Here is a 112207-nt window from a genome sequence, read left to right as displayed (position 1 = left end):
GTTGATCTAGCTGCATTCACAGATTTTTTTCCCTCTGCTTTTGTCCTGTTGGATAACTCTGTTGAAGGAATTCTTCATTTCTGCTATTAAGGTTTTCACTTCTAGCATTTCCATTTTTCCATTTGTTTATAATTTCCTACTCTTTGCTCAAATCCCCCACCTGTTAAGCATGTTGTCCACCATTTCCACTAGACTGTTTATAGTAAATATAGCTATTTCAAAGTCCCCAATTGATAGTTATATGTTAGCCATGCTCTTTTGTATTTATTTTTTATTTTTATTTTTTTAGAAGCTAACTCTTCCAATCATGCAGTCATGTTCATCCTTTTTCTGACTTTCCAAGTTGGCCTCCCCAGACCTTGGAAGACAAGACCCGGCACGGCTTTCCACTCCCTGGCTCTTGGCTGGGTTGTCTTCAAAAGGTTTTTGTCCTCTCCATTTTACCAGTGCCTCCTTGCAGGTCATGCTTAGGGCTTAAAGCAGGCCCTTTCCTCATGTCCCCTTCTCCACATTAGTATTGGCTTGTCATCTTGGAGGCCCCAAGGCCACGGGCCACACAAGCAGATCTATGGCTAATCCCTAAATCTGGCTCGAAGAAATATGCCAAGAAGTATTCCTTTCCATGCCTCAGGCTTCCTGGAGTTTTCTTGGGGGGTGGAGGTGATATCTTATTTGACCACATACATCAAGTTTGCTCTGAAAAAAAAAAATGAAGCTCGTGTATCATATCAAAAACCTCATAACTCGAAAAACACCATATATATCATAGAGAGACAGAGATAGAGAGATCTCTCTCCTTGGTGTCCAAACTTCTTGGCTTCCCACGTTGGACAATCCATAGCTTCTTTGCCTTCAAGGAGATGGAACCGTCGACAAAGCAGAAGAATCTGGCAGACACTCTGCTTGCTTGCCAGAGTGCTTGCTAGAGGATGTCCAGAAAGTCCAAGTTCACCATCACCAGACCAGGTGTAGCCACTAGGCACCTTAAGCCCAGTGCCAAGAGCCTATAAAAACGTACGAAACCCTTAAAATGTCATTGGCTTCAAAAAGTCTGTAAAAATATTAATATGCAATTGTTGACAAAACATAATACTGTCAGTTTCATTACACTGTCAAATTTAGTATTAAAATATCCTTCTTACATTTACAAAACTTGTTAGATTTCATCCCTATGCATGAAGATCGTTGAGGAGTCACAGCCAACGACATGTTAAAAAAACTCCTAGCCGGTTATTTCCAAAGCAAAGTTATATAAATCCTTTCAAATTATATAAAGCAGTCCATTTAGCGTGAGGGCATTTTATTGTGGGGGATACCACTGGGGCAAGGCATCCAAAGAAAGAATAAGCCTGGGACCTGAAAGGCCAGGAGCGGAGGGGTCGCCCGAGCTGTCCTGTGTGAGACCTGCATCAGGAACGCCTCTCACCTTCCTCTCCATCCTTGCTGTGTGCTAAGCCATTGCTCAGAAGTCATTTTCTACTCTGACATCATCAAAAGGCCAGCTGTTCACATCCCATATCCTTTTCTTCCTTCCAGAGTCTCGACCTTGAGTGGAAGCCTGGATAGCACGGTCCTGATAAATAGAATCACTGGATTACGGGTTCTCTGAGGACAAGGTCATTTCCTGACCAATGTCAGGAAAGGTGCAGCTGGGCCAGTGGAGAAGAGGGGGAGGGTGAAGACCAAGTTCAAGATGGGGCAGACATCTGTGTGCCAGGGAGAGTGGGGCGGGCATTGGTGCTGGTTGGCTGAATGAACTCACAAAGGTAGTGTTGTAACTGCATCGAAGACAATTTCCAGAGATGGCCGCTTTGGCCCACACCATCTAGATCTGGAACTTCTGTGTCCCCCTGTCTTCCCTTGAGCCCTCACTCCTCAGAGACCTACACGCCTCTGCCTCCCACCCAATGACACTTGGCCTTGACTGGTACTTGATATCACCTTTTGTTCTTCTCTTCTGAGCTTTCCCGCTAATTATCAGCACAACAGTTACTTATCTGTCCAGGACTGTGATTCAGTGAAAAGTTACTGGTGTCTGCCAGGTACTAATCGTGGCCGTCTCAGCTTGTTGGCTCCCAAAGGGTAGAGACACTTCTTGGGGAAAGCGCCCCGATGGGCATCCCCAGGTCAGGGGCTGAGTGGTCATGAGCTGGCTGGGGAAATGAGTTGGGGAGGGGTGGGTTTTCAGCAACAACACAGAAATGTTTAAAAATAAACACACCGCTATTTTATTTAAAATGTACAGTTTGGGGACCGAAGGAGGAAAGTAGTGTTTCTCAAAGTTCTAGGACTACTTAGCGATACCCAGGATGTTTGTGTAAAAACACCAGCTGGAAACCTGCCTTTGAAACAAGTTTCCATGTGATGTTTAGTCACCCTGAAGTTTGAGAATCACTGACTAAGGGATGGAGTGGGGACTGAGATCGTCTTGATCCTTCTGGCTTTTTAGAGTTCCAGGAAAGGACTCATTGGACTTCTTACAAACGAGCTCGGCTGACTCATCTGGGGCTTCCTGGTGTTCCTTTCTGTCAGCCACCAAGGCACTGAAAAAGTCAATTCAATTTTGGGTTGGAGAGCAGCTGAGAGGCCACCCAGCCCATCCAGCCCACCCAAAAGCTTCCCTCGTGGCCTCTGGGAGACAGTCCAGGGCATCGCCCAGCCTGGATCCCGGTGTGGAACTGCTCACCGTAACACTTGTGCCACATCCTAGGGCTCTACCTCTTGTCTCACATCATAGGGTACTTCCTCTTCCCTCCCCTCGTCCTCCCCTGCTCCTTCCTCTCCATCCGGGTTCCTTCCTCGCCACTCCCTGCTTGCTCATCTCCTTCCCCAGAAACAGTTACAAGCCCTCTCGTCAGTCTGTCAGTCCGTCTGCAGCAGGGTGGAGGTCTGTGTGCGTCAGTGCTCGCTGCACCTTGGCAGAGCATGTGAACCACCAAGCTCGGGTGGCGCGGGAGTAGTCCGCGAGCTGAGGAGGACAGAGCACTTAGAATCAGCCTTGAGATTCTTCTGCCGCAGCAGACAGTGTTTGGTGCGTGTGGGCACTCAGTGATCTCACCTGTCAGACAGGAAGCCTGGGGGAGAGGTTTACAAGACAAGGCAGAGCCAGCTCTTGGTGGAGGGGGTCTGCTGGTTTTTGAGCGACAGGGCCTTTCTAGTGTCCCAACCCATGGAGGGACGATGAAGAGCCCTTCCCCGTGTTCTCAGGGGACACCCCAGGGGCCTGTAGATGAGACAGGCGTCCACCGCGGACAGGAGAATGGGGAAGGCGGTGTGCAGCCTGTCCCTACTTAGGAGACTAGATGGTGCTGTGACCTGGGCCCCAGGTTGCTGCTGAGGGTGACTGGAACACTAAGAAGTGAGTGACCTGGGACCACACCGCAGCTGGATCTGAGGATCCTTGGTGAGCCAGGGGCAGGTGGCCAGAGAGAAGGTACCCTCTAGTAGGAGTGAAAGTGGAGTGTGTCTCCACGCAAGGAGCCCTTGCAAAGAAAGCAGCACAGCCAACCCCCGCCATGCCCCCAGGCAGCAGTAGCCCGGGCAAGCGGCAGAGAACTTTCATTAGAGAGTGGCCGATTCCCACGCCACAATAACGGGGTCCACTGAACCATTCCAGACCAACCTGACATGCAGGGAGGGGACACCCACCTGGGATGCAGAGCAAGAAGACAGAAGCAGCAGGGCTTTGCCTCTACACCTGATAGTATGATGCACTGAACAGAGTTGTATCGAATTAAGAAAGGGGGGGAAGAAAATTGTATTCACTTAAATTCCCCTGGAAAGGGGAAGCTGTCTTTGCCGGGAACAATATTTTGATAAGTGCGTAAGCCTGAAGCTGAGATCCCAGTGGAGGCCTGGGTGTGGGTGGAACAGCTCTGCAGGAGACAGGAAGGAATGAGTTCTGCATGTTACGCCAGAGAGGGTGAAAAAGGAGGCTGTCGTTCGGTGCTGTTCTCGGAGAAGCCCTTTTCCCATCATCCTCCCACCCCCTTCGTAAATTTTCAAGGGTCAAGTGGAGTGTGTATTCTTTTTTTTTTTTTAAAGATTTTATTTATTTATTTGACAGAGAGAGATCACAAGTAGACAGAGAGGCAGGCAGAGAGAGAGAGAGAGGGAAGCAGGCTTCTTGCTGAGCAGAGAGCCCGATGTGGGACTCGATCCCAGGACCCTGAGATCATGACCTGAGCCGAAGGCAGCAGCTTAACCCACTGAGCCACCCAGGCGCCCTGGAGTGTGTATTCTTGATAGTCACACATATTTATGTGTTGGGGAAGAACAAAGGCCTGAGATTCAAGCAGATACCAAGCCAAGCCCAGGCCCTGGCAGGGATGCAGAGAGAGGAGGAGCTCGGGGAGAAGAGACTCTACTATGGGGGGCCTTGGGCAAGTTTAGCCAAATCTTAGCGGAGCGGGGCCCCAGCTGACCTCCGGTTTCCTGAGTTCCGCCACAGTGTTGTTTTAGTTACGTTCAATTAATTCCGTTTGCCCTTTCCAACTCAGCTAACAACATACACACATACGGACACACACATATCTCTTAGCCACTCTCCGGGAACTGGAAGCCAGGTGTCTGTGTACCATCTGGGACCCTTGGGCCTGCTTCAGAGCCAAGGGCCAGCCTTGTTTGATCTTATCATGTCATCCTCTCTTCCCTAAGTCCCCGTCTGGAGGGCAGGGCAGTAGCAGCATCCTATAGCCTTGGTTCTGGTTAGATCTAGACTAGCAGGCCTCAGTGACCTCTCCCTGTCAAAGATCTATAGTTGGGGCAGGGTCAGGGCCACAAGGGGCAGCTGGGATTGTCTCCATCTAAAAAGGCTCCTTGAAAGAGCCTTGAGTCTTCAACAGTGACATCTTCAAGCCTGGAGAGCCAAAGGAGTGTGGAAGCTCCCTAACTAGAAAAGCCGCCTGTCGGCCCAGTGAGTCCTGCCCCTTCCCCTCAACAGTTCTTCCTGGGAACAATTCTTGAAGGCAGTAAGGAAATGAGAACGCCAAAGACAGGCCCAGGCCCGAGTGTCAGGTTCATCACAGGATTCTTGGTCTCCCTCATCTCTCCGTTCCTGCACCTGGTTCTCTCAACGAGAATGAACCCCCCCCCCCCCCAGTCTAAGGCAGAATTCACCTCCTAAGCCAAATCAGGAAACACGTGGCAGCTCAGGCAACAAGTGGGCAGTTAAGACTTGCATAGTGATCTTCTGAGACACTACGTGAAGTCCTGTGAGAGAACTGGAATGGTGGCGTGGGGACCCAAGCTGATGGCCGGTGAGGCGGCTGAGCGTCTCTGTCTGATCTGGTGTGATAAATGAGGTCGTTATGAATGTCGGCAAAGTGGTCTCTTGGGTTGTTGGTCTGAGACAGTGTGCACTCTGGCCCTTGGTGAGAAGGTCTCCCCAAATCCGGATTAACTGTCTAGGCTTACACCTTACCAGGTCTTGAGGGACTGTAAGCTTCTTGGATAGGAGGAAGGCACATCCAAGGCCAACAGCCGGGGAATGTCAGGGCACCCTCCAAGCTGGTCCCAGGGCAGGCTTGGGGGAGTCCTCTTTTCTACTGGGTGACTGGAGGAGGCCACATCAGTTCTCCAGATGGCCTCCATCTGGTTCTCCTGCTGGCTGGGGTGTGGAGGTCGAAAGCATAGAAAAGAGACAAAAAAGTTAGATACACAGAGGGAGATCAAGAAACAATAAGCTCCCCAAATCCCTAAGGCCCAAAATATTGGGTCTTGTTTTCTTGCCCTCTCAAATAGTTGTCACCACCGTCCTGTCACCTCGCTTCCCCTTGACCCTAAGCCTCATCTCCCTGGGGCTTCTCTGGCTGAGGGGCAGCTGGAGGGGTGCTAGGACGGCCTCTGTTCTTCTAGGCATGTGTCCCAGGGATGCCCCACCCAGGGGAGGATGTGTGTGTTCTTGACCTCCCCCCACCAGAAGCTCATGGTATCTCTTTTTTTTTTAAATATTTTATTTATTTATTTGACAGAGAGAGAGAGATCACAAGTAGGCAGAGAGGCAGGCAGAGAGAGAGCGGGAAGCAGGCTCCCTGTCGAGCAGAGAGCCCGATGCGGGCTCAATCCCAGGACCCTGAAACATGACCTGAGCCGAAGGCAGAGGCTTAACCCACTGAGTCACCCAGGCGTCCCTCATGGTATCTCTTTCTGAGCCTGGAGGTTACATGGTGGGAAGGATCAGGTCTGTTTATACAGACAGATCAATAGCAGGTGCTGGACCAACAATGCTCAGTTGCAATTTGAAACCTACTTGACCTGGCTGGCTTCTGAAGCCCACGTCTTGTCGTCATCACACACACACACACACACACACACACACACACACACACACACGTACACGCACACGTACACGCACAGGCTTGTGAGCCAACGGGCAGAGTCAAGCAGGGTGGCTGAAAAGACAGGCATCTTGCAACTCATGAGGTGAGCTTGGCCTGTCTTTGTCCTCACCAAGCTGCCAGTCTCCCCAGTCTGGCCATCCCCAGTCCAGTCTTGCTCCCAGTACCCCCACCCATCCCTTGGGCTGCCCGTCACCTACCGGGCCCGGCGCAGGGGAGCACATTCCCAGTGCTTGGGTGTGAAGTGCTCTGGGGACTGCCTGCTAAAGGGGCCGCAGGAGTGGATGCGCCGGAGAAAGGATGGGGGTGGCTTGTTTTTCCTGGACTTTGGGTTGGTGATCACGGGAGTGTGCAAATGGATGTTCCACTCCAGCTGGAGCTAGAGGAACCAGCAGAGAGGCGTCACAGAGACAGGAATTCATCCCCTCTCCAGAGCACAGCCTGACTTGGGGCTGAGAAGAGAAGGTAAGCCCCAGGGAATCCCTCCAATCAGAGACTCCTGGGACCCCCGAGTATCAAATTTCCTAAAAACTCCTTGAAAAAAATTTTTAAAGATTTTATTTATTTATTTGACAGAGAGAGGAGACACAGCCAGAGAGGGAACACAAGCAGTGGGAGTGGGAGAGGCAGAAGCAGACTTCCCATTGAGCAGGGAACCCGATGTGGGACTCAATCCCAGGACCCTGGGATCATGACCAGACCCAAAGGCAGATGCTTAACAACTGAGCCACCTCGGTGTCCCAAAACTCCTTGAATTCTTATTTGCTAGGTTAGCTCCTCTTTTCTCCTTTGTTGTGGAGAAGCTGAACAGTGAGCAAAAGAGCAAGGAAAAAACTACAGGAAGCCAGAGCAACAGGAACTCGAGACAGCACGCAGGGCTCATGACGTGAGGCTGAGTTGTGCCTAGAACGCTCTGGGTATCTTTTCCTTCGGCCCCTGCCTTGGCATTGCGTGAGAAGTGAGGGAACCCTCCCTGTCCCCTTCCTTCTCAGCCTCAAAACCAATGTAGCAAGTCAAGCTACCTATAGCAGATGATCAGGGCTAGGGGAAAGTGGTAGGAAACTGAGTTGAGAGGACTGCCCCACGGCCAAGGCTCCTCCAACTGCCCAATGTCGGCACTTACGCTGTGTGCCTCAGCACACAGCTTCCCCCAAACTTGAATCACCCTCTTGGCTCAACCCTAGGGAGGACTCCCTGTGGGTTCTGAGCCAATGCTGTGATTTCCCAATCCCCCCCAAACTGTCAGCTAGCCCCCCTGTGGACTACATCAACACTCGCTGCTTCTCTGAGCCTGCTAGCAGGGGAAAACGAAGCTGGCCCCCAGAGAGTATAAACAGGTCAAACACACAGGTCAGGCCTCAAAAAGACTTTGTACTGTCAACGGCAACACCAAAACCCAGAAGGCTATGAGCAGAGCTGTTAAAATTGAGAAGGAAAATAATTCTAACCTAGACTTCTGTCTCCAGACAAACTGTCCATTCTGAGTGAAGGGACTGAGTGAAGACATTTTCAACCAGGGTCTCAGTGATTTTACCTGTCAGGAACCTTGAGCAGGAAGTGATGGGAAGAGACCTGGTATCTGGAAGCCAAGGGAGCTGTCCCCAGAGAGCAGCAGAGTGAGACCCCGGCATGTGGGTGCCAAAGACAGCTGTGACCAAGCCGGAAGAGCAAGTAGAACCCATAGGAGCAGGGCGGAAGGACCCATGAGGGAGGGAGAACTTGGGCACAAAGCTGGGACTGCAGGGTCCAGCTGCCTCCCCTCTCCCCAAGAGTCCTTCTTCTACAGCTCATTCTGAGGGCCTCTCTCTCTCTCCCAGCCTCCCCCATATATGGAAACTGGAAAGTTGCCCTTCCTCCTACTCAGGTACTTCCAGCCTTCGCCTCTTCTTGGCTCAGAGGCTTTCACCTGCCCTCTTAGTTCCTTTCAGCTGCCTGCTCCCCAGTTCTACTCCAGAGCCCCACTGGCTCACTTCCTGGCCCTGTCCCTCCTGATGGCGCTGACTTCTTCTGGCAGGGGAGGCCCACCTTGGGGAATATGGTCGCCATGCTGCTCAGACACTCTCGGCGCTTCTCCTCCAGGTCCTTCTGCTTGTCTGCCCAGGCCTGCAGCCAGAGGTTCTGCAGGTGATCGATGTTATCCAGGAAGATGTAGAGGTTCTGGGCCTTGTAGGCAGTCTCAGTTTCCCGCATGACTTGTATGTGGTCAGTCACTTCCTGTCTGGGAGACGAGGGAAGTGACTTCGTGGGTGAAAGGGCTTCCCGCTCCCCCAAGTCTGTTAAGCAGAGAGGACTCTGTGTTGTAGATGCTGACAGCAAGGAGAGCAACAGAGGCTGTTGAAAGCCAAGGAAAGCAGGAGACAGAGAAGTGCAAGGTGGTGGCAGGTGAGGAGCCGTGGGGCCTGGCTGGAAACAGGGAGAGAGAGTAAGGCAGGCCGGGGAGCATAGTAGGTGCATTAGGGACAGGGTGAAGGGAAGAGAGGAAGAAATAAGGGAGCGGGCTTTGAGGAAAAGCAAGTTCCTGACTTGCCAAGGCCCCAAGGCCAGACACCCTTTGCCAGTCCCCTCCTTCAGGGGACCTTGTCTGGGGGGACCTCTCCATCCCCATTCGCCCTGTGCTCCTCCTCTCTATTTAGGTGTTGGCTCTACCCGCACACGGCGGGGGGCTCGGGTGCCAGGGGTACCTACCGGAGGCTCCGGAAGCGCCTGTAGAGGATGTACCTGTGGCACAGGCACTGCAGCCGGAGTGTGCCGAGCTCCATGGTGGTGGTGGTGAGCTCCAGCGCCTTGCTGCGCAGTGAGTGCGGCAGCCCCAGCTCAGCCTCCTTGCTCAGGAGCTGCAGGTTCTTCCTCTGCGCCTCTGCATCCATGTGGTATACTTTGCCCTTAAGAGCTGCCGGGGAGATATGCAACAGAGGCCGGGACACCTTTTGGATGGATGTCCCTGTGACAGGGAAGGAGGCCGATTTCTTGGGCTTCATGGGAACCTGGGAGGCCCATGGTTTCTGGGTAGACTTGGCGGAACACAGGTTCCTCTGGTGTCTGGGGGCAGGCTGTGGGATATTAGGGGACCTGGGCTGGCGTGGCCTCCTGCCTTGGTGAGCAGACTGGGCCCGGCTTGGGGGAGGTGCCAGGGATGTCTTCTCCAGGTCTTTCCACCGACTGGTGGTCGTGAAGATCACCCTGTCCACGTCCTCCCCTGACCGCTCCAGGTCTCTCCGTGGGCCCCCTTGCTCCTTCTCCTGCTGGCCCAACCTCTGCTGCTGCTTCCTCGCCGCCTCCTCCATCTCCCACTGCTGCAGTTTCTCCTGATGCTCCTGCTCCAGCAGGGCCCATTTCTTCTGCCGCTGCAGCCACATCGCCTCCTCCTCCAGCCACTGCTGCCTCTGCCTCTCCCAGCTGAGTTCTTCTTCCCAGTGCTCCATCTTGCTCTCCAAGGCCACCTTCTTAGAGCTTTCTGGGGACAGCTGCATCCTAACACGGGACTTAATTTGGAGTCCTTCCTTCTCTTGGGCTGCTTTCTGGAAATCCTTCTGGTCTTTGACTTGGTGGCCTGGGCTCTCTGCTGCTAGTCCTTCCCATTTCTTAGGAAACTTGTTGTCTACTGGGGATAGCAACATGGGCTGGAGACACTCAGTGTCCTTGCTGCTGTACACATCGGCAATCCTTGCATGTGTGGTCATGGTGGAAAGTGCCTGAGACGTTGAAGGCCTAGTACCACTGTCCCAGGCTTCGGTCATGAAACCTGGGGGCAGTGACAAAAGCAACCTCTCCTGCTGGGTTTTCTCCATGACTCTTTCTTTCTTTGAGAGGGTCTCTTTCTCAGTGGGGCCCAGGAAGTCTATCAAGATCTTGGCTGGTTCTTCTGCTTGATCTCTAGCAGACTGAGCCTTCTTTAGCTGGAACTCTAAGGCATGCTTTATCAGGAGAAGGTCATGGTATTTTCCCCCTAGAATTTCCACCTGCTTTAGTAGGGCATCCCTCTTGCTCTGTAGAACTTGGAGGGAATTCTGGAAGTAGAGCCTCTGGCTGCTGAGTTCTTTGGTCATCTCTATTTCCAGGTTCCTGTATTTGCTCTCTAGGTTACTATTCTCTTTGTGCTGGAGGGTCAAGGCCTTATTGAGGTTCTCCACCACAGCAGACATGTACCTGATGGCTCTGATCTCCCCCTGGTTGAACATGGTGGAGTCCAGGAGCTCCTGCAGCATGGACATCACCTCAGAGACCTTCATGCATGTAGTATGCTTGTCCTGGAGCATCTGCTCTGGGCTCAGTGGCTGAGGGTAGGATGCAGATCTGGGGGGGCTTTGTTCCCACCAGCCCTGCCAGAAGGTGTGTTTGGATACTAGGAGAGGTGGAGAGAACAAAAGCAATAAACTTCTGTGGGTGCCACGGATTATACAGATTCTCTACACCCTGCTTGACCAAATTCCCTATCCAACCCTCTTAGGCCTTTGGCAAGAATAAGGAGCTGAGGCAACACGTGAGACCAGGGGAGATATTGTCAGGAGAGGTCTCTGCCAGGCTCAGAGCTTGCCCAGAGCTTGCCCACTGGGGTCTGCCAGCTCCAAGGCACCTGCAGGGCACATGGGGCCTGAAACTATCTAATTCAATGTATTTCTAATTCTACATATTTCCCTGGAGTAAATTTACTTTTCTTTTTTTTTCTTTTAAGATTTTATTTATTTATTTGACAGAGAGAAATCACAAGTAGGCAGAGAGGCAGGCAGAGAGAGAGGAGGAAGCAGGCTCCCCGCTGAGCAGAAAGCCCGATGTGGGGCTCGAACCCAGGACCTGGGATCATGACCTGAGCCGAAGGCAGCGGCTTAACCCACTGAGCCACCCAGGCGCCCCTAAATTTACTTTTCTAATCATGCTACTTCCCAGCCTCAATATCCATGTTTGGCTCCCTACTGTCAACTACCCAAACTCTGGAAGCCTACCTGGGACTTAGATTCCAGATCACCTGAGAAGTTTTGCTTCCCTTTCCCAGTCACCACTAGACTGTGTAGAGAATTTACCACATGATTCCACCACTGTTCACACATTGGGTTTTTTAATGACTAATGTCTTCTTCCATTTGGGGGGTCATGAACTCTTTTGATACTTTGATGAAAGCAGGGACCTTCTCAGGAAAATGCACATAAGTACACGCCGTGCACTCTTTTTTTTTTTTTTTTTTTTTTGGTCAGAGAGAGAGAGAGGGAGAAAGCAAGCACAGGTAGACAGAGTGGTAGGCAGAGGGAGAAGCAGGCTTCCTGCCAAGCAAGGAGCCCGATGCGGGACTCGATCCCAGGACCCCGGGATCATGACCTGAGCCGAAGGCAGCCGCTTAACCAACTGAGCCACCCAGGCGTCCCCACGCCGTGCACTCTTCAAACCCGTTCATAGGCTTCAGCTCCTCAGGACTGGGTCATGGTCCTAGCAGTATTCCCTTGATCTATGTATGTAGGGCTACGAGAGTGATTATCTTGGAGCATCCATTCACTTGTCCATCCGACAAACATCACTGACAGAAAAAAACACTAGCTAACTTTGGATGACAGGCTAAAGGGTACATGGAAATTAAGTGGCACTGAAGTCAAGCTAGCACTTAGCTAATATTGTCAGAGAGGCCATATGGCCTAATGGTTCAGAGGTTGAATTCTAGAATCAGATAACTTGGGCTTGAATCCCATCCTTACTATTTGCTTTAGGCAAGTTCCCTAACCTCTAGTGCCTCTGTTTCTGAAAAATGGGGATCACCACAGCATCTACTCATTGGAATTCACTAAATCATGCATGTTTAGTGGCAAGCACAGAACTAGGTACCTAGTAAGTGCTCAGTAAATAATCCCTAAGAAGAAATGAATAGGACGCAGCCTTTGCCCTCCAGGAGTTTATAATCCAGTAGAGAAATGCATATAAATATAACTACATTTCAAGACATAATGTGCTAAGGATTGTAGGAGAGACTGTCTCCTTGCGCACCCTTCCCTGCTTCCTTCCTCCCCCAACTATCAATCTTGCTTGATAAGGATCCCGGCCATGATAATCAATGACAAAAGCCTAACATGACCTACTGCTTATTAAGTCCTGAGCATGGTGCCAGATGCCTCAGACCCAGTGGAGCCTGGCACGTGGGTGGTGTGCTCCTCACTTTGTGTATGACAAGAATGAGATTCACAAAGATGAAACAACCTGTTCAAAGTCACACAGCCCGAAATTGGCACATGGGATTCAAACTCAAGTTCATCTGACTGTGAAGCCCATGCTCTCGAGTAAGATTAAGAAGCCAGAAAACCCAAGTGTGGGGTCTGGTTTTGCCACAGTTTTTTTGTTTTTTGTTTTGTTTTATGGTTCTTTCTCTTTTCTGAGCTTTAATGTTGTCATCTACAAAATGTAGGAGGAGGGGCACCTGGGTGGCTCAATTGTTAAGCATCTGCCTTAGGCTCAGGTCATGATTCCAAGGGGTCTTGGGATCGAGCTCCGCATCAGGCTTCCTGCAGGAAGCCTGCTTCTCCCTCTCCCTCTCTCCCTGCCTGTCAAATAAATAAATAAATAATCTTTAAAAAGGAAAACAAAATGTAGGAGGAGTAAATAATCTCAGGTCCCTTCTAGGGATGATACAAGTAGAATTTCAAGGTTGAGCCATGTTGTTGATTGACCATTTCTGGAGCAGCCACAGTTGAGAAGGTTCTGGAAGGGCCTCTGGCTGAGTCTCACCAGATTTCTTGGCTCTGCAGCTGGATTTGGAGTAAGGAAGGGATGTTCTTTGGGATCCAGCTATATACTCCATCCAGCCTTTCTGGCTTATTAGCCTTGATCTCCCAGGACCTCCATGAAGCTACAGCCCCAGTAAGCACCAACAGGGACCTGTCTTCACATTACTCCTCCCTCCACAGCTCAGATCTGCTCAGTGCTCAACTTGGGTTCAATAGCCCAACCCCTCACTACTGCCCCTCCATCTCAGATAAGGCTTTTGTTAATGGAGAAGAGTCAGAAAGACCCCCATAGGCCCCAGTTTGAGACTTTTTCCTCTGAGATGGCATCCACCCCACCAATCCCCCCTCCCCCCCACGCCTGCAACCTACTTTGTGTCCCTTTCTTTTGTCTTTCAATGAGAGTAGAGCAGAGGGAAATGAGAGACTCGATGCCTCCTTTGGTGGCAATGAGGGACAGAGGTAACACCTTCTCCATCACCTCAATCCATTCATCCAGAGCTTTCTCTTCCTCCTTACCCTTCCTGTTCCTGAGCTCATAGGTGAGACTGTCACCTGTAAACGGAGTGGGGGGTACAGGCTGAGTGCAATCTGTCCTCTAGGGAGCCCTAAGGAGTCCCACAGCATGGGGGTTACATCAGCAGGCTTTGAGGTTGGATTGGATTCACCTCTTACTAGCTGTGTGATGTTGGGTAAGTTACTGATTTCTCCGAGCCTCAGCATACATGCCTGTGAGAGGGCTGGATGGAAATTAAATGAGATAATACATGTGAAGTGATTAACATGAAGCTTGCTGTGTAGAAAATATGCAATAAACGTTAAACTGTGTTGTTGTTTAACTATAAGCCCAGGGATGTGTCTGTCTTGTTTTGCTCTATACCTCCTTTGCCTAGTCTGGTATCTGGACAATTAAATGACTTAACTGGAGTGAACAAATCTGCTTAGATCTTGGGGGGAGCTGAAGGACCACAGAACTGAGAGCTCCTTGGGGGCAGGCAGTGTGAAGGGCATGGGGCCCATCCCTATACCACCTTACGCTGACACTGCAGCATCTGCCCAACCTCATGGCAGAAGAAGGTCTTGTGAAGGCATAACTCTGATCTTAATGCGGGTAGCACTAGCTCTAGGGCTGCGTCTAGATGGTCCACATTCAAGTGGCTATACCAATTGTTTACAGCTGGCATCGGTGCTGTTTGGCCCAGCGCCCATGAAGTAAGGGTCATTAAGTACTTTGAATATCACCTGTGGGTTCCTCTATAAACTACCTGGTGTGTTCCACAAAAAACAAACAAACAACAACAAAAAAACTTAGAACTAATAAACAAATTCGGTAAAGTTGCAGGATACAAAATCAACATACAAAAGTCTGTTGCATTTCGGGGCACCTGGGTGGCTTAGTCACTTAAGCAACCGACTCTTGATTTTGGCTCAGGTCATGATCTCAGGGTTGTGGGATAGAGGCCACCATCAGGCTCCACATGGCGTGGAGCCTGCTGGGGATTCTCTCTCCCCCCTCCCTCTGCTTCTCTCCCCAACTACATGCACACATGTGCATTCTCTCACTCTCAAAATAAATAACAGTAAAGGTCTCTTTAAAAATCAGTTGCATTTCTATATGCTAACAATAAACTATCTGAAAAAGAAAAAAATAATCCCCTTTACAACAGCATCAAAAATAATAATATACTTAGGAATAAATTTAACCAGGGAGGTAAAGGATCTCCACACTATAAACTGTAAGATGTTGATAGAAGAAATTGAAGAAGACACATATAAATGGAAAGGTACTCCATATTCATGGAATGGAAGACAATATGGTTTAAAATATCCATACAACCATCTTAGAGCCGTCTACAGATTCAGTGAAATCTCTAACAAAATGCCAACAGCATTTTTCACAGAAACAGAAAAAACAATCCTAAAATTCACAGAGAACCACAAAAGGCCCCAAATAGCCAGAGTGATCTTGAGAAAAAGAGCAAAGCTGGGGGTATCATACTATCTGATTTCAAACTGTGCTACAAAGCTATAGTAATCAAGACAATATGGTATTGGCATAAAAAGAAATACAGGGACAAGTGGAATAGAATAAAAAACCCAGAAATAACCCCTTGCATTCATGGGCAACTAATATTTGACAAGCAAGCCAAGAATATGCAGTGGGTGAAGGATGGCTCTTCAATGAGTGATGTTGGTAAACCTGGACATTCATGCAAATTGGACCCGTATCTTACACCATTCACAAAAATTAACTTGAAGTGGATGAAAGACTTAAATGTAAGACCTGAAACCATAAAACTCTTAGAAGAAAACATAGGAAAAAACCTTCTTGACATTGGTCCTGGCAATGATTTTGTAGCTATGACACCAAAAGCAGAGGCAACAGAAGCAAACATAAACAACGGGGACTACATCAAACTAAAAAGTTTCTGCACAGTAAAAGGAACCATCAACAAAACAAAATGATGGGGCACCTGGGTGGCTCAGTGGGTTAAAGCTTCTGCCTTCAGCTCAGGTCGTGACCTCGGGGTCCTAGGATTGAGACCCTCGTCAGGCTCTCTGCTTGGTGGGGCACCTGCTACCCCCCCCCCCCGCCTTTCTGCCTACTTGTGATCTCTGTCAAATAAGTAAGTAAAATCTTAAAAAAAAAATGATAAAGGCAATCTACAGAATGGGAGGAAGTATTTGCAAAGGTTTATCTGATAAGGGGACAATATCCAAAAGAAGGAGCTCATACAACTCAAGAGCCAACAAAACAAATAATCCAATTTAAGAAAACCAGGGCAAAGGCCACACAGAAGCTATGATAAAGACCAAAGGAGGGGGAACCCCGGGTGGCTCAGTCAGTTGGGCCGCTGCTTTTGGCTCAGGTCATGATCCCAGTGTCCTGGGATCGAGTCCCGCCTCGGACTCCTTGCTCCGCCGGGTGCCTGCTTCTCTCTCTGCCTCTGCCTGCCACTCCGTCTGCGACTCCGCCTGCTTGTGCACACGCTCTTTCTCTCTCTCTCTCTCTGACAAATAAATAAATAAATAAATAAAATCTTTAAAAAAAAAAAAAAGAACAAAGGAGACTGGCCTGTTCTCAGAAAGCTTTCCTTTCATGCAAGCACCCAGCTTCCAGAAAGTGGCCCCCTGAAAAGTGACAACTTAATTGCCCAACCATAGCCATTCTATGGCTACACAAGAGTCATACCCATATCCTTTTGATCAAATTTTCTGCACTAGCTCCAACACGTTCTGAACTGGTTTAAGTGTAAATGGCACAGAATCAGTGATCAAACAGCCTTTCGACTTGGGGAGAAAACTACCTACTGGTGGTTACTCTCAGAGTTGTCCTGGTGTTGAGGAAAGCAGGCAAATGTGTGTCCCCCGTTGTGCTGATAAATGTGTCCAAGCCATGTGTCAGTGTGGACCTGGCTGGGGCGGGACCAACTATTCCAGAGATGAGGAACCAGCTGTGCAGAAAAATCAAATGGCTTGCCTAAGTTCATACATCTCCTAAATGGTGGAGACAGACTCACATCTTCCCCACAGCCAGTAATTTTAACCACAGGGGTATGGTGACTCCTGAGGTTGAAAAGGAGCTTTAGTGAAAGTGACAATGGTCTGTGGCCCTGAAGGGAGGGAGGGCAGGAGGCCAACAGCACCAGACAATTATTAAAATAAGTATCCTGAGAGATATTGAGGGCACACCAACATTAGAGATGACAACTTTAAAATGACACCAATTTGGACACACTTCTTTTGTTACTTGTCATATTAACAATGTAGAGCCAGATTGTATTTATGATTCCTCTCAACCCTATGATTAAATATGTATATGAAAGAAAAAAAGGCAAAAGATCTGAATAGACATTTTTCTAAAGACCCACAAATGGCCAACAGGTACATGAAAAGGGGCTCAACACTACTCATCGTCAGGGAAGCACAAATTAAAACCACAAGGAGATATTACCTCATACCTGATAAGACAGCTATCATGAAAAAGACTAGAGATAACAAGTGTTGGTGAGGATGTGGAAAAAGGGGACCCTTTTGCGCTGTTGGTGGGAATATAACTTGGTACCACCATTTTGGAAAACAGTATTTAATCTGAAAATTAAAATAGGGACCTCGGTAGCTCAGTTGGTTGAGCAACTGGCTTCAGCCTAGGTCATGATCCTGGAGTTCCAGGATCAAGTCCTGCACTGGGCTCCCGGCTCACCAGGGAGTCTGCTTCTCCCTCTCACCTTCCCACTCTCATGCTTGCTGGCTCTCATTCTCTCTATCTCTCAAATAAATAAATAAAATCTTTGAAAAAAATACAATTACCATATGATCCTGCAATCCCACTTCTGGGTATATGTCCAAAGGGAACAGAAGCACTACCTCCAAGAGATATCTGTATGCCCAGGTTCACTGAAGCATTATCCACAAGAGCCAAGACATAAAACCAAGCTAAGTGTCAGCTGATCAATGAATGGTTAAAGAAAATGTGGTATACACAATGAAATATTTATTTTTTTTTAGTTTATTTAAGTAATCTCTACCCCTAATGTGGGGCTTGAACTCACGACCCTGAGGTCAAGAGTCCTATGTTCCTCCAACTGAGCCAGCCAGGTGTCCCCTTCATGCAATGAAATATTATTCCATCTTAACAAGGGAAATCCTGCCATTTATCACAACGTGGATGGAATTTGAGGGTATTAGGCCAAATGAAGTAAGTCGGACAGAGAGAGACAAACACTGTGTTATCTCACTTCCATGTGGAATCTAAAAAGCTGAACTCACAGAAACCGATAGTAGATGGTGGTTACCAGGGTCTGGGTGGGGGTGGGGGCAATGGGGAGGTGTTGGCCAAAGGGTACAAAGTTTCAGTCATAAAAAAGTTCTGGGGGGTCTAATATACAGTGTGGTAACTGTGCTAACAATGCCATATTGTATGCTTGTAATTTACTAAGAGAATAGATCTTAAATGTTCTCACAGAAAAAAAAGGGTATCTTGTGAGACGATGAATGTGTTAACTAATCTGATTGTGACAAACACAGCACAACATATACATCTATCAAATCACGGCAGTGTACATTCTAAATTACACAATGTTATTTATCAATTATGTCTCAATAAATCTGGGAAAAATACAAATAAAAAAATAAAAGAGCATGGGCTTGAATTTAATTTCAACCTTGGTAAAAAAATGAGATGTCATGAACAGACATTTCTGCAAAGAAGACATCCACATGGCCAACAGACACATGAAAAAGTGCTCCACATCACTTGGCATCAGGGAAATGCAAATCAAAACCACAGTGAGATATCACCTCACACCAGTCAGAATGGCTAAAATTAACCAGTCAGGAAACAACAGATGTTGGCGAGGATGCAGAGAAAGGGGAACCCTCCTACACTGTTGGTGGGAATGCAAGCTGGTGCAGCCACTCTGGAAAACAGCATGGAGGTTCCTCAAAGAGTTGAAGATAGAGCTACCCTATGACCCAGCGATTGCACTACTGGGTATTTACCCTAAAGGTACAAACGTACTGATGCGAAGGTGCACGTGCACCTGAATGTTTATAGCAACAATGTCCACAATAGCCAAACTATAGAAAGAGCCTAGATGCCCATCAACAGATGAATGGGTAAAGAAAATGTGGCATATATATATATAGATATAGATATAGATACACACACACACACACACACACACACACACACACACACACACAATGGAATACATGCAGCCATCAAAAACCTGAAATCTTGCCATTTGCAACGAGGTGGATGGAACTAGAAGTATTATGCTGAGTGAAATAAGTCAATCAGAGAAAGACAGTTATCATATGATCTCTCTGATATAAGGAATTTGAGAGGCAGGGCAGGGGGACATGGGGGAGAGGGAGGGAAAAATGAAACAAGATGGAACCGGGGAGGGAAGACAAACCATAAGAGACTCTTAATCTCATGAAACAAACTGAGGGTTGCAGGGGGGAGGGGGGAGGGATGGGGTGGCTGGGTGATGGAAATTCGAAGAGTATATGCCATGGTCAGTGCTGTGAATTGTGAAAGACTGATGATTCACAGACCTGTACCCCTGAAGCAAATAATACATTATGTGTTAATTAAAAAAAAAAGAGAGATGTCACCACAGACCTGTGACTTAGCTTCATCACTCATGCAGCTAATGTCACAATCTACTATGTTCTGGACAGTCACACATTTGTCTGTCTGGGTAGACATGATTGCTGTGACAGGAGCAGGGGAAGGTTTCAGTAGAGAGGTGCTGTGCCTGCTGCCCCACCAGAGCCCACCTGGGGTGGGGTAAGGAGGATATGGGAGTGAGGGTGGGACCAGTGTCCAGCGGGGAAGGAGCCTGTCCCCGGGCACCCGGTCCACAAACTCACCCCAGTCACCTAGCCAGCGGAGAATTTCGTACAAGTGCTTCTCTTTGGTCTTAGCGTCTTCGGAGAAGGAGGCAATTTTCTCCAGCAAGATGAATCTGTTCTTGCCCTTTCGTTCTGTCCGGTCAGATTTTGCCTTTTCTTTTAAATCATATCCTAGTTCTTCCTGGAAGCGGTTGATGACACAGTTGACATTGTCCAAGATGTCGGAGAGCTGGGAAGAAATATCCTACATGGGAGGCAGCAGATTTAGGGGTGTGAAGTCCGGTGCCGGACACCATGGCCTGGAAGGGGTGATCTCAGACAAGTCAGTTCACCTCTTGGGGCCTCCGTGTCCTTACTTGTAAACTGGGGATTGTTAGGGTACTGATGTCACCAAGTTTTTGTAAAGATTAAATGAATTAATATTTGTAAAGCACTTAGGACAGTGCCTGCCACATAAAATAAGTGTTAGCTCTTTTTTATTTATTTATTTGACAGACAGAGATCACAAGTAGGCAGAGAGGCAGGCAGAGAGGAGGAAGCAGGCTCCCTGCCGAGCAGAGAGCCCGATGGATGCGGGGCTCAATCCCAGGACCCTGGGATCATGACCTGAGCCGAAGGCAGAGGCTTTAACCCATTGAGCCACCCAGGCGCCCCGTGTTAGCTCTTCTTAATGTCCCTGTGATGACTAAGACCAGGTCAGGAAGGAAGAGAATACTACAAATGTAGTGTGTGCATTTCTTCAGAATTTTAAAAATTTCTAGGGACTTCTGGATGTCTCCTAAGCATCCTGAAGCAACAGACTGAAAAACTGAGGCTCTAAGAAACCCTTAGGATCAGAGAGGGTCCCACTGAAAAAAAAAAAAAAAACTGTACTAGAGACTCATATGCAGGGTGAGTTCCGCCTTTGGCTATTTCTCAGTAAGCTTCTAGGGCTAACTGTGAAGGATGCTGACAGGTGGCCAAGAAGAGGCCCAAATCAGAAAGTCTGGGCCCCTCCTCTTGCCCTGCTAAGACTTATCACTATGTGTCTCAGGGCCATCCTGGGTCTTCCTTATAGGCTGTTCCCTTCCTGTGCCCTGCCTCATGGGGGTTGTTTGATTTCAGTTTGCCCAACAGAGGCCAAGTCTCGGAGATGGATATTTTGGATTAATCTGTCTGCAAACCCAGCTTACTAAGGATCCCAGGACCCCTGAAGGCCCAGAGCTGGATTCTTGCCCCAATCTGTGGTCAGTTCCCAGTCTCCACATCAGATCCCAATAGAAGGGTGACTCCTTCATTTCAAGTATTACCTCCTGAGCCCGTGTTAGCTGGGCAGCCTCAATCCTTGAGATGATGGCTTTCACTGAAGCAGGGGTCATCAACTGTGGGGGCCTGTCTTTCTCCATTTTGGATCACCCTGGTAGTTGTAAAGATGTCCTGTGTCGCTGGTACCCAGGCCTGGACATGGGATGCTAGCTGCTTTGGGGTTAAGGGTGCCAGGGTGGTTCTTGAGTACCCTCTGCCTAGACACAGCTCCCTATAACTGCCAGACATCAGGTTCCAACTGACCTTTCTCCAGTGACATCATCAGTTTGATTAGAAGAAAGGCTCCTTGTCAACTATCTGCATGGTTATCTAGCTTTTTATCCATTACCTAATATATATTAAGTCAACCTATTGTGGCTTTTTTTTTTTTTTAAGATTTTATTTATTTGTCAGAGAGAGAGCACAAGCAGGGGTAGCAGCAGGCAGAGGGAGAACCAGGATCCCCACTGAGCAAGGAGTCTGATGTGGGGCTCAATCCCAGGACCCTGGGATCATGACCTGAGTGGAAGGTAGACACTTAACCCCCTGAGCCACCCTGACTTCCTGTGTCAGCCTATTCTTTTTTTCCTTAAGTACTTAAATGTTCTGCTACCAATCTAAATGTTACTGGCTAAAAATAAGAAAAAGCAACTCGAAAAAGTTCTTTGCCCAAAGAAAAGCTTTTAAAAATTACAGCCAATCAATAACTAAAGGTATTATGTTTGCATTTGCACCTAGGATCAAGACTCTATCAGCACTTTTCCTCACTGAAGACTATCACTATAAAGATGGCTTTTAGAAAGAAATGCCTAAAATGGATATTGTTGTATGCCTGGGACCTAGAACCAAGCCTGGCACACACTAGGCACTTAAGAAACACTTGCTGAATGAATGCATATGTAAGAACAAATATGTATAGTTGCAAATTATTCTTCCATACTACTTAAAAGTATTCCCACTTAACAGATAAGGAGTCAAATATTGTAATCAAATATTGTAAAGTTCAGTTCTCAGCAGTGTCATGGTCACTTAATAACTTATCACCTGACACTCATCTTTCAAAAACTATCATTCATTCATATACTCAAAGTTAGCTCTTTTATTGACTCTTTCACTCAGTGAACACTTACTGGGAACATTCTACATGCCAAGCTTGGGTCTAGGTGCTAGAAATACAGAAATAAGTGAGACCCAGTTCTGTCCTTAAGGCACTCATACCCTGTTTACAGATACCTCTTCATCCATATATCTGGTACTGGATAGTCCTTGAATCACTTAAGATTTCAGAGCATCTGGTAGTTACAAATAACTTATTCAACCTTAAAAACATGAATGAGCCAGCGAAGACTCAGAGAAGTTACGAGATTTACCTAAAGTTACAGAGCTGGGAAGTACAAGGTCAAGTCTTCACCCTGGTTTCCTGATTCCCAATCCAGGGTCCTTTCCTTTTTTCCTCTCCTTCCTCCCCTTCTTCCTTCTTTTGAACCCAATCATACTGATAATTAGATTATGATCTAAGAAAGCTACTTAAAAGATAGAGATTGTAAGGCTCAAAAAAGAAAAACCCAAGCCTCAATTATGGGCTGTCTATAAGAAACACACTTTAAATAAATAAAAAGACACACATAAGTTAAACGTAAAAGGACAGAAAGAGATAAACCATGCTAATACTAATCAAAAAGAAAGCTGGAGTGGCTATATTAATACCAGATTTTAGAATAGGAAATATTAGAAAAGATAAAAAAGGAGGGACGTTCTATAATGATAAAGGTGTCACTTAATAAAGGCGATATAATCCAGGGCGCCGGGGTGGCTCAGCTGGTTAAGTATCTGCCTTCTGCTCAGGTCATGATCTCAGGGTCCTGGATGGAGTCCCACATCAGGCTCCCACTCAGTGGGGAAGCCTACTTCTCCCTCTGCCTACAGCTCTCCCTACTTGTGCTCACTCTTGCTCTCCCTCTCTCTGACAAATAAACATAATCTTAAAAAAAAAAGAAAAGATTCTCTCCCTCTCCCTCCTCCCCTCCCCTTTCTCTGAAAAGAAAAGGGGGAAACAAAAAAAGAGCCACACTTAGATGATTACTAGCCCAGAAAAGAGGTCTGTAGACCTTTTTTTAAAAAGCAGGCAACCTCCTTTTCCAAGCAAAATCTTTTGTAGAACCTCACTATCTAAGACAGATGAAAGCAATCTCTTACTAGAATACATTAATATAAGTTCAGTTTCATGATATCTCAGTGTTATAAAATTATTCACTGTCAACAAGGCTATTTTAATAAACTGAAAAATTTGATATGTAGGACATCTGAGTGCACATATTTTTTTAAAAGATTTTATTTATTTATTTGACAGAAAGAGAGAGATCACAAGTGGGGGGGGGGAGCAGGCTCCCCGCTGAGCGGAAAGCCCGATGCAGGGCTCAATCCCAGCACCCAAAGATCATGACCTGAGCCGAAGGCAGAGGCTTAACCCACTGAGCCACCCAGGCACCCCTGAGTGCATATATTTTATTTTATTATTTATTTATTTATTTATTTTTAAAGATTTTATTTATTTATTTGTCAGAGAGAGCGAGGGAGAGAGAGCGAGCACAGGCAGACAGAATGGCAGACAGAGGCAGAGGGAGAAGCAGGTTCCCTGACGAGCAAGGAGCCCGATGCGGGACTCGATCCCAGGACGCTGGGATCATGACCTGAGCCGAAGGCAGCTGCCCAACCAACTGAGCCACCCAGGCGTCCCAATTTTAAATTAATTTTCAAAAGTAATCTCTACATCCAATGTGTCACTCGAACTCATGACCCTGAGATCAAGAGTCACACACTCCACTGACTAAGCCACAGCCAGGAGCCCCTTGAGTATATATATATTTTTAAACTTCTGTTTTATGAACAGATAAAATATATTTAAAGTTTTTGGGTAAAAATGGTAGACTGAACACATGTATCTAATTTTGCTCTACTAAAAATACGCTCAAACTATAGCAAAGGGATATTTTAAGCCATAAATCCACAAAGACAGGGAAACAGGAGAGGAGACAGGAGCAAAATACTTTAGGAAGTTGGAAAGCATATGGATGAGTGGTTACTGACTGAGACTAGAGAAGGACGAATCCTAAGGCAGCAGTGGGCCAGCGGATGGCAAACAGAATTGGTTGTGCCAGATGGCTGACCACCCCAAAAGGAAAACCTAAAGATGTTAGCATCAGAGTCTCCCTGAGGTGAAGCTCTTGGCCGCCAAGCTCCACCCATATACCTGAGCTCACAGAGCACAGATACTTACAGTGGGCTTTTTGGTAACCCATCCTTCAATGTGAGCAAACAACCAAGGATTATAAGACCTCCAAGAAAAGATTCTAACACGAGAGAGACCAAAACGACAGAAAAAGAAATTTGGAGCACACAGAGATTACACAGAAAGACGAAAATTGAAACAAAACTACCATTAGTAGCTTCAGAGATAAGATAAACCATTGAGACACTGAAACAAAAAAAGATGCTATTAGAAAGGAATACTCAGAGAATAACAGTAACGTGAGAGTAATAAAAATCTTTACAATATTGAAAAACTCAGTAGAAGAATGGGAAGATAAGATTGAGGAACTCTCCCAGGAAACAAAGTAATAACAATGGAAAGCAGGAGAGAAAAACAAGAAATTGGTAGGAGCAGTCCATCAGATCCATCATCTGGATTTCAGGAGACCCCAAAAAGAAAGAACGGGGAAAATGAAAGGGAAGAACTCACCAATGGGATGATTTCAAGATTATTTCCCGGAAGTGAGGGGGCACTGAGTAACCAGCACGACAAAGAACCTCTCACCAAGATATATCACAACCATCTTAGAACACTGGAGACAGGGAGAGGTTCAGAGATGGGGAAAAAGTCAATTACAAAGGAAGGACTTAAAAGGCTTCAGACTTCTCACAACAATGAAAGCTAGAAGGTAATGTCATAATGCCTTCATAATTCCAAAGAAATTCAATACCCAACCAATCAATCAATCAAGTGTTGGAGTAGGATAACGGCAATGTCAAACATGCAAGTTTTGAAACAATTTACCTCTCCTTTTCTCAAGAAGCTTCTGGAAGATGGTCTCCAAAAAGAGGGAATAAATTAAACAACAAAAAAAAGACATGGAACATGGCAAATAAAAGATCCAACAAAGGAGAGGTCGAAGACAGTGCCAGGAAGATGAGAGAGGAAGGGCCAGGTTGCCAGGTGCAGCAAGGGTCAGGGGTAAACACTCAGATTGGAGCAGGTCACAAGGCTCCAGCAGAGATCTCTTGAAGAAGATGAAGTTGATAGAGTATCTGCTGTGTCTAGATATTCTGAGTTGAGATTCAGGTAACTAGAGGAAGATTTTTTTTTTTTTAATTTTATTTATTTGACAGAGAGAGATCACAAGTAGACAGAGAGGCAGGCAGAGAGAGAGGGAGAGAGAGAGAGAGGGAAGCAGGCTCCCTGCTGAGCAGAGAGCCTGATGCGGGACTCGATCCCAGGACCCTGAGATCATGACCTGAGCCGAAGGCAGCGGCTTAACCCACTGAGCCACCCAGGCGCCCCTAGAGGAAGATTTTGAGGCAGATTTTGTGATATATAGATAGAAAACTAAACAAATGAAAAGGCAAGGTAAGTATTAATTTCAGGAAAAATCAAAAGTTGTGCAGGAGAGAGTCATCAAAACTTTCTACATGGCTCAACTCTGAGTAGCAGGTGTAGACAAGTGTTGTAAAAACTGAAACTAGGGGATGAGAATGAGGGATCAGTGGGCAGGGGAGGAGACCTGAAGGGAACAAAGTTAATCCCTCCAATCTGCCCCTTTTATTTTGTGGGGGCCGGGGCAAGACTACAAATGGAAAACATACTCAAATATTTTAATGTTACAAACTAACTGTTATAAATTAACAATTTAAATTAAATTTTATAAATTAAATGTTATAAATTAAACTGTTAAATAAAATACCTTCTAAACTCTTCATATGGACCAGGAGAGCCAGGTTCTAAATTAGAATTTTTGGACTCCTTAGAGTCCATACTAGAAAATAGGAGCCCCCAGCCCCTGGATCTTGTCTCACTCCCTTCTCCTCTGCCCTTGCCTCTGTCCTACACTGAGAGAGCCTCACACAGGGTCCTGTGGAGACCCCAACTTGTGCTCTTGCCTCTCGCTGCAAATAACTGCTCCTTGGCTATCCCTCAAGCCTAGCGATGCCTATCAGCAAGGTCTTCCTGTGGAAGAGAGGTCCAAGGAGGCAAGCTGGGCAGGGAAATCCAGGGTCCCGGGTATTCAGAATATGTCTTATAAGGGGGTAAGTAGGCTTTGGATTGGCATATCCCCTTGGACTCAGTACCCTGTGGGGAGGGATGCAGCTGGAGGAGGGCCAGGGTAATAAAAGTAAAATGCTAAAAAGAAACAGCTTCAGGGATGCCTGGGTGGCTCAGTCATTTAAGCATCTGCCTTTGGCTGGGTCATGATCCCACGGTCCTAGGATCAAGTCCCCACAAGGGGCTCCCTGCTCAGTGGGGGGCCTGCTTTGCCCTCCGCCTGCCATTACCCTTGCTTGTACTCTCTCTCTCTGTCTCAAAAAGAAAAAACAGCTTCGAAGAGCTGAAAATGGCTGCCTCCAGGGAGGGAGAGATGATAGAGGCAGGGCTCTGCTGTTTATATTAACAAACCGTACACAATTATTTGACTCTTTAAAGTAGGTGCCTACCTAGGCTAAGAAATACTTCATTTGGGAAAAAAAAAATTAAATGTGACTGGTAAAAGTTTATGGAACCTCTGACCACTCCTGCTATGCCCAGAGGTCTCAGTAATAAAGTTTGAAAACCATGGGACTAGGCCTTCATTTGAGGCTATCTAGGTATTGTGAAGAAAACGACAGTGATCTACAATCGTCCCCAAGAACGAATCCCTCTTCCTTTTCTCCCATTTGTTCCCTTTAATTCAGGAGTTCTGCTTCCTGCTGGTTGTTTTCCTACCTCTCTCCCGGTAGACTCTAGACCCTTGCAAGCAGGGACCCGGCTCACAGAGTTTTCAATCTCCAGCACCTAGCATAGCACTGAGTACAGAGTACAGGCTCAACTGTTGATGAATAAAGAAAAAAGGTATCATCTTTATCCAGGCTTTGGAGGGAAGGTGCTCGATCCCTTTCTGCACCCTGCATCGGTATCAGGAGCCCTGTCAGTTACTAGTCCTGAAACCTTCGGCATATTCATTAAATAATTTTGGGTTGTAATTCCCTTATCTGCACAACATAGTATTTAGCTCATATCTCTAACGCCTACAAATGATTGGCTCGCTTTCACCGCTTGGTGGAAGCCAAATCTGAAAAGAAGTTAACTTCGGGCTCACCTAAGAAGCACGTACGCCTCCGAGGGCAGGGATTTCAGGAGCTCTATCCGCTTTTTTTTTCGACTGCCGTTTGTCCAGTGCCTGGAACAGTTTGAGGCATTTATCAGATGTTCAACAAATACCTGTTTAATGAATGAACTTAAAAGTGCTAAAAAATAACTATGCAACGAATAAAAAAATCTCTCAGTGAGGTGCAAAGATACCCCTACATTCTGAATGAACACATCGGTCCAGCCCCTGGGTCCCGGGCGCGAGTGCGCGGGATCCAGGCGCTCCGAGCGCCCATGCGCGGCGGACGCGACAGCTGATCCGCAAAGGCCGGGAAAGCTGGGGGCCCAGGTCTGGAGGCGGCCGGTGGGAAGGGCGGGAAGGCAGGAGAGTTGCAGACGCGCGGAGCCGCCCCGGACGCGCGCTCTAGCCGCTTGGGGCTGCCAGGCTTCTGCGGCTCCCGCCGCCCGTCAAGAGCCCGGCAGCGCGCCCCGCCCCCCGTGGGCGGGCCCCGGACCTGGCGGCGCGGGGGCGGGGTCTAGCTGTCCGCGCCGGGGGCGGGGCCGGGCCCGGGCTCTCCGGGCCGGTGCAGGGCCCGGCTGGTCCGCGGGCGCGACCGGAGCCCCGGCCACCAAGGGGTGCGACCCCCCACTGGCCCCGCCTTCCCGGCTGCGGCTCGGCCAATCAGAGCGTCTTTTACTGGCGGGTGGGCCGAGCCGGCCCAGCTGCTCGGAGGCTCTGGCATGGTAACGTCCCCGCGCGGGGGTGGAGGGGCCCGGGGCGGTCCCACAGCGCCCCCGGCGGCCCGGGCTGGGGCCGGGGGGCCGGGGAGGCCGCCGGGGGTACCCGGGACCCCGGGGGAGGGCGAGGGGCATGAGGGGTGAGGGAAGGGAGCCCGGGAGGGGGAGGGGAGCGGGGATTTGGGGGAGAAGGGGCGGGGAGGCCATGATGGAGGATGGCGGGGGTGGGGGAGAGGGGGATTGAGGGAAGCGAGAGTTGCGGGACTGGGTTGAGGAGGAGGAAGGGGAGAAGAGAAGGGTGGGTTTGTGAAGAAAGGTCAGGAAAGGAGAGGGGGCGGGAATGTGGGAACCGAGGGACAAGGGGAGAGCTGGGGGGCCAGTTTCCCCTTGTTGGGTATTTGGCGTGCAACACGCCCCTCCTCAGACCCAGTGCTTGTTTCCTTTGGAAGCCCTGGACACCCCATAAGATCACTTGGAGACCCCCTCCTTCGTTTCCTCTCATTGTGTCGTTAGGTGAGGAGAGGGCATTGTCTCCTGAGGAAAGAGAGGCTACGGTCCCCATCTAGTCCCGGATAGCCCAAGAAATGAGAAAACAGAGGACCCTTGATCCCAACCCTGGCTCTGCCATCAACAAACTGTGTTAACAACTCTGTGTGACCTTGGGCAAGTCACTACCTTTCTTTGGGCCTCAGATGCCCCATCGATTAAAAAAAACAAAACAAAACAAAACAAAACAAGGAAAATGCATGAGAATGATACCACAGATCCTTTCCAGCTTCGAAATGGGGTGGTTCCTCAGGAGAGAGTTCAGGAGAATGGATTCTAGGATGTGGGGAAGCAAGGGAAAGCAGGCTGACGATGGAGGTGAGGCCTTTAGCTGGGGCTGCAGAAAATCCCCAGGGGTGTGGGGGATGGTAGGCACAAAGCCTGCAGGGCTGGAGCAGGCTAGCCAGCTCCAGTGGCATCCTATTGGAGGGATGGAAGAACTCTGGAAGTGGTGGAGGAGGTAGAGACCTAACTCAAGAAAACGAAGACCAGCATGAGGTCTTCATTCTGAGGAGATGGCAGGACAGAGAGAAGCAATGAAAGCTCTTTTCTAGTAAGACTGCCGATATCTTTGGGGAGAGGGAGGAATATACTAAGGCTGATGTAGAGGAGTGGGGATTAGGATGGTCTTGAAAACGGAGGGCCTGGCACTGTTTGGGGCAGCTGAAGCAGGGCAGCAAGTAAGGTTTGACTGCAGGGGAATTAGCTGGTCTCTTGGCCTCCATGCTTTTTTTCTTTTTGATGTCAGGTACCCTTTCTGAGAGGTACCTTCTCTCACCTTTTTGAGAAATGTGCTTTCCAGCTTTCATTGTCCCAACACAAATCCCTTTAGGGAATGAGTCAGACCAGACCATCCTTGGGATCACCTGGAGGATTTCAGGATAGTGTGTGGATTGGGGTGAAAAGAAAACAGGAGAATCAGTTTATGAGAAATAGCTGTGGCACCATCACCCTAGCTGGGAGACAGCTTTGTGGAGTAGTTGAAAGCTTTGGGGTCAGGCTGCATGGATTCCAAACCTGCCTCTGCCGTTTAATCCTTTGGAACCTTGCTCAAGTTATTTAATCTCTCTGAACCTCACTTTCTTTATTTATAAAATGGGGACAATAATAACCTTTTAGATGGTTGCAAGGATTAAATGAGTGGCATGATATCTGGCCCATAATAAGCACTCAATAAATATTAGTTGTTAGCTATTCCCTTTCCTTGCTCTTTCTTCCGTCTCCATTCTTGTTCTTTTCCCCTTTTATTCTTTCTTCTGAGTCTTTAGTTCTGAGCTGCAGCTTAGATGTAAAGGCTCAGAAGAATTGATCGCACCTTTGGTGGTGGTGGTGGGGGGTGTTGTGTCCTTCCACTGGTACAAATGAGCTCATGATAAGATGATCAGTGGTTTCTTCGTCTCGGTCCAGCCCACAGATGTGTTTTTGTTCCAGGGAAGACATAGATCTGCTCTTTCAGCCCATTTCCTGTATCCCTCTGTCACACGAGTTCAGTCTCGCCCCAAAGTGTAATGAGACCCGCACTTGTCCAGGCACCGCAGCGAGTGAGAGAGGGGCAGAGGTGTTTTAGGAAGAAAAGTATACACATTGCACAGGGGAAGCTCAGGGAAGGGAGGGCCGCAGAAGTTCCATGGTAATTTATGTTCATTCTGTCCTCTGCGGGAACTGTCCAAAACAGTCCAGCATCTGGATCCTGGCCAGGGGTCTCCATTCCAAGTTAAAGATGGTCAGTGCTCACTTCGGCGGCACATACACCAAGTTAGAGATGTCCTATACAGTGAGTTTTTTACTATTTAGGTTTTCCCGTGCCAGTATTTGATTCCAGTTTTCTTTCCCCAGCTATACAGACAGCCTCTGGCGAGCTGTCCATCTCATTACAGGCCACCTTTACCCAGAGAATTTTATACAACTGTACGTGGGCACATGGGTGCACCTGCACACATTTGCCTGTTCTGGGATATTCCAGGATGCAAAAATCGAGTAAGGTTAAGGATGAGTCTGCATTCTATCACAGCACTTTGTGTGCAGGGTCCTGACTAGACACTCAAGAGGAGGCGTAAAAGGAGAAAACATAATCCCCCAATATGGAGAAATCTCCTCCAAGTAGGGAGACAGGCGGACGGGTGGGAAACACCCAGCAAACATCCACAGAGTAGCATGTCATCAGTGCCTAGTAGTGCTGCATTTATCCCGAGGGGACACAAGAGGTAGGAGTATGTGTATGTGTGGAGGATAATCATAAAGGTAATCTGAAGGGGGTGAATACTGGATCATCTTGGCAAAGTGAGAGACAGTAGAGTAAGAGGAACACAGGGTGTAACCTAACAATTGCTGTGCAGAGAGGAGGAGGGAAGCCACTGAGTCAGGCTGAGCTAAGAGTAGACAGGTCTTTTGAAAGGCTTTGAATGTTAGGTGAGATTCTGTAGGGTGAGCGATAGGGAGCCACCACTAATTCTCAAGGAAGGGTTTGGATCCTTGCTGATTTTACCACATGGGAAGCAGGGAATATGCTGAGTGAAAAAAACAGACTGCTTCCTTGTGGCAAGGACAGTGCTGAGGGTGACTGAAGAGCAGAATGGACCCAGTCCTGGCTCTGTCCCTGACCACGGTGGAGCCTGGGACTGATAATTTCCCTTAGTTTTCTCATCTGAAAAAGGAAATTCCCTTGGGTGGTCGCCAGAGTCCCCTCCATCTCTGACATTCTGTGTTCTCTGAATAACTCCTAGGCCTTACCAGTGGCTGTGTTTTGTGGGACCTGCCAAGACCATCAAGTCAATAAATACTAACACCTTCTATGTTCCAATCTGTGGCAGTGAGGAAAATACAGTGGGGCTAGGAGATGAGGGTGAGCCAAAACAGACCAAGTCCCTGCCCCTTTAAATGTAAGATCTGGTGGAGGCAGCAGATATTTCATTGACCTTAAGACTCACATTTTAACATTTCTTGTCAAGACCTCTTAAAATCGTTGGAGTATCATAATTTAAGTGGTGGCATTTGTTTTTTTTTAGTGGCCACATAAAATAATGGGACAGTCAGCACCATGGGAGTAACTGTAAACTTCCAGTGGGTAATTGCTAAAGGGAAGGGTGCGTGGTACACGAGCCTGTAAAAGAGGGCTCTGACTTAAGCCTAGACCACTGGCCTGGGAGGAAGCCTTTCCTGAGGAAGTAATGGCTGGTAGATGTGAGACCTGTAGGCTAGGTGTATAGGGTCGGCAGGAAGTTGTGGCAGGCAGAGATGAAGGCCAGAGGTGGGAGAACTGGGAGATGGTGAGTGTGGCGAGAGCACACACTCAGGAACTCAACATGGATGAAGCTGGCAAGGCAGTTGAGAAGCAGACTTCCCACAGCCTTCCAGGCCTTGGGGAGGAGTTTTGGTCTCTACCGTCAGGACAGTGGGAGCCATTGAAGAATTTTAAGCAGGGAGTGACATGATCTGAGGTGCATTTTGATGAGCTTGTTGTGGATGTGGGGAGACTACTACAGAAGGTCAAATGAAAACGAGAGAGGGGTGGGCAGATTCAAGAAATGTGTACAAGGTACAATTAGCAGGACTCAGTGACGTATTGACAAGAGGGAGGTGTGGAGAATGACTCACCAGTTTCTATCTTAGACAGCTGTATGGACTGTGGTGCCAGCCTCAGATGGGCAACTCTGGAACCTGGTAGGACCCAGAGAGATGGTTTTGTAGCATCTGGGAGGTCAGAGAGGATCCTAAGGCAGCTTGAAGTGGGTAAGCATGGCACAGAGAATTGGATTTCCTCCCACACTGGTGAATTTCTGACTTCCCATACTAAGGACAGTCTCGGCCTGGGGCAGGTCTGAATACAGGCTGGAGCAGTTGAACCCTGAGAAAGGTGATTCTGGGTGAAATAGTGTGGCTTAGCTTTCTCTCCTTAGGACAAGATGAGTGGGAACAGAGGCAGGACAGATACTACGGGAGGTAGATATTAGAAAGCATCTTTCAATGCCAAGCCTTCTCAGTGGAGGGGGTCGATGGGGAGGTAGGGAAGTTGGGCATCAGTAGGGTGTCTCCTCCTCAGCCAGCTACCACCTTTCCCTAGAACTCCTCCCTGATACCCTCTAACCATCAAGCGAAAGGAGGAAGGACAGAGCCTTTTAGCTGTATCTCGAAGCCTCAGTTTACTTAAAAAGATTTTTTTTTTGAATGGGTAATATAGTCACATGGATGCATATTCAAAAGTTACAAAAGGGCATATGTACAGCAAGAAGGTTCCTTTCCCACCTCCATCTCCCTTCTACTGATTTCTTTCTTGTATGTCCTCTTTTCTCTCCAGTTTTCATACAAATGATCACACTTGGCTGCACTTTGCATTTTTTCCCACTTGTTAATGGATCTTAGAGATTGCTCCTATCAAGACTATGAATGGCTTCATTCTTTTTTTTTTTTTAAGATTATTTATTTATTTATTTGATAGAGAGAGATCACAAGTAGACAGAGAGGCAGGCAGAGAGAGAGAGAGAGGGAAGCAGGTTCCCTGCTGAGCAGAGAGCCCGATGCGGGTCTCGATCCCAGGACCCTGAGATCATGACCCAAGCCGAAGGCAGCAGCTTAACCCACTGAGCCACCCAGGCGCCCCATCATTCTTTTTTTATGACTCCATAGTGTTCCATTTTATGTTTGTGTATAATTTCATAGTTAGTGACGGGTATATAGGCTGATGCCAGTCTTCTGTTTTTACGAATAATGCTGGACTGGAAACATTGTATATGCATCATTCTGACCATATCTGTGGGATGAATTTGGCTATATTTATAGATGAGGTGTTAGAATTGGGAGTGTTTGGTCCTTTCTTTGTCCCTTCTTGCATTCATTCAATATTTATTGAGTACCCATTATGTGCCAGACACTGGGGCAGGTACCAGGGTCCAGCTTTCGATAAGTCTGACACATCCCTGTCCTCATGGAATGTTATTACACATGTAAGGGGAAACGTAATAATTACAAAACTGTGTACACCAGGAAACTAAGAAGGGCATCATATAGAGAATAAATTCAGTGGTCGGTAGCGCTCTTGGGAGCGTGTGGTATTTAAGGCAACAACTGCAGGATGGGATGTGGTGGCTAGTAGGTGTTGGGCAGAGAGACTAGGCTGTTCAAAGTCTCAGCCACAGGGAGAGGAGGTCGGGATCTGTAGGGGAAAGGGGTAGAGCTGCTGAGGAGCAGGTGATGGGGAGTGGGAGGTGTCAGAGTGAGCAAGGGAGTAAAGATGAGGCCAGTTGGGGGGTGCCCGCAGTGAAGAGAGAGGGAGGCTAGTGCTTAAGGTGTGGTGACTGTTTGGGCTTAGAGGGCTTTGGGGTTGACTCTACCAGTGAATTCAGGTAGGGGGACGGGAAAGGAGGTCACTTCCTCCCTGGCTACTTTGGGAATGAGAGACCTCTGTTGAAGGCTGAGGGAGGCCCAGCCTTGCCCACAGATAGGAGAATGGATGCAAAGCCTTGGGAAAAGCCACACTGGGCCTGTAGTCCAGCTGCCCTCATCTGTTCTGGGGCTCTGGTGCGATAAAGACCACATAGAAGGGGACCGGCAGCCTGGCTCTTGGCTGGTAGAAGAGAGCACAATTAGCTAGGGCTCGGAGCTGGGTGTGGGCAGGAAACCAGGCCAGGAGACCCTTCCTCTGAACTTTGTACTCCTTTTTCATCCTCATCACTCTGCTTCCCTTTTGCAAAAGCCCATCTCTGCCCATCCTGGGTCCTATGACTTTTCTCTCCCTCAACAGTCGGTTCCCGATTCTGGTCCCCGGCCCCCAGCAGCGCCTGCCCCCTTCCCACCGGGGCCCCCCATGATGCCACCACCCTTCGTAAGTTTTATGTCTTCCCCTGGGCTTGGCTTTTCCAGCCTGCACCCCCATTACCCCGGTCCCTAGCACTGCTGCATTGCCAGCATGGTTTTGTGTCCTGTTTCCTCTGCCACCCTTGGAAAAGGGGTAGTGTTGCTTGGGCATGGGGGTGGGAGGAGCTGCTGTCAGTCTCCCTGTCCGTCAAGTTGACAGCTCCCCCTTTGTCTTTTTGTCCTTGGGACACACTGGGGCTGGGGTAAGAGAAGTGGAAGGGAAGAGACCCTGTTAGTATAAGCGCATGGTGGGGCTGCCTTTCTCTTTCACTACTCCTTCTCTGTTCTTTCAACGTGCCACTGAAGTCAGGCTGAAGTAGCAGCTGGTGGTCATTGAACTGGAGAAAAAGGGATGGGAGGCAGGGGACTAGGGGGTCTGGGGACCTGGAATCCTGCCTCTGAGAGGCCTCTTTGGGGAGAGTTGCTCAAGGGATGGAGCCTTCCAGCCACGGTCTGGTGGCAGTTAGACGTTTCCCCTCTCCCTTCCCTACCTCTGAAGAAGCTGTGGTGCTTCCCTTTTAGACCCAGAAGACCCCCCCCCCCAATTTTCAGTCTTTTTCAGTGGTGGGGAGCAGGCAGTTTCATGCTTTGCGCTTCTTAAGCTAAAGCCTTGGAATTGCCTAAGAGCCAGGCGGTGCAGGGAGTTGAGAAGGCGGGGAGACAGGTGGATATTCCCTGACCGGTCCAAGGCGGGGTCTTCTCTACTCAGTGTCCCTTCCTTTCCTCACTTCCAGATGCCCCCTCCAGGAATTCCCCCACCCTTTCCTCCGATGGGACTACCCCCCATGAGTCAGAGACCACCAGCCATCCCCCCGATGCCGCCTGGCATCATGCCCCCAATGCTTCCACCAATGGGGGCGCCACCACCACTCACGCAGGTAATCCTCCCTCCTGCCCCAATGCCTCAGAAGACCCCGTGAGTCTGGCTGGGGGTGGAGGGGAGAAGGGGCATCTGGACTTCAGGAAGTAGGGAGAGAAGGGAGGGAGCTTTGGCCAGGTCCATGTGGATTTGTCCACTGAGTGATGGGAGGAAACTCTGTGGTGGGGCTGAGAGCCTAGAACCTAGAGATTGTCTAAGGTAGGGCGGGGGACCATGCGAAGGTCATGACCCCAAAGGGTATCTCTCGGGAACCTGCCTTGCTTCTGCCTGCCCTCACCTCGGTAGTTGTTTTTTATCTTCTTTGTGTCCCCAGATACCAGGAATGGTACCTCCCATGATGCCAGGAATGCTGATGCCAGCGGTGCCTGTCACTGCAGCGGTAAGCACGAGGGGGGCTGGCAGGAAGCAGGCCCCGCAGCCCTGCGGGTCTGACTTGGAGGACAGGGATGCAGCCTCCATCCTTTCCCTCTTCTCTTTGGTTCCGTCCTGGTCCCAGCAGCACTCCCCACACTCAGGTCCTCCTCTCTGGCCACATACTCTGCTCTTGTAGTTTCTCACTCACCCCCAAAGGCATGTTACTCTTTTGTCCTCCTTGCTGGGCCCGGCTCCCTGAAGGAACACATTCATGGCTGACACTGCTTGCCCTCACAGAGCTGGCAGTTCGGACACCTGAATATAGTCCCCCTCACACCTTCTCTGTCTCTGGTGGAAGCAGCAGCACCCGGGGATCTCACCGAACCTTCTGGTTCCATTGCTCAGTGTAGTAGAGTCTGGGTAGGATGTAGCAGTTGGCATCTGCTGTGGAAGAGGGGCCTCGGAGGTGGACTCGACAAAATGCTCTCACTTGAGGAAAACCAAGAACAGCTGCTGTGCGATTCCCCTTAGGATCCTACAGCCACGACCCCAGAGGGTGGGGGATGCCTGTTAGGGGGCAGAGGTCCCTGGGAGCAGGACATACGGATCCTGGCCTGGCCTGCTTCTTCATCCCCCATGGCCTGGGTCCTGGGGGCCGCTGGGCTTGGCCCCAACCCTTCCCCCTCCTCTTTCTTCGGCAGACGGCTCCGGGTGCGGACACAGCCAGCTGTGAGTCTTCTGGGGGTCTGCTCCCCCCAGGCTCGGAGGTTGGGGGGTACAGGGGAGAGGGGACCATGGACTAGAGCCCACCCTGGATCATGCCTGTTGGGATGCCAGGGAGCCTGGGATGTTGATGGGACCAGGGGATATTTATTGGGGATGGAGTAGGGGAGGAATAGGTGGGATAAAATGGGGGTTGGGGCAAGAACTTAACATTTCCCTTGGCTTTTTTTTCCTAGCTGCTGTGGCTGGGACAGGCCCTCCGGTGAGTTCTTCCAGCTCAGGGGTCTCTGGGTAGAAAAGCTGAAAGTTGGGGAAGCTGATGGTTAAATCTTTGGGGTAAGGAGGAGAAGCTTTGGGGACGGGGCCTTGACCACCATTCTTGCCCCCTCCCCTCCCAGAGGGCCCTGTGGAGTGAGCATGTGGCTCCTGACGGACGCGTCTACTACTACAATGCTGACGACAAGCAGTCTGTGTGGGAGAAGCCCAGCGCTCTCAAGTCCAAGGCAGAGGTCCTGAACAGGGCTGTTTGGCCCTACTTTCAGCTTCCCTGACCCTTCCAAGTCCTTGGCCTCCCGAGTCTTTAACTATACACATGGTTCCTCTGATCCCAAGATCCTTGACCATTGCCCCAGGCTCCCTACGATCTCAGGAAGTCTGTCTTCCCCCATGTTGAGCCAGGCCAGGTGATAGCTAAAAACTCCCTGCTCACAGGATCCTCTTCGCTGCCCTGACTGTGCCTCCACTAGGGGGCATGCCCAGCCCACTGATGTCCTCTGACCCATCCTCTTGCAGTTGCTGCTGTCCCAGTGCCCCTGGAAAGAGTACAAGTCAGACACGGGCAAACCTTACTACTATAACAACCAGAGTAAGGAGTCTCGCTGGACCCGGCCCAAGGACCTGGATGACCTGGAGGGTGAGGAGTGGGTGGGGCCCGGGCTACGGTTCTGGGGGGTGGCCCTTGCCACCCTGTGACCATGCTATTTTTTTCCCATTGCAGCTCTAGTCAAACAAGAGGCTGCAGGGTGAGTGACTTGCCCACCTATCCCCCTATACGTGTGGGGCCAGCAGAGGGGTGGGAGTGGACCCTCTGTCTGTGGTCCCCACTCCTTGGAAGAGCCAGCTCTCAGTCTGTACGTGGAGTGGCCTGCTCTGGCCCCAGTCCTTCGCAGGACAGAGAGACCAACTGGTCCCTGACTGTCCCACTATCTGCTCCGCTCCTGGACACTGCTCTTCCGGCCCGCCTGCAGGAAACAGCCGCAGCAGCCCCAGATCTTGCAGCCGCAGCCACCTCAGCCCCAGCCTGAGCCCCCACCTGGGCCGCCCGGTCCCACCCCTGTGCCCCTGGGCCTTCTAGAGCCTGAGCCAGGTGGGAGTGAAGATTGTGATATGTCAGAGGCCGCCCAGCCTGTGGAGCAGGGTTTTCTGCAGCAGCCGGAGGAGGGCCCCAGCAGGTGAGGGCTGCCCCTCTGAGACATTCCAGATGCTGGCTTCGGGCTCCCTGCCTAGTTCAACCCTTGACTTCTGCCAGGCCTCTTGGGAAGGGTGTGAAGATCTGGGCACAGCCTCTGGAGGGCAGAAGGGGGCTGCTCTGGGGAGCCAGGCTGTACTCCTGACCACATAGGCACTGAAAGATGGGGGACCTGGGAGATGCTGTGGCTGAGTCCCCTTTGCCCCCCAGTGCTGCTGGACAGCATCAGCCGCCACAGCAGGAGGAAGAGGAATCAAAGCCAGAACCAGAGAGGTCTGGCCTCAGTTGGAGCAACCGGGAGAAGGCAAAGCAGGCCTTCAAGGAGCTGCTGAGGGACAAGGTGCGGGGGTGGGGCTCCCAGGGTAGGCCTGGAGGGGGCTGGAGGTGGGCAGGCCCCGTGACCCCTGCCTGCTCCATTCTAGGCTGTCCCCTCCAATGCCTCGTGGGAACAGGCCATGAAGATGGTGGTCACCGACCCCCGTTACAGGTAGGCCTGGGCAGAGGGAGCCAGGCCCTCCAGACTGTGTGTGAGCAGCTGGGCCAGGGCCTCCGTGAAAAGCCCCAGCTCAACACTCTGGCCCCAAGGGGGCCCGAGTCAGGAGAGTGATAGAAGGGCAAGGGCGCAAGGAAAAGAAGCTGGAGGGCCTCCGGGAGGAGGAGGGGAAAGGTATATGATATGAGATATTCAATAAATGCTTGTTGAATTGAAATGATTCGAATTGAATTAATTGGGGTAAGGGGGCTGGATAGGGCGGAGGCCTGAATGCACCTTGAGAACCAACCCCAGAGCAAAAGGGCTCGGTGTTAGTGTCTTGGAGCCCCGTCTTTCCCTCACTGCCTCCCATCCTTCCCCTCATCCCAGAGACCCGTCTTGCCTCCCTGCAGCCTGCTGTTCCCATGCATGGACCCCTCACTCAGTTCTGTGTGCCGTGACCCTGCTTGGTGGGCTGTGCAGGGTGACTCCTCTATCCCCCCCCCCCGCCCCCAACTCCCACCCTCTCCACCCCAGTGCCTTGCCCAAACTGAGTGAGAAAAAGCAGGCGTTCAATGCCTACAAGGCGCAGCGGGAGAAGGAGGAGAAGGAAGAGGCCCGGCTAAGGGCCAAGGAGGCCAAGCAGACCTTGCAGCATTTCCTGGAGCAGCACGAACGCATGACCTCTACCACCCGCTACCGGTCAGGGGGCCGGGCTGGGGTGGGGTCTGGGAACCCTGAGAGCACACGGGCCCAGGGTCTCTGTCCCCTGCCCGCCTACCCATGACCCATATGCTCCACAGGCGGGCAGAACAGACCTTTGGGGAGCTGGAGGTGTGGGCTGTGGTCCCTGAGAGGGATCGAAAAGAGGTTTATGATGATGTCCTCTTCTTCCTGGCCAAGAAGGAGAAGGTAACAGTCACTGGCTGGATCCATCAGTCTGTCCTCAGGCTTTTCGTGTCTTTGTGTCCTTGTGGAGCCTGGTCATTCATTTCTCAGCTGCCCCAGGGTCTCAGCTCCTTCCTTGGAAGCTAGTGTGGCACTTGCACACCCCCCGCTTCTACTCGGGGCTCAGGGCCTACAACCTCGGTGTGGGAGGGCAGGAGGGCATCTGTGAGGGGTTGGTCTGTAACCCGTGCTCCTTCCCCTTTCTGGGGACGGGAAAGTCTTGAGTCTGGCCCTCCTAGGGTTCCCTAGCTGCCTGCTTTTCCCCAAATGCTCCTCTGCCCAGGCCCACCTGAGTAGCTCCAACCTGCCCTACCTCACCCTGACCCTGACCCTGTGGCTCCCCAGGAACAGGCCAAGCAGCTCCGGCGCCGCAACATCCAGGCCCTGAAGAGCATCCTGGATGGGATGAGTAGTGTCAACTTCCAAACTACATGGTCCCAGGCCCAGCAGTACCTCATGGATAACCCCAGCTTTGCTCAGGACCACCAGCTGCAGAGTAAGCCTGGGTCTCCACTCCCACCCATTCCTTCCCTTTTCCTCACTGACCTGGGAGCCCAGGGCCTGCCTCCTACCGCTCCCCTGCACTTACTGCCCTTGTGGATGTCTGGGGTCCTCTGCGTTCACTCCGTCCCCGTATCGCTCCAGAGTCTAGAGATACTGGAATACACCCTTCCCCTCCCTCTGAGGTCCACTGTTGACCTGGACATTGTGTGTCCTTGGAGGAAGAGCTCTAGGATAGGCAACAGAGGACCGAGAGAGGATAGTTTTTCCAACTCCTGTGAAGATGGTCTTAAATTGTCTTGGTGCCAGGGGCCTCCACTGGTCATGTGTTGTCACGATGAGCTCTTGTTGGCCTGCAGTCATTGGCAATGTCAGAAATTGACCTTCTGAACTTTCGTCAAAGCCTGATCCATTCCCAGTTCCGTAAAACATAAAACCTTAGATCCCGAGATTGCTGGTTTCATAGGATTCTTTCCAGTAACTGAATTCACAAGAGCTGAATACTTGCTAGTTTTGTTCTCATGTATTAACGAACCCTCCTCCAGAACTACCATTCCAGTCTCTCTCCCACAGAGGCTTCTGCTCCCTTGCCCCACCACCCAGGGTTACCCCGCTGCCTACTGAGGCAGCACCCTCAGTAGGGTAGGGGTAGGGGTGTGGGTGCTGGGGTCGGTGAGAGTGTCCCACTCCTGCAGCACCTGCTGAGCCTCCTTTCTGTGCTTAGACATGGACAAGGAAGATGCACTGATCTGCTTTGAGGAGCACATCCGAGCATTGGAGAGGGAGGAGGAGGAGGAGCGGGAGCGGGCCCGCCTTCGGGAGCGGCGTCAGCAACGCAAGAACCGGGAGGCCTTCCAGGTATCTTTGCCGCCTGCTGGTTAGGTGCACAGCTCCGGAGGGGCCCATAATCTCTTCGCTCGTGCCCTGCCTCCTCTTGGCTAGGCCCGTTGTTTCATCTCCGCCCGGTCCTGTGCCACCTCCACGAGGCCACTCTGCTTCTCCTGTGTCCCTTCAACTGGGGGCCATGCTCCTCTAGGGAGACTGGATGTATGCACCACCCAGAAGCTGCCAGCAGAGAGCACCCTAAAAGCACAGCTTGGCAGCTCGGCCAAGTTCATTTCCGTTTGGTGGGGAGCCAGACAGTCAGAGCTTGGTTGTCCCTCAGCTTGGAGGTGGCAGCCGTGGGGGTTCCTTAGCTCTAACACTTTGGGAAGCTGAGAGCAAACCCTGAGCAGGACATGCTGCAGACAAGTTCCTATTTCTCTGCCTCCCAGGCCAGCTGCTTGTCATGTTTGAGTCTGCCCCTCTCTGTATTTACATTCCCTCCGTTTTCACTGCTCTCTGCCTCACCATCTGTAGCTTTTCATCTCTGCCTCCTTCGCCTGCATTTCCTCAGGCGGGATTGTCCCGGCCTCTCCCTCCCATCCCCTCTTTTCCTCCCTAGTCTCTGCCTCTGCCTCTCTCCATGTTTCCCTCTCCCTATAATTGGCCTCTCCCCACTCAGACCTTCCTGGATGAGCTGCACGAGACAGGGCAGCTGCACTCTATGTCCACCTGGATGGAGCTGTACCCAGCGGTCAGCACTGATGTCCGCTTTGCCAACATGCTGGGCCAGCCGGGTAAGGCAGCCAGGCTCCCCCTTCTCTGGCCTGGCTTCCTGCCCTGCCAGCCTCTCTGCACCCCCACTCCCTGTCCTGGACCCCTCCCCCAGGCCTTGGGAAGCTGCCGCCCGCCAGGCCCCCCCTCCCTCCCTCCCCCGCAGGCTCCACCCCTCTGGACTTGTTCAAGTTCTATGTGGAGGAGTTGAAGGCACGATTCCATGATGAGAAGAAGATCATTAAGGACATCCTTAAGGTGAGGGAGGCCCAGGGTTGTGGATGGATGCAGATTGGGTGCAGGGCGCCTCTCCGGACAGGACTCCCTGCTAAGTCCTGTTTTGCAGAAGCAGTGTAGCTCCATTCAGCAGAGATCTGCTGTGATCCCTGACTGCACTGGGAACACACAAATAAGAAAGATGCGGTTTCTGTCTGTAAAGAGCTCATGGCCTAATAGGAAGATAAACATGAGACCTGTTATAGAGAGGGCCAAATGCTATTAGAGACGAGAATCAACAGAATTGACACTTTGCACTATGCCTTTAAGAACGAGCAGGTGGAGGACGCTGACAGTCCTGGGTATGGGGTATTACAGGAGCAGAGGCAAGGGTGTGGGAAGGGCATGGCAGGTCTGAGCAGTAAGGGGCACAGCTCCTCATAAGCTGGTGGCCCACAGATAATTCCTTTTGGCCTGTACAGTGTTCTGGAAACATTTCAACTTTGTTGTTAACATTTTAAAATTAGGTGATTGTATAGAAAAATTGGGGTCTTTAATTCTCTTAAAATTATGACTTATCTAGCACCACTGGGCTGGTTTTGCAAAGCATTCCAGGGCCTCAGACTGAGATGCCACTGCTTTTTAGAAGGGGCAGGCCATCCTTAACCTCATGCTCCCGCCACCCATCTGGTGTGGCAGCAAGTTCAGCTGCCCCTTACTGCTGAGCAGGCACCTTGCTTGTCTTAGACTGGAGAGAGAGTTCTCAACGTCTGTGTCCTTGAAAGGTGGAAAAGGGATTGCTGCACTAAGAGAGCCTTGTGTTTCAGAAGGAAAAAACAAAGAGAAAGCGTATTTCTTTGGAAGTGAAAGAACGTGCAAAGGCCCTGGGGAGGCAGTACGCCCAGCAGTTAGGAGCAGCACTGTGGAGACAGACTGCTTGGGACACAAGTCCAGCTTAACCACTTATTAGTTGTGTCACCTTCGGCAGACTATTTAACCTTTCTGAGCCTCAGTTTCCTCACCTGCAAAATGGAGGATTTTCCACCAGCCTACACCTAATTACCAAGGGCAGTAACTCGGTACCTGGGGCAAGAAGGGTCGAGAATAAAGCTAGTAACGGGCCACTGCACACAGAGCATTTCTTTGAAGTCCTGTATTTTGCTTTACAGATTCAGGTGTTGCATCTTCACACCCTATTACTTTTCTGTTTAATATAAACGTAATGTTTTAAAAGTCCTTACTATTAGGTAATACGTGCCCTATTGTCCTGTGGCTTCCTGTTTCTCTGAAAGAAAGAGCTCTAGATGTAAAATACCTTGAATGCTAAAATAAGAAGTTTGGGTTTTTATCTTGTAAATAATGGGGAACCAGGGAATGCTGTGGTCGGAGGATGTCTTGGAAGAGCCACAGGGTAAGAGTATAGAGTAGCATCCCTCAGACTGAGTGCCTGTGTCCGTAGAGGTAGGTAGTTGGAGGACAGTTTTTGAAGTCTCAGAACACTGAAAAGTCACAGTGGCAAGTGATTCAAACAGATCTGGAACTTGAGCCATCCTCTTCTGACTCACCCCCAGGCTCTCTCCCCTGCTGTTAGGACCCTTTGGTAGGAAAGTCGGAGGAGCACAGGACTCTGAAGGACAGGTTAGAGGTACGGGAGGTGAGAAGGGAGGCCAGTCGGGAGGCAGTCTAGGTGGTGAACGAGCTCGGCGGAGGCAGCAGAGACAGCAGATGAGGGAGAGCTGTGCTCTAGCTGTGTTTTTCTGAGACCCCTACCCCCTCCCCTGAGTTTCCTCAGGGGAGTCTTGGGACAAGAAAGGGGGAAGCTAATGCTCCTTCGTCTGTTTTTAAGTATAGCAGCTTTTCTTTTATATACTGAGGTTCTCCGTAAGATTTCTGTGGAAAAAAAAAGATTTCTGCTGGTAAAAAAAAAGAGAGAGAACTTGAAAATCAGGAGAATGGAGTCACTCAGAAGTCAAGTGAGTTAAAGTTGGCAGAGGTGGGACAATGGTACCATTACTGAGGATTTGGCAGGAACAGGGCTAGAGAGAGGATAGAAATTCCATTTAGGGAATTAGTCTCAAAAGTAACCTGGAGCAGGGAGGAATACAGCAAAGGCCACATTTTAAATAGGACATTTGTGTAAAGTATAAATATCTAATCCCAGGAGAGCTGTATTTTATTGGATGCTTACATTTTAGCCACAGAGTGGCTGGTCCTGCCAACTGGCCTGCAGGAGTCTCATCCTTGCTGTGTCCTGTCTCTCCACATCTCCTGAGAAAGAAGCTTCTTTACACGGTTCCCCTACCGCTCCCCATTTTGGGCTCCTGCTTACAGAAGGCCGATGAGCCCCAGAGTCCCTGTGGCCACCCACTAGCCGGGCAGACTGTGAGGGCACCTCTCACTCCATAGGATAATGGCAAGAGCCTTGGACTTGGAACAGCTGGAAGCCAGAAGATCTGGGCCTGCGAGATCCATAGGAGTGGGGAGAGGGGTGGCTCACAGGGAATGAATTCTCTTGGGGTCTGCTGAATTTGAAATTTCTGTGAAACCTCCAGCCTATTATGGGTCTGAAAATCAGGAGGGAAGTGGGGCTGAGGTCGCTAGGGACAATGTAGATTGAAAAGACCAAGTGCTATTCTCAGGGGAGCAAGCACAAGCAAGAGAGGCAGTCAGAGAGGTCAGAGAGACAAGAGGGCAGTTGTTGAAGGGCGCAGCACACGTGCAAGGACCAGTAAAAGAGGACTGAGAAGGGGCCCGTGGAAGTTGTCTCTGAGCACATGAGCACTTCGAGGAAAGTAGTGTCTATAAAGAGGGTGGAATGGAGTCAGGTAACTCCTGGCTTAGACCTCTGCAAGTCTTATCAAATTTGAGCCTCAGTTTCCTCATCCGTAGAATAGGAATAATTTACGCACATGGTTGTGGGAAGTGCTAATATTTGTAAAGTGCTGGGCTTATAGCAGGCTCACTAAATGTTGATTCGTTTTCCTTTGTGCTGCATTTAACAATTTTGCACCAAAGGGAAAGCAACCCAAGTTGTTAGCTTAAAGAAGGTAAGAGCAAGGTGGACAGGCTCTTCCCAGTCAAGTGAGGTACGAGTTTGAGGGGAGTAGCCAGCAGAGAGGTGGGATGGACACTTTCACTCTCCTGACAGAGACTGGGCTGTTTGAGAAGGGCTGGAGTGTGGGTTGAGGAAATGCTCTTGAAGACGATAAGAAGAGCACATTCCGCCATAGGCGGAAGGCTGGAGCAAGGTTGTGCTGTGTGGAGGGAGGGGAAGGGAACCAGGCCTGTGCCCCCACTGGCTCAAACTCCAGATCGACTTGGGCCCAGTGAGATACCTCTCCAAAGCCTCTGCTTTATTGAGGTGTTGGGAGGCATAGATGAGCAGCTCAGAGCCAGGCCCAAGGTGCTTCAAGAAGGGGAGGTATTTTTAAGTGTTCTGGAGTTGCACACCTGATGGCCTTGAATTCCCCGGAGGACTGAGGGATCTGCGTGGGTGTAGTGCTTCAAACTATGGCTTTGGTGTTAGGACCCGGGGTAGAGTTCTCAGTCAACCACCAATTAGCTGTGAGACCGTGGGCAAGTGTGCAAGTTTCTCTAAACCTTGGTTTCTCCTTCCACATAAAATTAGGAGGCCAGGAGCTATGCTTAAATTTTGATTCTAAGGATTAAAAGAAATAAGGTGTGTGAAGCACTCAGCATGGTATCTGGCAGCCTAGTAAGGACCCAAGAACTAAGCCAAAGGATGGGACCAGCAGATGTTGACAGAATGCAAGGAAGTTACTGAGCGGCAGGAGGGCCTGACTGGGGCCCAGCCTTAAGCCAAAGGAACAAAGAATTACTTGTGGGAAGCTCAGGCGTCCGTCAGCAGACCTGGCACACGCACATGTCCCCTACCCTCCCCCCATGTGATCCAGTGCCCCCCTCCGCTCCCTGCGACATCCAGACCAAGGGTAGGCGTGGGAAGCTTAGGTGTCAGATGGTGAGGACTTGGACAGCCTGGTTTCAGAAGTGCATCTGAGTCCTGTGGGTCTCTTCTGGGGGCTGGGGGACTTCTGGAGCACCCCATCCTGTAGTCCAACCCTCTCCCTGCCCCAGAGGCCAGCTTCAGGCCTCGGGCCCATGACGGCCCCTGCTTCACACACCGCTGTGCCCACAGGACCGGGGCTTCTGCGTGGAGGTGAACACAGCCTTTGAGGACTTCGCCCACGTCATAAGCTTTGACAAGAGGGCTGCTGCGCTGGACGCGGGCAACATCAAGTTGACCTTCAATAGTGTGAGGGCCCAGGCGGGATGGGGCTGCAGCCAGGGCTCCGTTTCCAACTCATCCCCACATCTTGTTCTGTCCCTTCTCACTCACTGCCCTGGTGTGACTGTACCCAGTCCCCCCGCTCCGTTCAGTGGGTGGCAGCAGGAGCCCCCAGACCCCGGCTTCACATGTCCTGCAGTGTGCCTGAGTGGGGCCTGGGCACCTCCTCTCCTGGGTGACCCTGCTCTGCCCCCTTCCCGTCCTCAGCTGCTGGAGAAGGCAGAGGCGCGGGAGAGAGAGCGGGAGAAGGAGGAGGCGCGAAGAATGCGGCGCAGGGAAGCTGCCTTCCGAAGCATGCTGAGACAGGCCGTGCCTGCCCTGGAGCTGGGCACTGCCTGGGAAGAGGTCAGGGCTGCAGCCTGGCACCAGACACCACCCCCTCGGTCCTGAGGGCAGCGGTGCTTCACCACCACCAGGGGCCCACCCCAGTTGTAGCGCAGCTCGCGGCCAGCTTCGGCTCCCTTCCTTCCTCTGCCCCAGCCCTGCCCTGTGCTCCTGGCGGTGTCCGTGCCTGCCCGGGGCTGGTCTCATCAGCAGTGCTCTCCCGTTCAAGGTCCGTGAGCGCTTTGTGTGCGACTCAGCCTTTGAGCAGATCACCCTGGAGTCGGAGCGGATCCGGCTCTTCCGCGAGTTCCTGCAGGTACTGGAGGTGAGACAGAGCTTCTGACCCTCTGTCTGTGCCCGGCTCACAAGCAGCCTGTCCAGCTCAACAGAGACCCCAGTGACTGCCTACCCCCAGGGGCTGTTCTTCCCCCTGAGGTCTGACGTTGGCCTAGAGAGGCCTGAGGCCCTCATTTGAGGCAAAACCAGATTTTTGGGTGCAGGGTGCGTCCTGTGGCGAACCCTGGGGCCTTCCTCACCCCTCCGTCTGCCTCTACCAGACTGAATGCCAGCATCTCCACACCAAAGGCCGAAAACATGGCAGAAAGGGCAAGAAGCACCATCGGAAGCGTTCCCACTCTCCCTCAGTGAGTTGGTGGGCAGAAGGGATGCGGGGCCGGTGGCGGGGGGAGGCTGGATTGTCTTGGGGAAATAGGAGCCACGTTACTTGTTTTTTCCCTATACCGCCTCTCCTTGGAGTGAGATTTGAAAATTCCTTTGGCCCTGGATCCTCCTCTCTGTCCCCAGTTCCCAGACTTGAGGGCTTCTGGAGGCCAGAGAACCTGTATGCTGACATGTCTGTGCTGATCTGCCCAGGGCTCGGAGTCAGAAGAGGAGGAGCTGCCCCCGCCATCTCTCCGACCCCCAAAGCGGAGAAGGCGGAACCCCTCGGAATCAGGCTCTGAGCCCTCTTCCTCGCTTGATTCGGTTGAAAGTGGGGGTGCTGCCCTTGGAGGACGGGGCTCCCCATCTTCTCGCCTTCTCCTTGGATCAGGTGAGCCATTGGGAGTTGGAGTGGTTGACTCCGATGAGAGAGGACAGCGCCCTGAGGGTGGAGGGGATGAGGAGGTCTGTACCCATCGGAGTGGGAAGAACTTCCCTGCCCTGCCCTGGCAGAAACCGGGAGAAGGAAGGAAAACTGTACCAACAGACACTTCCCCAGCTAGCTCCCTGTCTAAAGAATGAGCCCCCTCACCCCCTGCCATGGGACTTACTGAGTATTTTCTATCTCCAGATCATGGCCTTAGGAAAGCCAAGAAACCAAAAAAGAAAACTAAGAAGAGAAGACACAAGTCGGTGCGTAGAGAAGGGACTGCTACTCAGGGCCCTGCTATGCTGAGAGAGCTCTTCAGCCGCCTCCCGGGCTGTCCTTCACAGGAACTGAGCAGGCGGGCTCTGGGCTCTTACAGAACAGTCCTGAGAGCGAGACAGACCCTGAGGAGAAAGCTGGCAAGGAGAGTGATGAGAAAGAACCAGAACAGGACAAGGATAGGGAGCTGCGGCGGGCGGAACTCTCTAACCGCTCCCCAGGTTTTGGAATCAAGAAGGAGAAGGTGAGAGGCAGGCACCTGACCCCAGCCCAGTCCGCACCCTCCACAGGCCTCCGTGGCCCTCGGCGGAGGCTGTGGATGAACTGTGCCTTTGCTCCACCAGACGGGCTGGGACACGTCGGAAAGTGAGCTGAGCGAGGGTGAGCTGGAAAGGCGGCGGCGGACACTCCTGCAGCAGCTGGATGACCACCAGTGACCCGGCGAGCCACTCTGCCTCGGGTCTGTGTGAGGCCGTGGATCCTCGGTCACCCTCACTGTCTGCACTAGACTCCTTTCTTAGTCTGGTCTGTGTCCACTTTTCCTCAAGTAGCCCCGCCCCCAACGCACCACGGCTGGCACCTCCTCAGGTTGCTCGTGGTATTCCAGGGTCCTCCACTTCCCAGGCAACTAGCGCGGTCCTTGCCCTCAGCCCCAGACCAGAGATTGGGATGCCATGTGGAGCGGGTGGTGCCAGTAGAGAAAATGTGAGAAGGGGCCTCTAGGGAAGAATGACAGGTTGGTGACAGGCGGGGTCCTTAGCCTCTAGCATCAGTGCCTGCTCCTGCCTGCCTGGGCCCTTGGGCTCCACCACTCCTTCCTTCAGCCCCGGGACCCAGTGTATGTGTGTTTTGTTTTGTTTTGTTTTTGTTTTTTAAATAATATTTATAACATGGCCAGTGGCTCTTTTCTCTTCGCCGTATCCTGCTGGGGCATGCTGGAGACAGGGCAGGTGCACGCGTGGCCAGCAGAGAGCACTAGTGTCCCGTCGCAGGCCGGCCTCCCTTTGTGTGGTTGGGAGCCCACCCAGCCTGGTTCCCCTTCCCCAGGCTCTTATGCTTACCTCCCCCAAGGAGACTGCAGGCTCCGTGTGGCCTCCTTTCTGTCCCTGTGGTTCAGGTCAGACTAAACGGCCACCCTAGGCACCCTGCCTCCACTCCCCCCGCAAAGAGGAGACAAAGTCAGGCCTGGTGCTTCAAGCCTTTGTTGGGAGAAGGAAGGTCTGGGATTTATGTACATGAGAGAAGGGAGGTGGTACATGTACAGAAAGAAGTAGGTCCCTGTATTCCCCTGCGGGGGCTGGAACAAACTTGCAAGAGACTGAGAAAACAGCTAAGACCGCTGTGCCCCCGTCCCCTGCCAAAATACCCTAGTTGTGGAAAGGGGGCGAGGGTGCTGATGGTGCGCCCTTTCTCTAGCGGTCCCAGGAGAATCTCTACCCTTCTGCCCACGCAACAAGGACAGAGTCAGCCTAGAGTGGAAGGGGCTAAGGGCAGTAAGCATGGTATCTCTCCTTTACCCTTATCACCAGGGCCCAGCTGGGTGGGGACCAGGCTTAGGTGGGCCTTGCTCCTGGTAAAAGATGATCTGAGGCTTTTAGGATCCTGGGGCCCCCCGAGTCTGGATATTTCCAGACCACAGCTGACCAAGAGCCTGCAAAAAGGAAGGGGAAAAAAAAAAAGAAGGGGTATCTGCTTTTCCTTCTTGTTCCTCTGACCTAGTGACAAAAGGGGCTGTGGGCCCCTATACAGGCTAAAGCTAGAAATGCTTTTTCTCAGCTCCAGGCTGACCCTTGGTGACCTTTCAGTTGGGAAATGAAGCTGAAGACCCTGGGGCCGAAGTGCAGTCCTGGAGGCATCAGGGAAGTGCCAGGCCCCAGGAGACCCAGGGCCCCCAGTGGTGTCAGGCACATGCAGCTTTGAGAGCTGGGGTGGACGCTGGGCAGAGAGCAGCACAGCCCTGCACTGCGCCCTCGGCCAGTTCCAGGGCCCCAGGTCCACAGGTTGGAGAGCTGAAGTGCTTCTGCCTTCAGGGGGTTCTTAGTGGGGGCCTGGAGCCCGCGGGGGGCCGCTGGGCGGTGCGGCACTCCTGGCTTGGTGGCGAACGACAATGGGCTGGTGGTGAAGGCCTGTGGGGAAGACAGAGGCCTATGAACAGGCAAGGAGGCTGGGCCAGGCCCACCCTCTGTCAGAACATACCCATGAGGAGCAGCCCCACGGGCAGGGCCAAAGAAGAGCCAGTCATGAGGCTGAGGAAGGAGAAGCCTTAAGAGAGGCCAGAGGGAATGGTCAGGGAGCCTGCTGGGGCTCTGCATCTTCCAAGGACCAGGTCGGGGTGACTAGAGGCCGCTGGGCAGCGGCAGAGACAAAGTAGACTTGGCGATAGCCAGAAGCTGAGGAGAGCCCCCAGGAGGACTGAGTATCAGGAAACCGGTCAAGGGACATCAATTGCCCCTGGGCAACAGCTACTGCCAGCGTTCTTTATGGCAGGGGCAGGGGGTTGGCACAAGTCACAAAAGATACCCAGGCCTGAGAATGGAGGGAGCCTCGGCCTCAGCAAGGAGAGGTGGTTGTCCAGGTCCTGCCCGCTGTGGAAGCTCCCTACCCCTCGGGGCTTAGTAGAAGCCAGGACAGCATTAGTGGGAGACACCACTTCCCCAAAGGCACATGCAAGGGGACAAGCCATGCTTCTCAGAGCACTGGGCATGCAAATGGAGAAGTATGTGCCCCCATCACCGTGAGGCTGCCAGAGGATGGTTCCAAGTCATGCAGGGGAGGAGGTGCCTGCGGGCCCAGGAGGAACCCGGGGAGGTGGGCATGCAGAGAGGGCAGCTGTGGTGCCCGGTACCTGTCAAGAGCCCCAGCCTTGGGGGTTAACAGTTTGACTCATCATGGTGGGCTGCATCGCAGAAGAAGCGTGAGCCCCGCTTGGCAGTACGGGCCGTGAAAGGGACACTCTTCAACACTGTGGCCCAGGAAAGAGACACAGCGGTCAGGCCTCGTGGGGATGGAGTGGGAGGAGGGCCCAAAGGGGTGAGGTTGGAGTTGGGGAGCCAGGCCCAGTGGCCAAGCCTGAGGGAGGGACGAGGGCCCCACCTGTAATGATGTCCTCAATGGTACCATCCTTCCCCTCGTAAACAGGCCGATGCTCCTTGGCCTGGCGCCTCCTCAGCTCTGCGATTAGCTCCTGCTGTTGCCACTTGTTCCGCTGAGATGGGGTCTAGGGCCAAGCATTGAAGGGGAGGGGAGTCATCCCTACCTACCATGGCTGGTTCCTGCCCCAAGATGCGGTCTGAGGATGCCCTTGGTTGTACACAGCAGCCCATCCCCGATCACTGCCCGGGAACCCCTTCCCAAAGCCCCTCTCCCCATCGCTTCGGACTCCAGTCTCAGGCCCTTTGGGTGGTCTCTGGGCTCCAGTTTTCCATCTCTCTAGTTCTCCCTCCATCCCCTCCTAATCCTCTCCTCCAGGCCCCAGCTCTTGGTCCCACCCACCTTGGCATCCAGTTTCTTGGCTTCCTGAGCCAGCTGCTTCTCCCGCATTACCTCCTCCTGCTTCTTTCTAGCTTCGTTCTCTTGTTCTGCTTCCTAAGAACCGTGGGGGGGTGGGGGGGTGAGGCTCACACAGGCTGTGAGGGGCGGGGCTGCCACCGAGGGTGGAGAATGGGTGGCAGTGGGACCAGCAACCCCAGGTGGCCACCCTCTGGAGGGGCACTTCCTGCCCCAAACAATGACAGGAAGGGCCTGGGCCCCCACCCTGCCCACCAGTTCACAGCTGAGAGGCCTGTGGCCAGCTTCCATTGCTCCCTCCCAGGACTCCAAGGAGGAGACAGAAAAGGCCCAGACTTGGAGCCCAGTCCTCCCTCCCCCTACCAGTTTTCTCTCAGCTAGATTCCTTTGTAAAAGCCTCTATTCCGCTCACCTTGTAAGAACGAATGAATCGGACGAACACTGGGAAGAATACAGAAGGGGGTGTGGTCTTGGGACTCTCGCCGAAGTAGCGCACAACCGCATTATAGGCCTCCTGGGGAAGGGGTGGACAGAAGGGGGTTGGTCGGGCAGAGGAGGACAAGCCTGGCTCTCCAGCAGGGACAGGAAGCCCACAGAATACAGTGCTTGGGGCCAAAGGAGGAAAACCAGCAGCCCCCAGCCCCTGTGGGAGGGAAAAGAACCTGAGGCTCCCCAAGGTCCATTAAGTATGTCCCCAGACGTGGCTGCTGGCCACCCTCAAATCCCCTCTCCCCCACATGCAGCCGGTCAACCACATGAGAAATGTTCTTTGGTCCAGGGGCACCTGGGTGGCACAGACCGTCACATTCAGAGCGTGATCTCAGGGTCTACTTAAGACTCTCTCCCCCTCTCCCTCTGCCCCTCCTCCCTGCATGCACTCGCCCCCTCTGTCTGTCTCAAATAAATAAATCTTTAAAAAAAAAAAAAGTTGTTCTTTGTTCCAAGAAGCAGAACAAAGCCCATCTGGAGGGGCACAGGGCCTTGGCCCCGGCTGTTCGCCTGCCTCCACCCTTCTCCCACCTCGGCCGTCTTGGCGTCACGCTGGAGCTTGTCCAGTTTGCCTTCGTTAGTGCTGAGGAAGTTCCGAAGGACGCTGTTGTCGTGGATGCCGCATTCCCGCCGAATCAGCTCCATGCCCCGGCCCAGCTCCTTCACATCTAGCAGCACGTTCTCCAGGGACACTGTGGTCACCAGAGCCTGGGCTGAGGCCTGCTTGGCGGCAGCCTCAGGTTCTCATGCTCCTGCTTCCTGAGCCACCCGGTGGCCACCAAGAACCATAGACCCAGCTAACGGGGCTTGCACAGAGGTAAGGGAAAGGAATGGAGGCTGTGAGCTCATGACCCCCGAGGGCAAGGTAGCACAAGAAGGCAAGCCAGAGAGGCTGCTGGTCTCCAAAACGGAGCTGCCTCAGGCCTGGGGCAGAAATATCAGCTGCCTTAAGTCTGTGGGGACCTTATGGTTTTTCTGAGCCCTTCACACATCACAGAGAAACAGTGTGTCCAGGGCCAGCCCGGGGGAGTTAGGAGCAGAGAGCTGCTTCTGTCCCTCTGCCTGGGCCATGCGGGGGCCTGCAGGAAGACTCCCTCTGGGGTGGCCCCTACCCATGGCCCCAGCAGAAAGCTCAGGGGTCAGAAAGGAGACAACGAAAGCCAGAACCGAAGGGACCCAAGTGTTCCCTCTCCTGAGCTTCCTGGGATTGTCCTGGGCTAGACACGCAGGCAGGGTGGCCGGGCCAGGCTCCCCTCACCTGCTGCGGCCTTCTCCACGAAGTGTAGCTCATGCCAGAAGTTGGCCAGGTCTGGATACTTCTCTTTCACCGTCAAGGCGATGAAATGCAGCAGTGTCATCTTTCTGTCAGTGGACTTGGTGTCCAGCAGCTGGGAGAGGGGGGTGGGGGTGGTGAGAGAGAGCGCCAAACGCCACAGCTCCTCAGGCTTCCTGGCCCCAGAGTTGCCCCCACCATCTTACCAGATCCAGGCTCTGGAGCTTGAAGCCGTACACAGCACCTCGCTTGCTGCTGTTCATATAGTTCCCCAGGGCAAGTATGATCTGTCCAAGAGATGTAGGGGAGGAGGTCAGGCCAGGCCCTGCAGGCTCCTCCCTCCACCCAGGCCGACGGGCACGTGCGGGTGTTCGCAACCCCTCCCCACCTCCAACATCTGCTTCAGCTTCTGAGAGGACTTGACAGAGGCAGAGGCGGCAATGATGGCGTTGAGTTGCTGGAAGGCGAGATGAAGAGTCCCGTCAGCCCAGGCCGCGATGGGGCCAAGTCAGCCTGACAGGGCGGATGGGGAGGGGACTCGCGAGTGGGGTTGGGGTCTGGGGGACCTGGATGGAGGCTGTACCGGTGTGAGCATCTGCAGGTTGTCCTGGAAGTTGCCCAGGAAGGCCATGCCAGCCATCCGCTGCGTCAGCCGCTCCACCTTGCTGAAGAGCAGCATGAAGCGGTCCTCGGCCGCCAGCTCGTCCAGCGGCTGCCGCTCCCGCTCATACTGCCGCAGCAGCTTCACTTCGGCCTCCGTGGGCAGGAAGCGCATCAGGCACTCCACGAAGTCCACGGGCAGCGTCTGGAGGTCAAATCTGTGTCGGAGGAAGGAGCCACCTCAGGTCTTGCGTCTGCCCGGTATCCAACACCCTTTTATTCTCTGGGCCCTGGAAGGCCTGAGGGTGGGTTCTGTGAGCAGGACACAGCCAGAGGCTGAGCGCCCATTGCTTTACTATCAGAGCATGACTAACCATCCTAGGGGAACATTCCATGGCCTATTTAAACACCCTTCAGTGTCTCCCCTCTACCCTTAGGGAGAAATCTTTACACCTGAGCATGGCTTATGAGGCTCAGCCTGCAAGACTTCTGCCCACCTGGGTCTACCCTGTCTCTCCTACTCTCCTCCTACACTAAAGTCATAGTCGATTTCCAGTCCCTAGGGCATCATGTTCTCCCTCCAGGCACTGAAATGGACTTCATCTACTTCCTCAGGTCAGGTCACAGGTGAGACTTCACCTCCTCCGGGAAGCCTTCCCTGATCACCAGGCTCAGCTACCTGGCCTGCTCTGTTCCCCCAAAGCTGCCTATACCTCCACCACCTGGGTGGTTATCACCCGGTGCTACTGGACTATTCCCCAGAGACTGGCAGCAACTTGAATAAAGGTCTGGGCTGAATCTCCAGCACCTCTCTATGTGCCTGGCACACAGCATAGATGCATTGAGTTCTGGCCAAACCAGGGGATGACTGAAGGGTGTGAGATGTTGATGCCCTGGAATCCAGGGAAGGCCAGGATCCTGGGTGGAGAACTGGGTTGCCAGCTGACTGGGACCAGGATGGGGTCAGCGGGAGCCTCACGTGTGGATGGCCCTGCAGATCTCCTCTGCTGAGCGGCCAGCCTTGCGAAGGGTGATGGCCAGGTTCTTGGCACGATTGGCTTCCAATAGGGTCACCTTGCTGGCAGCCTTTTGCGCTGTCTTGTTCTTAGAGCAGATTAGGTCAAGAGCGGGGCCCTGGGCTTTCGTCTTGAACAGTTCTTCAAATTTGTCCAGGTCTAGGTCCTGGCAGGGGGTGACGAGAAGGGAAAATGCAGTGGGCTATCTGACTAGAAGACCCCCTGGACAGTGCACCCGATGTCTGCTCAGCTCTGGTGCACAGATGCCTGAGTCTGATGGCATTTCTAAGGCCAGAAGATCTGGCTAAAAGCATGATCTGGTCCCAGCCCACAACCCCACCACTAAGGGCTCCAGGCCTTGCTACCTCCAAGATCTTCTCATCGTCAAGTTCACTAAAGACAGTGCCGCTGATCTGGTTGGGTTTCAATGCTGTCCAGTTGAAGACAGGCAACCGGAACTTGGTCTTGATGGGTTTCTTGATGCGAATGGCTAATTGGGAAGGAAGATCAGTGAGGGCTGAGGACACTCTCCCTCCATCCCACTAGCCCTGCCCAGAGCTCAGGGGGCACTCACCTGACAGGCCTACTGTCAACACCACAGAGGGAGAAGCGCCAGGGAGAGGTGGGGCTGGGGGACACTTATCTAGGGGAAAAGAAATGCCACCGTGACCCAGGGCCTAAAAGACTCTTCAGAGATCCCTTCCCTGATGCCACCCCACATGTCTGCAAAGTCTCCATGGGAAAGAGAATGTGTGAATCCCTGCCCCTGTGGCTCCCAGGGGTCCTAACTCTGGTAGGGCAGGTCTCGCTGGCCTCTGGCCCACTATTTCCTGCTCTGGTCTGAGCCCTCTCCGTGGCCATCCTCAGAAGAATCAGGAACGGCTCCTTTACGATCCTTACAATAGACCACGTCTACCCTTAGATACCCCTTCCCCAGTAACCTGAGACTCTTGCCCTCCCTCAACGCTTTCCCACCCAACTTCACATCCTTCTACCCATGTCCCTGGCTTCTCCCTAAGGGAGGCACCGCCACCTGGGGTTTCAGTGTGGCCCTGAGATGGGGCTGCCCCTTGGGGCTCCCACAGTCTTCCTCACCTGGTAATGGGGGTGGTGGTGGGGGGAGGGGAGGAGCTGGCGGTGGAGGCAGCGGCAGGGCCTCCTCGGGTGGTGGGGCTGGAGCCAGGAGGTCCAGGTCAGAGGGCAGCAGGCCCTCACCCAGCTCTGCAGGGCCTATCCGGGCCAGAGCCTCGCTGCCCACTGACTCCAGGCCCCGTGCCCCAGGCTCCAAGTGGCATCGGCGCTGGAAGGCCTCCTCCTTCTCTTTAATGAGCCGCCGCAGCGTGTGTACCTGGTGGCTCGTGTTCTCGTAAGTCTCCTAGTGGGAGACAGTGGGGAAAGGGTACGTGGAAGGCACAGCCAGAGTTGCCCCTGAGAGTGGCCCCTCCAGGTTTCTCCACTGGGGTCTCTGGGAAGGTACCCAGAGGCAGAGAGCAGCAGGAACCCAGGTGGGGGCCAGGGAGCCTGGACTGCACAGAACAAGAGGTGAGCTACAGAGCCGCTGGCCCAGAGGGTACCCTCCAGGGTGCTTCCTCTCAGACCCGGCCTTAGTTAGGACCTGGTTCCTCAAGGCCAGGGCCAGAAGCTGCTACTGGGCACACCTCCCGGGCCTGACTCCAGCCACCCACACCGCCCTCAGCCCTCTGGGCCTCCACTGTTCCCACTGCATTTGACCTTGTGTAATCACTCCTGGGCAGCCCCCTATGGACAATACCCTGCCTTCGCCATCTCTGTATCCTCCATACTCCCTAGAACAGCACTCCGGACTCTCAGGGTCCTGACGGATGTGTATCAAGCCCCTGGCCTCCCAACTCAGGATACCTGGTGGATAGACTCAGAGCTACTCAACCTGCCCATTACACAGGGGAGGGAAAAGCAGTAAGAGGGGCTGGTGGGAGGAGGCCTGGATACCAGAGGTGCCTGCGGGTACCCCCTTGCTCCTACCCTCCTCTGTGAGCATCCGGCCCACTCTGGACTCAGGTTCCTTTGCCAACTAAAAAATGGGGTGAAGTCATCCCCCCACCCTCCTCTGAGTACCTCAAGTATGAACCAAGATCTGGATTTTCAAAGACTTGACATGACTCAAGACAAAAAAGCCAAATAAAAAACTATGATTTTCAGATACGTTTCTTATAATAGGATGGAGCTGACTGTATGAAAGAACAAAGAGGAGGCATCTGGGTGGTTCAGTGGGTTAAAGCCTCTGCCTTCGGCTCAGGTCATGATCCCAGGGTCCTGGGATTGAGCCCCGCATCGGGCTCTCTGCTCAGCTGGGAGCCTGCTTCTCCCCCTTTCTCTGCCTACTTGTGATCTGTCAAATAAATAAAATCTTCAAAAAGAAAAGAAAAGAAAAGAAAAAGCAAAGAGATAAAAAATAAATTGATAAGGGAAATATTGGGGAAAAAAAAGGAAGAAGGAAAGGAAGAAAGGGAGAGAGAAAGAAAGGAAGAAAGGAAAAAAGAAAAGAAAAGAAAAGCCAAGCCAAGCCAGGTCCCCACACCCTGGTGCCCAGCACCAGTCAGGGCCTCCCTTCCCCAGATTACTTGGTACCTTGATGCTCTCTAGTTCCTTCTCCCGCTGCAACAGCTGCTTCTCTAGCTCTGCCACACGCATCATGTTCTCATTCTCCAGGTCCAGAAGCTTCTCCGTGAGCTGCAGGATGGGAAGAACAGGTCTGGCGCTGGCCCTAAAGCCTGGGTGCTTTGCACAGCCGGAGCCTCCGTCAGGACCTGGGCCCAACCCCCGCATGCGGGGCTCCCAAGGCCGAGGGGCCCGGTGGCTTCCCTGCATCACTCCCATGGGCCCAGGGTCTGAGACTCTGTGAAACAGACCACATCTGACTCTCTCAAGCCTGAGGCCACCTCACGCCCAGTCCTAGAGGTCAGTGTGTGTCCTAACCTATGAATTATCCCGGGCCTCAGCCAGAGTGTGTCAGGTTCTGAGGCTTCCCTGGGCCTCAGTATGGAACTGAGACGGCCTCGTCCTCTTCCCACCCTCAGTGGTAGTTCTGGCAGCAAAAGAGGACTACTTACATGGGACACATGTTCCTCCAGCTCCTCCACCTTCTCCAGGGCCACGTTCTTGGTCTCCGCGTCCTCCAGCAAGCCTCCCACATCAAACACATTGTCTAGGTACGCCTGGATCTGCACCTGCAGCTTCTCGCTCTCTGTGTGCCTCGACTTCTGGGAAGAGCAGACACGGTAGTAGCTGGGGGAGCCTTCCGACAGAGGCGTGGCCCTCATCACCCTCCATGACCACTTCCTAGACGGGAAGACCCAGGGAGTTCCTTCTGCAGCCATGCAGATTCTCACCCCGTGGAGCTGCCAAGTTAGAGAGCACCCCCTGCAGGAGGGCCCCAGGCCCCCGGGCGGCGGAAAGACAGGCAGGGTTCCAAGAGCATCCACGACTAGGCTTTCGTAGAAAAACACTTGGTGACAGGACTAAGCCGATCCTCTGCCCCCGAGTTCGTCCCCGGCGGAGGCTTGAGTCCAGCTCACCTGCAAGAACTCCTCCAGCCCCAGCTTGGTGAACTCATACTGCAGGTGCACCCGGAAGTTCATGTCCTCTACTGAGTGCACCACGATGTTGATAAACTGCATGCAGGCCACCTGGGGAGAAGCCACCTGGAGGGTCAGAGCAGGGCGGGCCAGAAGAGACCGCAGAGCCCGGGCGTTTGAACCACCATCCTCACGGGAGTACTCAAAAGAGTGAATTTAAAAAGTCTTTCTGGGAACAATAAGAGTATTTTAGCTTAAAAAATATCAAACTTAAGATTCAGTGTACGGAAAGAAGTAAATTACATGAGAAATAGACAGAAACGAAGATACAACTGATTTCCTTTAAAGCTCAGCAGGTATTTCTGGAGACAAGACTATATAATGAAAGATTGGAGGCTGAAGGGAAGAGAGGCTAGAGGAAAAGTTTGGGCGAAGCAAAGCAGCTTGAAAGGAGCCCAAATCAGGTGCAGTAAGGCCACACAAAGGGGGAAAGGAGGGGAATTCAAGACACAAACATGTTACTGTCCTTAAGTTCCTACAAGTTCTCTGGGGTAGGTGAGTAGACAAGGAGCACTTACGAGTGGAGAGAATCATTCTAGTTTCTAGACAGAATATCAAGATAAGCTGTTGCCTTGGGCCTATTCTCAAGGAGCATGGGAGCCTGTTGGGCGCGCGCCTGACCCAGGCCCAGCTCCTCACCATGAAGTCAATGTTGCTGTCCTCATTCCGGAAATACTCCATCAGCTTCTCAAAGCGGTGTAGCTCCTTGCATACCTGAACAAGCAAATTTCTCAGTGAGAAGCTCTAGCCCGTGCAGAACCTAAGCCCTTGAGCCCTGCTCCCAGGAACATCACAGCAAAGGGACTGGTTCAGACTAAGCTTAACCACAACTCTTTCTAGGCAGGGAAACATTTGCGACACATAGAAGAAAGCCTGTAAGTGTAACAAGCTCTCCAAGTAGAAGAAAGCCTTGGGTCACTGGTCTCCCATCAACTTGCCGAGGGTACCCAGTAAAGCCTGGGCCATTAGTCTGGCCTTTAGGGGCCTCTGGGGGTAGGCCAAGAAGAAACACAGTTGCTCAATTATTGAAGGAAGGAGGGAGGAAGGAGGGAGGTGGGAGGACATAGCTGAGGTCCTAGTGGGGACACAGGAGAGGGTCCAGGGTGCAGGAAAGCCCCTGTGCTGAGAGGGGTCCAGAGACTCTGCTGAGCCTTTGGCTTCAAGGAGGAAGAGCCATTTCCTGGCTTGAACAATGGATGCTAGGGAAGAGGTCCAAAGAGGAGGAAGGGGTGGGACCAGCAGCTGCGACTGGACATCGAGGAATCTTATGTTCAAGCAGATGAGGGTTTCAGAGTCAGGCCCAGAAGCTGGGGAAATTCCAAGTAGGAGCTTCCTCTCCCCTCACCAATAACAGCCAACAACTCAGGACAATCCTTGCTTGCCTTGTCCCCACACTGCAAACAAGCCTGCCTTGGGTTCTACCAGTGGGTTCTCTGCCTCAGAGCCACTTGGGGTGCCCTGTTAAACACAGGTCCTCAGCCCCCCAGGAGTAAGTTTAACAAGCTCCTCAGATAGGCAGATGCATGGCTAGGTTAGCGCCACTGGACTGCAGCCCTCAAGCGGGGGCCTCTTCAGGGAGCCATTCAGGAGCTGTCTTGCCATAAGATCTGGTAAGGCAGTAGTTCCAGTTTTGGTGCAAAAAAAAAAAAAAGTAGACAGGGCAGCCTTCTTAGTTAAGCATGGGCTGTGAAAATCATCACTGGGCTGTGTGAGATCAGAGCAAGGGGTGCTTCCCTAGCTGGCTCCCCACCTCCTCAACACATGCACAAATGTAGGAGACTGACCTCTTTGAAATTGTCAAAGGCAGCAAGAATGATTTCATGGCCTCCCCGCACCAAACACACAGCTGCCAAGAGCTCCAAGACAAGGGCTTTGGTCCTAAGGGGTGGAGAAAAAGGATTAAGCTCCTCACTCCCCACCCTGGCTGCCAGACAGTTTGCCTCCATGAGGAGGTGAGCCCTTTCAGAGCAGAGACAGCCTCAGAAGTCAGGGGAGTGGGTTTCGGAAAGAAAGCAGGGGAAGGGGGCACCTGGGTGGCTCAGTGGGTTAAGCTGCTGCCTTCGGCTCGGGTCATGATCGCAGGGTCCTGGGATCAAGCCCCGCATCGGGCTCTCTGCTCGGCAGGGAGCCTGCTTCCCTCTCTCTCTCTCTCTGCCTGCCTCTCTGCCTACTTGTGATCTCTCTCTGTCAAATAAATAAATAAAATCTTTAAAAAAAAAAAAAAAAGAAAGAAAGCAGGGGAAGGAAGGCTTGTCCCTTACTGAGCTGTGCAGACCGGAGGAAAGCCAGGGACATTCCCTGTCCTCTGGCGGGGAGGTGAGGGAGCAGAACCAAGGCTCTGACCGAGGTCACAGGCCCCCGGAGGCCAGGCAGGCGTGACTGCAGGTCAGGGCCAAGTGGAGCCCAGATCTCTAGAGCCCTGTGCACAGTCAGGAGGAGAGGGGAAGGAAGGAACTCACCTTGGATTCTTGTTGTTGAGGCTGAGTGCGATCTCATTGACAGCGTGGGGGTGGGACATGACCAGGTTGAAGCCATACTGTAATAAGGGGAAAGGACAGAAGGAAGGAAGACCTTGATGGTGGGGAAGGCAGCTCCCTGCTGGACCTCCTGGACTGTTGGCCTGGTGCCCTTTCTGCTCTTTGAGTTCAGCAGATGAGGCAGGATGGGTAGAGCTTCCGCAGCTAGTGCTGCCCACTTACCTGATAGTTCATGATGGCTCTGAGGCAAAGGATACAGACATGGACATCATCCTTCTGGCTCACCAGGCGGGAGTTCTTCAGGGCCCTGCGCCCAGGGAGAGTGCTGTACCTGGGGAAGAGGGAGCTGCTGGTGAAGGGTCTAGGAGTGCTTGCCATCACCCTGACATCCAACAGCTGTCTGTGCCTCTGCAGCGCCCAGAAAGGGGAACAGGGGGCCTTGAACTGACAGCCTCGAGAGCGATGGGGGAGGGGCAGTCAGGGTGCTCAGTTGTTTTCATCTCTCTGCCATTGACCTTTGGGAATAAATATCCAGGATCCCAGCTTTATAATCAGTGCCCAAACCGTCCTGAGCCCAGAGGCCCTCCGAAATACAATGGCAGGTGTGCAGGCCTTCCTGGGCCTCAAGATGGATCCAGGGAGATGTTCATCTGAGCCTTCCCTCTTCTTCCAGTCACTGCATCTTCCACGAATTCCCTGGGGCAGGAGCATCTTGGCTCCCATCCCACTTCTATGTCCCAGAAAGGCTGACCAGACCCCCCAAGACAATAGGAGGGCCAGGGGCTACCTCTCGATTGGCCCCCAGAGATGTTTCATGAAAGAAAGAGGATGCACAAATGACGTGTGCTCAGGCATGAGGAGAATGACGAGAATGACGAGCAGGGTCAGAGGGACAAAACCCAAAGGAAACCCGGAGAAAAGCATGGCCACAAGAGGGACACAGACCACAGAAAGGGGCACAGGGCCCAGAGGACAGCCTCCCTGGGTAGAAGGGGCTCTGAAAAGTCATTTGGTCTGTCCACCTGCCTCCAGGCAGGACAGCTCCTAAAGTACCAAAATAAATAAAAATTAAATTAAATTAAATTAAAAAAAATATATAAACACAAGGCAGGCTTGGAGAGAAAAGGAAGAAATGAAGGGAAGGTGAGCAGCGGGCAGGTTGGGTGGGAGCTGGTCTCGGAGCAGCTGATGGTGCAGAATGTAGAGCCAGAAGGCAACAGACACGAGGGCAGGAGCTGGATCACCAGTGGCGACCAGGGAGCTGCACGAGGGCCGGTCCCATCCAGGAGGCCAGCAGGAATGGTAGAATGAAAAAGAGGAATGGGGGGAGCCCCTCGAGGGGGAGTGTGGAGAGGGAAGAGCTGGAACCCCAGATGGGGCGGGCACAGCCGAGGGCGATATACTTACCCAGGACAGATTGCTGGGCAGAGTCAAGGAGACAGAGAGGACAGACCAGAGACAGACTGGCAGGCAGAGGGCAAGAGAGCTGAGCCTGGAAGCAAGAGTGGAGGGAGGAGCAATGAGCACTCACCCCTGGCCCCCAAGACCGGGACTGGGGGCTAGGCAGCAGGCGGGCAGAGCGAGAGCGCACATACCGGAGCACAGACTGGCGCGCAGAGCGAGCGAGGCTGTTGGTGAAGGGGGCTGACAGGGCGCTGGGTGGCTGCAGGTCCTCAATGGACCTGCTCCAGGACCGAAGCTTGTCAAACGCACCATCGTCACCACTCTCCAGACCCTCAAAGTCAAACCTGGAGCAGGAGAGGACACACAAGCGCACACACAGGAGAAATTCAATGCTAAGCCCCCTGGTAGCCCACCCCCACCCTGTAGACCTCGAGGGCAATAAGAAGCAAGGATGGCAAGAACAGAAAGCGGAATTGGGCAGCAGAGACCTAACCCTGGTCGGGAGAGCCACCAACACAGGACAAGGGCAGCGGAGGCATAGGGAGCAACCTGAAGAGGGACCTGAAGGGATGGGAGTGCTGACAGGGGTGAGCTGTGGCTCCCCGCTGACCAGGCAACTCCAGGAGCGATCTCTTGGTGGGCCGCAAGGGAATCTTTCTGCACTCCCAGCCTTAGAGACCATGTCTCAAAGAAGCCATGGCTCCCTGTGGAGAATCCGCTCTGTGGGAAGTGTGGTAGAGAACTAGCCAACGCTGGTCTTGCTGGTTGGCTGATGGCAGCGGCCAAAGGGGTCTCTCAGTGCCCTGAAGGGGCCTGGCTGGTTCTGGATTGGGCTCACAAGAGCAGGTCTGAATGAAAGGAAATGGGGGTCCCAGCCAACCTAGAGTGGGAGATGCCACTAGGTTCAAGAGTACCATGGTCCCATCCCAGCACTGGGGTTTAATGGCTGGGTTTTCTGTGGTTCTACTTGAGACTGCTAGGTTTTCTGGAATAGAGGTTCCTTGGGCTCCAGCTTCCCTGGGGGAAGAAATCACAGGTCGAGGGTGTGAACTGGGGTCCTTCATTCCTACAAGAGTTGGAATGGTATCTCTGTCACTTTGTACTTCTATGACTGCCACCAGCCATTTGGGAGTGCGGCCAGAACAAGGAGGATGGCTTGAGATCACCGGGGCCTAATCCATTACGAATCCCCACATCAGGGTATACCCACTCTGGGAAACCAGTCCCACTTTTCTTTCCTGTCCTCTTCCCCCAAGTAGGTCATTAAGGACTGAACAAGCAGGGGCCCTCCTACAGGCTCCTCCTCCGGGGAACCTTCTGCTCAGACATTCATAACCCCAAGGTCAAAGGCACAGAGGCCTAGGCTTTCTGAAATAGGAAATGATATCTGCAGATGACTGAATGTTCCAAAGGAGCCGGGGCAGTCTACAGAGCCCCGAGGATGAGAAGTTTAATGGGGCTCTCAAGTAAACACCAGAGGAGGCTCCCTGACAGGGAACCTTGCCAGTGGCTTCCCTCAGTCAGTAAGAAAACTCCCTAGCACCGGTACACGCGGTTTACAAATCAATGTCTTCACCCAAACTCTATTTGGCTTCACCCTTTTCCTTCCAACCCTTCCCAAGACACACTTTCTCTCCCCTTCACACCCTCTCTCTACCCTGAATCTTTCTTTCAAAAACAGAATCAAGAGCGCAGCTTTGGACACTGGAAGACTGAGGATCCAGCGTATTTTGGTTTCAAGCAGCTGGGATTTGTTTGCTTTTTGAACAAGAGAGATAGGCTTATTTGGAAAAATGATCTACATCTTTTTACTATAAAAGCTCTGAATTTTTAAAAAAAATCACTTCAGCAAATGTTTTTCATTTCTTTCTATAAAAAGAGTCGTTTTTAAAGGGAGAGGAGGATCACGAGGCCTGAATTCTGCTGGGATGGGAACGGGGAGTAGGCCACTCTTGGTTTTAAGGAGGGATGACCTGGGAAGAGTGACAGGCCAAACCAAGGAGAGGTGTTACTTCGAACCCCTAAGAGCTAAGCCTGAAGATCTGGGGACCAAAGAGAAGGGCCATGGGGTAAGGACAGTAACAGCAAAAGTGAAAGCCACAGCTAGGACTGAGTCCCAGAACTGAGGAGTTCCCCAGGACGTGGGACTTTTGGTGCCAAGGCTGGGAAAGGTCACGGGTAAACTGGGATGATCAGTCAGCCAAGGGCTGATTGAAGTCTTGGCTCTAAGTCTGAAGTATTCCCCAGTCATCACGTGAAAGGGGAGTATAAAATCTCTTTCCCTATATTCAGGTAATTACGGTAGGTTACACCACCTTGAATAACAATAATTAACAATAAAGCAGCTAGGGCAGAACAGACTTCCCAACACTACTAGTTGCTTTACACACATTATCATCTCAACCTTACAACAACCGTGGAACACGGATCCCCTTTTCTATAAGAGGATGCAAGTGTGCTTGAGGTCACCCTGAGAGTCAAGGACATAACTGAGACCCACAACCAGCTTTGTGGCTGTCCTAGTGTTCCTTTTCACTACCTCATGCCACCTCCTCATCCACCCATCCCCCCAACTGATTGAAAAGGGCTCTGAATACTTCATTTTCAGTCTGGGTCAAAGGTCATGCCAGATGCTCCCTGGGCTCTGCTTCAGCAATGACCTGGAGTAACCCTCTCACATCTGGAGACCCAAAGGAAATTCAACTCTCCAAAGGCAAATGAATGACTCCCACCGGGCGTCTCTCCCAGAAGCCAGGACATTTCCTTGGACTGCTCTCAGCCCAGAGTCTGGATCCTTTGGGTTCTAATCCTGAGTTCCCTTTCCACATCTCCCTCCTTCTGCTTCCCAAAATGTACCTTCTGCTCCAGCCACCTGGCCTGCTTCATGGATCCAGTGACGTCTCCTTGGCTGCCTGCCCACTCCCACACCACTGCCTGGGCTCTTCCCTCCTGGCCTGGGACTCCCATACTACAGTCTCACCCTTCCTCAGCAAATCAGAATGGGACTGTGTCCTCCCTCGCCGGTCCCCAACCCCAGCCCCAGGGAGGTACTCACATGACCGAACACTGGGCAAAGGACAGGTAATCCACCAGCACATCCAGGCCTTTGTTTTCATCATTCAGAAACTCCCGAACCCACCTGCGGATAGAGGACACATAGTGGAGGGGTTTGCTAAAGGGGGTCGAGGGTGAGAAGAGTGAGGGGTCTCTGACCCAACACCCACTTCTGAATCCTCTGGAACTTAGCACCAAGCTGGGAAAACTCTGAGGTTCCAAACCCATGGCAGACCAATCCATGGTGACATCATGGGCCTAGACCTCTGCTAGGCCAGGGAGCCAGGGATGGGGAAAGGTACAAGGCCTTCCAATACCATGTCAGGCACACCAGCTTTCAGGTACACCCTCCTAAATGGCCAGGGCCCTGACTCAGTCTTGGTGAGTTTCGGCTCAGTTTCAGTGTTCTTGGTGTCTAACACAACACTGAGTGTGTTGTCCCTGCTTGGTGTTTATTGGCGGAATTGTGGGGAGGTGGGGAAGTTGATCAAGAGCATTTACCACAGGCCCTTGTGCACAGCTGTGCCTGACGAGGGCTAGCACATCTCCGACTGGACTGAAGTCTTGGTCGAAAACAGGCAGGAAGGGCCAAAGAGAGCTCTGGAACAGAGACATGTTGGGCCAAAGGGCCCTTCTACCAAGTTCAAGGAAAGATAGTTTGGGCCACAGTGAGCTAAGAGGGATATGCCGGAATTCTGTGTGTGGTCACGGTGAGTTTGACAGAATAAGAAAAGGATGGGAGAAGAGTCAGGGACTCGAGTAACTCCAGAATGACTATGACCACTCAGAGCCAGACTGAGGACTCAAGCCCCTTCAGCCAGAGAGGCAGGAAGGCGGACAACAAAGACCCTAAAGACAATGGCCCTGGGCATTTCCACCCTTCGGCCTTCAGGCCTCTTTGCCTGAGATATGCCTGGAAGGAAATTCAAGAGCCAATCCCAGGAGGGCTATTACAGGACAGGTTCATTCCACAGCACAGAGAAACATAAAACTCTTAGGATAAAACCCTGACTCTCCTCAGTGCTCCGTTCCCTTGGCTGTCTGGGGGTCTTCAGAGGCAGCTGCACCCAGCAGCCCAAGAGGGCTGCCTCTCTCCCGAGGCTGGGACACCAGCGCCATGTTTGCCAGCCACACCCTGGGGCACAGTGAGAGCTTGGGCCAGGAGCACCAGGCTCAGCTGAGGCTGACTGACACCGGAGCTGCCTGAAGTTAGCTTCCTCTCTGGGGGCCGACAGGCCTCCCGTTTCCTGTCTGTCTGCTCTCCAGCTCCCCACCCCCTTCTCATTTCCTGTCTGAGTCTACACTACTATTTTCGGGATCTTGACACTTTGAGGAGAGGTTAAAGGGCACTTCAGCAAGGCAGAGAAACCAATACAAACCCGAGAGAGGAGGAGCTGGTGAGGCTCTGGAATCCCACTTCCCAGCCCATCCGGCTCCAGGGCTGGAGTTCCCATTGGGCTGGCCCTACACACCAGGCTTCGGCAGGTCCTGGGGCGGATCAGGCTGGGACAGAAGCAGGAGCCTCCTCTCCCCCCCTTGCCCTGGGCTCCTACCACCTGGGAGCACCCACACCCTGGCCCGACAGCCTGACAAACTCTTCTTGCCTAGGAATCTGGGAAGGAGCCTGACCCTCCCACATAACTGCCCGGAGAAGCCACAGTTCAGATGACAGGAGCTCCTAAAATGCCAGACGCGAAACTGTTCCCTGGGAACCGAGGGCCAGGTCCAGACCTCTAACTCGTGTGCCAGCTGCCAAGAGGCCCCAGGCCTGGGAACCACGCTGCTCTCGCCTCAGCTCCTGGCCGATGGCCAGAGAGGCAGGCCCCAGGTAGAAAGGGTGAGCAGAGGGGAGTGTCGCACATGGCTCTGGGGTCCTCTCCTGTGAAGAATGGGCTCCATCCTCTTGTGCCCAAGACTTACTAAGAAAGAACAGAAGGCCTGAGAGGGAGGGGAGGGAAGTAGTAGGCCCTGCAGGGAGGTATGAAGGGCGGTAGGTGGGATTTGGAGTCACTCTCTGTCTCACTGCCCCATGCTCTCCCCTCTCACACACAGGGTAGCTGAGGAGGCCCTGCCACTCCTTCTGTGAGGACTCACCACATACAGCAGGAGGCTGAGTTTCACGTTTGCTAGCATGTCAGCTTTCACTCTCGTTCATAGATGGGGTGTGGAAGCCAATTCTGGCCACCAGGCACAGCTGCTGAGGCCAGGAACTATCCCTTTCCTGTTCTGTCCTGCGCCATTTCCCCCATGACTGCTGCCTCGGCAGCTGGCTGCAAACAGGTAGCCTCTCTGAGAGCCCCAGGCAGGCCCAGCCCAGCGTGGACAAGCGGGCGGCCGCTACAGGCAGGAGGGGAAAGGCAGATGACGTTATTTGGCTCTTTCCACCCCTGCTGTCAGGAAGCCCAGGACCCTGGGGACGGCACCTGCCCAGACACCCTCTCCTCCATCCCAGGCTTGACTTCTCACTCCTGTGAGCTCTCAGTATCTGTGCCAGCCTCCCCCCGCCACCCCCGTCAGGATTGTGGCCCTGCCTGCTGCCCTCCATCAGGTTTCCCTTGCTATCCTCTGTGTACATTCTCTCTGTCTCTATCTTGCTCTCACTTTCACTACATATACTCCGACTGGTTACAGTTTTAGAAAACCGAGACCACTTGCCATCTGTCACTGTACCTTACGCATTAGCCTTCGGCTTGTTCAGCAAGTTCTGGTTCCCCACTCAGAGACTAGCAAACAAGACCCACGCCGTTCCTAAGGACCTGTCAATAGACTGGTCTGTAGATGCAGAAAATATTCAATTCCTCGTCCCCACTGCCTTGATCTACTTTCTTGGTGCCCTAAGAAGCTGCTTCTGCTCATGAACTGAGATGGTCTTGCAATCAAGAAAATAGTCTTCTGGGCACTACACAGTCTGGGAACGAGGTCTCAGCTACCCAATGTAATGTGCTCCCCCATCCCCAGCACTCTCTGGGCCTATCTTGGCCCACCCCCAGGCCACAGGCAGACTCGAGTCTCAGCTGTGACAGGAATGTCATCTACGTAAAGCCACAGGCTGAAGACCCCAGGAGAGGCCCCAAGCTTGCCAGCAGCATCTAGTCAGCAGCTAGCAGAGCCAAAAGGGAGAAAAGCCAGAAAAAGAGCACTCTGAAGCTCTGGGGAACCCAAAGCCGTTCAAGGGGTGACCGTGCCTCATGGCCGGGAGATCAACAAGCCACCCATCCTCAGAGACGCCGGATCCTGATGGCCGATTCTGACTCACCCAATGTGGTTGGTGCGAAGTGAGATCTCCAGCTCCCTCAGTACTTTGGTTGACTCCTGCACTCTCCTCCTGAACTTCTGTAAACATGGAATTTCTTGTCACTATTGGAGGCCCCTGATCCAACTTTATAGCACAAACAAAAGGGGTAGAAAAGGAAAGGGAGGGGACGCGAGAGGGCAGGTACAAGCCTTCCCTCTGTGAGGAGCCAGCCACTCCAGGCCCATGGCCTCAGAACCCAGAAACCCAACTCCCATTGCTCAGAAGCGGATGTCTCACCCCCAGTCACAGGGTCTGACCCCCCAAACCCCACAGGACTATAAGGGGCAGCAAGGTGGGGCCTCCCTGCCTCACGCTTCACCTTCCGGGTTACGCTGGGGTCCAAGAAGCTCTGGAGTTTCTGGATGTAAGTGTGGGGAGGATTCTTCACCTGGAACCGTTCCTGTGACGGAAACATGCATATGCGCACAGACACCCACAGTTTGAGGAGAGTGTCAAGGAAGTCAAACCCTGATGGTGTTCAGTGTGAGGGGACCCAGACTCCTCAAGTTGTCAGCTGGCTCTTAACAACATCAAGCCAGAGGCTCTCTTCCTTGACTTATTTTCAGGCGCTTCTCATCTACTGCCATCTTCCCCTTCTCTGATTAGTGATCTCTGAGCCTAAAATATTTTTCTATGTTGAAAATTATTTTAAGAGCCTGCTGCTTGCTAAGATGTGGGGATTAAAGAGCTGCTAACACCAAAATAATGGAGACAATTGAGAAATGGTGTCCACTGCCTAGCTAACTGATGGCCCGGGACTAGGAGGGCCATGGAGAGAGGAGTGAGGCTTTGTAGAATGCAACCTCTTCAGCCCTAAACTCAGACTTGGGGTTGTACTGGCTTTGTAGCACTAACATGTCCGGGGCTGGAACACACGTTCTCTTCCTTGCCCAGACCTCAGGCCCCAGGCCCCAACCATCGAGGCAACCTCAAATGCTGAACCTGCTTTTGGCAAGGTCATCCCTCGATCCCCTTCCACGAAGGGCACAGGATCATGGGACTCTGCCTTCCCCATTTTGGTCCAACCCCCGCATCAGACCCAAGAGAAAACTCGGGGAAAACTCTTCAGCGTTCTGGTCCTATTAGGGCCTTCACCACTGAGATACCTGCAGAGTTGAGGGGTGGGGGGAGCTACGCGGGGCTCAGGGAGAATGATCTCATGTTAGCAAATAGAACCTAAACACAAAATGAAAGCAAAAAGTAAGATGTGAGAAAGAGTCAAAATTATGTGACCTGGAAAAGGGAGATCATCAATTAAAGAAACTCAGTGCCAACAGGCGACTGTTGTCCAATCCCAAGCAAGGGTCACCAAGCTTGCCAGCTCTGCTTAATGCAGAACACGAGGAAACGGGCCTTTCCTGGAGAGGTGGGGAACGGGACTAGGAGCTCTGAAGAATAATTCCACCTCAGGTCAAGCAGCCTGATTTGGGTGGCAGTGGAACATAACAGCTAGCACAGACGGGGTTGGCTGCTTTGCCCTGGTGCCAGTGTCAGGCATGGAACTGAGCCGCAAGTTCTTCATCCATAAAACGTAACATCACTTTCCTCAGGGGGGTTTTGTGAGGATTAAATGAGATATTTCAGTATATATAAATCCTTGGTCCCCCGTAAGTACTTAATAAATGTTAGCTATTCTGGTTCTGTTTGGGGCTTGAAAAGAAATCATAAATCTGTGAGCATGCCAGGCGAAGCTTCCATGCCTCCCGAGAGGTAAGGAAGTAAAAGCGGACTCTCCTAGCTACGCAGACAGGCCTGTCAGAGTTCAGAAACTCGTGACTTGTGAAATTCAAATGCATGCAGGGTAAAGAGCCAGGCCATGGGTCCTGGGTCTCAGTTCTGAGCTAAGTAATAATCTCTGCAGTCTCTTCCAGCTCGAAACACTGTTCATGTAGGGAGAGCTTCCAATCCTCATATTTTGAGATTTGGGAACAGAAGACAACAGAGGACTCGGTCTGCTCATTCGCAGATGCCTGTCAATAATAGAAAAACCTGAGGTGCCAGGGCTCGGGCAGAGCGAGAGAGAGAGAAGGTCTTTTGGTCTACCCTGCCAAGGAGGGCCCTCACCCTGGGGAAAGGCAGAAACAGGCTATGTTGGGAAAGACACCCAACTCCTCTGCAGACAGCCAGCAGGACCTACACAAACTTCCTTCAGGCTGCTGCCCATCAGGAGGAAACCAAGACAGCTCTTTGCAGGAGTCAGAGGGGAGCCTGGCCTGCCAGCCCTGTGTCTGTGAAGAGAGCTCTCTTGGTACAAGACGTGAGCACGGACTGAGGCCAAGCCCAGGCCAGGGTTTCTCAAGGGACCCCAGGGCTGCGGTCAGTGCCTTTGGCCCTGCTGCCTTGTCCAGCCCAAGACACAGCCCTTACTCCTGGGCCTCGCCCCAAACCCCGTACCTGGTCACAGATCAGATCCCACTTCTTCTCATTGTCATACTGCCGCAGGAGTCGGGCCTTGTCGGGAGGCAGGTTCATGGAGCTCTGAGGAGAGAACCTGAGTCAACAGGGTTGAAAACTCCCTGCACCCAGAGGAGAGAAAGGGAGAGCATGCAGGCCTTTCCCCTCCTGGGCCCTCGGCTTCACCCTAACACTGTGGCTGATAAGGAGGGCTCGGAGAGGCGTGATGGTCCTGCCTCCCCTCTTCATATTTAGTTCAGTTTGGTTGAGCAATGTTTTCCAATTTAGTGAGTTGAGATTAACTTTATTTTGAATGAAAATGAACATTAAAACCGAAAAGGCTAGAAGATACGAGAAATCCCTCCAAGTAGGAAATACAATGTTTCACGAAGCTTTTTTTCTTTTCTATTTTAAGTATATACATATACATAGGCACACACACCAGTCATGCCATAAAATGTGTTTCTTAACTTGGGACAGGGCAAAAAAGTTTGAAAGCTACCTGTTTAGAACAGCAACTTTCAATCTGCTTCTCCCCCACAGCCAGAGGGATGCCTGGCCTTCCTGTATCATACACGACCATGGGTGGACGCCAAGCCAGCCACAGCTTATGTGGATGCCACGAGTCTACGCCTTTGCCCCATATCAGGATGCAAGTACATGAGAAGGATACTGACATAAAGATAACAGCTCATTTTTTAAGGAAATAATTTACAAAATTTCAGTTAATTTTTTAGTAGCAAGTTACTTATGACACACTTCCCAATTAATGAAGACACAGGAAAGTGTCCCAATCCCTTCCTGAAAGACACTCTAACCTGGAATACAGAAGGGCAGACCAAGAGTCATCTTATTTTGCTCACTACTGTTTGCTGAATGAATAAAGGAATAAAAGCGGGCATGAGTGAGGGAAACCCAACGTACCCATGGGCTAGTGCTATGCAGGCCAGCAGCCCTACCTTCCCCTCCTTGATCCCCACCCAGCCAAGCTTCTCTTCTAGCCAGTGGGGCTGCCTTCGCTGCAGGTCACAGCCTTTGCCTCTAAAGGCAGATCACTGCACCTGCCCCTGGTGCCCATACTCCCGAATCAAATATGATTTCCTACCTGAAGTATGATAGCTGTCTGATAACCCACGTGACTTCCCACAAATCCAGCCTCTCCCCCGAGCCCATGGCAGACCACCTGGAAGGCCTTCCCCTCCTCTCTCTCTCTCTCCCGACTAGTCACTGCTCCAAGTTCAGCTCTAACTCCCCGGCACCCAAGCATGGCCAATGTTTACATCTATCTGCCCACTCCTTGACATTCTCATCCCTGGGGACATGAATTGTGTGCACCCAGGATTCCGAGGAGACACACAAGCCCTGTGTTATTCCAGAAGTGGAAACATGCTAGGAGTGGGCCTTGCATTTTCTAAGAATCTGAGAGACAAACCTTAAATATCATTTATTTCTGTTAGATATATTATGCATTTGTCTACACACATCCTATTAACTAGCTAGACATTCATCTAGCCCCCCAAGGTCGGTGTCTATTCATATGGTCTCCAACCCCTGATGATGTCTAATACTCTGATAGGCCTCTAGTGGCGAGGAAGTAAACGGTAAATATAGGGTTAAGGCATCCTCGTTCTGAGTAATGGGCCCAGCTCTGGGCCAGAAACCCAGTCACTAAAGCTCAAAAAAGGAGAATAGTTGGGATTTTTGCTCAGTTTTTAGGTATAAGCCAAAATGGGGCAAGGGAAAGAAGACAAGAAGGGGAAGAGGATCCCACATCACATCCCTCTTCACAGTTTCTGCTGCCCTGCGAGTCTGCCTGCACTCCTGCAGGAATGAGGGACTAATCAAATCCCCCCCACTCCAGATGCAGTAGGGACGGCTGGTTGGGCAAATACAATCCCGAATGTTCTCTCTGAAACTACTTGGCTAAGGGCCATTCTCAGCCTGTCTGTGTGGAGAAGAGGACAGGAGCAGGAAGCCACAACAAAACAGGGACCCCAAAGTCAAAGGTGAGCCCAGACCAAGGTCTCTCTCCTAACCGTAGCCAGGCTGCTGCTGGCTAAGCCCAAGTGAGAGCAGAGAAGACACAGACCTCAGGCCTGGATCTGGCTCTGTGCACATCTCAAGCCCTTCGTTGTCTTCTGCCTATTTCTCCCAAGTCTGTGCCATGGAAATAGAAATAGTTGTCCCCCCTGGAAGAAAGCGACTGGCGGAGAAGGGGGAAGCCTGCCGCTGGGGAGGCAGACATCACATCCGGTCTACACCAACTTCCTCAGCCACCAGCTGTCAGCTGCTGCAGCCTCACACTACCCCACAAGGCAAACTGGGGAGAAAATGTCTGGTGCCCCAGGGGCTTTGAAGATGGAACAAAGTCACCCCCTTTGGGACCCCTAGCCCAAGAGCATGGAAGAGTGGAAAAGGCATACCAGGGTTCAACCTTTAGATGCCCTGGAGAGATGCCCACCCCTCCAGGAGTAGGGACAGGGGTGGCAGAAGTATGAATCGGCTCTGACCACAGGCCCACAAGCTCCACGCTCGAGCTTTCGGTGGCACTTTCTGGGCAGTGATGCTGGCTTCTCTGTTTCTTTGGGGCCCAAGTGTGACAGGGAAGGAAGTGGGGAGGGGAATTCCCCCACCCCCACCCCGTCACCAGCACTAGCACACAGAGTCAGTACCCACCTGTCACGGGCTTCTCTCCATGACAGACAAGGGCCCTGGGGCTTCTGCAGCTACCCGATAACAGGCATGAGCACAGCAGGGCTCTGACATCCTGAGTTCCGTGGACAGCCAGTGTCACGGGGACAAACGTGACACATTCCTGTCTCCATCAAAGGTGCATTTACTTGACACTTTTGTTCAGTGGTTCCACAGAGATGGTGAGCTCTCATAGGGGAGGAGCCAGGCTCAGTCCTTGCTAATCGCTCACTGAGACCCTTGCTGACCAGAAGGGGGCGGCGCGACTGTCTTGAAGCAGAGGCACTGAACATCAGAGTCAGAGGGCCCAAGATCAACTGTGCGCTCTCCAGAGCTCATCCATAAAATGGAGATAATCTCACTATTTCACAGGGGTTTATGAGGATTAAATGATAAATATTTTATATCTGGATGTGTCTGGAACACCATGGGTGTTCCACTGTCTTCTTCCCCTTCCTCCTGAAAATCTCGGGTAATGTTCTTGCTTCCCTGCTTCTGGGTTGTCTCAGTCTCTGCCTCTGTCCCTCCTTCAGCGCTGCTTCTCAACCACTCAGGACACAGCCACCCATTGCCCCTACTCCCAACCCCCACACCTCTCACCAACCCTAAGACTAGGAGGTAGTTAAATACCAACATCCTCGAGAAAAGAGACCCCGGAGAGATGGGGGGTGAAGGAGAAGATGAACTTACACTGAAAGCAACTCTGAGACTGATTCCTACATCAGAACAACCAGCCAGAAATCTAATAATAAAAACCTATAACAGGAAGCAGCAGAAAGGGGAGGGTCTGACGCTTCTCCAGCAGGGCTGTTCTGGTTTACTGCCAGTTTGAGGTCAGGCACAGAGCCCTGCTCAGTGCCTAACCCCCTCCTGGGTTCTGTGGGAGCAAGGCTTCCTTACTCCCCACCCAAGCCCTGTCAGCCCCCGTGAAGTCAAGGAGAAGGAAGGTAGCTCTGGTCACAGAGGTTCCCTTCTCTTTCCTGCTCTGTACCCCTAGCCCGTTAGCCCCTCCTCGTTTCCTTCCCATCACAGGGGAAGGGAAATGCCGGTGGGGTTGGAGTTTCCTTAGAAGGTGTGGGTCCCTGCTCTGGAACTCACCCCTGACTGTCAGCCTCCTCTGGCCCGGCCTGGGGAAAACCCAACCAACAGAAGTAGGAACCACCAAAAACTCCCAACTGTTTCTGTTGGTCCCAGTCAATCACGATGAGTCTTAGGAACAGAAATGGCACGGCTCTGCTGAGAGGCAGGGAGAGGGATGTGTGAAATTTTCCCGTGAAGGGGATCCTGGAGGCTTTAGGGAAGGCAGGCAGGGACTGTTTATTCTGAGCAAATCCAGAATGTGAGTTGGTTTTCTTCATATTTTCCCCCTCAAAACCATCTTCCCACCAGGTCCCTTATGGCTGACATGTCTCCCACGTGTGGTAGGCCCAGTCCCCATACTCAGCCTGTGGGGTTGGTGAGCCTGGAAAGCTGAATCTAGAACTTCCCCAGAGACTAAATGAGACGCCATCCTGGGCACCACCTGCTGCTGAGCCCCTGGCCACAGCTGCCAACAAGTCCTCTTGGGCACCCACAGATCAGCCCATTGTACAGATGGGCAGAAGCAGAATGTGGTGAGGAGGCACAAGGTTGGGGAGCCCAGGAGACGGCTGTAAGTGAAGCTGGAGCTCTGTGTCCCCGCCCTGCGATCCTGCCCTGCGTTCCCTCACAAACCAACAGTCCTGCCCAAGCCAACAGCAAAGCAAGCAACACCAGGCACAAAGGTCCGTCCCCAGCTGCCAAAAGGACAGAGTACTAGGAGTGGCCCAGCCCGCCCTGCCCTCCACCGTATCTCTACTGGTGGGCAGGAGGCACAGCTGTGGCCAGCTGGGCACTGCTCCCAAAGGGCAAGAGCTCAAGGAGGTGGGAGGTACCAGCTCCTGCCGCCTCGGCCCCCTCGGCGGCCACGGCCAGCCCTGCTGCAGTAGCAGCTTCCAGACAATGAGAGTTATTTTCAGCCAGCGCTTTAACACAAGCCAGCTGGCCAGGGTGCAGGGCGGGAGCCCTCCGCCCAGCCCGCCCAGACAGCAGACGCTGGCCCCGCCCACTGCCTACGCCCAGGCCGCCTAGGCGTCACTGTTTATCTCCTTTCCGCGCAGCTCCTCCTCCTGCCCCCCCCCCGCCCCCCCCCCCCGCCCCCCCCGCCAAACTGTAATCCTGTCTAAAAGAAACCCAAAAAACCAGAGAGTTTGATCACAGATCCAATAGCTGACATTCATTATGTCCGGATCCGGGAAGCAGAGCAGGCCCTCCAAACACGCCCCCTCTTTTCCCCAGTCCCGTGACTGGCAGGAGTCGGCTGGGGAAGAAGCGGAGCGAGAGGGGGCCAGGTCTCCCTGCCAGCCAGAAAATGAGGCTCAGGACGGCTATCCTGACCTCCCTCCCTCCCGTCTGTCTTTCCAGACCTTAGGTTCGGAGATGATCGCTTGAGACAGCCTGGAATGAACTGGAGCCAGCTGTGAAAGGTTCCGGGAGAAGAACCATATCCTGTGGCAGAAAGGCAACCGAAACCGGGTTTAGGACACTTGGCTGGAGGGAGCGGCAGCCCTCCCCATCCAGATGGAGTGGGGGCGAACACTTCCCTCGGGCCCCCTGCACATCAGACAGTTCAAGGATGGTAAGGGGTGGGCTCCAGGCCTCCAGCCCTGGTGCTGCCTCACCCCACAGCCTCAGCAGCAGGGCTCCCTCTGTTCCTCATCACCTTCTGGCTGCAAGCCCCTACACAGGACCCAACTCTAGCCACACACAGCTTCCTCGAGGCCTGAGCTGCCCTGTTACACTTATGGGAAAGGTGCTGGGGTACCGCATGACAGAAGACATCAGAAGAGTGGGTGCTCCTTGACTTGAGTGTCCACAGTGGTGTTAGGCCTAGCCTCCTGTTTTTGTTGACTTGGAGCTGTCACTCTGGGGACAAGCTGCCAGGGGAAAGCCAGCTTGCACAGACTCAGAGCCCTGTCTGGAGAACATGCTTCTGTGGTCACTGATGACTCTATAACCAGAAATGACTTGCTGAGCACTTATGGGCCAAGTCCCTGAGCAGCCTGGAGGAAAAAGAGATGGATTCACCAGATGTCTCAGGCTGAACTCTGCAACTCACACCAGGGAAGTCCGAGGAAGGAGAGGCCCTAGAAGGCCAGCATCAAAGATTGGTAGCTTTTTCCCAAATACGACCGTATCCCCGAGGCCTCTTCTTCACCCTGGAGGACCCTTCCAGTGGATCCTGAGAAGGCAAAGGAAGTTGGCCATCTCCCTGATGCCAGCAAAACCCCCAGGTCTACCTCTATCACACCGGAGGCCTCACACCTGATATCAGATAACCTCTGTAGGTAACCTGGCCCCCAGCCGCCAGGTGAGGCCATCCCTTCTGGCCTCCTCCATCAGGATGCACACAAGCTTTCAGAGAGGAACTCATGTTAGCTCTTCCCAACCGAGCCCCCAGGCCCTTGCTGAACAGCCACTGCCACGGCAACCTGATCTGTCTGCTGGCTCCTCAGCCCCTCCTCGCGGTTAGCCAGACCCACACACTCCCCAGTTACGCAAAATGGAAACTATTCTGCTGGGGGCAGCCGGGTTTCCAAAGATGAGGAGGCTTGGGGCAGGGCCTCCCATTCTCTCTGTGGCCAACCAGGGGGTTCCCCCTTCTCCTCATGATATTCTCCCCTCCTGCCTGGGGAGCCCTGAGAGACAGCACTGCCTCTCAGAGGACACAACATCCCACAACGAGCATTTTCCTCTCTCCCCAGACCATCGCCTGTTACTCACTGAGACCCAATATGTGCTGCTCCCAGGGCCTCGCATCCATACCTTCCCTTCCATTCCCACTGTCACCATCAGATAGGCCCTTACTGTTTACTCCTGACCTTCTAGGATAATCCTCCAGCTAGCATCCCTGTTTCCTGCTTCCAGTTCTCTTTCCCACCAACCTGCAACTGATGAAATTTCTCAACTTCTCAGCACCTAAGAGAAATCACCTCTCTTCTCAGTTCTGACAGAACTCTTCTCTTGACTCCTTAATCATTTACACAAAAAAAGTCTCAACTCCTTGGCCTGCTGTTCTTAGCATCTTAAAATAAGAAAGAGCTTCAGAGATAGGATTCTCCCGTAGGCTGGCCCCTTGTCCTCTGACCAGCCTTGTCCTCTTCCGGACTTTCTCCTGGAACGGCCACGCTTGCCATAGGAGCTGCTTGTAACTGATGTTTCCCCAGTCTTCTGAATCCCTACCTATTACTGACTCAAAATCCATCAGCTCTGTGACCACCCAACCTAAAATCATCAGCCCCTCTTGTGAACTCTAAAGCCTAATCATACATGAAGAATGAAATGGCAGAGACCTTGTTATCCCCCACCCTCTTGTCCTCATCTTCCTGAGTAATGAACCTCCGATGTTCAGTTGACTACTTGGCAGCCCAGAATTAATGTATTTCTCATCTTCTCTTGAATTTAGGTACGGCTATGTGACCATATAGGACAGAAACAGAAGTGGTGTATACAATTTCTGACAGGTGTCATTAAGGGGAAGGAGCATACCCTTCTTTTCCCCTTTCTGCTTCCAGCTGGGGAAGGAGCTCTGAAATGCAGAGGTAATGGCTGGAACTTCAATAGCTATTCTGGACCATGAAGTGACCTTGGAAATGAAGTCCAGATAGATGAAGCAACAAGAAAGAAAATACTTGGTCACTGATATCATGGACCTCAGTCCAAATTAAATGTCTTCCCTGTAGTGTCATTCATTTGTGTGTTTCCTCTATTCACAATGAGAACATGAATTCCTTGAGGGTAGGGGTCATGCCTTATCCCTTTTTGAATCATGTGCAGGTGCTTAATGAGTAACCGATTGATCCTGCTACTACTTCTCCTCCTACCACCAAGTTCTTTTTTCGCCCCTGGTTATTCTTGGAGGGGATTACCCAATTTCTCACTATTGTCCTTTCTATTTCTGGGCTCTCTCTCCTATCATCTAATTTAATGTAGCCCAAATCACTTTCTTTATTTGCTGCATCTCCCTCAGCAAGCTCCCACTCCTCATTCAGAATTTCAACTCTGTCCTTCAGTTCATGCCATAAATCTGAGCCACTCTCCTGCCCTTCTTTTTAATCGGCCTCATCTTAGAGCCTGCTAGACCCTAGGCTCTCCAGCCCAGGGATTACCACCAGATTATTTACCACTGTAGTGCTCTATAAATATTGGGCAAGTTGAACTTCCCCATGCATATATTCCTCTTCCTCCTATTTTTAAGTGTTCTGCTCCATGACACCCCAGAGAGATCATTCCCAACTGTCAGCAATGCCTCGCCTTCAATTCAAAATAGGTGAGATCCTACCTTTTCCAGCAAATCTTTCATAAGTGGTAAGATTCCCACACCCACCCCCAACAGTGTCTAAGTACAACACATGTACTAAGCCTTCAAAAATGTATTCGGAGAGCTGTGATTTATGGTTAATGTCTTCCTCCTTTTTTTTTTTTTTAAGATTTTATTTATTTATTTGACAGAGAGAGATCACAAGTAGACAGAGAGGCAGGCAGAGAGAGAGAGAGAGAGAGAGGGAAGCAGGCTCCCTGCTGAGCAGAGAGCCCGACTCAGGGCTTGATCCCAGACCCTGAGATCATGACCTGAGCCGAAGGCAGCGGCTTAACCCACTGAGCCACCCAGGCGCCCTGGTTAATGTCTTCTTGCCTTTTCTTGGACATCCAATAAATATCCTATCATAACCTCTGAGTGTGGTTAAAGCAGTAACTGATGGGCCATACCGCCCTGGCATGAATCCTGACTTTACCACTTACTAGTTATGTGGCCTTGAGAGAATCATTTAACCTCTATGAGCCTCAGTTGCCTCATCTATAAAATGGAAGTAGAAATACTATCTCCTTCATATGGTTGCTCTGATGATAAAATCTGTTAATATATGTAAAGTATTTATTTAGTATATGTAAAGCATTTAAATCAGAACCTAGGTAGTAAATGTTACACAGAATGCTAGCAATGTGTTTTTGTTTGGGTTTTTTTATTTGGCACATAGCTGGAAAACAACCATACACCAAGCACTAAGGTAAGAGCTGGGAATATTAAAATAAATAGGGTGGGATCCCTCCATTCAGGAAGTTTGTATCCAGAGAGCAAGGTAGATGAGCAAAGCAGGGGTGAGTGTAGGTAGCACTGCTGGGAGAGAGCGGCGCATGGCCCTGTGGGGACCTGGGGAGGCAACATCTAATTGGACAGAGGAATGAAGGAAGGCTTCCTGGAAGAAACCTTGGAGGACTTAATCTTTTTTTTTTTTTTTTTTCAAGATTTTATTTATTTATTTGACAGAGACAGAGAGAGAGGGAACACAAGCAGGGGGAGTGGGAGAGGGAAAAGCAGGCTTCCCCTTGATCAAGGAGCCCGATGTGGGCCTCGATCCCAGGACCCTGGGATCATGACCTGAGCCCAAGGCAGCCGCTTAACGACTGAGCCACCCAGGCGCCCTGGAGGATTTAATCTTAAACATCAGGCAGAGGGGAGTCAGGCAAAGGCAATGAAGGAGGGGAAGATGGTGATATTCTAGGCAAGGAGATAGCACCTCTATGACGTGGAAGTGCAAAACATCCTAAAAAGTCCAGAAAGCCCTAAGTGATTTGCAGAGATGAAAAGACAGTGTATAGGAGGAAATTACAGTAGGCGGGGAACAGTCTGAAGACAAAGGGGCTTAGGAGCTAAGGTAAGCAGGTGGCCATGAAGAGAATAATGATGCCACTATTAAAATGAAAATAGTAATAATGACAAAAGCTACCATTTATTCACAGAACCGTGATAAGAGCTATCCATGAATTATCTCATTGAATTCTCACAACAAGCCTATGAAGCTGGGACTATCATTACTCCCATTTTAGAGGTGAGTTAGCAAAGGCTTGGGAAGGCTGTGGAACCTGCCCATATTCACAGAGCAAATATGGGGTGGAGGCGGGATTTGAACCCAGGTCTGACTTCAAAGCCTGAGCTTGTAACCCAACACAATGAGGCAATGAATTACATTAGGCCTTTTCTGTGCCTTTTCAAATTGCATGCACCCTTAGGATCAACACAATCAATCTTCCTCCCGGACCACCCCGCCCAAACCACCCAGAGTTCACACGCTGCTCCTTCTACTCCTTCCTCTGAACTTGCTCCTTCCTCTGAACTTACACGAGGTTTACTGCCCTTCACCTCCTATTGGCAATCGTATTCAATCACACCTTCAACAACGCTATGTTATCACACACTGTGCCAACGGGAAGACACGTTTTGCTTTGTGGTCACTCCTATATATTTACAAAGAAAGAGGAAATTGCAATTTATAAACACCTGCTCTGGGCCAGGCGCTGTGCTAGATCCTTTAATTACAAGATGTCATGGAAAAATCACTTCTGTCTCATATTGTTATTCACCTTTCATATTTTGTGCTATTTCCCAAACTATGCTGTAAGCTCTATGAGGGCACAGACTTTGCCTTGAACACAATTTCCTAGACAAGAGTGTCTGGCTCCCAGAGGAAGCTCCATAGACACCACAGGCCAGCCATGTGGACAGCAAAGGCCAACTGGGGGGCAGCACGCCATCTCACCCAGTACACGGGCCAGGGACCCAGCTCTGGCTTTCCAGGAGTCTCATTATAAAACCAGGAGCTTATTATCAAACCATAAAACTTAATGAATCCCTTCCTACCTCCAGATGATATGTGGGACAGGCACGACTCCTGCTTTATGGAAGGATAAACTGAGGCCCAGCCTGGGCACACATCCGTCGCAAGTGATATGAGCCGGGGAGAGCACTCCAAGTCTTCTGTCTCCTTGCTTTCTCAATTGCTCTCAAATGTGGGTCTGTCCTCAGGGCTGCCGTGTTCCTGTCCTCTTGGGGGAGGAACCATAATGACCCCATTCTGCTCTTCCCCATGAGCGGTTTTCCCAACGCGGTCCCCCTCATGCCTTTAAGGATGGCCAGAGCTTGACACAAGTGTCAGGGGTGCCCACACCCCAATTCCATCTTTGAGTGTCCCAGATTTTTTATGTCTCGTTTGACCATCCCCCCTAGAAAAACAGCAACAACAGCATCTCTTTGGGGTTAGCCTTCTGAGAGTTACCACCCCATGACCCAAAGAGATCTTGATTCTTCTCTGTGTTTTGCAACGTCTGGCCCCCTCAGAACCATTTCCACTCAGGGCCACAGATGTGGAGGAGAACTTCCTGAGCATCTCTTACACACCAGGCACTTTTACTCATATAATCTCCCTTACTGCCTTCAACAACCTCTGCAGGGAACTGTTACGCCTGTTTAATTGGTGAGAGGATGTAGAATCTGAAACAAACTGGTTCGAGATCACACAGAACGTGGCAGAACCCAGATTCAAATCCAGATAAATGGCCTCCAACATAACTTTTGCCAGAATGTGGCTCTTTCTACCATGTCCTGCCATCTCTTTACCAAAATAAATAAATAAATAAATAAAATCTCCATTTCTAACTTGGGAAGGTCCACCTGGATTCATCAGACTGGCTTTGGTTGATCATTAAACAGTGGTTCCTTGCCCAGCACAACTGGGGCAAAACCAGCTAAACAAGGTGTGTCAGGCACCTCAAGTTCACGGCTTCCATCTCAGAGTAAGAAGGAGACCCTGCAGAGCAAAGAGACAAGGGAACTGCCTTCTTGAACACCACATGGTGACAATGCCCTCGTATAAGTGGCATCTTAAACATTCAGAGTACTATGGGTAACAGTAAGGACTTTGCAATCACGATGACTTAGATTTGAATCCTGGTACTTTTTATGAGATAGTGGGAAAGTTACTGAAATTTTTTTTTTTAAGATTTTATTTATTTATTTCACAGACAGAGATCACAAGTAGGCAGAGAGGCAGGCAGAGAGAGAGGGAGGAGCAGGCTCCCTGCTGAGCAGAGAGCCCAATGAGGGGCTCGATCCCAGGACCCTGAGACCATGACCTGAGCTGAAGGCAGAGGCTTAACTCACTGAGCCACCCAGGCGCCCATTACTGAATTTCTTTGAACCGAAGTTTCTTCATCTAAAAATGCAGATTACAGTATCTACCCCTTATAAGAATTAAGTGAAGGGATGAATGAATGAGAAGGATTTTGCATGGCACCTGGCATGGGAGAAGGATTCTATAAACAGCACCTGGGGTGAGTCACAGCTGACTTGAGGTGTCATAGGCCTTTAAAATACATCAAGGTGAGAGTATATTGATAGAGTGGGACAATATAGGTTAAATATATTTATTTATATGTTTCTTAACTCTCTAGGTTAGAGCAATTACACACACATCCCCTTTGAAAGATCAGATACCAACAACCACTCAGGAGATTCACAGGAAAGCTGGGACCAGAATTTGAGGAGACACAAATGAGTCATTGACAAAGGCGCCCTGCTGAGTGATCTGGGACAACTTCTCTAACCTTTTAGAGATTTTGCTAAACTGTCTTTAGTGTTCGATCTCATTGCAAATCCCTTATTTCCCCATTGTCTCCTGACTTCCTCAAGTTAAATCTGCAGCCTGCAAACCTGAGGTCTGATTTCCACCGCAAATCTCTATTTTTGGCCCCCTCAACCAACCACTCCTCTAGCAAGTCTGTCCTCTCCTTGGGATTGTGCCTGACCTCCCAGTCACCTGAAGGGCTATGCTGTCTGTGGGGACAGAAAAAAAGGCAAGAGAATGCTTCAGCCCCCAGTTTTATTTGACCAATAGACACTGATGATTGTCAAGTATTTCCTTCGATCCCAGACTTCTCCTTTGAGTTTCAGCTTTAAATACCCAACTGCAGGGGCACCTGGGTGGCTCAGTGGGCTAAGCCTCTGCTTTGGCTCAGGTCATGGTCTCAGGGTCCTGGGATGGAGCCCTGCCATTGGGAATCTCTGCTAAGCAGGGAACCTGCTCCCCCCGCGTCACCCCGCCTGCCACTATGCCTACTTGTGATCTCTCTCTCTGTGTCAACTAAATAAATAAAATTTTTAAATACTCAACTGCCCATTAGACATTCCCCTTGGACTTCCACAATCTCTGTGACCTCATGTGCTTCAAACTGGCCTCATCGGGTTTCCTTCTATGTTATTTTCTCTCCTGCATTCTCAACCTCCATTTAACTCATCCCAGCAAGCTAGAAAACTGGGGTGGGGAGGGCATCCTGCATTCCCCCCATATTCCTCATGTCCATCTTCCCAAGGTCAAATCTAATCAGTTGTCAAGTCCCCCACATTTCTTTTCATAACCACCTGGCGACTCTGTTGCACGGTCTCCATCACGCACTCCAGCCCTTGTTCAGGTTCCCACTGTCATCACCACACCATCCAGGCCTCCTTGACCACTCTCGCCGCACCCTCCCCTCCCGCCACCACTCAGCCTGACACCTCACACTCCAACAACACTGAGCCACTGCACGAGGATTCTTGACATATCTGCTCTGCCTCACCTTGCTGCCTCTACTCCAGCTGTCCCCTCTACCCAGAACGCTTTTTCTCTCCGACACGTCTCTCCAACTCCTAATTATCCCTTTAGCCAGCCTTGATTTCCTCCCACAGGCAGGAGTCCCCGAGCCCCACCTCTCCTCCGTGCCCCCAGATGCTCCTGCATTATCGATCCTGCTGCACTTCCCAAACTGTAGATTGCAATTACATGTTTAGTGTGTTTGTCTCCCTCTTTAGACTGCACTCCTGGGGGCAGACACTGTCTTAGTCATCTTTACTTTTCTGGCACTTAACATAATTCTAAGTGCTCGGTAAGTGCTTATGGAGTGAATGAAGGCTGGGCTGCAGTCAGCAAGTCTTTGAAGGCTGGCGCTGGGTCCTTCTCTCCCTCTCCAGCCAGGGAAGATGACACCTTAAGCATTCTCAGCTCACAGCCTCAGGCCCTCCAGAGTACTGATGTGACTGTCACCTGCCCTACCATAGAGTAAGAAGGGAGTAACTGTCTGCCCTCTTGCCTCCAGAACAATCAGAAACAACTGGTGGTGTTTTCATACTGTTATGACACCACCGTGATATTTCCCTGGGCCTCTGCAGCAACAGGTAGGAGAGGATTTCTTTACGATTCTTGGAAAGAATCAACTGAGAAGCCAAATGGCACCATACACTGTCTAGCTGGCTATCCCTCACCTCCTGAGGTTATGCTCTAAACATCTAACAAGGATATTCTGGAGAAATGACAAATAAGTGCTCTGGGAGCCCACCAGGACCAGCTACCCCATAAAAGCACAGATTCTTAATTCCTTAGTCACCCACGATGCCAGTAGTAATTAGCCGACCCAAAGGGAGAAGCAAGAACCGCTATTGGACCATCATTCTGGAACTCATGCCAGATGCACTGGAAAATAATCTGCAGACGTGAGCACTTTACAAGGGATTCACCAAGTGTCCTGGCTGCCAAGGGCCTGAGGATAATGAGCGCTTGTGTGATGCTGATTCCGCTGAGCAGTGAGTAAAAACAAAATAACCACAACCACAAACAAGAAGCCTGTCCAAAGTAAGGGGCTCAGGCATATCCTGGACACATAAGGTTCAAAAAAGACACTCTTCCCCAGTTAGCTCTTATCCATCCATCCATTCTAGGACATTGTCTGGGCCTCACCCTAAGGCTGGCATCAAGGGTAGGGGAGTATGTGATCTCCAATCTGCAAATGAACCCAAATAAGAGTGGCCCCTACACCCCAGGATTCACTACTGTCCAGGAGCACACGTCTGGACCTGGGCAGGCTTGTGCTAGCTCTTCTGGCCTTGGTAAATGCCCCAGTCCAGAAGCCTCTTAACGTCCAATCCTTCTGGGGTGTCTAGGTGGCTCTGTTGGTTAAGAGTCTGCCTTTGGCTCAAGTTATGATCCCAGAGTCCTGGGACTGAGCCCTGCATCTGGCTCCCTGCCTAGCAGGGAGTCTGCTTCTTCCTCTCCCTCTGCGGCTCTCTCTCTCTGTCAATTAAAATAAAATCTTTAACGTCCCATCTGTCCACGGCTATACAAGAAATGAAATGTGCTAAACGGTGGGCCAAGGGTTACACCAGTTCCTAAGGGCCCTAAGGCCTGTGGGTAGGTCAACTGGGAAAACAAGGGGACAACAGTGCAGTGTTGAGTTCAGTGATCTGACAACTTGTGCCACATAAAACCAGTCCCTACTCATCAATGGCAATTCATATGTCTTGACTATTCTTTTTGGGATCCTTGATACTAGATACCTGACGTGAAAAGGTTAGTGGTCTTAGAACATTTCTACTTAAAATTTACTAAGTGCCCACTATGCCAGACACAGCCCTGGATTTTTTTACATCCTATAAAATCCTTAGAAGCCAAGTATTATTATCCTGATTATACAGATAAAGAAACTAAGGCTCAGCGAAATGAAGGCACTGGCCCAAGGTCACAGAGATAATAAATGGCAGAGCCAGAATTCAAATCCAGATTCACGGAGTCCCAAAGCTCTTGAACACGCAAAAGGAATCCCTGAACTCCTTGTAGTTTCCCAGGCCAGACTTCTTATTCCTCCACCAGCCAAGAGCACAGAGTGACTCCAGGAGATCTTAAGAGCATCAGGCTTGAGGAGCCCTGGAAAGACAGTATTTAAAAACTCTACTTCTATCCCAGTGGGCTACGTAAATAACAAGACTGAATAATACAGACTTCAGAGGAAGCCCTACAAACCTGTTGTTGGACCCTAATATGCCTCCCAAAGAGCTCCCTAAAGTCCCGCACAGCTCACACCCAGGCCTATGAACCCCAACCCTGCCCAGAGCAGGTACTAAAGGGAGAAAATGGAACAGTGTGTGGGGAGGAGACACATTTCTCCTCCACTTAAATACAGCCCAGGACCTCTGCAAATTAAAAGCTCCCTCTTTACTGAATCCACTCAGCTTTAGTTATAGGTCGTACTTTTTATTTTTGTAACCAGCCAACCCGCCAAATTATAGGCTCGGGCCACTGGTAGGCACGCCAAACACTGGGGCCAGCAGAGGCACTGCCCTTTCTGGCCTGAGGGTGGGTAGAGGAGTGAGGACTGAGCACCAGTCAAACCTGAAAAGGCAGAGGGCATGACCACTCTGCTGTGCTAAGTTGAGTGAGGAGCCTGGCCTCGCTTAGGCCACTGTGCTGCCCAGAGGGGAGCAGGATTCCAGGGGTCCCACACAGCAGCCATAGTGAACTCTTCTCCCATCCAAGTACTAACCAGGCCTGACTCTGCTTAGCTTCTGAGATCAGATGAGATCGCACATGTTCAGGGTGGTATGGCCACAGACCATAGTGAACTTTTCATACTATAAAGCAGATTGAGTCATTCCCCCGACAATCACATCCAAACTCCTTACCAAAGCTGATACGGTCTCCCATGATCTGGGCCCCGCTCAACTCTCTCCAGCGTCCTTGTCAACCAATCTGGCATTCCCTCGGGTCCTGAACTGTGCAAAGCTCCTTCCCACTCTATAGCTTTGCACGGGTTGTTCTCTCTTCCTAGAAAACCCTTCCCTGAGGTCTTTGCATATGGCTACATGATAGATCAGGGCAGGTGGGTCTGCAGAACCAGAGTAGAGAGACCACGAAAGGATCTGTGGCAATACCCCAGGCAAGTGATGAGGACCAATTATGGCAGTGGTAGTACTATTGAGAGGAGGTGGGAGGAACAGTAGCCTAGTGTGACTCCCAGGGGTCTGGCCTGGACGACTCACTGAAAGAGGGTGGCGGTGTCATCCTTCTGCCCTCTACGCCGGTAGCATGCAAAACAACACTAGCAGGTAGAAAAGGGCTCACAAACACTGGACACTATTACTATGTGACATACGAGTGACATTTATTAAGACCCTACCATGAACAAGGCATTGCTAATAACACAAATTATTTAGTGCAAGACAATATTTCACCCTAAAGGAAGGCAAGACAGTCTTGGCAAAGGAAAGAATTAGCCCAGAACCTGGTAACTAGAAGCAGAGTCTCCTAAATTTTTGGATTCCTGCAGTTCAGGGTAACGTCCGGATCATCTACCCAGTTTTGCATACATCAAATTATTCTGATTTTGTAACCTTTAAGGACTGAGTTGGCATCTATTTCCCCTATATTACCATCGTTCAATTTAAAGAGCAAACCCATGAATGGCCATGAACCACTTATCAACTAATCTCTATTCCCTGTTGGAAACCGGGCAAGAAGGCCTCCCCAGCCTTTTGTAACAATCAAACAAAAACTCTCTGTGAACTGCCCATCTGTCCTGATCCACGCTCACTCCCTTGTCTGCACCTGGGCTCCTCTGTCCCAGCAGCAGGGCTCCTGGCTGCCCCCTACACGGCTGGCTCTGGCTCGTTCTTCTCTTTAGTTCCCTCCCCTATGCTCTGGCCCGCAACAGCCTCCTCAACCACAGCTGCCACCGTTAAGACCCGATGGAAAGTCCATGTCCTCCTTAGAGCACTGCCTGATCAGCAGTCCTCTGCCACGTGATCCTTCCCTAACTCTCCAGTCCTTCTGTGCTTGTAGCTGCGTGACACCCCGTCACTTCAGGATCTCATTTGGTCTTCCCAAATGCATGGGATGGGGCGAGACAAAGAGCATCCCCAGGTTACGGATAAGATATCTGAGGTACACAAGGAGTCTCGTAGATGGTCTGAAGACACACACTTGTTTTAATTCTCTGGCTGTTCAAAGTACAGTTCTAAGTATATAGCTTTGTCTCTCCAACTTAGATAGTGAGCACTGCCTTCTATTTCTTGGTATTCTCCCAAGTATTCAGCAAAGTGGTGTGTTTACAGCAGGCCCCTAAGACCTATTTCCTTAATAAATCAAGAAAGGAAGAAAAATGAAATGAAAGCAGAAAACCTCTCATAAACTTCCAAGGCTATTTCTGGCCTTCATTTAGAGGGAGGCTTTCTTATGCTCTCTCCTAACAACTTGTTCTTTGCCTCCCAAGGACATATCGTAATTTGCAATGAGGTATTTATTTGCTTAATATCTGTCTTTCCCTGTAAACTACAAAAAGGCGGAGGTGATTATTTGTTTTTCACCATTGTATACCCAGTGGTATTGCTGGCACATAGTAAGTAAAAAACAAAACAAAAAAACCCTTCCAAAAACCGAAAATCAAAACCAAAACACTTGAATAGCCCATGTCCTAGTGGGGTAAATCTGCCTGACTCCAAAGTGCAAATCTTCCCACCACACCTCTTGGCAAAGGAAGAGTTGTTCTGGAACCTCCCGTCTATTCTGCCGTAGCCTACACAATCCCCTCCAAAGCAGCAAGGCGGGTGACCCCGAGGAGGGAAGGAAACCCTAGCTCACAATGTGGGCTAGGAGTCAGATGGCTTGGATTCACAGCCTGACTTCACTGCTTACTAACTGTGTGATTCTAAGCGAGCTACTTAACCTTCCTGGACCTCGGTTTCCTCATCTGCAAAATGCAGATAATAAAACTACTTTGATAAAGTTGTGACGATTAAATGAGATAATATATGAAGAGCTTTGCAGGGTGCCTGGCATAGCGTTAGCACTGGAAATGTTGGCTGTGAAAATGATTAGCTATCTGTATTCCTGGGAGATAAGAATCTAGAGAATGTGGCTTCCATGGGGATCAGGGCTGCTAAACGGACTTGACTTTGAGAAACTTAACAGCAGTGAAGCCCAGAGCTCACATTTATTCTCTTTGCTCACTTCACCCGCTACAGCTCTGCTAAGGCTGGAGGTGTGGCTTTCACCGGCCTAGAAATAAAAGAGGCTAAAAATATACAACCTGTGTCTGGGGGACCAAGATCATGCCTACATTAAAGAATTTAAAATGCAGCCTCAGGGTAGAAGAGCATCTCCTAGGATTCTTTCTACTCCAAAAACTAGGGCCAGCTCAGCACAGGGCAGGGAATGGGCTGTGGCCAGTTGCTAACCCCACTGGTGTCCTTTCTCCCTCTTGCTCTCCTCTCTTGGCTCAGTGCAGAGAATAAGAGGAACTTTTTTTTTTTTTCTTGCCAAAACGTGCACTCCTTCTCTCTTATTTTTTCCCTCCTTTTCCCTCAGAAGAGGAATAAATACATGAGTATATATTGTTAGAAAAAATTCAATCAATGCAAAAGCTTAGAGAATAGAAAATGAGTCACTCTTCAGCCCCCAACTTTATCCATTGCCCCACCAAGGGTCACCACAAATAACAGTTTGTTGTGGATTCTTCCAGGCCTTTATCCTATATGTTTACATATAAACATATGTGGCTTAAAAAGCATTATACATAGGCTTCTTTTTTTAATTGCTTTTTTAGATGATTATATTTACACACACACACGTCCTGGAGATTCCCATCAGCCACAGCCATTAATATTGAGTGCCTACCTAGTGCCAGTTATTTGGCTGAACAGTGATAAGCATACATAAAGTCTCCACCCCGCTTGAGTCAACAGTCTCAGGAGATGGATAATAAGCAAGTAATCAACAAATAATTTTAAAATGAAAAATAATACAAAAGAAATAAACAGCATGCTAAGATAGAGAATAATAAGTGAGGGAGGCCTGAGAGGTGGGATTTTTTTTTTTTTAACTGAGACCGAGGTCTAACCTGGGTCAAGCCACTTGAAGATCCAGGAAAAAGGCATTCCAGAAGAGGAAACGGCTTGTGCAAAGGCCCTGAGACAGAAAGGAGATTGTACTGAAATGAAAAAAGGCTAATGTAGAGCTTGGTAAACAGGAGGGTGAGTGAGGTTGAAGAGGTCAGCAGGACCAAATAATGTATAATCTTAAGGGCCAAGGCCAAGAGTTTGCTCTTTTTTTTGTTTTTCTCCTGTATGTACCAAAGGAAGCCATTAAAGGTTTTAGCTGGTGAAAAAAATAAAAAGTACAGGTTTTAAGCGGTTTTAAATGCTATGTGATTTCTATTCTGAATTTGTTTTGTGGAGAATGAATGGGGAGATGGAGAAAGGGGAAATAGAGGAAGCCAGTTGGTTGGATGTAATAGAAGCCAGAACTGGTATTGCTTGGACTAAAGTCATGGTAGTAGAGATAGAGAGAATGGGTAGATCTGAGATATATTTTTGGAGATGGAATTGGCAGGGCTTGCTAATAGGGCATGGTAAAGTGAGAAGGAAAAAATTAAGGATAACTCCCAGCATTTGCCTTGAGTAGGTGAATGGAGAGAAATTGATATTTGGGCACAAAATAGACTATCAGGTTGTTCCCAGTATTTTACTGTTGAACAATGCAGCCCTGAGGATCCTTTATATGCACCCCATGCACATGTATTAACAGTTCTGCAGGACAGTTTCTTAGAAGATGGCCTGGTCAGAGGATATGGACATTTGAAATTGCTGTACACTATAAAATGCCTTCTACAATGCCTGTACCAAATTGCCCCATTATTAATAGTGTATTAATGTACCATTAAAGACACCCACAGACATCAATCTCTCAAATTTCACCTAGATGATTAGCATTAAAAGTACATAGTTTAAATGTTCATTTCCTTAACTTCTAGTGAGACTAAGAATTTTTTCTTTTTTTTAAATTTTTTTTTTTAAAGATTTTATTTATTTATTTGACAGAGAGAAATCACAAGTAGGCAGAGAGGCAGGCAGAGAGAGAGGAGGAAGCAGGCTCCCTGCTGAGCAGAAAGCCCGATGTGGGGCTTGAACCCAGGACCTGGGATCATGACCTGAGCCGAAGGCAGCGGCTTAACCCACTGAGCCACCCAGGCGCCCCTAAATTTTTTATTTTTTATTAACATATAATGTGTCATTAGCCCCAGGGGTACAGGTCTGTGAATCACCAGGTTTACACACTTCACAGCACTCACCATAGTATATACCTTCCCCCATGTCCGTAACCCAATCACCCTATCCCTCCCCCCTCCCCCCAGCAACCCTGTTTGTTTTGTGAGATTAAGAGTCTCTTATGGTTTGTCTCCCTCCCAATCCCATCTTGTTTCATTTTTTCCTCCCTTACCCCTCAAGCCCCCCACGTTGCCTCTCAAATTCTTCATATCAGGGAGCTCATATGATAATTGTCTTTCTATGATTGACTTATTTTGCTCAGCATAATACCCTCTAGTTCCATCCACGTCATTGCAAAAGGCAAGATTTCATTTCTTTTGATGGCTGCATAATAAAGAATTTTTTCTTTAATTTTTAATTACATAATTAATACATAAGTACATTCTCCTTGTAAAAAATGTAAACTTTATAAAGCTAAATTAAATTCCCTTTGACTTTCTTATTCCTCCAAATATGGTTCCTTCAGTCTCCATCCCAGAGGTAATGGCTCTATACTTCTAGAAATTTTTCTATGCATTTAAAAATCTATATATGCAGGGCACCTGGGTGGCTCAGTTGATTAAGCGTCTGCCTTCGGCTCAGGTCATGATCCAGGGGTCCTGGGAATGGAGCCCCATAGCGGGCTCCCTGCTCAGTGGGGAGTCTGCCTCTCCCTCTCCATTTTCCCCTTCCCTTGCTTGTTCTCTCTCTCACTCACTCTCTCTCAAATAAATAAAAATAAAATCTTTAAAAATAAAATGAAATAAAAATCTATATGTGCAATCAAGGATTAAGCATTTTTTTGAAGTTGTATTTCTAGCAGTCCTTTTAGCATGAGCAAAAAATCTAACTGAAAATTTTTGCTTAAGGCCTAAGTAAGTGACATTTCAGTTGAGACCTTCTCAAGGTTAGTTAACTGCTCCGAGCCCTGGTTTCCTCACCTATAAAATAGAAGTGGCACAAAGGCCTCACAGAGTTGTTGACAAGTTAACTGATTAACACACATAAAAGCATGCGGCATCTACCCAACAAATGTTGATTCTCTTTCCTTAACCTCTACAGTTAAATTGAGGCATTTGGTGGAGACCAGAAACTGACCCATTCCTATAAGGATGAAGTAGAAGACTTCACTCAGAAAAAAAAACATTTTTAATGTTGTCTTGAAAGAGAACTTTTTTCGTAGTAAGGCCCCTAAAAACTGAATTTTCCTTCAAAAATTTCAGTATGAAATATTCTTAGCAGTCAAAAAACATAGGTCATTTAAAAATTGTTTTTTTCAGTAAGGCAGAAAGCAAGAGGATTTAAGCATAAAAGCAACTGCTAGAGACTGGTTGTTCCCAGTTCGCTCTCAGGCACACCCTAGGAAGTGGACTGCCTGGACGTTCCCAGAGAATTTAGGCCTGCAGGAGACAGTTACCGCTTGAGACAGGTGGTACCTCCAAACACAGGATATGACCTAACGTTTGGGTCTCACTGCAAGGATGCCACTGGTTCCCCTGGCTTGTCAAAGTACATCCTGTCATCCCTACCTAGATGTTCCTGGAGGTTGAGTGTGTAGTTCAAAAGGGCAGACCCCATCACAAAGTATCCCTAATCAGAATGAGATCAAAATGTCCAGGGACCAGGGACCAGGGACCAGAATATCTCCCTCTGAATGGGATCAGTCAGGTTTCAACAAGCTCTCTTATTTGGAACCACGAACAAGAGATATCATTTTATCTGAACTGATAACCAGGGCTGCTTCGCCTTACAAAATATCGAGAGTACTTGTATCAAGGAGCTCTTGCTACCTTCCCACTACCTTCTCACTCCTCTAGGCTCAAAGCCAGAAATTTCCTCAGCAGATGCAAGAATAAGCTTTTTTCTTTTTTAAAGATTTTATTTATTTATTTGACAGACGGAGATCACAAGTAGGCAGAGAAGCAGGCAGAGAGAGAGGAGGAAGCAGGCTCCCTGCCGAGCAGAGAGCCTGATGTGGGGCTTGATCCCAGAACCCTGGGATCATGACCTGAGCCGAAGGCAAAGGCTTTAATCCACTGAGCCACCAGGCGCCCCGCAAGAATAAGCTTTAAACCCCCAAATACTGTGTGTGTGTACATATGCATTAGGGCAGGGAGAATTAGGGGTCACAGGTCTAATCAGATTTTCAGAAGGGTATTTTACCCGAAAGATTCAGAAGCATTGTTCAAAGATCTCTCAAACATATTCCCAACCTAAAAGAATTTTTACCTTGGCCTGAGGAGCTAACCAGGGGTGGGTTAAGACCAGAAGTGGAGAATGCAAACCCCAAACTGCTCCTTGATAAAATTTACCGTAGGGGGGTGCCTGGGTGGCTCAGTGGGTTAAAGCCTCTGCCTTCAGCTCAGGTCATGATCTCAGGGTCCTGGGATCGAGCCCCACATGGGGCTCTCTGCTCAGCAGGGAGCCTGCTTCCCTCTCTCTCTCTCTCTGCCTATTTGTGATCTCTCTCTCTCTGTCAAATAAAATCTTTAAAAGGAAAAAAGAAGGGACTGTGCTTTAAAAAAGGAAAAAAAAAAATTTACCGTAGGGCCCAAAGTACAGAGGGAATCAGGGAATCAGGCCTTAAACCTAAATACAGAAGTCATAAGAGAGGTCCCTCTCTTGCCTGAGAGTATAAGAGGAAACGGGGAAATCAAGAAAGTACCAAAAACCGATGGTTTTGCCTTCACTTTTACTGCTCCTGCAGCTTGTTCCCCAACTGGGACACAGGACGATGGAGGTACAGATTAGTAGATGATTCTCGGCAGGTGGACAGAACCATTCTTTACAGTGTGGGACTGACCCAAACACGGGAGGATAGTTAATATGCCCCGCCCTCAGGCACAAAGTACCAGCAGCACCAGCAGCACCACCCAGCCAGCATGATAATCAAAACACCCTCTCTTCTTTCCAAAAACTTTCTCCTGGGATCATACCTCCCCCACACAACAACCACTTTTATTTATGGGAACAGAGGTTGGTGTAATGGATAATGTGGATAATGTGTATGGCACAAACATTTATTGGTAGAATCTTTATAGGTTACAAGGTATTTTCACTATGTTTTCTACTTTAAACATCCTCAAAACCCTGTAAGATAGGTATCGTCATTACCCATTTCATAACGAATCAAATTTGCCTAGAAAGAAACATTTTTTAAAGATCTTATTTATTGGGGCACCTGGGTGGCTCAGTGGGTTAAAGCCTCTGCCTTCAGCTCAGGTCATGATCCCAGGGTCCTGGGATGGAGCCCCACATCGTGCTCTCTGCTCAGTAGGGAGCCTGCCTCCTCCTCTCTCTCTGCCTGCCTCTCTGCCTACTTGTGATCTCTGTCTGTCAAATAAATAAATAAAATCTTTAAAAAAAAGATCTTATTTATTTAGAGATAGAGTGTGTGTGCAGAGGTGTGGGGAGGAGCAGAGGAAAAGGCAGAGGGAGAGGGATCAAGAACCTCAAGCTGACTGCACTGAGTGCAGAGTCTGACATGGGGCCTGATCCCAAGACCCTGAGATCATGAAATAAACCAAAATCGAGAGGGATGTTTAATCGACTGTGCCACCCATGCACCCTTGTAGGCAGTTAGTTCTTAAAACAAGATAGCCATCTCCTAAAGTAGGGAGCCACGCTCATCCCCAGCTCTTCCTTAAAGAGGCACTGGTTAACTGAGGAGGGAAGACATTCTCTAGTCTAGACCTGAGTAGATGAGCAGGTAGGGAAGGAAGAGAATACATACCAGCTCTGTTCATGGTTTTAGGAACCCAGGGGCAAGATGACCAGCCCCAACTCCATACCCCTGGTGGTGACTCTGAGTGAGGGTGGGAAGGTGGTAAAAGAGATGGGGAGTGGATAGGAGGAAGAGATGAGGACAAGAACTGAACCATCACATCGTAAACACTCTAAAGCCTTCCTCTCCTGGCAAAATTCATCATGTAAATAATTCTGCTAGCCCCTTGTGGTTCTGAATATTATTTACAACACTATTCAAGGACCTCAAAGTGCTTAATAAACTGAGAAGAATATGAAAATTCGTAAAGCTGGTCAGGGGGCGAATGGGGTGCTCCTTCCAAAACACCCTACCTACCCAGGTCCTCTCCTGCCCAACACACAACTTCCCAGCCTGTGGATTTGCTGGGAGGGGATGGACGACAGAAAATGTGAGAGAATCTGGAAAGAGGGCATTTCTGAAAGGTGAAAAGAAAAGTAGAGAGCAGGGTAGGAGGCAAAGACAACCAGAGTATCTCAAGGGCAGAGAGACAAGCTTGACAGTTGGATGTCTTCCTCAGGTGATTCATTCTCCCATGTGGATGGAAAACAACACACAAAGATGTGCCTTTGCTGAGGGAGGCAAAAGAGAGCCTGAAACTGAGAACTTGGGAATTCTAGCTGCTCAGGTCATCTTTATCCTGTAATACACTTTCCTTCATGGACAACGATCTTAAAACCCTCAAGTTCCCGACTGGTACTGTTCAAAGAGGGAGCCCTGAAGTACCCAGCAAAGAGCAGGAGGTGGGGGTGCCGTATGGAGATGGCACCCCCTCTTATCTTCAAAGTAAAAGGTCCTTCCTCTTCTCTGAAGTGCATTTCCAAACTGGAACCCCCGGCCTTTCCCTGCTTCAGCTCAGCTTGGATTTGGGAGAAACGTTTCCCCCAGAATGGAGGGAACCAGCCTGGTGGACCAGTTAACTCACTGACGTCAGGCAGCCAGCACTACTGTCCCCTGGGCTCACGGCAGCCGGTTCTGGAGCGGAACTCCGGTCTTAACCACAGAACCAAGGCCCTGGCTCCAACCAGCCTTCCCAGGCAACCTCAGGGGGGCAGGGGAGGATCTGTGGTCTCATTTCCTCTCCACCTTGGCTTCTTTTTTCACTTCATTGAAGATTAGCTATTTCCACCACGACCAGTTCCTGTTCTCAGCAGCTGCAGCAGTTGTTTCCCCCCCAGACAGAGCTCTGAAACACTGCTGTGGCTGCCACCTGGACCGTCCCAGCTGCAGACTTGTCCCAGGCCCAGCAAGTCCTGAGCTCAAGGGTTTCTTCGTTCCAGATAGAATAGCAGGGAGAAGAAATTAAGGGACAGGAAGCCAATTCCAAGAACTCCACAGTAGATACACCAGTGTCCGTTTTTTAGATTATTTTAATCTTATATAATATGCTCTTTCCTATGTGAAAAAAATTCATAATAAAAATGTGGAAATGTATACATTTATTACCTAGGAATCTGTACATGTAATAAATCCCCAACAGAGAGCAAAGATTGCCAACAGAAGATGGCCAAAACATTTACGATGAAATGTTGAAAGAAATGCAAAGCAAAACAAGACACCATTTCTTATTAATGAAATTGGCAAAAGTTTTTTTAAAATGTTAGACCTTTCAATAATGTTTAGCTTACAGAGAAAGGGAGAGATGCATACTGTTAGTGAAAAAGCCAAGTAGTACAACTTTTTTAGAAGGATATTTCTCAGAGGACTTTAAAAAGCATATCCCCTTTGGCCCAATAATTATACTTCTAGCAATTTCTCTTAAATAAACAAACAGAGATGCACACAAATATTTATGCACAGGATATTCTTCACAGTGTTATTTTCAGTAGCAAAAAAAAGAGAAATAAAAGACAGGCACTAATAAAGTATTATACGATGGAGTACTATCCAGCTGTGAAATCAAGATAACAAAGAATGTTTAAACAAAGGAGAAAATGCTTAAGAAAGTAAAATAAAAATCAGTTTATAAAACAATGTGCCCAGTATGATCCTAACTGTTCATATATATATATGTACATCAAAATGTTAATAGTAGACAGTGAGGTTAGAGGTGACATTCTCTTTTTTATACTTTTCTATACAGCTTATACTTGTTACATATTTAACCTCAATTTGCTTAATAACATGCATTATTGTCATAATCAGGAGAAAAGAAGCTATTTTCAATCCTCTTCCCTTCCTTCGAGGATACTCACACACATGACTCCCTTTTTAAAAACCATTTGGAGGGACACCTGGGTGGCTCAGTCGGTTAGGCGTCTGCCTTCAGCTCAGGTCATGGTCTCCAGGTCCTGGGATCGAGTCCCACATTGGGCTCCCTGCTCAGCGAGGAGTCTGCTTCTCCCTCTCCCTCTGCCGCTCCCCCTGCTTTTGTGCTCACTCTCTCTCTCTGACAAATGGATAAATAAAATCTTAAAAAAAATAAATAAATCTCTAAAAAAAATAAAATAAAATAAACACCATTTGGAAATATGTATTGAGGACCATAAAACCTTTATATTCGACAACCTAGCAGGTTCAATTTGAGGTTTCTATCCTAAGGAAAACTCGAAATATTAAAAAGGTTTTGTGCACCAAGATGTTCATCACAGCATTGTTTATGATGGCAAACAGAAGCAAACAACATACATGTCCAACAATAGAACAGTTAAGTACACAATGGTACATTCACTGGAGGGGCCACTGTGCAAGCATTTCAAAGTGTTTACAATGACTGGCTTGGGAAAACCAGTGAAATAACAAAGCCAGAGGGGGAAAAAAAAACCCCAAACTGGATTATAAAATATATACCAATATTACAACATTGTACAAAACCTTATGCAGAGAAAAAAATATGAAAGGTTTTAAAACACACTGGCTCCATTTGGTGAAGGAATTACAAAATATGGATTTTTTCTTCAATATAAATCTTTAATCTTTTCATTCTAAATTGCCCATGCGGGGCGCCTGGGTGGCTCAGTGGGTTAAGCCGCTGCCTTCGGCTCAGGTCATGATCTCAGGGTCCTGGGATCGAGCCCCGCATCGGGCTCTCTGCTCGGCGGGGAGCCTGCTTCCTCCTCTCTCTCTGCCTGCCTCTCTGCCTGCTTGTGATCTCTCTCTGTCAAATAAATAAATAAAAATCTTTAAATTGCCCATGCTTTTCTTAGGGAATGAATATTACTTTAAGAGAAAAAAGAAAAAAAGGTGAAACTCCCTCTGAGCAATGAAAACATTCCCAAGTGACAAAAAGCCTACTTCATCAGTCCTATCCACCCCCCACCCCTCCCCCAGGCTAAGGCAGGGTCATATGGGAAGGTCAAGGAAATGAGGCTCCTCTCTGGTGGCCTAAGGTCTTCTCGGTGGGGTCTCTGAGGGGGTTCCTCTGACCAGCTGCTGTCAAGGGTCTTCTCCCTCCCCCATGTCCTATTCCAGCCTGAACTAATTCACTACAATCCCCAGGGCTGGGAAAAAATTTCCATTGTGGCCATTTGGAACTTGATATTTAGCTCAAGTTTTTCCCAGCCCCTTTCTGTGTCATAGGAGGCCCTCAAAGTCTCTTAGACAGCTAGGACCCAGACCAGCTTAGCTCCCACATCAACACTACACTTACAGCAAAACCCAAAACCATCAGTCATCACCAGGGAAATGTGAGCAGAGGACCCATGGCAGGGACAGGCTCTGTCATACAACCCCACCCTGAGAGCCTCCTCCTGAGGGATAACCAGGGCTTTTTCTGGCATCAGAACCTTTAGACTCCATTTCAAGTCTATAATAAGTCGGCAAAGAGAAAAATGAGGGTGCAAACACACCAAGGGCAGACAGCTATCCTTTCAAAGCCCTTAAAGCCCTCTGCTTCCCCTCTCTATCTTAGCAAAGGCCAGTACTGTCCAGATACTAGCTCTGAGAAATGGAGGGTGGGTAGTAATCTAGTTGGACCCAAAACACAGACTGGGGCTCTATCAGACCAGAGATGGGTGCGCATTCTGATACTGATAAAGAAGCTCCAATAATTGCACCATCCCCTAAACTTCTCAGTACTCAACAGAATAGGAACTGCTGCTCAGACAAGGGATAAGGAAGGATCTCAGAGAGACAGCAGAACACAGCTTCACAACTTTTTCATATCGGGGCACACCAGAAAATAATACTATTTATACAGCACACACGAAAAATGGTGGAATTGATCCCAGTCAGAGGTGACCAATCAGGGACCTTGGCTGCCCCCAGGGATGAGGGGATTGGTATCCCAGCAGAACAGGACCGAGAAGCCTTGGATTAGGGCACTGGGCCTAGTCAGGACTCTTGGGATCAATGTCCTGAACAAATCACCTCATGGCCTCAGACCTTGAGCTCTCCAACCTCGGCTGTCAGGCTGTGTGTCAGACCATGTGTCTCTACCAGAACTCGGGGAGCCTATGGTCTTGACTCACCATGATACAACTTCCCCAGCCGGTGTGGTTTTCAGGGTTGAAGGGGGATGTTCCACAGTTACACTGGAACTGGGGGAAGCCCTCCATCAGAGAGCAGGAGGCATATCCTGAGACTAGCTATACAAGATAGGTAATTGGTTTCATCATATTGCTAAACTTAAAATCCTTTTTGGGAATACAAAGGATCTCAGATCTGAGTCACTGCTGAGAGCTACAGATTTAAAAGCTACCATTTACTGAGCGTAAAGTAGTTGCCAGACTCTGCTATCTAAGTACTTGACTTCCAGTTTCATTACATCCACACGGCAACTTCATGTGGCAAATACTATTATTATCTTCATTTATAAGAAGAAGCTGCAACTCAAAGAGATGAAGCAACTTGCTTAAGGCCAAGCACTTTTTTAACTAGAGACTGTGGAGAGGCCAATATTTGACCCCACTTTGACTTGAAAGTCCATATGCCTAACCAGGACACCAGTATGTCACCTCAACAAACTTCCAAACAGCTTTTTCAAAAACCAAATCAATCATAATGATGCTGACAATCTGGGAAAGAAAAGAGTAAGAGTAAGAGTCAGCTTGTCTGACTCCCGCTAGCAAGAAAAAAAGCTAATCTATATGGAGCACCTACAGGGTACCAAGGGCTTTATATATGTGGCTCATCTAATTCTCATAAGCCTACTAGGACAGAAATTATTTCCCTATCTTCTAGGTAAGGAAATCTATAAAATGTATGGATGAGGCTTAGAGAGGCTAAGACAGCTACTAAGACAGCCCTTGCCTTTTTCTACTATACATACTCCACTTCTCCTGACTGTTCAGGAAATACACCCGAGCTTGCTTCAGGCTCAAACATCCAACAGCCAGTACTGTTCCCCAATAGTAGGACAGTAGAAAGGAGGACAGTAAAAAGGGCATGTTTCAGAAGCAGAGGAAGGAGCCCCCAGAGAAGAACTCAAATCCCCAGGAAAGCATGATTTCCCTGTGTTGGAAAAGTGAGGAAAAATCCCCTCCTCCCCTAAGACAGCTAACTAGCCCTGGCCTGCCCTGTTCCAACCCGGAATCAGCAGCAGCTCAGACACACAGAAACAAGACCAAAACAAAGGCCAAGAGGAAACAAATCAAAACTTTATACAGAAAGTATAACTTGCAAGTGGGTGGTCCTGGCTCTCTCTTGACCTGTGCTCTCTGGATGCTCTGGTTTGTAATCAGGACACCATGTGCATTTTGTGGATATTAAGCCATTGGTTTGCCAACTAACTAAACACTTGTCAACCAAGCTCCAATGAGGACATGACCAACTCTGGTTCTGAGCTCTCACGACCAGTAGCCTGGCAGCCCCTATCTAAGGCAGCCACCCACCCAGTCCACCTCAAACCATCCCTTTCTCTCCAATCTCTGTAACTACCTCGTGACAACATACTGGGGCGGGGGGGGGGGGAGGTTTCCACACCCCCACTGGAGTGCAGATTCCCTCCCACTCTTTTCCCCAACAGTTGAGCTCTTGTTCTCAAGGGCACCAAATCCCACTCTCTCCTCAGTCTCTGAGTTGGCCACCACACGTTAGTAATCACTGACTCACCCATCCCCTTGAGGAGGCCAGGGGAAATGCAGAGGGCCACAGGATGTGTGGCCCAGATCCCTTTGGCCCTCTGCAGAGCTGGTGGGCAGAGAAGTTCCAGTAACATCGCTTCCCCTCAGCATGGCTCTGAGCTGGCTGTGGTGCCAGTGGGCTAATGTCAGACTCTTCACCATCAGAGAGGCCAGGATCTCTAGACAGTCCCACTGTTGCCAACAGATCTAATCTCCCTATTCTGAGGCAGATGAAATCCAATAAGCCTGCTAAGTCCACAACTATTCCCTCCACATGGGCAAAGGCAAAGTGGGCCCTTCAGGCCATACCAACAATAACAGCAGCATTAACACAGTCCCTTTAGAGAGTTCTTTGAGGAATGGGGAACTATTTCCCCAAGTTTCTCAAAGGTTTACCTCTGCCAGCAAATGTTCCGTCACCTTATTCACTTTCTTTCCCTAAAACTTCATTTTTACCTCCAACATATTTCCTGGCTCCATCCCAGTGATGCCAGCTCAGATCTCCCTATCCACAGGGCCACTGATACCAATGCCCAACTCCCACACCAAAGGAGAATCCCAAAGTTAGCTTAAAATTCATCTCTACAGATCTTCTGGGAACGGACAGAAAGTAAAAAGAAGCACAGGCAAAGAACACAAACCAGCCACTAGGGCTTAACATAAAGAGGGAGGAAAAAAGGAGGCGAGATGGTTTGTGTATTGTTTCAATTGGAAAAATACACTGGTGAGATGGCTTATCCACATGTTCTGCCTTTTAGACAAATCCACTATAACTTTGCAGGATGCCTGCAGGCCATTCTGAAAATAAGTAGAATGGCATCACTCTTTATTCCACACCCTTCGAGAGCTCCCAGCCCCCTCTCCATTCCTCCACCTCTCCCCCAAACATCTGGTCTGGGCTGGAAGTGGGACCCACTCCCTGGGAAGCCTCCATGTTAACGTGAGAGGCGGTCTCCCCAGCCAGAGAACCCTGACTTAGGCTGAGGAGTGGGCCGGCCCCAAGTTTCTGAATCCCCAGGCACCAGCAAGAGGCTTAGAAATGAGAATTCTAGGGCCCCGGGAAGGCTGGCGGGGATGTGGGGAGAAGTGCGAGGGCTGCAGAAGGGGGAGAGAGGAGGAAGAAGTGTGGATCCTGGGGAGGTCCCAGGCTGAGGACCCCTCCTCCTAAGTGGGGAGGCCGCGGTCGGGAAGTCCCCGACGGGGCTGTCCGGCGGCCAGCGGCTGCTCAGAGGTTGCCAAGAAGACACTGAGTCTATCCGAAGCCCCCCTAAAGTAGGGGGGCCGGATAGGGGCACCCAAGCATAGTCTTACCCCGGGCACTGGGAACTCAGGGATGATGGGATGGGGGAAGGGACTGGGCTCAGCTCTCACCAGCACCAAGGCGAACCTCTCTTCCAGTTCACAGGGCTCAGGCATCGGCATCTTGCCGGGCGGCGGCAGCAGCGAGACCGAAGGTGGCTCGCCCGGGCCCCCCTCGGCACTCTCCAGGTTGCCCATCGCGGCGGGGCCCCCTCGGGGGCCTCAGCCCCCCACCTCCACGCCCGGGGGCCTTGGGCTCGGCCGCTCCGACCCGGCTCCTCCCTCAGCGTCGGCTCCCCTAGTCCCCACTCCTCTGCCCCGTCGGGGGCGCTGGGAGCTCCTCCGAGTTCCGCAGGCGGTGGCGCGCGGCGAGGGCGGAGGCAGCGCCGCGGACAGCGGCACCGAAGCGACCGACCCGGCGGCCACCGCTCTGGCTCACGCCAGCCGTCTCACAACTCTCGGCTCGCCGCTCCCGCGCTGCCCCTCCCCGCCCCCTCGCGCTCTTTCCCTTCCCTCCCCCCCCCCACCCCTTCGCTTCCTCCCACCCACTCCCGGCCGAGACTCGGGCTTCCCCCCCAGCGCCGACTGCAGCCCGCGCGCCGCGCGCCCCATTCATGCAGGGCCCGCCTCTCGCCTACAGGCCTCCCGAGAACTCCGCCCCGCCCCCCGCTCCTGATTGACGACCGTACCTGCCAATCACAGCGCCTCCCGCCCCCGGCGGCCTCGCGCCTGGCGCCTAGCGCGCCCTGGCGGCTCCAGTGCGAATGGAATCACCGTGGATGCTGAAGGTGTGAGGTGCTGGCTTGGACATCCGGGAAATGGACCCGGCCCTTTACACAAGGAGCTCGTAAAACATACAAATAGGTAAAATGTAGGGCACGGTGAGTAAAGCTAGCTACAAGAGAAGTAGAAACAACTAGGATGCTCAGGAGAGGAAGAGAGGCCACATCTCTTAAGAGTTAGACTCATTTGAATTGGGCCCTGAGAGGTGAAGAAGACCTTAAGTGACAGAAACAGGTGAAACGGCATTTAGGAGGAGAGAATCTAACCAAAGTTCAGAGGTTGATCAGGCTGGTTGTGAAAATGGAGGTGCAGAAGAAGAATGCTATTCTGGGTTAGGTCTGCTGATGGGATGAGCATCTGTTGTTTCTACTAGCCTAGCTTCCATCCCTTTTCTTCAAGTAATAGCGCCCCATTTCCTCTTAGGGAACCACCAGTCCTCTGTTCTTAGTCCAAATGGAGCTGAACTTCACCCCCTTTCCATGGGGCCCTATGACCTAGGCCCTGCCAGTCACAGTATTTTCTTTCCCTACCCTCAGAGAATGTTTTAGGGATCAGCACTTGACCCAAACCCAGAAAAGAGACACTCTGTTTCCATTAGGGCTGCTGGATTGTTAGAATGTAAATCTGGAGCTGCTGGTAACCATCATGCCATCACACATCACACCTCAGGCCTGCTGGGGGAAGCAAAGCTTAGAGACAGGGACAGAGTTCTAGCAACAAGCTGAAAACCTGAATCTAACCACACCCGAAGTTATCACCTTGACTTTTGCCTTACTTATTCAACAAATTTTTGCTGAAAAGCTTATTATATGTCAAATACTGTTTTCGGCTTTGAAGATACATTTGTAAACAAAAAAGGCATATACCTTGCCCTTTCGGAATTTATACTTACAGTCAAACAAGTAAAATGTACAGACATTAATGATCAGTGTTAATAAAAATAAAACTAAAAAGGGACAGAGATGGAAGAGAGGTTAAAATTTTCAATAAGATGGTCAGAGAAGACCTCGGTATAAGATCACATTTGGATTTAGATAAAGATCTGAAGAAAGTAAGGGAGTAACCCAGGTGGATATCTGAGGGAAGAATGATCCAGACAGAGAGGATGGCAAATCCATACTATGTGTCATGTGTTAGAGGAACAGCAAGAAGGCCAGTGTGAGACAATACAGGTGGAAAGATGGTGGTGGTTTGAACCAGGGTAGCTGTACAGGTGGAGAGCAATGCTCAGATTCTTTTTTTTTTTCTTAACTTCTTTTCTTGCCACATTTTGTCTATAGATACAAACATAGTTATCTCTAAACTTATTTATTTATTTACTTATTTACTTACTTACTTATTTACATAAGCTCCATGCCCGCTTTGGGGTGTGAACTCACAACGTTGAGATTAAGAGTCACATGCTCTACTCGCTGAACCAAGCAGGAGCCCCAGAAATGGTCAAAGTGGAACCAATAGAATTGTTTGGCACTTTGGAATTATCTTTTATTCACCCTCCACATTCAAAGGTTTTATGTGACCTGAGCAACTGGGAAGGTGGAGTTTTCACTAACCAAAATGGAGAGAGGAGTAGGTTTGTTAAGGGAAAGCCAGAAAGGGAAGATTAGAAACAGGGTGTTGGCTGTGATGAGTTTGATTTGATGACTGGACATCCAAGTAGAGGTAGTCACGTGGAAATTGGATATAAATGAATCTGGCGATCCAGGGTGGTAGTATCAGTTTGGAAATCATCATCATTGGGTGCTATTTAAATCTGGTAAATTCTCCTTCGCAAGTCAGTTTGCATTGTTTCTATTGCTTACAACCCCAAAGTGGAGGAATTTTCCTGTCTTGTCAGACCACTGACACTCTCCTGTGAAGTTCAGCTCCTTCCAAACAGCTGGACAAATTAGTCAAGTCATATCTTATCCCATCTTTTCCTCCCCCTCCACTCAAAACACATGCTTTCCCAACTGTTGTAATAGACTTTCTTAAAGCATAAGAGTTATAATATACTGAAGACTTGTACTAAACAAAAAACTGAGAATTCAAAAGAGGAAATAATTCATCAGTCACTTTAGCAGTTGCTCAAAGAACATCCAGCAGAAAGAAGAGACTCAATAGGATAAAAAACAGCAGAGTATTTACCATTGTGTAGTCTTTTGGTCCCCAGCCTTTTATTTTTGGTTTTGCTTGACCATCAAATTTATATACTTTAGGGACTTCTGGAGTCTGCTAGATACCGCTTTCACTGATAACTCTTGGTCACACAACTTCAAATTTTCTAACTTTATAAAAGATAAAGCCAAATCAGGGAAATACAAATCAAAACCACAATGAGATACCACCTCATACCAGTCAGAATGGCTAAAATTAACAAGTCAGGAAACAACAGATGTTGGAGAGGATGCAGAGAAAGGGGAACCCTCCTACACTGTTGATGGGAATGCAAGCTGGTGCAGTCACTCTGGAAAACAGTATGGAGGTTCCTCAAAAAGTTGAAAATAGAGCTACCCTACAACCCAGCAATTGCACTACTTGTACTTACCCTAAAGATACAAATGTAGTGATCCAAAGGGGCATGTGCCCCCGAATGTTTATAGCAGCAATGTCCACAATAGCCAAACTATGGAAAGAACCTAGATGTCCATCAACAGATGAATAGATAAAAAGATGTGGTATATATATCTACAAAGGAATATTACTCAGCCATCAAAAAATGAAATCTTGCCATTTGCAAGGACATGGATGGAACTAGAGGGTATTACGCTAAGTGAAATAAGTCAATCAGGGAAAGACAATTATCAATGATCTCTTTGATATGAGAAATTTGAGAGGCAGGGTAGGGGGTCATGGGGGGTAGGGAGGGAAAAAATGAAACAAGATGGGATTGGGAGGGAGACAAACCATAAGAGACTCTTAATCTCAGGAAACAAACTGAGGGCTGCTGGGGGGTGGGGGTTATGGTGGTTGGGTTATGGACATTGGGCAGGGTTTGTGCTATGGTGAGTGCTGTGAAATGTGTAAACCTGATGATTCACAGACCTGTACCCCTGGGGCAAACAATACATTATATGTTAATAAGACAAACAACCAAACAAACAAAAAAGCAGAAACCTGAAAATTGTATCCATTACAATGGTTATCAAATTTTAATGTGCAATAAGATCACCCCTTGATCTTTTTTAAAAAAAAAAAAAGGATAAAGCCAAAACTTAATCTGGTATTCAAAGGTCTATATCTTCTCTACCTCATTGCCCCTTCAAATCCATTTTTCTTATCTTACCTGGCTCTAATATTTTATGAAACTTTTGCTTCGGCTGGAAATGTCCACCCCCAAAATCAGTTGTTCATTCTTCTGTCTTCAGCTTAGCTCTCTGTGCTAAGCATAATAATGGCTCCCCAAAATGCCCTAATCTCCAGAACCTGTGAATGTTATTTTACATGGCAAAAGGGACTTTGCAGATGTGATTAAATTAAGGATCTTGAGATGGGAAGATTATTGCGGGTTATCTGAGTGCGCTCAGTGTAATCCCCAGGCCCCTTCTAAGAAAGAGGCAGAGGGTCAGAATGAGAGGAGACATGGCAACAAAAGCAGAAGTTGGAGGGTTGCAGGGCTGTAAGCCAAGGAATGCAGCTGCCTTTAGAAACTGGGAAAGGCAAAGAAATAGATTCTTCTCTAGAGCCTCTGGAAGGAACACAGCCCTGTTAATACTTCAATTTTACCCCTAGAAGACCTATTCTCAGACATCTAACCTCTAGAACTACAACATAGTAAATCTGTGTTGTTTTAGGCCACTAAGTTTGAGGTAATTTGTTAAAGTAGTAATAGAGAATTAATATAACCCGGCTGGGTCCCTGCTTTGGATTTCTTGCTTTCTTCTATGCAGCCTCTTCAAATCTCACCCAGACTCAGCATAATCTTTGGTTTTTAACAAAAATGCAACCAATATCTACTGGATGTCTGTCTTGTGCAAAGCGTCTGGCTAGATACTAAGTAGAGAAAGAATGCAGGATGCAAAGATGAACAAGACACACCCTGACTTCAAAAGGGCTGACAGGCAGGGGAGACAAGGTAGAGAGGAGGAATATGGACTGAGTTTGAAGGCATCAGACGGAATCAGTGGTGGATACCAGCTTTTAAGTCCTATCCTGGAGTTCTCCCAGATTTAAATGATCATGACTCTTATTTTCTTAACTTTTCATTTACAACTTTTACTTTTTATTTAGAACAACATTTACTGAGAGTCTACTACACGCAAGACACTGTGTTGGGTGCTATGGAGGATACCGGATACATAACTCTTGGTTCCTCTCCAGCTCTCTGTTGTTTAATTTTGTGTCTGTGTCTTGTCTGGACTGTGGGATTTTTTTGTTTGTTTATTTGAAACATATGTATCCAGTACCTCCTTTGTTTCATAAGTATGACAGGAGATTCAATGATGACTAGGTTTCTTTCTTTCAGGTGCTCACAATCTCCTAGGAAAGAGTCTCAACATATTTACAAAACAATGTGATAAGTGTTGAAAGAGAGGGGTGTGCCAAATGTTCCCAAGAGAACTGAGGGTGGGCCTATAAAGGGGGGACTTCAGAGAGCAGATGACACTTGAGCCAGGGCTGAAAGATAAATAGATGTGCCAGAGGGAAAGCTGAGACAGTGTGTTGAGAATGTGACGGAAGGAGTGGTGATCAGGACGGGAAGGGGCATTTCAGGAAGGAGGAAAAATTATAGGCCAAAATTTCATGAATTATGAAAGAGCATGGATGTCTGAGCAATGGTAAGGATTTCAGTGAGGCTGAAGCATAGGATGTGTGTGTGTAGCAGGAGGACAGGAGACAAAGCTGGAGAGGCATGTCAAATCAAGTTCAAGAGGACACTTGTGCTCCGGTGAGGAGTTTGTCCTATGCGGTGGATAGTTCTGTATCCTAGATGGTTTTCCACTATATGCCCGTTGGAAAGGTTCCTTTATAAGAATTGAGAATACAGAAAGGTCTACAGAAATGATATGGAAAAGAGAAGGGCCTGAACCAAATAAGGGCGGGGAATGAAGAGAAATAGTTGTAGGTAAAGATTACATTTTTTAAAAAAATTTTAATTAATATATAATGTATTATTAGCTCCAAGGGTACAGGTCTGTGAATCGCCAGGTTTACACACTTCACAGCACTCACCATAGCACATACCCTCCCCAATGGGTAAAGATTACATTAATTAGCCTGCTTGGTGGCCATAATAAAATACTGTAGACTTGCTGTCTTAAACAACAGAAACTTATTTTCCCACAGTCCTGGAGGCTAGAAGTCCAAGATCAAGGTGCCATTGGTGTTGGTTTCTAGTTAGACCTCTCTTCTGACTTGTAGATGGCCACCTCCTTGCTATGTGCTCATATGGTCTCAACCTCTGTTCAGACTTGGAGAAAGAGGGTTGTAGCGTCTCTTCTTAGTAGGATGCCTGTCTTATTGCATTAGGTCCCACCCTTATGACCTCCTTCAACCCTAATTGCCTCCTTAAAGGCCCTATCACCAAATACAGTCACCATGGGGGCTAGGCTTCAACATATGGATTTAGGAAGGATACAATTCAATCTATAACAGAGATATACTTGAGACAGAATCAGGAAGACTTAGTTATACCTATTATATAATAGTGACTAATATTTTTACAGTGCTTTATAATTTACAATATTTTTTCACATCCATTATCTGATTTTATCTTTACAACACGGTAGGAGGGGGATATTATCATTATCCTCATTACATAGATAAACAAACAGACTAAATGAAGTTAAATAATATGTTCAAAGCCATATGCTAGTAAGTGGTGACCCTGGCGCTGAACGTGACCTCGACCTTGGAATCCCCTGCCATTCTGATTCTTTTGTGAGAGGTGAGGGAAAAAAGACGATTGAAAAGTTGAGGCCAGCTTGAGGATGTCATATCCTTAATCTTTAAGGACAACCAGAATCTCTCTAAGGTCAAATGCTTTCATCTCCTTACTCGAAACACTTTCAAACTCCTGCTTCCACCTGTACCCTCCCCATTGAGGAATTTCCTACAGTATCTCTAGCCTCCTCTTCTCAAGTCTTGAGAAACACACACTTCCTTTCTCCTTCTCTTTCCTGGGAAGGTGTGGAGGGTGGGTAAGGGGGATGTGAACACATTTAAAAGTTTTTCTTAATAATTCACCCTTTTACACATAGAATGCTCTTTCCCTCCCTCTTTGCTGGCTAATTCCTCTCATCCATTAAAATAAAGCTTACAGGTGACTTCTTTCATGACTTCCCAAGTTTAAGTGAGAACATGTCCATGAGCACATAGTGTCCCAACGTATTTCTATCATCATCCCATGAAATCATCAAATTGTGTAAGCTCCTTCAGGGCAGGTAGATATTCCTAGTATCTAACAATGCCACCCACTTCATGTCTGTCACATGCTCATTGAACAGATGAATGCCTTCATATATTATCACATTCTTCCCACACAACAGCAGTCCCTTTATTCTTTACCATTCTTCCCAGATACAATCTGTCTGCTTGTATCACTCAGGGTTCAATGCAGGAGACAAAAATTCCTCCAAGTATTGTGAGGACACTAGGACACAGTGCTTACAAAATCAACTGGAAATTCTAGAGGAGCCCACTGCAGGCCGAAACTCTGCCAAGAAGGCTGCTCCCTCCGCCACAGTCAGGGAGTGTGGTGTATCTGGACATCTCCGCCGATGACTGGGTCTAAGAACAAGTGGCTACAAGTGTAATCCAGAGATCTGGAAACGATGATCAGGATGTTGCTGCTGCTACTCTCTGATGCAACCACCTCCCAATATTTACAAAGCAGGAGACATCACTGAATCACTGCTGTACAAATATATCACATCTCCATGAACTTGTCTGCCAGGAGAAATAGCCAAAGTTGCAATACAACGCCCTTTGTTTCACTTCTGCCTTCTAAATCTCACCCAAATACATCTGACTGCCTGCGAGGCCTTCTGAGAAATATAATCCTTAGCTTTTCAGCTTCTGCAGTGCAGTAAAGCATACCAGCAGGAGATGGGAATATATGATGAATGTGAACTAACCATATCCAGCACTCTACTAGTCTGAAATCCACTCAAAGTCTGCAACTGGGTCTTTCCTTTCTTCCCCACCCACCTTGCCCAATGCCTACCCTAGAGGTCGGTTTAATCTTTGTTCTTGTTCTCTTTAATTTGCTCCTTCAGGCTATAGTTCACCCTTTTCTGTGATGTGGATGAGGCAATTATTAGCTATGATTCCAAAACACAATCTGTAAAAGAATAAATTGACATATAGGGCTTCATTAAAATTAAAAACCAATGCGCTTTGAAAGGTATTTAGTTTTTGTTTTGTTGTTGGATTTTAAGTAGGCTCCATGAGCAATATGGGGCTTGAACTCACAACCCTGAGATGAAAGTCGCATTCTCTACTCAGTGAGGCAGCTAGGTAAGGGAAAGGTAAGGGAAAAACGAGCCACAAGCCAGGAGAAAATATTGCGAATCACATATCTGACAAAGGACTTGTATCTAGAATATATAAATAAGTCTCAAAAATCAATAACAAGAAAATAAACAGCCCAATTTTTAAAAAATGGGCAAGGGGTACCTGGGTGGCTCAGTGGGTTAAGCCTCTGCCTTCAGCTCAGGTCATGATCTCAGGGTCCTGAGATCGAGCCCCACATCGGGCTCTCTGCTCGGCGGGGAGCCTGCTTCCCCCTCTCTCTCTGCCTGCCTCTCTGCCTACTTGTCATCTCTTTCTCTGTCAAATAAATAAATAAAATCTTTAAAAAAATTTAAAAATGGGCAAAAAAATGGAACAGATCACTCACCAAAGAAGATATATGGATGACAAATAAATACATGAAAAGAAATTCAATATCATTAGTCATTAGGGAAATGCAAATTAAGACCACAATAAGATACCACTATACACCTAAAGTTAAAAAGTCTGATCTGAGTGTTGGTGATTATGTGAAGAAAACTGACTTCTCACATACTACTGGTGGGAGCGTAAAATGGTAAAACCACTTTGGAAAACAGGTTAACATTTCTTAAAAAGTTAAACATACACTTACTATGTGATGCAGTCATTCTACTTTCAGATATTTACCCCAGAGAAAAGGAAACACATGGGCATACAAAGATTGGTACACAAATGTCCTTAGTTCTTGGAATAGATACTACAATACTATAATGATGGTTGAATCTCAAATAATTATGTTGATTAAAAGAGTCCAAACCATTTGACCAACAGTATGAAACACATATAAAATTCTAGAAAATTCAAACTAATCTACAATGATAGAAACCAGATCAGTGGCTGCCTAGGGATAAGGGAGAATAAAGGCAGGAAAGATGATGAAGGAGCATGAAGGAGTTTGGGGAGGGGATATTGGATATGTCCATTATCTTGATTATGATGATGGTTTCAGGGCACCTGTGGCTTGGTCAGTTAAGTGTCTGTCTTTGGTTCAGGTCATGATCTCAGGGTCCTGGAATTGAGCCCCACATCGGGCTCTTTGCTCACCGGTGAGTCTGCTTCTTCCTCTTCCTCTGTGAGCTCTCTGGCTCTCACTCTCTCTCAAAGAAATAAAAAATCTTTAAAAAAATGATGATGGTTTCATGTCAAAACTCATGAAATTTGAAGCTTCAAATATATGCAATTTGTTATGCATCAATTTTACCTAAGAAAAAAAACTAAAGCAGAGGCAGTTGAACTGGAAAGAAGCCCCTACACTCCTTGTATATATATTCACTTACATGAGTTTTGGTTTCTTTGGTGTCCTTCCCACTAGCATGAAAACTCCATGGAGGCAGGGGCTGTACCTCTTTGCACAAGCACATCTCTGGTGTTTAACATAGAATCTCGTGCATATTAGGTACTTGACACGTATTTGCTGAAGAAAGGAGAGAGAGAGAAGAGTTGAGAATACCTCCAAGTTTTAACCCGAGTAAAGGAGAGAATGTGCTGCTGATAGATATGGAGGAAGCAGACGTAAGGACGGAAAGGAAGCAACGAAGGAGAAGGAGAGCCAAGTAGTGCTGTGGCAGCGAAGCCAAAGAAAGTGGTAGTTTCAAGGAGAAGGATTAGAAAAAGCCCATTTGATTTTTGGTTTTGGCAGTTAGAAGGGATTGGGGCCTCAAAGCAAATGATTTTGGACAGAAGCCAGGTTGTTTTTCCTTCCCCATACACGAAACAAAAACTTCTTCATACAGTGAAAAGTATCAATTTGCTTCACTCTGTCTTCATCTTCACTAGTTGACTCCCATCCAAGCCCTCATTCTCTGTCCCTTGTTCTGTTCTGATAGCCTGACTCTCCTCTCTTGCCGCTCTCATTCTCTTACAATCCATTTGCCACAAATCAGCTAGAATGATGGTGTTAAAACATGAATCGGGTCCTGTGCCTCGTTCTTCCATGGACTCTAGTTCCCCCTGTACACTCATGGTTAATATCCTCCTGTGCTCAAACTCCGAGGCCCTCAAAATTTTGTCAAATTGTCAGCGGGA

At 49.9% G+C, this 112207-nt stretch overlaps 3 protein-coding genes across 19 annotated transcripts; 1 reads left to right on the top strand and 2 right to left on the bottom strand.

Moving 5' to 3' along the window:
• Positions 1 to 647: 647 nt before the first annotated feature.
• On the bottom strand, positions 648 to 20940 carry FAM186B (family with sequence similarity 186 member B). Of its 5 annotated transcripts, XR_007129700.1 has the most exons (9): positions 20689 to 20940; positions 19418 to 19643; positions 13409 to 13591; positions 9024 to 10680; positions 8364 to 8556; positions 6539 to 6717; positions 5423 to 5608; positions 811 to 1004; positions 648 to 696 (listed from the first exon to the last, which is right to left on the bottom strand). XR_007129700.1 is itself a non-coding variant. In XM_047743386.1 (8 exons), the coding sequence occupies exons 1-8, from the start codon at positions 20782 to 20784 to the stop codon at positions 1507 to 1509; spliced, it is 2787 nt and encodes a 928-aa protein (XP_047599342.1). In that variant the 5' UTR covers positions 20785 to 20940; the 3' UTR covers positions 1494 to 1506. The 5 variants fall into 5 exon arrangements, 4 of the variants coding, with proteins under 4 accessions (XP_047599342.1, XP_047599340.1, XP_047599341.1 ...); XM_047743386.1 differs by lacking the exons at positions 648 to 696; positions 811 to 1004 and adding an exon at positions 1494 to 1573; XM_047743384.1 differs by lacking the exons at positions 648 to 696; positions 811 to 1004 and adding an exon at positions 2199 to 2543.
• A 6723-nt stretch (positions 20941 to 27663) lies between these two features.
• Positions 27664 to 48202, top strand: PRPF40B (pre-mRNA processing factor 40 homolog B). Of its 7 annotated transcripts, none has more exons than XM_047740292.1 (26): positions 27666 to 27764; positions 34042 to 34122; positions 34889 to 35032; positions 35348 to 35413; positions 36090 to 36117; positions 36348 to 36373; positions 36510 to 36620; positions 36904 to 37024; positions 37109 to 37133; positions 37359 to 37562; positions 37790 to 37919; positions 38002 to 38066; positions 38589 to 38753; positions 38855 to 38963; positions 39345 to 39495; positions 40225 to 40358; positions 41005 to 41119; positions 41263 to 41354; positions 45469 to 45585; positions 45826 to 45963; positions 46172 to 46267; positions 46500 to 46586; positions 46816 to 46993; positions 47234 to 47295; positions 47409 to 47552; positions 47653 to 48202. In XM_047740292.1, the coding sequence occupies exons 1-26, from the start codon at positions 27762 to 27764 to the stop codon at positions 47743 to 47745; spliced, it is 2685 nt and encodes an 894-aa protein (XP_047596248.1). In that variant the 5' UTR covers positions 27666 to 27761; the 3' UTR covers positions 47746 to 48202. The 7 variants fall into 7 exon arrangements, with proteins under 7 accessions (XP_047596250.1, XP_047596248.1, XP_047596249.1 ...); XM_047740293.1 differs by lacking the exon at positions 27666 to 27764 and adding an exon at positions 28193 to 28857; XM_047740294.1 differs by lacking the exon at positions 34042 to 34122 and having other exon boundaries at positions 27664 to 27764.
• Positions 48203 to 48494: 292 nt separating this feature from the next.
• On the bottom strand, positions 48495 to 102426 carry FMNL3 (formin like 3). 7 transcript variants are annotated; one of them, XM_047740284.1, is made up of 27 exons: positions 101999 to 102426; positions 70432 to 70515; positions 68357 to 68437; positions 67999 to 68075; positions 64744 to 64827; positions 61880 to 62032; positions 60507 to 60615; positions 60267 to 60343; positions 59592 to 59685; positions 58447 to 58521; positions 57748 to 57858; positions 57283 to 57429; positions 56801 to 56902; positions 55289 to 55568; positions 54768 to 54836; positions 54559 to 54683; positions 54157 to 54359; positions 53161 to 53395; positions 52966 to 53034; positions 52784 to 52864; positions 52563 to 52692; positions 51836 to 51996; positions 51228 to 51329; positions 50801 to 50893; positions 50402 to 50525; positions 50154 to 50270; positions 48495 to 49434 (listed from the first exon to the last, which is right to left on the bottom strand). In XM_047740284.1, exons 1-26 carry the CDS (start codon positions 102122 to 102124, stop codon positions 50179 to 50181), a joined length of 3084 nt encoding a protein of 1027 aa, XP_047596240.1. In that variant the 5' UTR covers positions 102125 to 102426; the 3' UTR covers positions 48495 to 49434; positions 50154 to 50178. The 7 variants fall into 7 exon arrangements, with proteins under 7 accessions (XP_047596240.1, XP_047596238.1, XP_047596239.1 ...); XM_047740282.1 differs by having other exon boundaries at positions 57283 to 57432; positions 101999 to 102425; XM_047740283.1 differs by lacking the exon at positions 50154 to 50270 and having other exon boundaries at positions 57283 to 57432; positions 101999 to 102425.
• Positions 102427 to 112207: the final 9781 nt, after the last annotated feature.

The sequence above is a fragment of the Lutra lutra genome, chromosome 8 (genome assembly GCF_902655055.1).
Source record: "Lutra lutra chromosome 8, mLutLut1.2, whole genome shotgun sequence".
NCBI lineage: Eukaryota > Metazoa > Chordata > Mammalia > Carnivora > Mustelidae > Lutra > Lutra lutra.
Note: the sequence above shows the minus strand (reverse complement) of the source record. Positions and strands in the feature narration are given on the sequence as shown.

Coding starts and splice junctions, on each gene's coding strand:
- PRPF40B (XM_047740289.1), top strand. CDS start 31,922: ATGGACTGTGGTGCCAGCCTCAGATGGGCAACTCTGGAACCTGGTAGG. Junction 37,920..38,001: donor AGGAGCTGCTGAGGGACAAG/GTGCGGGGGTGG, acceptor GCTCCATTCTAG/GCTGTCCCCTCCAATGCCTC. Junction 47,553..47,652: donor TTGGAATCAAGAAGGAGAAG/GTGAGAGGCAGG, acceptor TTGCTCCACCAG/ACGGGCTGGGACACGTCGGA.
- FAM186B (XM_047743384.1), bottom strand. CDS start 20,784: ATGGAGAAAGACAGGCCCCCACAGTTGATGACCCCTGCTTCAGTGAAA. Junction 13,592..19,417: donor CCGCTGGCTAGGTGACTGGG/GTGAGTTTGTGG, acceptor CTCCGTTTACAG/GTGACAGTCTCACCTATGAG. Junction 5,609..6,538: donor GCTCCCCTGCGCCGGGCCCG/GTAGGTGACGGG, acceptor TCCACACCCCAG/CCAGCAGGAGAACCAGATGG.
- FMNL3 (XM_047740282.1), bottom strand. CDS start 102,124: ATGGGCAACCTGGAGAGTGCCGAGGGGGGCCCGGGCGAGCCACCTTCG. Junction 52,865..52,965: donor AGCTGAAGCAGATGTTGGAG/GTGGGGAGGGGT, acceptor TCTCTTGGACAG/ATCATACTTGCCCTGGGGAA. Junction 52,693..52,783: donor AGCTCCAGAGCCTGGATCTG/GTAAGATGGTGG, acceptor CCCCTCTCCCAG/CTGCTGGACACCAAGTCCAC.